General features: G+C 35.3%; 83 non-coding genes across 83 annotated transcripts; all 83 read right to left on the bottom strand.

Moving 5' to 3' along the window:
• Window positions 1–43346: 43346 nt before the first annotated feature.
• Trnaa-cgc (transfer RNA alanine (anticodon CGC)) lies at window positions 43347–43420 on the bottom strand. The gene has a single exon. It is a non-coding gene; the product is annotated as a tRNA-Ala (tRNA).
• Window positions 43421–43982: 562 nt separating this feature from the next.
• Trnaa-cgc (transfer RNA alanine (anticodon CGC)) lies at window positions 43983–44054 on the bottom strand. The gene has a single exon. It is a non-coding gene; the product is annotated as a tRNA-Ala (tRNA).
• A 246-nt stretch (window positions 44055–44300) lies between these two features.
• Window positions 44301–44372, bottom strand: Trnaa-cgc (transfer RNA alanine (anticodon CGC)). The gene has a single exon. It is a non-coding gene; the product is annotated as a tRNA-Ala (tRNA).
• A 239-nt stretch (window positions 44373–44611) lies between these two features.
• Window positions 44612–44683, bottom strand: Trnaa-cgc (transfer RNA alanine (anticodon CGC)). Its single transcript has one exon. It is a non-coding gene; the product is annotated as a tRNA-Ala (tRNA).
• Window positions 44684–44773: 90 nt separating this feature from the next.
• Trnaa-agc (transfer RNA alanine (anticodon AGC)) lies at window positions 44774–44845 on the bottom strand. The gene has a single exon. It is a non-coding gene; the product is annotated as a tRNA-Ala (tRNA).
• Window positions 44846–45081: 236 nt separating this feature from the next.
• Trnaa-cgc (transfer RNA alanine (anticodon CGC)) lies at window positions 45082–45153 on the bottom strand. Its single transcript has one exon. It is a non-coding gene; the product is annotated as a tRNA-Ala (tRNA).
• Window positions 45154–46016: 863 nt separating this feature from the next.
• On the bottom strand, window positions 46017–46088 carry Trnaa-cgc (transfer RNA alanine (anticodon CGC)). Its single transcript has one exon. It is a non-coding gene; the product is annotated as a tRNA-Ala (tRNA).
• Window positions 46089–46172: 84 nt separating this feature from the next.
• Trnaa-cgc (transfer RNA alanine (anticodon CGC)) lies at window positions 46173–46244 on the bottom strand. Its single transcript has one exon. It is a non-coding gene; the product is annotated as a tRNA-Ala (tRNA).
• A 396-nt stretch (window positions 46245–46640) lies between these two features.
• Window positions 46641–46712, bottom strand: Trnaa-cgc (transfer RNA alanine (anticodon CGC)). The gene has a single exon. It is a non-coding gene; the product is annotated as a tRNA-Ala (tRNA).
• Window positions 46713–46957: 245 nt separating this feature from the next.
• Trnaa-cgc (transfer RNA alanine (anticodon CGC)) lies at window positions 46958–47029 on the bottom strand. The gene has a single exon. It is a non-coding gene; the product is annotated as a tRNA-Ala (tRNA).
• Window positions 47030–47423: 394 nt separating this feature from the next.
• Window positions 47424–47495, bottom strand: Trnaa-agc (transfer RNA alanine (anticodon AGC)). The gene has a single exon. It is a non-coding gene; the product is annotated as a tRNA-Ala (tRNA).
• Window positions 47496–47734: 239 nt separating this feature from the next.
• Trnaa-cgc (transfer RNA alanine (anticodon CGC)) lies at window positions 47735–47806 on the bottom strand. Its single transcript has one exon. It is a non-coding gene; the product is annotated as a tRNA-Ala (tRNA).
• A 391-nt stretch (window positions 47807–48197) lies between these two features.
• Window positions 48198–48269, bottom strand: Trnaa-cgc (transfer RNA alanine (anticodon CGC)). The gene has a single exon. It is a non-coding gene; the product is annotated as a tRNA-Ala (tRNA).
• Window positions 48270–48669: 400 nt separating this feature from the next.
• Window positions 48670–48741, bottom strand: Trnaa-cgc (transfer RNA alanine (anticodon CGC)). The gene has a single exon. It is a non-coding gene; the product is annotated as a tRNA-Ala (tRNA).
• Window positions 48742–48825: 84 nt separating this feature from the next.
• Trnaa-cgc (transfer RNA alanine (anticodon CGC)) lies at window positions 48826–48897 on the bottom strand. The gene has a single exon. It is a non-coding gene; the product is annotated as a tRNA-Ala (tRNA).
• A 396-nt stretch (window positions 48898–49293) lies between these two features.
• On the bottom strand, window positions 49294–49365 carry Trnaa-cgc (transfer RNA alanine (anticodon CGC)). The gene has a single exon. It is a non-coding gene; the product is annotated as a tRNA-Ala (tRNA).
• Window positions 49366–49610: 245 nt separating this feature from the next.
• On the bottom strand, window positions 49611–49682 carry Trnaa-cgc (transfer RNA alanine (anticodon CGC)). Its single transcript has one exon. It is a non-coding gene; the product is annotated as a tRNA-Ala (tRNA).
• Window positions 49683–50076: 394 nt separating this feature from the next.
• Trnaa-agc (transfer RNA alanine (anticodon AGC)) lies at window positions 50077–50148 on the bottom strand. The gene has a single exon. It is a non-coding gene; the product is annotated as a tRNA-Ala (tRNA).
• A 239-nt stretch (window positions 50149–50387) lies between these two features.
• Trnaa-cgc (transfer RNA alanine (anticodon CGC)) lies at window positions 50388–50459 on the bottom strand. The gene has a single exon. It is a non-coding gene; the product is annotated as a tRNA-Ala (tRNA).
• A 391-nt stretch (window positions 50460–50850) lies between these two features.
• Trnaa-cgc (transfer RNA alanine (anticodon CGC)) lies at window positions 50851–50922 on the bottom strand. Its single transcript has one exon. It is a non-coding gene; the product is annotated as a tRNA-Ala (tRNA).
• Window positions 50923–51324: 402 nt separating this feature from the next.
• On the bottom strand, window positions 51325–51396 carry Trnaa-cgc (transfer RNA alanine (anticodon CGC)). The gene has a single exon. It is a non-coding gene; the product is annotated as a tRNA-Ala (tRNA).
• A 551-nt stretch (window positions 51397–51947) lies between these two features.
• Window positions 51948–52019, bottom strand: Trnaa-cgc (transfer RNA alanine (anticodon CGC)). Its single transcript has one exon. It is a non-coding gene; the product is annotated as a tRNA-Ala (tRNA).
• Window positions 52020–52106: 87 nt separating this feature from the next.
• Trnaa-cgc (transfer RNA alanine (anticodon CGC)) lies at window positions 52107–52178 on the bottom strand. The gene has a single exon. It is a non-coding gene; the product is annotated as a tRNA-Ala (tRNA).
• Window positions 52179–52572: 394 nt separating this feature from the next.
• Trnaa-agc (transfer RNA alanine (anticodon AGC)) lies at window positions 52573–52644 on the bottom strand. The gene has a single exon. It is a non-coding gene; the product is annotated as a tRNA-Ala (tRNA).
• Window positions 52645–52882: 238 nt separating this feature from the next.
• On the bottom strand, window positions 52883–52954 carry Trnaa-cgc (transfer RNA alanine (anticodon CGC)). The gene has a single exon. It is a non-coding gene; the product is annotated as a tRNA-Ala (tRNA).
• A 244-nt stretch (window positions 52955–53198) lies between these two features.
• Trnaa-ugc (transfer RNA alanine (anticodon UGC)) lies at window positions 53199–53270 on the bottom strand. The gene has a single exon. It is a non-coding gene; the product is annotated as a tRNA-Ala (tRNA).
• Window positions 53271–53973: 703 nt separating this feature from the next.
• Window positions 53974–54045, bottom strand: Trnaa-cgc (transfer RNA alanine (anticodon CGC)). Its single transcript has one exon. It is a non-coding gene; the product is annotated as a tRNA-Ala (tRNA).
• Window positions 54046–54128: 83 nt separating this feature from the next.
• Window positions 54129–54200, bottom strand: Trnaa-cgc (transfer RNA alanine (anticodon CGC)). Its single transcript has one exon. It is a non-coding gene; the product is annotated as a tRNA-Ala (tRNA).
• An 84-nt stretch (window positions 54201–54284) lies between these two features.
• Window positions 54285–54356, bottom strand: Trnaa-cgc (transfer RNA alanine (anticodon CGC)). Its single transcript has one exon. It is a non-coding gene; the product is annotated as a tRNA-Ala (tRNA).
• Window positions 54357–54596: 240 nt separating this feature from the next.
• On the bottom strand, window positions 54597–54668 carry Trnaa-cgc (transfer RNA alanine (anticodon CGC)). The gene has a single exon. It is a non-coding gene; the product is annotated as a tRNA-Ala (tRNA).
• A 239-nt stretch (window positions 54669–54907) lies between these two features.
• On the bottom strand, window positions 54908–54979 carry Trnaa-cgc (transfer RNA alanine (anticodon CGC)). The gene has a single exon. It is a non-coding gene; the product is annotated as a tRNA-Ala (tRNA).
• An 84-nt stretch (window positions 54980–55063) lies between these two features.
• Trnaa-cgc (transfer RNA alanine (anticodon CGC)) lies at window positions 55064–55135 on the bottom strand. The gene has a single exon. It is a non-coding gene; the product is annotated as a tRNA-Ala (tRNA).
• Window positions 55136–55219: 84 nt separating this feature from the next.
• Trnaa-cgc (transfer RNA alanine (anticodon CGC)) lies at window positions 55220–55291 on the bottom strand. Its single transcript has one exon. It is a non-coding gene; the product is annotated as a tRNA-Ala (tRNA).
• An 84-nt stretch (window positions 55292–55375) lies between these two features.
• On the bottom strand, window positions 55376–55447 carry Trnaa-cgc (transfer RNA alanine (anticodon CGC)). Its single transcript has one exon. It is a non-coding gene; the product is annotated as a tRNA-Ala (tRNA).
• A 25515-nt stretch (window positions 55448–80962) lies between these two features.
• On the bottom strand, window positions 80963–81034 carry Trnaa-cgc (transfer RNA alanine (anticodon CGC)). The gene has a single exon. It is a non-coding gene; the product is annotated as a tRNA-Ala (tRNA).
• A 708-nt stretch (window positions 81035–81742) lies between these two features.
• Window positions 81743–81811, bottom strand: Trnaa-cgc (transfer RNA alanine (anticodon CGC)). Its single transcript has one exon. It is a non-coding gene; the product is annotated as a tRNA-Ala (tRNA).
• An 86-nt stretch (window positions 81812–81897) lies between these two features.
• On the bottom strand, window positions 81898–81969 carry Trnaa-cgc (transfer RNA alanine (anticodon CGC)). Its single transcript has one exon. It is a non-coding gene; the product is annotated as a tRNA-Ala (tRNA).
• Window positions 81970–82365: 396 nt separating this feature from the next.
• Trnaa-cgc (transfer RNA alanine (anticodon CGC)) lies at window positions 82366–82437 on the bottom strand. Its single transcript has one exon. It is a non-coding gene; the product is annotated as a tRNA-Ala (tRNA).
• Window positions 82438–83139: 702 nt separating this feature from the next.
• Window positions 83140–83211, bottom strand: Trnaa-cgc (transfer RNA alanine (anticodon CGC)). Its single transcript has one exon. It is a non-coding gene; the product is annotated as a tRNA-Ala (tRNA).
• An 84-nt stretch (window positions 83212–83295) lies between these two features.
• Window positions 83296–83367, bottom strand: Trnaa-cgc (transfer RNA alanine (anticodon CGC)). The gene has a single exon. It is a non-coding gene; the product is annotated as a tRNA-Ala (tRNA).
• Window positions 83368–83451: 84 nt separating this feature from the next.
• On the bottom strand, window positions 83452–83523 carry Trnaa-cgc (transfer RNA alanine (anticodon CGC)). The gene has a single exon. It is a non-coding gene; the product is annotated as a tRNA-Ala (tRNA).
• Window positions 83524–83607: 84 nt separating this feature from the next.
• Window positions 83608–83679, bottom strand: Trnaa-cgc (transfer RNA alanine (anticodon CGC)). The gene has a single exon. It is a non-coding gene; the product is annotated as a tRNA-Ala (tRNA).
• A 240-nt stretch (window positions 83680–83919) lies between these two features.
• Trnaa-cgc (transfer RNA alanine (anticodon CGC)) lies at window positions 83920–83991 on the bottom strand. The gene has a single exon. It is a non-coding gene; the product is annotated as a tRNA-Ala (tRNA).
• A 394-nt stretch (window positions 83992–84385) lies between these two features.
• Trnaa-cgc (transfer RNA alanine (anticodon CGC)) lies at window positions 84386–84457 on the bottom strand. Its single transcript has one exon. It is a non-coding gene; the product is annotated as a tRNA-Ala (tRNA).
• An 84-nt stretch (window positions 84458–84541) lies between these two features.
• On the bottom strand, window positions 84542–84613 carry Trnaa-cgc (transfer RNA alanine (anticodon CGC)). Its single transcript has one exon. It is a non-coding gene; the product is annotated as a tRNA-Ala (tRNA).
• An 84-nt stretch (window positions 84614–84697) lies between these two features.
• Trnaa-cgc (transfer RNA alanine (anticodon CGC)) lies at window positions 84698–84769 on the bottom strand. The gene has a single exon. It is a non-coding gene; the product is annotated as a tRNA-Ala (tRNA).
• An 84-nt stretch (window positions 84770–84853) lies between these two features.
• Trnaa-cgc (transfer RNA alanine (anticodon CGC)) lies at window positions 84854–84925 on the bottom strand. Its single transcript has one exon. It is a non-coding gene; the product is annotated as a tRNA-Ala (tRNA).
• Window positions 84926–85009: 84 nt separating this feature from the next.
• Window positions 85010–85081, bottom strand: Trnas-cga (transfer RNA serine (anticodon CGA)). The gene has a single exon. It is a non-coding gene; the product is annotated as a tRNA-Ser (tRNA).
• An 84-nt stretch (window positions 85082–85165) lies between these two features.
• On the bottom strand, window positions 85166–85237 carry Trnaa-cgc (transfer RNA alanine (anticodon CGC)). Its single transcript has one exon. It is a non-coding gene; the product is annotated as a tRNA-Ala (tRNA).
• Window positions 85238–85321: 84 nt separating this feature from the next.
• Window positions 85322–85394, bottom strand: Trnaa-cgc (transfer RNA alanine (anticodon CGC)). Its single transcript has one exon. It is a non-coding gene; the product is annotated as a tRNA-Ala (tRNA).
• Window positions 85395–85794: 400 nt separating this feature from the next.
• On the bottom strand, window positions 85795–85866 carry Trnaa-cgc (transfer RNA alanine (anticodon CGC)). Its single transcript has one exon. It is a non-coding gene; the product is annotated as a tRNA-Ala (tRNA).
• An 851-nt stretch (window positions 85867–86717) lies between these two features.
• Trnaa-cgc (transfer RNA alanine (anticodon CGC)) lies at window positions 86718–86789 on the bottom strand. The gene has a single exon. It is a non-coding gene; the product is annotated as a tRNA-Ala (tRNA).
• Window positions 86790–86873: 84 nt separating this feature from the next.
• On the bottom strand, window positions 86874–86945 carry Trnaa-cgc (transfer RNA alanine (anticodon CGC)). Its single transcript has one exon. It is a non-coding gene; the product is annotated as a tRNA-Ala (tRNA).
• Window positions 86946–87029: 84 nt separating this feature from the next.
• Window positions 87030–87101, bottom strand: Trnaa-cgc (transfer RNA alanine (anticodon CGC)). Its single transcript has one exon. It is a non-coding gene; the product is annotated as a tRNA-Ala (tRNA).
• Window positions 87102–87501: 400 nt separating this feature from the next.
• Window positions 87502–87573, bottom strand: Trnaa-cgc (transfer RNA alanine (anticodon CGC)). The gene has a single exon. It is a non-coding gene; the product is annotated as a tRNA-Ala (tRNA).
• Window positions 87574–88122: 549 nt separating this feature from the next.
• Window positions 88123–88194, bottom strand: Trnaa-cgc (transfer RNA alanine (anticodon CGC)). The gene has a single exon. It is a non-coding gene; the product is annotated as a tRNA-Ala (tRNA).
• Window positions 88195–88415: 221 nt separating this feature from the next.
• On the bottom strand, window positions 88416–88487 carry Trnaa-cgc (transfer RNA alanine (anticodon CGC)). Its single transcript has one exon. It is a non-coding gene; the product is annotated as a tRNA-Ala (tRNA).
• An 83-nt stretch (window positions 88488–88570) lies between these two features.
• On the bottom strand, window positions 88571–88642 carry Trnaa-cgc (transfer RNA alanine (anticodon CGC)). Its single transcript has one exon. It is a non-coding gene; the product is annotated as a tRNA-Ala (tRNA).
• Window positions 88643–88883: 241 nt separating this feature from the next.
• Trnaa-cgc (transfer RNA alanine (anticodon CGC)) lies at window positions 88884–88955 on the bottom strand. Its single transcript has one exon. It is a non-coding gene; the product is annotated as a tRNA-Ala (tRNA).
• A 231-nt stretch (window positions 88956–89186) lies between these two features.
• Window positions 89187–89255, bottom strand: Trnaa-cgc (transfer RNA alanine (anticodon CGC)). The gene has a single exon. It is a non-coding gene; the product is annotated as a tRNA-Ala (tRNA).
• An 86-nt stretch (window positions 89256–89341) lies between these two features.
• Trnaa-cgc (transfer RNA alanine (anticodon CGC)) lies at window positions 89342–89413 on the bottom strand. The gene has a single exon. It is a non-coding gene; the product is annotated as a tRNA-Ala (tRNA).
• Window positions 89414–89809: 396 nt separating this feature from the next.
• Trnaa-cgc (transfer RNA alanine (anticodon CGC)) lies at window positions 89810–89881 on the bottom strand. Its single transcript has one exon. It is a non-coding gene; the product is annotated as a tRNA-Ala (tRNA).
• Window positions 89882–90583: 702 nt separating this feature from the next.
• Window positions 90584–90655, bottom strand: Trnaa-cgc (transfer RNA alanine (anticodon CGC)). Its single transcript has one exon. It is a non-coding gene; the product is annotated as a tRNA-Ala (tRNA).
• Window positions 90656–90739: 84 nt separating this feature from the next.
• Window positions 90740–90811, bottom strand: Trnaa-cgc (transfer RNA alanine (anticodon CGC)). The gene has a single exon. It is a non-coding gene; the product is annotated as a tRNA-Ala (tRNA).
• Window positions 90812–90895: 84 nt separating this feature from the next.
• On the bottom strand, window positions 90896–90967 carry Trnaa-cgc (transfer RNA alanine (anticodon CGC)). Its single transcript has one exon. It is a non-coding gene; the product is annotated as a tRNA-Ala (tRNA).
• Window positions 90968–91051: 84 nt separating this feature from the next.
• Window positions 91052–91123, bottom strand: Trnaa-cgc (transfer RNA alanine (anticodon CGC)). Its single transcript has one exon. It is a non-coding gene; the product is annotated as a tRNA-Ala (tRNA).
• Window positions 91124–91297: 174 nt separating this feature from the next.
• On the bottom strand, window positions 91298–91369 carry Trnaa-cgc (transfer RNA alanine (anticodon CGC)). Its single transcript has one exon. It is a non-coding gene; the product is annotated as a tRNA-Ala (tRNA).
• A 400-nt stretch (window positions 91370–91769) lies between these two features.
• Trnaa-cgc (transfer RNA alanine (anticodon CGC)) lies at window positions 91770–91841 on the bottom strand. Its single transcript has one exon. It is a non-coding gene; the product is annotated as a tRNA-Ala (tRNA).
• Window positions 91842–92079: 238 nt separating this feature from the next.
• Trnaa-cgc (transfer RNA alanine (anticodon CGC)) lies at window positions 92080–92151 on the bottom strand. Its single transcript has one exon. It is a non-coding gene; the product is annotated as a tRNA-Ala (tRNA).
• An 84-nt stretch (window positions 92152–92235) lies between these two features.
• On the bottom strand, window positions 92236–92307 carry Trnaa-cgc (transfer RNA alanine (anticodon CGC)). The gene has a single exon. It is a non-coding gene; the product is annotated as a tRNA-Ala (tRNA).
• An 84-nt stretch (window positions 92308–92391) lies between these two features.
• On the bottom strand, window positions 92392–92463 carry Trnaa-cgc (transfer RNA alanine (anticodon CGC)). Its single transcript has one exon. It is a non-coding gene; the product is annotated as a tRNA-Ala (tRNA).
• A 400-nt stretch (window positions 92464–92863) lies between these two features.
• Window positions 92864–92935, bottom strand: Trnaa-cgc (transfer RNA alanine (anticodon CGC)). Its single transcript has one exon. It is a non-coding gene; the product is annotated as a tRNA-Ala (tRNA).
• Window positions 92936–93777: 842 nt separating this feature from the next.
• Window positions 93778–93849, bottom strand: Trnaa-cgc (transfer RNA alanine (anticodon CGC)). The gene has a single exon. It is a non-coding gene; the product is annotated as a tRNA-Ala (tRNA).
• An 83-nt stretch (window positions 93850–93932) lies between these two features.
• Window positions 93933–94004, bottom strand: Trnaa-cgc (transfer RNA alanine (anticodon CGC)). The gene has a single exon. It is a non-coding gene; the product is annotated as a tRNA-Ala (tRNA).
• A 241-nt stretch (window positions 94005–94245) lies between these two features.
• Window positions 94246–94317, bottom strand: Trnaa-cgc (transfer RNA alanine (anticodon CGC)). Its single transcript has one exon. It is a non-coding gene; the product is annotated as a tRNA-Ala (tRNA).
• A 534-nt stretch (window positions 94318–94851) lies between these two features.
• Trnaa-cgc (transfer RNA alanine (anticodon CGC)) lies at window positions 94852–94923 on the bottom strand. The gene has a single exon. It is a non-coding gene; the product is annotated as a tRNA-Ala (tRNA).
• Window positions 94924–95618: 695 nt separating this feature from the next.
• Trnaa-cgc (transfer RNA alanine (anticodon CGC)) lies at window positions 95619–95690 on the bottom strand. Its single transcript has one exon. It is a non-coding gene; the product is annotated as a tRNA-Ala (tRNA).
• A 534-nt stretch (window positions 95691–96224) lies between these two features.
• On the bottom strand, window positions 96225–96296 carry Trnaa-cgc (transfer RNA alanine (anticodon CGC)). Its single transcript has one exon. It is a non-coding gene; the product is annotated as a tRNA-Ala (tRNA).
• Window positions 96297–96830: 534 nt separating this feature from the next.
• On the bottom strand, window positions 96831–96902 carry Trnaa-cgc (transfer RNA alanine (anticodon CGC)). The gene has a single exon. It is a non-coding gene; the product is annotated as a tRNA-Ala (tRNA).
• Window positions 96903–97597: 695 nt separating this feature from the next.
• Window positions 97598–97669, bottom strand: Trnaa-cgc (transfer RNA alanine (anticodon CGC)). The gene has a single exon. It is a non-coding gene; the product is annotated as a tRNA-Ala (tRNA).
• A 534-nt stretch (window positions 97670–98203) lies between these two features.
• Trnaa-cgc (transfer RNA alanine (anticodon CGC)) lies at window positions 98204–98275 on the bottom strand. Its single transcript has one exon. It is a non-coding gene; the product is annotated as a tRNA-Ala (tRNA).
• Window positions 98276–98970: 695 nt separating this feature from the next.
• On the bottom strand, window positions 98971–99042 carry Trnaa-cgc (transfer RNA alanine (anticodon CGC)). The gene has a single exon. It is a non-coding gene; the product is annotated as a tRNA-Ala (tRNA).
• Window positions 99043–99732: 690 nt separating this feature from the next.
• Window positions 99733–99804, bottom strand: Trnaa-cgc (transfer RNA alanine (anticodon CGC)). Its single transcript has one exon. It is a non-coding gene; the product is annotated as a tRNA-Ala (tRNA).
• Between the last annotated feature and the right edge of the window lie 29445 nt (window positions 99805–129249).

Below are 129249 nucleotides of genomic sequence, written 5' to 3'. Positions count from 1 at the left end.
AAGAAGACAAGAAAATTTGCGATAAGTGTGGCCCATGTAAAAGAGACAGATGAGATGTTACTGAAAGAAATATCTCTAATATAACAAGTTAAATATGATATATCATCAAATGAAATGGTGTCTTCAAAAGTAATTACAGCTGTACCTTCATATTAAATCAATGGAACCGGTATCAAGACAATATACAGCAATTATGAGAAATTCAATATTTGATGCAAGAAAAACAATTGATGTTGCAGCTAAATAACCAGGAATTGAAAAAAGGTACTTGTTTACTTTTATGGCTCCAGCGATAAATCACCAAAAGAATATCAAATTGTCACCAACTTTAAGTATATTGGAACTTGGTGATCTTAGAATAACCTAAAATTTTCCACATAAACCTATAATTTTGGCATAATCTGAAATTCGCCAAGTAAAACCGGGAATGTGACTATTAAATATAAATAGAGCTTGACACATCAAGTAAATCCAGAGGTGCAAATAATAAATAAATAGGAAGACTGGCTAGAGAAGATATTTCTTATTAGAGAATTAGTGATCGATTTCAGATGTTATCTCTGGTTTCATAATAACTGATCCAGGCATTCTTCAAATTCTTCACCTCCTCCAGGATCTGAAAGAGATGGAGATTTTGTGTCATAGTGCAAATCATGGATACCTAAATAACAAATAGAAAGTAAGAGAAAAAAAGCAGACTCTAATGTACTACAGCGCATGTCTGTAGCACATTAGAGTTTTTATCAGTCAAAGGGCAGTATGATGATGCGAGAATTCTAGTATTGACGAAGAAAATTTTGATGAGGATAGTGGTAATCATTCACTAAAAAGACAAGTTTCTGAAAGATTTCTGAGCTAAACATAAAAGAACTACGGACATAAAGACATGTAGTGATCGTAGCGCCATCTTTCAGTCATGTCATTCTAAAGCGCTACATATCTACTTTCCCTAATACAATCTACGTTAATACTTCCCCCGGGGAATCCCCGTTCTATGTATACGTGCGCTAAGCAGTGATGTTCCGATAGTTGTTAGTGAAATAAAGAGTTTATTTTTCTAATAGCGATGAAGTGCTTTATACAACACTCTACACGAACATCACCACAATGGTGACCCGGACGTGATTAAATAATAAATACTGTGGTGAATTGCATATAATCCAGTTAACAACTACGCTACAGTAGCGTATGCTTTTGTATCATGGTTTAGTTACTGGACTGCTAACCCAAAGGTCCCAGGTTCTATCCTTCGCGCATCTCATATCATTAAATTGGTGACCTCGGACGATGAACCTTCAACCTTCGTACAGCTGTTGAGGCGCCATCAACCCGCAACCAAAGTCGTCAGACTCACTTGACGCAGCAACCACTCACACACTTACTACTCAACTGGGTACAGCCCATTAGACAACAGCTAATAACTAAACACATCACCACTCAACAGTCATATCGTTCGTCTCACCTCCGACTCACTGGAGGGAGAGTACTGTGGTGAATAGCATATAATCCAGTTAACAACTACGCTACAGTAGCGTATGCTTTTGTATCATGGTTTAGTTACTGGACTGCTAACCCAAAGGTTCGAGGTTCTATCCTTCACGCATCTCATATCCCTAAAGACATGATAGATTTCACTATTGAGAATGACAGGACATTAGGTTACGCTTAATGTTAACTCCAGCTGCTGTAGCAGGAGTTACAAGAGTTTAGTCAATGAGATAATATCTAAAAAGGGAAGATCTACGTATAATACATATAACGCTAAAGTAAGTGGCTATGAATTCGTGCTTATTATTTATCGTGGGACGGCAACAGGCCAAATGTAATCATGCAACGTTTATTAATCGCTTGTTTTTGCCAGTGTTAAAGTTAAGATTAAAGAAAATTGCCTTTTTTTGGACACTCATTCGGAAGTTGAATTTTCATTTACGCTTTTATTTCGTAACATGTATATTTTTTAATCCGCACCAACTGTAGATTGTAAAAATTTGATTCAATTATTATCATATTTTTCATTCTTATCAAATAACAAGATCAAAATTAAAACAAAAATGCATTTTATATTAATAATTTAACACTGATCAAATTCTGAGCCGAAGGTCAATATTCTGAGTTAACAAGCTGGTCACCATAGGCGGCTAGTATTATTAAGGAATCGAATTCTCTAAAAAGCAAAAGCAATTGCTTTTGCTTTTTAGAGAATTTTAGAAAGATAAATGTTTATGAACAAAATGATGCTGGTTTTATATAAAGATTTATTTTAGTTATATTAACGCCTCGTTTTAAAGCAACATTAGGGCTATTTTGGAATGCACCTCGTGATTCTGCACCGCGGTCAGATGACGAGGATGACACTTGAGTTGAAACCTCCTCTCCAAACTTCCACACCACATCACCAGAAGGACGTTTGGTCCCGACGGATTTAACGCCCACCAGGTTTTTCTCTAGAATCGGGTCTCGAGTCTGAAACCCTCTGGTTCGAAGCCGAGACCTTACCACCAGGTCACCGTGGCTCTATTTTATATAAAGAATATAAACATAATATAATTCTAAAGATATTGTAATAAGTGTATATATTACAATATTTTTACTGTATGATAATATATATTCTTATTGATACATCATATTACAATACATTATATTGCATTGTAATAATATATAATGTAATTCCTTAAAAATATTTAAATCTTATATTGAAATATAGTTTTCCTTCTTTTTTTTTATTATTAAGTGTGAGTGGCAGAGACCGGCTGTTTTAAAAAGCTTCAATGAAGACAGGCATAACCTTTTTTTATCGAGTCTCCACATAATATTTCAAACTAGATAAAGAAATGCTCTCAAAACTGTTGATGGATTTAGATATCACTTTCAAAATAAAATAGCTTAGTGATTATATTTGCATACACTAAAAAAGTGAAAAATTGGGGTGTTCCAATTCCGCAGTAATTGCTCCAATTATATGTAATCGGAGTATGTGTGTGGGAGTGGGTAATGTCGCTTTATATGCCATTTCCTCCAAAACTATGAATTTTTAGATAAATGCATTTTGGAGGTTGGAAATGAATATTTTAGAGGGATTAAAAAATGTTAGTTAATTAAAAATTATTTGAGTTATTATTGCCTCAGTAACTCATCAGGAAAGCCCATTTTAAAATTTAAAAAAAGTTGTTTTCTTTTTAGTTACCGTGTAATTTTCTCCTGAATTTCGATAATTTCTATGAATATTTTTTGAATACTTTTCAATAAAATATTTCATTGTTGCAATGAAAGTTAAATCGTTTCCCTACCTTCATTAAATATTTAATAGTGTCATTTTCTATCATTGTTGAAAGCTAAAAGAGAAGGATTCTGCTTATTGTCTAAGCCAGAGGTCCCCAAACTGTTTTTTTCTCTTGGACCACTTTCAAAGTTTTACTATTTTCGGTAGACCCCCTGTTGCTACATTTCGACTGTATTCCCAAAACTCCTAAAAAATATCACCCTAAATTGGGGGTGTTAAGAAGAAAAAAAAAGTAGCACATTTTCTTGTGTCCTATTTATTAAAATAATACTTGTGGTTATACAAAATTATAGACATTTATTATTACAAACAATCAGCAATTGACAAAAAATCAACAATGAACTGTGAAATGTAAATCAACAATAAAAAAATAGTCCTAATTTTAATGAGACGGATGTACTTGATGAATTGACAGCAAATTATCAATATTTGGCTTCAATTTTGTAAGAAGTAATCTCAAATCTCCCCGTTCTGTGATGTTCAATCTGCTCCTTTTTTTTTGTTAACAGGTTGGTAACGGCACTAAAACTTCTTTCGGCAATATATGACAAGGGAAACGCTATCAAAAATTTTCTCGCAATTTCCCACAGCTCAGGATATTTTTCGGGGATTTCTGCCTGCAGCCAAAATGTTTGATAGCCTTTTTTAAATTTCACCTTCAGTTCCTCGTTGGTGCTGAGCTCAAGTAGCTCCTCTTGTAATACCACATTCGCTTCTTCCGTTTCATCAAATGGGGTTATGATCCATGGTGGTATTTCCATCGTCAGAATATCTTCAAATCTATTTTTGAAGTCATCATGCCAGGGTATTTAAATGTTGAGCATATGTCTGAATATCCTCATCAAGACATTCTATCTGTGACAACTGGGAGAATTCGCGCCGACTATTATTTTGCTTCATTAATTTCAATTTACCAAGAAAAGCCTTTATTTACCAAGAAAAGCCTTTGTACACCCTTTGTTTTTATTAAATTAAGGCTGTCCCTTGTAACTGCAAGTTAACGTCATTGAATTTTATGAACAAATCTGTTAAGTGCGCAATGTCCGCTTTATATTTGATCAGATTTTCTTTTAAATCTACGTTGATAAGTAAATCCAAGCCAAAATTTTTGTTCTTTATTATGAAAACCAGAAAATTTTTCGTGGACCCCCACTTACAACTTGTGAACCCCTGTTTTCTTTTCACGTCTACGTGAACCCCCATGTGGTCTCCTATGGACCCCTGGGGGTCCATCTGGACCACTTTGGGAACCTATGGTCTAAGCAATTAACATGAGGAATTAAAAAGTGAAACTTCATTACTGCAAATGATAACGTGTAGGTAGAAGCAGATGTCACACAGTCGTTTAAGTATTTATGGCATGATAATGTTATGCGCCTCGACTCCATTAGGAATGTTCATGTATACAGTAAACAGAACAGGTGCAAGATTATTAAAATAAAACTACTTCATAGCCTGGTAAAATTTGATGCTTAAAAATGCCGGTGCTGTCCGGCGAGAGAGGAGGCCATGCTATTGGAAAATGGTGGCTGATAACTCGTGCTTCTGGGAAATGCTGTATTAACAATCGCTTTACACGACGATCAATGTGAGGTGGTGCACCATCCTGCATGAAAATGATGTCTTGAAGGCATCCAGGCTGCAGAAGAGTTGGGATTACAAAATCTCTCATCATATCATAGTACCGTTGCCATGTGACGGAACAGGCTTGGATTCCATTTAAAGTTATCTCTTCAAAGAAATACTGTCCAATGATAAGGTAGCTATAAAACCACACCATACTGTCACCTTTTCAGGATGAAAGGGTTGTTCCTGGATAACGTGAGGGTTTACCTCTGCCCAAATTCGTCAGTTGTGGGTGTTAATTTGCCCATTAAGGCAAAAATAGGCCTCATTATGTTCCATGGTCAAGTTGTGTCAACCACCATTCGAGCAAGGAACTGAAGTGCAAAAATTTTATGGACTTTTAAGTCCTCATCCTGCAACAGGTGCACAGGCTTGATTTTGTATGGATAAAAATGCAAAATCTGCCGTACGATTTTTCGTACAGTTGAATACGGCATATCCAGAACAGGAAAAACAACTGGTAAGCTCACACTATTATGCGGCTCCTGACTGCTGGCTTCAATGAGCGTGGGTACAACATTTATTTGGACGCTGGAAGACGGTTTCTTTTTTTCGTCCTCTATCTGAAAGAATGGCAAGTTGCTAAGTTTTTTGAAATTTCTGCATCATCTTGAGAAGGGCACCTGGAGATATTAGACCTCTTAGTATCTGCTCTGCTTCATACAACGAAATTCCATTAGAGCTGCAACGGAGTTTTGTTGGTTCTGGTAGAACAATTTCATAAATAGTGCTTTTGCTTGCAACGTAGGCATAACTAGAAGAAACTAATGTTCGTGCAGAATCCACCTTCTTTTTATATCAAGTAAAATGGTAATAGACATGCGCTGTTACGCAAATTATGTTTCACTTTTTCAGTATATGCAAATAAATGTCATTTGTGTTACAGCGCCATCTATTGGTGAATTTGTGTACTATTTTTTAAATTAATAAATGCAAAATGCATTATCTGAATAATCTTTAGTTCAAATTTTATCTTATTTGGACTAATAGAACGCATTTTAGAGCCCTCTGAAGTGGGTGACTTATTTCTTGCTAACCCTGTATATCATTATAACTCTGTGTCAGAGAACAAATTAAATTATCTTTAATAAATTCATGAATATATAATGCAAATATGTTAGCTGAAAAACAATTAATACGTATATATGTTGCGAAATAAAAAAAAATGGTATTTTGATTAAATTTAATAACAGTTTCAATTCATTGAGACGTGATTAAATTAAATAAGTAAAGATGGGTCCCAGTAGAGGATTTCTAACTAGCAAACTAGACAGCTGCCTGAAGACACTAGACTAGATGGGGGGATGCAGATTAGTTTGCATAAAAATTTTATTAAGACTGCCATCTATGTTTACTTTATATTATTAAAATCATTATAAAATTAATAAACGAATTATTAATTATTTATGCATAATATATAATGGATTATTACTTAATTCATTAATATTCATTAAAATGATTATACTATATTCCACTCGATACGCTCAGTGAAATAATAATTTTAATATTTTACTGATTTGAAGTTTATTACTTCTTTATAATACACCATAAAAGTTAAATGCTTAGATTTCCAAGAAAATAAAATTGCAATTAAAAATTATGATTAATTTTTGAAGAATTTATTATTATCATATGAGAACATGATGTTGTTTTGATTAGGGGGTTTTGAAGCTCGAAATCGCGTAGGCAATGAATAAAGCCTAAATGGCAATTTTCATCCCTATCTTTTAATCGCATATATTTTTTTACTTGCTTTTACCAGTATTGCATTATTATGTATGTTTTTTTTAAACAGGTGCATTTTTAAAAGGTTGACCGGCTTTTACCAGTATTGCTTTATTATTACGTATGCTTCTTTGACAACAGAGCGTTTTTAAAGATTGAATTAGAACTATGACATCATAGCTGTTATTTCATCTCGAAATCGGTCGAGCTCCAAAACTTTGTTTGCCATCTAGAAAAATTGAAAATGAAAGTTTAAAAATGTTAAAAGAGAGAGAGAGAGAGAGAGAGAGAGAGAGAAATCTCGTGATTGTTTCAAACCGGTTTAAATTGGTTAATGACTTAAATTAATTAAGACAAATAATGACTTAAAAAATAATAATGTTCTCACATGATAAACTTGAAATTTGAGATCGTAGATTTCATTATATTTTTTTAGTCATTTTTTTCATGCTATGTATATTAAAGCAATAAATAAAGAAAAGAGTATATATTTTCATATATTTACTAAAATAAAAAATAATTTCTCATCAGGTTGATTAAGGTAAAATTTAATTCCAAATCGACCAATTTATTAAAAGAGAGGTTCTCAAAAAATGATCTATCTGGAGCAGAAAAATTCCTAAATCCGACACTGCTGGGTCACATATACTCAGAACCTGTAGTTTACATAGCAAATTACTTTAAATACATACTAGTGAGTGCGGTCTCTCCAAAGCTTTCTCGCATACTCTCAAATAAAGGTGTTATCCCAGAAAACACTTTGCATGGCATTGGCGCATGATAGTTACGAAATCCATGTATTAACTTTTAACGTGAATATAACATTTTTCTGAATCTATCATGCCAATTTTGGCTATTCTTTTGCGATTAATCTCTGGCATGCTGTTAATAGCATTCGAAAATTGAATTTGTATTTTAGACTCATTTTTCTCAACCTATGAAAACAAAAATTTGACACAAAATTACATTTGTAGCCACAAAATCCCACGCCGAAGACAACGATACTGGGACAAATGCGTACGTACATTTGCGTACGGGTCAAATAAATCATGCATAGATCTTTGGAAAAACGGGAGTAGGGAGTGATTAGTCTAGGTTTGCTAAAACATATGTTATCTGTTGGCAAGAGTATTTGGCGAGAAAATATATTGGTATTTCAACTAAGAATTGCTTTTGCAATTTTTCCCTCCTTACAAATCATTCCAATACCACTAACCTTTATTTAATTGTATTTTAAATTTAAGAAACAACTTTTTTTTAAGTGCGTATATTTAAATAACATATATTTTAATGTCCGAAATTATTGAATTAAATAAACAAATCAAGAAGAAATAAAGCAAAAACTAATGAAACGCAAACTGTTCATTTAATGCAAAACGTTATATTTATGTAAAGTAATGCATTTATATCTAAAATCTAGAAGAAATGATTATTATTTCGAAGTGGATACACTATTTATATGAGAAGAAATATCATTCCTCAATGATTTTTATCACACATTTTTAAATAAATAAATTGAAAAGCAATCCATCTTTCATAAAAAGCAAAGTGGAAATTATTCATATAGTACTAAAACGCATGAAATTGAATTAATGAACGTATCGTTAAGTATTCAAATTGTATCAAACATCATGCTAATTCTTGCCAAATATGACACTTTTAGATAACGTTCAAAATGTTGTAACCTCTTCTAGAACTGAGCCTTATCAGTAACACAACTGCATTGTAAACGAGACTATTGAATGACAGTTTTATGACTGGTACGTATACAACTGGTCATACAACCGAAGACAACTAGCAATTAAATAATAAATGGCATTTTGATGCAATTGGATTCGGCACCTTTAGGAAGGTTCGTGCATGCAATAAGCAGAGCAGGTGCAAGGTAATTGAAATAACTCGGCTTTAATTTCTACTGCAGTTTGATACTTAAAAATACTATACAGAGAGAACTATGAAAACAATTTATACGTTAGAGATTTAATTAAAATTAGCCACAAGAAATATTTACTGTCGGAGAAATATTAAGCAAAAGCGCTTAGTTAAAAATAAAAAAGGTGTTTTTTCTAAGCTGAAAATATAAGATTCGCCAATTTTACAATACATAAAACTAATTCACAAAACAATATTGGAAAAAGTTAATTTTCTATAAGAATCCCACAATTAGCAAAAATGAAGAATACTAAACACTTGTTTATGAAGATAATTATTTAAAATCTGAATTATAAATCTGCATGTATCTCTCTAGAAAAAAAGAATATTTACTTACTTTTATTGATTTTTAGTTTGGTTTTAATCGATTTTTTAACAACCCTTGTCTTAATTTTTTTCTGTCATTAGAGAATATGCTGCAAAATTTGAATGTTTTTTTCTCTTATATATTTCATCATAGATTAGGGTTAAACGAAAAAGTAAGAATCACTCGCGAATTTAATAATTATTTTTTTCACATAAAAAGGTTTATCTTCAATGATAAACAGAAGCCCAGTTCAATATCATATAGCTTATATTTATGTGATCTTCAAGACACGATTCTCGTTTCTCAAAGGTTACGACTTTTGATATTTAAATTTCCAGTTTCAATGCTTTACAGTCATGGCAATCCTATATATATAAAAGTAAATATAATAGTCGCCGTTTGTCATGCAATATTTTCCTCCCAAGAAAGAATAATATTCATTTTGGCTTGCTGCCAAAAGAATAAAATACTAAATAATTTTTTTGAACTAAAACTTCTAATCCAAAGATATTTGTAAATAAATATTTTCTGTGATCCATATCGATTTGAAGATATATTTATTTTATATTAAGATATTTAAAATACTCTATGGTCATAAAAATATAATTTAACTAAAAAAATTAAATAAAATTGGATGGATGGATGGATGGATATTGGATATTTATGGCGCAAGAGCCAAAACTGGCTATGCTGCGCCAAAACAAGTGGTATGTGTATATTACCATATGATTGTTAAACGAAACATTTCCTCAAGGTTAAAATACAAACAACGTTTTACACTTATAAAAAGAAAGCACAATAAGTTTAAAAGACAAAGGTCTTAAAATTATGACTCCAATTATGGAAAAAATCCCAAGAAAATGTTTAAAATCCCAAAAGTTTTCATATAAAATGGAAAAAATTTATAGCTCTTAGAAATTCAAAGATACTTCTGTGAGGGTGTTCTTCCACCAATTCATGCATTTCCAATGTTAATGAATTAAAAAACCGCACACGATGAGAATTAAATTTGGACACTGAATTAAAATGTGTAAAACTCTAAGATTAACATTGCAGTCTGAGCACATCGGTGGACGCTGACCAAACAAAAGATGTTTGTGCGTAAGGCGGGTGTGACCAATGCGTAGTCTGGTTAATTTGACATCTGCCCCTCTAACCGAGACAGCTGGCCACAAGTTAATAGTCGGTTTAATAAAATGCAATTTATTATAAAATTGGAACAAAATCGTTAGGTAAGTGGAGATTCAAACTAAAGAGAGAGAAAAAAAAATGGCGATTTCGGAATCTCTCAAAATAGTTAAATGAAAAAAAAAAGAAAAAAAAACTCCCAGATTATATAAAAGTGCAAAATAAATTTATATTTTTAAAAAGAAATTTTATCTTTTTAGTCTGAAGTTCAGCATTATAGTAATCTGTATTCACTTTCTTCAACCGATACATCTAAGTTCTCAAATCAAGAGCCTTATTTAGTGAGTTCTTTTATTCTTATCAAAAAGACATTATACATTTGGATCTATTTGTAATTGCTTTCAATTTTAAAAATTGTAATAATGATTATAAATATTGTTATAATGGTGACATATATTTTTCAAGCTATTTATTTTTAACTCAATTTTTTATGAATTTCGGAGGGGCTGTGAGATAGAGTGGAATCCATAATTGAAGCAAAAGAACTCAATTTGAATCGATAAGGCAATCGATAAGGACTCTTTGGTATCTTCTTAGAGAGAGCCCGATGTCATGTACACAACTCAAAGACCCCTGTGCTTTCCCTGAATGGAGAGCCAGCCTCGTTTAGAACAGATATAAGGAATTACTCAATTACCCTGTGTCTGGTGATTGCATAGGAGCGATAGCGTGGCCTTCACAATCTCCCGATCTGTCTCTTGTCAAAGCTATTTGGCGAGCGTATCTTAATAACATCGTCTACTGGACTCCGCCAAAACCTCTCTAAAGATCTCCTTTATCGTTTCACTGAAGCTTCTGAGCTCGTATTATATATTTTTGTAACGATCCATTGATTTTCCCCTCTTCAGCACCAAAGCTATATTTATGTCTCGCCGTTTCTCGTTCAAACCCACGTTTCAAAAATCAAATTCTCTACTGGTTGGATGATGGTTGATTTGGGTAATTTTGTCACTAGCCATTATATGTTTCATCACTCTTTTCCATCATTTCTGAAAATTCAGAGAATAATCATTGCTGTTTAAAGTTCCGAGTTCAAGGTCAAAGGATATCGATTCAAAATTCGATTCAAATCCTTTGTGACCAGCGGCTTGATTCACGTTGAAACACATAAGTTTCTAACGATTTATTTGCATTGGTGGGGCATGGAAGTTTTAGAGTGAATACTGGCTCGGGGTCTCACTATCGTGATCGAACTTTTTCTGATCCTATTAATCTGATACGATAAAGTTACGAGTATAGCTCGTTATTGTTTTTTTTCAGGCCACGCAGTCCAATGACGAGATATACTTGCCATACGACTAAAGTTACTATTAAATATGATAATAAATTTGGTTTAAAATTTCTACTGTACTGAATGGCAGCACTTCTAATACTTATATTGATATCACAGATCACTTTTACATATTGTTTACCGTTAGAATTTCTTGCATAAGTTACGGCCAAATTGTTATTAGGCAGTGGAATTTTAGGTACGACCGGATTTTAACCCCCTGCTTTGCGCAATTTTTAAAAATCGCCAACAACGGCCTTGCGAAATGTTCAAAAGTAAGGGAGCAGATGTTCAATTATAATGCATAATAAAGATTGCCAGCTTTGGCGCGTTATCGCAACTTGGCAAAGAAGGGGATTAAACTCCGGTTCAACCGAATTTTATTCTTATAAACATTTAGTGAGAATATCGGTCAATTAAAATATATTTTTATTAAAGGAGAAACATGTTAAATAAATACTGTAATAGATAAGAGTTGTGCAGACTATGAAGATCAAGGTGTTTTTTTCTTGTGTACAATCGACCACCCCGCCACCACTGAACGAAGCAGTATCGAGAGGATTTGTTGTGGCCGACTGCTGTCTTTACCATAACCCGTCCATAACACGGCCGATTCACTCTTTGGCATCCTCTTTGAGGCGGTTGCCTCCGCCCAGATCAAGGGGATTGGGGGGATTCTGAAGAATCAGAAGAAACAAACATATATTTATATGATACTGATAATGAAACTACTGATAGTGAAATATTATCAAAAAGACGAAAACATGCTAGGCGACTAATAAGAATTCTAGTGAATGCTCTGGAGTCGTAGACACATCACCAGAAGAATGGAATTGGAAGGAAATAGATAATGCGTCTGAAATGAAGAAATTTAAAAGAGTGTCCGCGTAAACGCTTTGATTTTGCGAAAACTAGGTGAAATTCCAGAGTTATTAGAAATATTGAATATGAACTTGCGAATTATAACTTTGTTAATAATAAAATTTTAATTAACAATATGTAAGAATTATAAAATGAAACATTTTTTAAATATAAATTCAATGGCTATTTTCATGATTATTTTTTCATTATTAACTACTAGAAGGGGTTAATCTTCATCTTTCTTTAAATCGTGATGTCATGGTCACAGAGAGCTCAGCTAGGCCCCAGGATAAAGTACTTGCACGTGGGTCCCTCACGCATCCAATATTTCTCCAAAATTCTCTTCTCTTTCTCCTAAGCCCATTCTCGTAGGATTTTGCTTTCCACCCTCCTGATAGGCTCGTGTGTCGTTAATTTAACAAATCGAATAATGTTCTAATATTTTACAAACCTCTACAAAGAATTATTATTCGCAGTGAAACAAAGGAAAATTGAATGCAGTTTCAAAATTTTATTTCGCAACTTACTGATGAAAGGAGGAATGAAATAAATAATTCATAAAGAAAAGAATTCATCAGAAAGCAATTTATTTTTGAATGTACATTCAAATATATTCAGCGACTTGTAGCCCTGCAAATTCAATAATTTCAGTTTCCATTGTTCGATTTTAAGTTGTTTCTTATCATTTGTCTAATATATTTTTTAGTATTCTCAAAAATGCTTTTTCAAAAGTTATTTCTCATTTCTTCAATTACTGACTACAGCTGATTTTAAAATTTCATTTATGAAACAATTATGCAAAATAGTTTCCTATTTCACGAAACGATTGAGAAAGCAACATATAATCAATTTTAATTCATTATATGTTGATTGTATTTTTATTACCTTTTATTTGATACTTTTGGCTACATTAATACTCAATCATGAAATAAAATTGAAGTATTTACACGTATTTAAAACAAGTATAAATAATATTATTGAGTATTTCCATTTATTTTATTTTATTGTATTTCCACCGATATTCTTTATAAAACTATAAAGAATCTAGCTGTATATTTCCATTTATTGTAATTATTGTATTATATTATTGTTTTTTATTTCCAAAATATTCTTTATAAAACAAGTATAAAGAACATAGTTGCGCATTTTCATTTATTCTAATTATTGTATTGTATTATTGTTTATTATTTCCAAAATATTCTTTATAAAACAAGTATAAAGAACATAGTTGCGAATTTCCATTTATTGTAATTATTGTATTATATTATTGTTTTTATTTCCAAAATATTTTCTTTATAAAACAACTACAAAGAATATAGTTGTGTATTTCCATTTATTGTAATTATTGTATTGTATTATTGTTTTTTATTTCCAAAATATTCTTTATGAAACAAGTATAAAGAACATAGTTGCGCATTTCCATTTATTGTAATTATTGTATTATATTATATTATTGCTTTTTATTTCCAAAATATTCTTTATAAAACAACAATAAAGAATATAGTTGTGCATTTCCATTTATTGTAATTATTGTATTGTATTGTATTATATTATTGTTTTTCATTACCAAAATATTCTTTATAAAACAAGTATAAAGAATATAGTTGCGCATTTCCATTTATTGTAATTATTGTATTGTGTTGTACTTGCAATTGTGATCAATATTCTTATTGATCACAATTGGAAATATTATTGATCATAACACAAAGTAAAAATTATTCTTTGATATGATCAAATAATTAACAAAAATATAATTAAGTAAAATTGTGATATAATTAATTGTTAATCATCTTAATTTTCCAAGAAACTTTGCTTTCATCAGTTTTATGCTGTCTCTGGAAATCAACTTATTAGCCTATGATATTAGCTTTGATGTTTGTTAAACTGCCATGAAATTACTTAATGGAATGCATGTATTTAAAATTTCATGATTTAATAAAATTTCAAAATAAAAATTTAACTGAATTTATTTTGCTTACATTGTATTTGACTTATATTTTTTATCAACATTTGAATTTTAAAAAGTTGAAAATGATTTTCCTTATTCTAGAAGAGAAGGTTTGTCAATTTCAATCAAGGCTAGACAAAAATTGTAAATTTGTATAAAAGACATACAAACAACATCATTATATACATAGATATGTTTAATTTTGGATTTTACAATGGATTATTTTAAAGCATCTGGCTACATTAAAAATTAATTTTCGGCCAAAATTTGCAAGCAAAAATATATATATATTAATTGTTTTAAAGAGAAAGCTCATACTTTAAAGTTTCCAAGTTTTATTTTTTTCCTCCGATACGCAGAAAGGAAGCCAACCTCTTTTATATAAATATCAATATCAGAAAACGGAACCGGAAATTCCTTCAAATTAACCAGAAGCGGAACGATTGAAGAGGAATTTTCAACCGTATGAATGTCCGTTTTAATTTTTTGTTTATTGTAATTATTTATGTTTCCTCATTTTTAATGTTTACATATCTGGCGTTTTATGGTTAAACACAAAAGTCTGGGAAGGAAGGGGAAACTGATAGATAATTTTATTGATAAACTTCAAAACTATTGAAATAGTCAAAAGAAGCAACACAAATAACTTTGATTCAAAGAAAATTTATGTACTGGCAGCTTTTTTTTTAATACATTTGCTCTAATAAATCTCAACCATTGTTAATCTCAACCATGGACACTGACAGTTAGTGTAAATGTATACTTGTCAAATGGCACAAAATCCCAACGTAAATCTAAAAGATCGCCGAAGATCTTTACTTATAATAAAAAGGAATGTGCGTATGTGTGTTAGAGCTCTATAGCTCAGATGGTTTCACAAAAAATTACCAAACTTGGGACATTCATACTTTAGAAAGTGGAATGTACGCCACAGAGTGATTTTTTTTAAAAAAAATTTAATTAATTAAAAATTAAACGAAATTTTCGCTTTTTTTCTACATTTACTTCAGCAGATATTAAAGCATAAAAATGATTTTTATATCATTTTAAAGTTTTAAAAAATGTATCTTTTTAATAAGCGAAGGATACAAATTATTTTTTTATATTTTTAATATTTTTAGCATGTAAACTAATTTTCTATTTTTAATCATTTTTTTTAAAAAAATATTTTGAATATATTTTCCAACAATTTATTTCACACAAAATAAAAATAAAATTCAAACTGCGCGAACATGTTACTCTTACATGACATAAATTAGCTTTTATCAAAAAGTTGTCACATGTTGACAAAAGCTGAAATTAAAATATTAAATTAATTTTTACTGAAAGCTTAACCTAACCAGCGGTAGTGGCCTACCCAAAACTTCTTGTATACTCTCTAGTAAAGGTGTTACCTTAAAGAACACCTTACTTGCCATTGACGTACAATAGTTCGTAAATACGAATTTTTGGCGTAAATTTAGCATTTTTACTAAATCTATCATGTGATCATTGCCAAATAATTTTTTTTTTGCTATTAATGTCTTGCTTGCAATTAATAGTATCCGAAAATCGAATTTGAGTTTTAGATGTGATCTTTCTAAACGATCGAAACAAAAATTTGACACTTGTTGTCACAATATCACATACCAAATGTGATATATTTAAGTCATAGCTTTTTTGTTATTGCGAGTACATGTTTCGAAATGCACTAGACCGGTGCGCGGTGAAACCCTTGTTAAATTTGACACACAGTTTGACAGACGTCTACACTGTGCACCAAAAGCTGTGTACCAAATTTTATCCATCTAGCTCTCTTCGGTTTGTAATTATCGTGTTCACTTACACGCGAAGAGCTGGGCAGATAAATTTCCTCCGAATGAATTTTGCTCAAAATTTGATAGAAATTTGCCCATTTTGTGTGAAAACCATGAATCTAGCTTAAACCGTTTTGAAATCACCTTTGTCACAGACAGACGGACAGGCATAATACCAAAACATGCATTTTTCTATCTCTTGGAGGTCTAAAATTAGGAGGTTGCAAGAGTTCCTTATATTTCATATACGAGGAAGTAGGGATTGCAATACCGGACCAAAATTTCAATACCGGTATTCGGTATTTTTTAAATCTTAGTACCGGGATACCGGTTTTAATACCGGTATTAGAAATTTTGGAAAAAGAAAGAAAACACAGGTGTTTCTTATTTTTTATTTGCCAGTTTTGTTAGAGAGTGTAAATATCACAAAAAATAATTTGTAACATATAAATTATAACAGTATATAATCACAAAAAAGTAAAGAAACATCTTATTTATTTAAACCACAAAAAAAGTGTAAATATCACTATTCTGTATGTGGTACTATTACAAATTTTTCAAATGTGATCTATAAAAACGTAATGCATCCATTGTACTGTCATTAAGCCTGAAAAGTAATTTTGTGTAAAAATGACCAGCTGTCGAAAACGCTCTTTCGGCATCTACGCTAGTTGGTGGTATTGTTAGCAATGCGCGATATACTTTTTCCAAGTATTTACCTCAAAATCCCTCATCTTCAAATAAATCGATTTCTCGTCGGATGGTTTTGGATATAGCTGATTTCTGTATTGTATTTTGGTTCGTTGAAAATTTTTTATTTATTGCTAATTCTAATTTTTGCTCAAGAGACAATTCCTTTTCACTATCGACAGTAGTGACATCCTAATCTTCGATAATGGAACCGAATTCTGAAGGTGGATAGGTCTGTGGGAAAAAACTTTTTAGAAACTTTACTCTAACTTAATCAGATTTGAATTGGTTATATTTTTTTTCTTCTTTTCATTTTCATTTTTAAAATCATTAGAATTATGTAAATACCATAAGACATTTTCTATTTCGGTATGCCTTTCTTCTGTGGGATTTTTCAATGTAATATAGTTGGAATCCGAAGTCTCTATATCCACAGTATTTGGATTCTTCTGTTCTTTATATTTTTGGTATAATACATCTATTACTCCTAATTGAATTCCATGTGCATAGCACAACTGCTGATTTGCACCAATCTTTTTCACCAACTTTTTTCATAATTGTTGCTCCATCAGTCGTTATGGATACAATATTTTCTTTCAGGGATAATCCATGTTTCGCTCATTTAGATTTAAGAAATTAATTCAGCCATTCATTAGCTAATTAATTTCGCCCGTTAGGGAGACATAAAAACAAAAACGTATATTATTTTGCTATTTTGGCGATCCCTGAACATATAGTGGAGACCATTTTAAAAATTTCTAGTAAATACCGAAAAACCGGTATTTAAACTTGTGAATACCGGTATTACAAAATTGTACAAATGGTTCAAAATACTGGTATTCGGTATCCCGGTATACCGGTATTGCAATCCCTACGAGGAAGTAAAAACTGTTACTATAACGAATTTTAAAAATGCGTGAACAAATCGAAGCCTCCCTTCGTTACGTGTAATAGCAGTTGCTTGGGAAAAATAAACTTAAAATAGAAGAATATAAAATGAAAAAATAATGGATTTAAAAGAGTGAAATCGATGAACTAAAAATGTAGACTCACGCAAGAGAAGAAGAAAGAGAATGAAACGTATAAATGTGGAGATTTTTAAATAAAGTGTTGCATAATTTCATATTTAAAAATATGTTTTTTTCAATTTAAATGCCTTTTTCTCAAAATTGATAATTTCATAAAATTTCTATGCCCGTGACACAATTTTTCAAACTCTTTCAGTATTACAACTTTCAAATTAGGTATGAAGATTTTAATATTATTCTCTAGAAAATATACAATAATAATCTTAGTTGCCTCCAAATATTAAATTTTATAACCAGTTCTTGTGTAGACAGTTGTGTATTAGGAAAATTCTACAATATTCATTTCCAAAAATTTATTAAAAAATATTTTCGAAAATATTTATTAAATTCTTGTACACCCTCTGTATAAATATTTTTAAAGTATTTTAACATTCTCTCTTTGAAATTTTACCCCCCCCCCCTTTTTTTTTTACCTCATTACGAGTCCATCGTGAATTTTTGTAAATGCCTGCTATATTTTACTTAATTTAACTTTTAAAAAAGTCTCTGATAGTTAAAAACTTTTCCTGCTTAAACTGTAACTTTTATGCATTAATGATCATAAAATGTAATTATAATATTTATATCATGAATCTCAGTGCCTAAGGAATAAACAGTGCTAAGTGTATTCACTTTTATTTGTATATATCACATACTCTATCTGGTACATTTCTCACTTCTGTAAATATATCCTGCAATAAAAATGTGTATTTGAGAACTATGGAGTTTTCTCTTAACAAGGAGTTACATGATATGCAGGCCAGCTGCAGGGAGTGAGTCCTCTCTTACGATTTAGCCGCGGTGGCCTGGTTGTAAGGTCTCGACTCGTGAGCCGTAGGGTTTCAGGTTCGAGACCCAATTCCACCGAAGAACCGACGTGTAAAGGGGTCTGTCGCACATTAAATCCGTCAGGGCCAAACGTCCTCCCGCTGGTGCGGCGTGAAGAGGGGATGCCAGCTCAGGTGTTGTCCTCGTCATCTGACCGCGGTTCAAAATGACGAGGTCCGTCCCTAAATAGCCCTAGTGTTGCTTTACAACGGCACGTTAATATAACTAAACTAAACTACAATTTATTTTAATGATATTTCTCACAATTGTCTCCGAACGTATGCAAATTCCTTAAAAATGAAAAAAAAAATTATCACTCTTATTTTTTAATAGTGTTCCATATGGGGTGCTAATTTGCTCTAAGGTTCCTCTTAGACAGGATCTTCTAAGATTTTTCTTAATTCTCTTCCGTATTAAAGCGGCGCTGCCATTTCTAAGGATTGTTTCTTGATTTTCTCAGACAGTTCGTGCTTTCTATTCTAGAGTTTTTTCTAGAGAAGAAGAAGTTCTAAAGTTCTAGAGAAAGGTTTTTGTCTGTCTTGAATTTGAATATCACGCCCCAACTTTTTCTGTACTTTATTTGTTTAAAAAGCTCCTATATAGATAGGTATCCAAGAGGATTTTATTTGTAATAAGCTGCTCTATTCTCCTTTCGACTGTCTCGTGTATTTGCATTCAGCATGGCCTTTTAAGCTGAACTCTATCTCTCTTTGTTAAGTCAATAATATTTGCTTTCTGTAATGCTGCTTAGGTTGTAATCAAGTATGCCTCTAAAATAATATATCAATTAGGATTAAAATTTTATTTAGAAACTTAATTTTGATGTCAAGGCCATATAATAATACATCAAGATAAATACCTCAAGCGAACTTTCATACACAGCTTGAGAAGACGAGGTATGGCCTCGGTTTCGGGGTGGAATGTCCCAAGTTCGAAACCCGATTCCATTAAGGACTCGTTGTATATACGGGACATTGCACATTACAACTGACGTCGGGAATCAATGTCCTCCCGTTAGTGTGGTGAGGAAACTTGCAGGAGGGGTGCCAGTTCAGGTATCGTCCCCATCATCTGATCACGATTCAAAATTATGACATTCATTTCAAAATAGCCCTGATGTTGCTTCTAAATGTGAATATAACTAAACAAAACTTGATATACATCTACAGATATAGTGTTAAAATTAGGCCCCATTTATCCAATTCGATTCGTGTTTGAATAAAAGTGTTCAAATGCTTGCAAAGACAGACTCTCCATTAATAGATTTTGATGTAAAAACCCCACACCAAATTTCAATCCTCATTCAATTGTTATCACCCATATTTAACTATTGAGATGAAAGACAAACAGCTATATATCTCCTCTATTTCAAATAAATCTCCTCGAAGTTTTCTCACACACTTCTTAAAAAATAATATCTCTCTCATTCAATATAAAAATTGTGGACCTTAAATAATCCATGAGCCCCAACGAAGCTCAGATTTTTATTTTCAGGGTCCCGCAGGTAAGCGTTTTATGCCTCATAATGTAGTGAATAAAAGATACTTTAGATGCTAAGTCTGTGAATCTAATTTTATGTATTTTGTTCTTTAAGTTTTATAGATATCGTCTTCACTTGTATTTGGATAGCTGGCAGATAGACAAACTTCTTGTGAATGAATATCGTTCAAAATCTGATAGAAATCTACGTATTTGGAATCGAGATTATATACTAAATTTCACTCGCCTAGTTCAAAGCGTTTTCCGATCATCGTGTTCACAGAAGATGCAATCCCAAACATCTGTTTTCTAGTCAGAGAGAAACATGGAAAAACTACATTTTCTTTTTTTTTTTAAAAAAAAATTGAGTAGATTTAAAACGTGATGATTCACCAAAATCTCAAAATCGATTTTTCTGTCGATTTCTATATTTTTATTTCTGAATAAGGAGTTAGTTTCTAAAGAATTCACAATTCCAATATTCCCTGTGTTCCTGCTATAGAATCGAATCATCCTGTATGGCCTAAGTGGCTGAGTTAGAATGAAAGAAAAGTGTTAAATATTTTCTCTTTGTATACTTCATATACGAGAAAGTAATAGTATAATCGATTATTTAGTATGAAATTCAAAATCCATTTAATATGAAAGTTCCAGTTACATTTACGGTAGAGGATGAATATTGTTACAAACCTGTAATGCTGCTTCCCAGCACGGTTAATTCTATCGCCGGAAAGAGCAATTTACATTCATCTGTATTGGATGCTACTTGGGTGCCGAGCCGGTAATCCCAGGGCTTGGCGACAAAATAAATAATGCTGGAAACTTCGAGAATTTTAACGATCCCTCCAATAGGAACTGAGATGCGCCTGATTGGCCCAGAAGGTTCTCAGCCCGCCTCCCGGGAACTATAAAAGGCCGACAGTCTCAAACTGAAGGCAGTGTTTTGAGATTTATTGTTTGTTTGTTATTTGGCAGAAGCCAGCTATCATATTTGGCGGTAGATGTCGTAAAGAGGAGTTGAATCATGTAGTCCAATCGAGTTATCAAGAACAATATTAAAACATAAAAAATTAAATAACAGCCATTTTTATTGATTTAAATTGTTAAGTTGGCAATTTATAGCAAGCTTGTAAATTTTCATCCGAATATGTAACCGGATAAAGGGTGAGTGGAAGTTGAAATATCGATTTTATCGCATTTAAATAAAAAGCTATTGATCTGAAAAGAAGCATTTAAATTCAAAATTTTAAGTATAAAGAAACCTATGAAATGAATTCTCGAATGTTAAGGTACCTTTAATATTAGGATAGAAGAAATGAAAAACTGTAAATTTAGGATAATATACATGTATGTGAGTAGTGATATTTTTAAAATCTAATTTAAAACTTAATTAATTTCCTAATTTTTATCTTAAATCAGCCCATATAGATTTATTCCAAAATGTTCTCTTATTTCCTGATCCGAATTCAACATTTTTATTTAATTATTTCGAATAGGGACAGTAAAAAACTGATGACTATTCCATTTGCTTACGTTCCGGGAGAAGAGATAAAAATCCTTAACATTCACACATACTTTTCAAAGATACCTAAGATTCCCTTATCTAAGTCAAAGATTATCGTGTCCAAGAAATCCTTTTCAGATTATTTTAGTAAATTTTCTGGCGCTTTGCTCTTACACCGCGATGTGTGTGTGTGTGTACATGTGTGTGTATAATGACATTTTAAAATCTAATTTAAACTTAATTAATTTCCTGATTTTTAGCTTAATTTAACCCATATTAACTTCATTCTAAAATGTTCTCTTATTTCCTGATCCAATTCATCTTTTTTATTTAATTAATTCGACACTAGTTCTAAAATTGCTGAAGTCGCCAAGTTCCCACACTCCGAGTGAAGGGATAAAAAATTGTCAACCTAAGCGAATTCTTTTTTTAAAAGTCCCTATAATTCCCTTACCTAAATCGACACGTGTAAAGAAATCCCTATCAAAATCTTACAGTATATAATCACAGGGATAAATATTTTATTATCTTTTCCCCTTTTCGCCCTTGTAGCGTTCTGTGTTGATGTGCCTCGTCGCTGCTGCTTGCATAAAATTATGCCTCCCGGGATGGAATAAAAGCGAAGTTAAATATTCCCAGCATAGTTGGTTCTATCATCAGAAAGACCGTTTTACAGTCATCTGTATTGGACGGAGTCCGGGTGTCGCGTCGGAGGTCCCGGAGCTTGGCGACAAACTTGGCGACTTTGGCGCCAAAATAGATTATACCCAAAACATCGAGAATTTTCCCGATCCGTCCATTAGGAACCGAGATACGCCTCGAACGTTCCTGATGGGTTGAGAGGCTTCTAGCCCTGCCTCCTGAGAACTATAAAAGGAGGCGGTCTGCAGCCACCAGAGTAGTCGTAGTCGGAATCGACAGTGGAGAACTGGTCTTCCAGGGATTAGCAGAGCAGCGACGGAGTCAAGCTAGTGCTGAACTAAGCTGTGCGCTACTGTCGGCAGTAGAGTCTTGTTGTGTGCTGCTGTGTGCACGTCTCGCGGCTGAAGATAATTGTCTTCTCTGTGCTGTATATAGTTGTCGTCTTTGTGCTGTCCTGTGTGTCTTCGTGTAAATAAACGTCGTTGTTTCTTTTTCTACTGCCGCCTGCTGATTCAGCGTTCCCCACACCATATAACTCCCACTATCCAAACGAAGCCCGGAAATTTCGTAACAATATTATATATGCAGTTGAAAGTATTGAATCATTCATAAGATGATTCAATCGGAATAAAAGGAACAGAGATGTAAAATATTTCCGAACTGTGAGAGTAACGCCTAATAAATTTTGTCACTTTGAAGTACAGTGAATGAGCAGAATGCTCTATCATTGTTGCCCAAGTACAACTTAAAATAATATGATAAAAATAATCCAGCATCTTTTTTATGATGAGATATAATTCATTAACATTGATTGGCATGACTAAATTAATCCTATTAATACGCGCCGTCATCCACAATCATTTCCATGTCATTAACATTATGTCGGCCAATTTTTATGACATAAATTTTATTAAAACAGGGAAGAGAAGAAAATTTAATTTTGATTTTTAAACATCTAAGAATTATATATTTTTGCTTTCTAGCGTTTACGTATGTATCTCTCTGCTATCAGAAAATTTTAATTTTTGAAATTCATGATTTAATTTTTATAACTGGTCAAAAATAATTGTTTGTAGTTCATGCAATTTAAATAATTTAACTTTACTTTTAGTAATGGACGTTTTTATAATTTCTTATTATTAGCAGACTATGCGTAACTACATAATGAGGGAGCGAAGAGAGAAAATTACTTTGTGATCCGAAAAGAATAACAATGTGATTCTTGAGAGGGAGGGGAGGAGCGAGCTGGAGATGTAAGCCCCTAACTTATAATATTATTATCCTTTTAATTTGGATGGAATTTTTGAAATTCTGTTTAAAACTATTTTAAGAAAGGAATAACTGGTAAACATTTTCTACGTTATCCTTTGAAAAATTTGACTCTATTAAGTACTCTATGTAAGTACTTTCTATTAATGAGAAATCGGGGACTGAAAAAGAATCCCATGCTAAAACTCTTACTTTACAATCTTAAATGGTGTCAAACTGGCCGATTTCCAAAAATAAAAAAAGAAGAAAATTAAATTTAAAATTTAAAAATGGAAATAATATTTTATTTTAATTTTTAAATCTGAATTCATTTTCCCAATAGCCGTTACACTTGAAAATACTATTATTTAATGTTTTTCGAGAATCATTCGCCGTGATCAGTCGCCAAAATTTTTTTTCATTATTTTCATATTTAATTTTGTTTTTTATTCATTTATTTATTTTGCAAATAGACGATTGAGATACCACTTAAAATAGTAGAGTGACACTTTTAGAATATAATTTTTTTTTCTATCCGCGAATATATACTTATATAAACTTATAGGCATTTTTCGAAGGCCACACTTTTTTTTAATAAAATCAAATGTTTCAAAAAGATACAGATCTAAAGTTTTTGCCAGTTATTTCTTTCTGTGTAACAAATGGTCAAGCAGAATACTAAAAATTACGTCGAATTGAAAAAAAGAAAAAGAAAATATTTTTTTCCAAATTTGCACTTTATTTTAAACACCCATTCCGACCTAAATAAGCTATTCTAACGTTCAACCGTCACTTTTATAAATATTTTTTATACCAAAACCTTTCCATTATTCAAATTTTTTTTCTTCTGTTAAAAAGTTTTTTTTAAATTTGGATACGTAAAACCTTTGCTACAATTTCCTACATTTTTATTTCTTCCCTTATCTGGCAACATATCCGATTACAAATTTCAGATGGCGCATTCAGCAACTTAAACCAATAAAATTGCTGTTATGTATTTTTTGCCTTGTTAAAGTACAATTCGATTGAATTAATGCTTAACTCTCAGGTTTGAGAAAAATTATTGTTTTCAACGATTTCATCCATTCCACGGATTATTATATTTCCTAAAATTAATGTTTCTTAAAATTTAATTAAATTGTGAAAGAAATATGGATTATTTTGATAAATGTACTTCTTTGAGTATTACATAATGCACCTTCTGGAGAAAAAAGAAATCTCGATGCCCAAAAAGCGTCTAGAATCAAAAAAGTTTGAAGACCACATTGACCAAATTATCTGTTTGCATTAAAAATTTCAGAGAGCCCATTTTGGACAATTTCTGAGTAGCCTTTTAGTCGTGTTTGCCCACACTGTTTCAGATACTTGTTTCACATCTCATTGCAGCTGCATGGAAAACCAGATAGCAGCGCTGCGATCGGCAGAAGGCGCCATTCTGCGTATCGACCGACTGCGGGAGTTGCCATGGCAACCCCTGCGATGCTGGAGAGAGTAGAAGAGGAGGAAGAGCTGCGGAATTTCTCCGATGAAAAACTTAGAATTTTTTCTTTTCTTTTCTTTCTTTCACGTTTCTTAACACCTGGCCAGTCGGGACGCTCTCTGGGCGAAGTGGGACGCACTTAACTACCAGTTTCGTTCTGTTTTATATAAACAGTCACATTCTTGGAAAAGTCCATCAACAGCAATTACTGTTTTCAGAATTTGACTATATATATTTTCATCAAGAAAAATCAAGAAGTAAATATATATGCTGGCTTTTAAATGTAATACAAAGTTTCTTTTTGTTCCAACATATTACAAATTCAAATGGCTGACTATATACGATGTTCCGTTAGATTAATAAATTCTATAATAATTTAATAATTGAAAATATATGGGAACTATTTACATGGATAGACACCGTGGTTCTAAAAGTTTTGCTTCCTCGCATGTCAAAAATTTCTATATTGTCGAAACAATTAATGATGTTCTTCGGAAAATGTTCCGAGCTTTCTTAAATTAATAAATCATTTCATAAAAAAAGCAATTTAATAAAATCCAGTAAGAATTTTTCTATTATTTTTTTTCAAAAAGAATTTGAAGATTTTTTTTGCAAACGAATTATTTGCCAACGTACTGAAATACATTAACCCTTTCTAGGGCCGTGAGAAATATGCTTCCCACCAAATTTCTCAATCTTCGTATGAATTTATGTAGGTAGGCATAAGTTGTGACAAATCTTTTTGGAAAGACAGAAACTTAGATACTTTAGTTCTTTATTTTACACAAAATGATGTGTCTTGATTTGATACTTAATTATTAATTAATTAATGAATTAATCAAATTAAATTTATCTAATAAGCTAAATGAACCCCTTTTCTTATTCTAATTTCAAGCCTAAAAATGTTTTAACATAATATGACTAGAAAAAAATGGCCCTTTAAAGGTTAATTATAAACATTAATAAAACATTATTCCAAAAGGAGGATGGATGATAACAACAACAACAACAAAAATGGAATAATTTCCTTTCGAATACAGCTACAAAATAAATTTATAAAAAAAATCATTTCTTACATTAAAATCAACTTTGGAGATTTTTAATATATAAAACGTTTCATAAATAAACAAATGAAGAAAAAAATAATTCGCTATTTAACATAGTTTTATTTTCAATAACAATTAAAACTTAAAATAAAAAAGAAGACTACAAGAAAAAAACTGATTGATGTTGGATGACGAAATATGTATTTCCACTTAAGTTTGTAAACAAATTTTTGGCATAAAAAAAAAAAACAACCGATTATTGAGGTTTAAAAATTTTTTTCCTAAATCAGTAATTTTTTCAAATATAATGAACAATGATTTGCTGACATTTTTACTTGTTCGATACTTAGTATAGAGAAAGTATTGTGATCGTTAAAAATTCGAACTCCAGATTTTGACGAATCTCCGCGTCTCATAACTTTCTGAGTTCAAAAAATAATTTTTTGGAAATTGTCCGCCCGTCTGTCCATCTGTGCCAAAGATAACTCAAAAACCCTTTGAGCTAGACAGATGAAATTTTTAGAGGTATATTGGCGGCCTTTATACCCCATTTAAAGACTTCTATCACATTTTGAGTACAACCTGTTTAGAAGAAATCCGTCTGTTCACCTGTTCGAAGTTATTACAAGGTAATGCAAAACAAAAAGAGCTAAGAGTATAAAATTCTGAACACAGATTTAACACTTATAGTCTAGACACCTAACACATTTCGAGCCAAATACAACTACAGATTGACTGTCTATCGATCTGTACTTTTATAAACATGTAAACGCGATAATTCATAGTCGCAATGAATTAATTATATCAAATTTGGTATTTGATTTTGTGATTTTAAGTGTAGTTTTGTCCCAAATTTTGATTTGAATCGGTTTGGGAAAAATGCCTCTGAAACATTAATTCTATTTTCAGATACTATTAACAGCATGCCAGGGATATAATCGCCAAATATCTCGCCAACGGTGACACGATGGACTCAGCAAAAATGCTAACTTCACATCAAAGATTGTGATTTCTTAAATAATGTACGCCAGTGTCATGCTAGACGTTCTCTGGCATCACAAGTTTATCAGAGATACAAAGTCTTGGGGAAGCAATTTCCGCTGATTACTTTCTGATATGCTTAGTATACGAAGAAAAATTAATATATTCATCATAAGAGTGGATCTCTAGATTTTAATGCATCTTCAAATTTTAGACTACCTTTGGTTCAAAAAACATATTTTGGTATTATATGTGCATGATTTTCAATGTATACAATAATTCAAAAAACGTATTGAGCTAGATAGATAATATTTGGTATATACTTGTATCACAAAAATTGTATATTTCTACCAACTTTTATGCGAAATCCTCTGAAATGAAATCTTTTACGAAGAGAACCTAAAAGGGGGTACTGTATTGCCTAAGTATACGAGTAAGTCGAAATGAGAAAACGCTCGCCAATTCACTTCCGTAGCCCCTGGTAAGCCTTTCTACTTTCCGGTATACGAAGTATATTGTGGCGAATTTGTATGAACAAGGATAGAACCTGGGACCTTGTGGTTCGCAGTCCAGTAACATGACCACGATACAAAAGCAATTGCTCGGGTAGCGTAGCTGTTAGCTGGCTTATAAGCTTTCACCACAGACTCTCCCTCCAGTGAGTCGGAGGTGAGACGAACGATATGGCTGTTGAGTGGTGATGTATTAGCTGTTCATTCTAATACGCCTGTACCCATTTGAGTAGCGCCTAGCGTTATGACGAGCATGTGTGGTTGCTGATGCGAGTCAATTGAGTGTGGCGATTTTGGTTTGCTGCGTCAAGTGAATCTTACGACTTTGGTTTGCTATGGATAGATGGCGCCACAACAGCTGTACGAAGGTTGAAAGTTCATTGTCCGAGGTCACCAATGTGGTGAGTTGGATTGGAATGAGCGAGGATAGAACCTGGGACCTTGTGGTTCGCAGCCCAGTAACATGACCACGATACAAAAGCAATTGCTCGGATTGCGTATCTGTTAGCTGGCTTATAAGCTTTCACCACAATATTAAAAAAAAGTACTGAAATCGTCAAAAAAATCAAATTTGAGATTTTGACAAACTTTCCCGTTTTCAAACCTATCCAAGTTCGAAAAACAAAATTTGTCTCTATTTCTTTCAGTCTATCTTTGAAAACGATAGTTAAAAAGCATGTTGAACTATAAAGATGAAACTTCGCATGTGGTTTTTGCATCAAATTTGAAAGCAATCCATTCAGAGAAAACCAGTTTATCTGGCTGCCCGAGTACAATTGAGGCTGATAGCTGCAATACGTAAAGAATGTAATGATGAAATGTGATACACAGGTTTAGCATCTGAATTGCAGATTCTTATGTGTCAATTTTGATCCAAATGTGTCAAAGGATTGACCATCTGTTAACCATCAGTCAAAACATTAACCAAAGGATCGTCTGTATTTTCTCATGTATGTAAACAAAATAACTCAAAAATGCAGTGTTTTAATTATATGAAATATGGTATATAATTTTCTATTTACAACTGTAAATTTGCGTCAAATTTATTGTCAATCGGTTGGGAAAAAGGTGTACAAAATGCATATTCGATTTCCGTGTACTTCTGCATTAATTGGGGATTAATCACTAATAATCGCATGACAAATTAAGTAAGAATGCTGAATTTGAGCCAAATATATATATTCCGTAAATATTGTTCGCCAGTACCATGCACGGTATTTTCATTATTTTATGCCAAGGAAGGAGGATAACACCTTTATTAAAGTGTATACGATAAAGTTTTTGGTAGACCACTCCCGCTGATTATTTTTAAGAACGTTTGAGTATTAAATCTTCCCCCTCTACACACACAACCATCCCTCCAATCAAAAAAGTTTCTTGTAATAATGTTAAAGGCTTTAGTTAACTTAAAAGTCGAACGATTCAGACTATCTTGGCGGTATTTGCGGGGATTTTTTTTTTACCTTTTATCCTATTTTTATAATGGTGCTTGCGACTAAAAGTTGGTAATTACTCATCCCGAAATTCAATTATTCATCCCAACTTTTATCGGCTTTTTAAATAAGAACGCCCGAACAAGAACCTGTGAAAGAATTCGATATTTTTTCTAGATAACCCTGAACGAAAAGAACAAAATGAAAATGGGAAAAAATAACAATGGAACTTGATAAAGATATTGTTTTTTCTGACACTCGGATAACAAATGCATATTCGTGCAAAATGATTGATGATAGGTGGAGCTGGTGATAACCAATTACAAGGTCTAAATCAATTCTTTCATTTTCTTGAAACCAATTACTAGGCCTATTCTTTCAGATAACGCAGTTTTCACATGAAATTAGAAAAATAAAGTTATAGATTTAAAAAAAATCTTAATCCCTTATGATTTGTATTTTATACCATTATTAACGGTACTTTTGCTTACCTGTAACCGCTTCACCGCATATCCGGCCGGGGAGGGGACGTGTCACTTTTTGGGATCTGATATAGGATTATAGCCCATGATATAGTTTCTGCTATGTCAATTTACATTGTTTTTAACTGTAAACAAAAAGCAACGAGAAAATAAGACCTCAACTTTTTCATATTTTCCAAATGTTTGAAGTTCTTAGTTGAGTTTTATAGTTAAGTAAAGAAACTCGAATATGTATTTTGGATTTATTGTCTTTCATAAATTAGATCCAAAAATGTAATAGAGATACTTAAATATGGTATCAAGACCATGAACAAAATTTTATTTACATAGCTGTAGTGCTACCGAATTATCATGTTGCGAATAGGCAGTTTGCTTTGAATGAATTTAGTAGAAAATCTGCTAGGAATATATAAAATTGTCACGTAGAACTATAGTATAGAACTCAATGACACACACAAGAGGTAGAGCTAACCAATTTATTAACTGAACTCTGAACACAGTAACTGACGAATCTTCTGCTTTTATACTTGCAGAGAAAGTTCCAGAATACTCTTCTGGAGACAGTAAGAAAAGTCCAGAACAGTAATGTCTGGTAAACTAAAGAAATGTCCAGTATCTTCTGGAACATGAAATAAAGGAAAACATAAAATCGAAGAATTAAGTACTTACATATACAATTAATTGCATTGTCTCTTGCGGGAATCGAACCCAGATCTCTCGATCATGAGACTAGTGCTATGACCATTCGGCCATGGAGATTCAACTGTCTTTCTTCAATGCGGCAATATTAGTGAAAAGATCACACAGAAAAATTAATACATTCAAATTGCTGCTTTGCTTAATTATCGTCTTCATGTATAGACTAATTGGCGAACCATTAATTTAGTGGTAGATATAGACCAAAATTAGATATAAATCTTCAATTATAGCTATAAAATTGTATACCATCAACTTAACTTACTCCAATTCTGAGAAATTACGCTCACAGCAATAATTCCAATAAACAAAATGCCAGAGTGAGTTCTCTCCCGAAAACTTTCTCCCATATACTTTAATAAATGTGTTGTTCTGCTCCTGCTTATCCCCCTTGGATTGAACACCAATTCAAACCAAGTCCAAGAGATCGGGGAAAGAGGGGTGCAGTAGCTTCTGAGAGTAAAGACCTCAGAACACCAGAGAGAAGAAGTCTGACTTTAGCTTATATGAAGACACTCACACACTCGCTTGCACAACCCCTTTTTACAGGGGGACTCTTTCACACATCCAACAGATCGAACACAGGGTAAAGAACATTCATGCCCGAATGAGGACACGTCCATAAATGCGTCATCCCAGAGAACACCTTGCATAGAATTGGCAAACAATAGTTACGAAATTAATCTTTGGCATGAATTTAGCATTTTTATTGAATCTATTGTATCATTGGCGAGTTTTTTAAACCCTAACTAACGGTTAATAGTACAGAAAATCGTATTTGCGTTTTAAACATGTAGGTCGGCTTTCTCCAATCGATTGAAGGAAAACCTTAATAAAAAAAATTACACTTGTAATCAAAAAATCTCATACCAAATCTGGTATATATAAGACTTTACGATTTTGAGCTATCGTATTTAAATGTTTCTGAAAATACAAACAGGTCAACCCCTTGTTAGATTTGGTTCTACGTTTGAAACGGGTAGATACATTATAGACGTCAAATTTGTGTACCAAATTTTATCTATCCAGCTCTCTTCGTTTTGTAGTTTCATGTTAACTGATATTCGAATAACAGGGCAGAGAGACTTCCTCAGAATAGATTTTGTTCAAAATTGTTAGAAATCTATTAATTTAGCGTAAAGTCATTATACCAAATTTCATCCATGTAGCTCAAAGCTTTTTTTAAGTTATCTTTGTTATAGACAGATAAATGGACAGCAGGGGGATATTTTCCAAAAAATCTGTCATCAAAATCTCGAGTTCGAATTTTTTGACGATTACTACACTTTCTCTATATTACGTAACGAGAAAAGACAAGATTGTTCTAAAATGTGAAGAATAATCAACATATCATTGACGAATATTTTGAAGGTCACAATACTTTTCTCTTCACAGACTCAATGTGCGCAACCACGACAATTCAGACATGTAATCCCTTTCTCATTATTTCTTTGACAATACATTGGAAAAGCCAAATTCAGTCGTAGTTCTGAAATGTGCAAATGACGCAGAAATATCAAAATGGAAAAGGTCTTTAATTAAATCGCGTGACTTCTGTCTGAGCAGTATCGATTGTCTGTCAAAAGCAAATGGATTCATTAAAAATACTTTAAAAGACTTAACAGCCAAAACTCATAGGAACTCGACTGTCAGTCATTGAGAAATGAAATAAAATATTAATAAGCTTAGTTTATTTTCTCTTGATTATCGTTTGGCGATTCGTGTTGAAAATGCGTCATTGTATATCATGCAGCAGCTGCTCTTAACATTAAGAACAACACTTATCTGGTTTGAAACAATTTTGTCATGTATCATAAATTATTTTTGCTTTCCATTTTCTTTAATACTAATATTCTGATTCTTGTACTACATCTTTGATTCGTTATACGTTGCTTCTTACTGATTTTAATTTATATAATTTATTTAATGTATTTTGCTACTTACATTTGAATGATACGTGTCCATTGGATTGGAATTATTAGAGTACTGTTTGTTTTAGTACCCCAGACTACCAATTTCTGATGATACTAATTCACTACGGGGTGAGTTGCTGAAGAATGAGACCATTTCCAGAATTTTTTATTCTTTGATCTTGATTTTCGCTTCATTAGATACTTTTCATTCTCTTCTTTTTACCACGCGTATGCAAGTGTCGTGTCGTTTCTCATCGTACTATTTTAGTGTAACTCAAAATAGCGTATTGATTGCTTATATGGCAAGATCAAGTAGCAAAAATACTGTTAGACTGGCACGAAAAATATTTTATATACTATTGTTACGAAATTTCCGGGGGTTCGTTTGGATAGTGCGAGTTATATGGTGTGGGGAACACTCAATCAGCAGGCGGCAGTAGAAAATGAAACAACGACGTTTATTTACGCTAAGACACACAGGACAGCACAAAGACGACAACTATATACAGCACAGAAGACGATTATCTTCAGCCGAGAAGTGCAGCATACAACAAGACTCTACTGCAGACAGTAGCGCACAGCTTAGTTCAGCACTAGCTTGACTTCGTCGCTGCTCCGCTTATCCCTGGAAGACCAGTTCTTCTCTGTCGTTTTCGACCACCACTACTCTGCCAGCTGCGGCCACCTCCTTTTATAGGTATCAGGAGGCGGGGCTAGAAGCCTCTCAACCAATCAGGAACGTTGGAGGCGTATCTCGGTTCCTACTGGACGGATCGGGAAAATTCTCGATGTTTCGGGTATAATCTATTTTGGCGTCAAAGTCGCCAAATTCGTCGCCAAGGCGCCAAATGGTCGCCAAGCTCTGGGACCTCCTATGGAACCAACTATGCTGGGAAGTAGCATCACAGATTCGTAACATTATCATTAAATGTGACTGAGATTATCTACCTTTATTAATCTCAAAATTTACTTAAAAATTCAATAACAAATAATAAAATTGTTTTAACTTTTAAAAAAATATATTATTTTGTAAAAAATTGAATTACGAAATTTTAAGAACAGAAATTTTCTATTTGTTCGCCATAATTTAAAGAATATACTCCTTGCAATAAATAAAAATTGCTGTGATATATTTTATTGGGAATTAGTCTCTTTTCCTGACAATATTACGAGTTAACAGTACTTTTTAAGCCTCTTATGTCAGCGTATTATCCGAGTTCCCCTTATTGCTAAATATAAACCTCCTCCTTTCTTCCCCTCTATTTTGACTGAATAAAAACTTCTAATACTTGCACAAAAATGAGGAGGTTTCTAGAATCCGAGAGCGAACAGTAAGGCTATCTAAACTGTGTTTTCTTTTTCGCTTTTATATTGCGTTTAATTATTTATTAATTGCACACTATTTTTTGTAAGCTATTAATAAATATTATCACCACTGCATTAAAAAATCCTTATACCAAGAAGAAAGACGTAGTATAACGTAATCATAAAAACTTCTCCCCTTTCGTCCATCGTTCTTTGAATATTCTTTGTTCATTGCTTTTGATAATCAATATTTTAATAATATTATTTTAGTCGCATCAGCAAATTTCGATGAATTACATCTTATAACAACAGAAAGAGGTTTTATTTTAAAATATACTTACAAAATGAACTGAGACCATTCTGGTTGATTAGCTATATGCCTAAATTGGCGAAATTAATCGGTCAAATCGTTCTAGTTTTGACGTTGAACGATCTAACAAATTATTTTGAGATATGTCTCGAAAATGGAGGAGGATGAGAGACATGCGACAGTGATGATTGATATTGGGATCATGAACTTTCATTTGTAGTAAAAATCTACGAAATCAGTATGGTGATTGGGCCTGGGGAGTATGTCGAGTTCTGCTGATTATGCTTCCTTTCTACCTGTTGATTATGCTTTCTTATGCTAGAATGATAATACAACTTTAAAAAAAAATTTCTAAGAAAAGGCGGATTGGTAGGGAATCGGCTACCCTTGAAAACATACCTAGATATTATAAACTTTCATGTAAAATAAAAATTGGCGTAATCGAATCAGCCATTGAAACTGAGATACTGATTCTCCTAATTATTTTAGATATACAGATTAGATATTTTTCTACTTTTTTGAATATATGTTTGTCAATAAATATGAACATCAATATGCTGAAAAATCTTTTAACCCTCAAAGAACGCAGTACATAGTATAATGTTAAGTTAATACCTCCTCTTTGAATTTCCATTGCCCATGTTCTTAATAATACAAGATTGTTTTATAGGAACTTGCGGTTACGGGTTTTAGATCAGGCAGTAGCTTAAGAGAGTTAAATTGAGAGGGGGGGGATATCTGAAAGCAGATCGATTAAAAAATCTATTTTCTTTTTCAAATAAATAAATTGCCGGCGTCCTGGTTCGGGCATACCGGTTCGGGCATGGTTTTTCTTCATCTGTGTTCTACCTGTGAGGTGTATGAATGTGCCCCCCCCCCTGTAAAAAGGGGTCGTGCAAGCGAATGTCTGAGTTTCATTTTCATATGAGCCAGAAGTCAGACTTCTACCCTCGGGTGCTCAGGGATCTTTATCTTCAGAAGCTACTGCACCCCCTTTCCGTGGTAACGCGGACACGACATCATCATCATCATAAATAAATTTATAAGCACCAATTCTTTGAATTTTTAAGTATTGGGGTAATATTTCACATTCTAAAGTATAATTGGCTTTCCTAAGTGTTTCATTGCGTTTATTTTGTTATTAAAATGCTTATAAACAACAAAAGTCTACTTCAATAGTATTATGCACAAATGTGAATGTCAAGAAATTCTGGAGTTATAACAAATAAACTAATACAATCGTATTTCCACAAAGTTACTGACAGAAAAAGATCAACCTAAAATATATCACTAACTTTATCAACGCGAGTGGCCAACCCGAAATTTTCTCTCTAATTATTGTACTTGTGTACAATTAACCGCATGGCATTGGTGAACAATAGCTAGGAAAGAGCCTACTAGTGAGCGATCGTCGGCGATTAATCGATCGGATGCGGTTAATACACAAGCACCAGAATACCGAATGTGTGTTTTGGTCGCCTTTTATCTGACCGATTTAAACCAAAATTTGAAACAGTACTACAAATGAAGTCATAAGATCATTTGCCAAATTTCATTAATTTAAGTCATTGCGTTTTGAACTACCGTGTTTACATGATTGTGAAAGTACAGACCAACAGATGAATAATCCCTTCATGAATTAGGTTCCAGATTCCATAAGAATCTACACTCTAGATGTTACATTGATGTTACCAAAGATTCTAGACGTTATCAAATTTTGAAACAGGACTACAATTGAAGTCATAAGATCATTTGCCAAATTTCATTTATTTAAGTCATTGCGGTTTTGAACTACCGTGTTTACATGATTGTGAAAGTACAGACCAACTGATAAACAATCCCTTCATGAATAAGGTTCCAGATTCCATAACTTTTTTCATTCTAGATGTTAAAATGATGTTACCATAGATTCTACATATTATCAAAGTTTGAAACAGTATTGCAATCGAAGTCATAAGATCATTTGCCAAATTTCCTTTATTTAAGTCATTGCGTTTTGAACTACGAAGGTTTACATGATTGTGAAAGAACAGACCAACAGATGAACAATCCCTTCATGAATAAGGTTCCAGATTCCATAACTTTTTTCATTCTAGATGTTAAATTGATGTTACCATAGATTCTACATATTATCAAAGTTTGAAACAGTATTGCAATTGAAGTCATAAGATCATTTGCCAAATTTCCTTTATTTAAGTCATTGCGTTTTGAACTACGAAGGTTTACATGATTGTGAAAGTACAGACCAACAGATGAACAATTCCTTCATGAATTGGGTTCCAGATTTCATAACTTTTTTCATTCTAGATGTTAAATTGATGTTACCATAGATTCTACATATTATCAAAGTTTGAAACAGTATTGCAATTGAAGTCATAAGATCATTTGCCAAATTTCCTTTATTTAAGTCATTGCGTTTTGAACTACGAAGGTTTACATGATTGTGAAAGTACAGACCAACAGATGAACAATTCCTTCATGAATTGGGTTCCAGATTTCATAACTGTTTTCATTCTAGATGTTAAATTGATGTTACCATAGATTCTACATATTATCAAAGTTTGAAACAGTATTGCAATTGAAGTCATAAGATCATTTGCCAAATTTCCTTTATTTAAGTCATTGCGTTTTGAACTACGAAGGTTTACATGATTGTGAAAGTACAGACCAACAGATGAACAATCCCTTCATGAATAAGGTTCCAGATTCCATAACTTTTTTCATTCTAGATGTTAAATTGATGTTACCATAGATTCTACATATTATCAAAGTTTGAAACAGTATTGCAATTGAAGTCATAAGATCATTTGCCAAATTTCCTTTATTTAAGTCATTGCGTTTTGAACTACGAAGGTTTACATGATTGTGAAAGTACAGACCAACAGATGAACAATCCCTTCATGAATAAGGTTCCAGATTCCATAATTTTTTTCATTCTAGATGTTAAATTGATGTTACCATAGATTCTACATATTATCAAAGTTTGAAACAGTATTGCAATTGAAGTCATAAGATCATTTGCCAAATTTCCTTTATTTAAGTCATTGCGTTTTGAACTACGAAGGTTTACATGATTGTGAAAGTACAGACCAACAGATGAACAATCCCTTCATGAATTAGGTTCCAGATTCCATAAGTATCTACACTCTAGATGTTAAATTGATGTTACCAAAGATTCTAGACGTTATCAAAGTTTGAAAGAGTACTACAATTGAAGTCATAAGATCATTTGCCAAAATTTCATTTACTTAATTCATTACGCTTTTGAACTGCCGTGTTTACATGATTGTGAAAGTACAGATAGACAGGCAATCGACCCTTTGATAAATTTGGTTTCAAATTCCATAACTATACTCTAGATGTTAAATCTATGAACCAAATATCATTCATCTAGCTTTCTTCGCTCTGTAGATACCATGTTAATGCATGTTTGAACAACCAAACTGATACATTTCCTCAGAAACTATTTGGTATAAAATCTGATAAAATTCTACACATTTTGTGTAAAGTCCGTATATCTAATTTCATCCACCTAGCTCAAAGCGTTTTCGAATTATCGAAATTCAAAGACATTAAATAAATTCAACATAATATAATATAACATTCGAAGACATAAAATCGAATAATTCGAAGACAAAGAGACATAATTCCAATTAATGTTCGTTTCGGATTCTGGGAGCTCTGTAACGTGGAGATTTGTCAAAATTTAGAATTTGAATTTTTTTGACCGTTACGATAATTTGTTGTATATGCTTCGTACATAAGTAAGAAAAAATGCATTGTAACGCGAAACTAAATGGATCAATTAATTAAAAATAGATATCATCATGCGCTTTGAACCATAAATCATTTAAACCCGTCACTGAAAATATGGAAAAGTCTTTGGTATATTAACGGCTTTTACCTTCATCCACCAAAGCTGAAAGATAGCACAACTTTCTACTGAAAGCAATTGATCAAAATGTTTTACAATGTAAATGCATCATGGTATAGTTCAAAATTGTAACAAATTGTTAGAATTTTCTATAAAATGGAATATTTAATTAAAAGTTTGGAGAGCGTACCATTTACATTTGCCTTGTAACTTCAGCAAAGTATGAATGAACTGCATTAGAATGAAGACATTAGATAGAAGTAATCGAAGAGCACATTAACAGCTTTTATCAACTAGTCTTTAAACGCATAATCATTCAATTCGATTGTTGCAAAAGTAATTCAATGACGTTGTTAATCTCATTACCAGATGCATGTACCGTTCTTTTCTCTTTTATTTCATTTTTTATTATTTCCTCCCTCTTTCTGTGCTCTTTCAATTGGGCTCCTGAAATTTTGCTTGCTCTTACTTTCGCATAATACAGTAGAAACCAAATAAAAGTCACCGCTCTGGAAGGCAGTTTAATAATCGCATCAACCCACGTCGGAATTCTTTTTTTTATTATTATTATTTGGAACATGGTCGAAAAACTGAGTGCTCTTCTACGTTTTATATGTTTGAAACAGACCATTTTTCTCCGAAACGAGCCTTTAATCTTGTTATTGTGGATGAGGAAATGGAGGATTTCGATGCCGAGAGCTTTATATTCTGAATTCCTCAGAAAGGAATGAATGAATGAAATATCCTGTAGATATAATAATCTAAAAATGATGTTCTTTTTTCTAGAGATAACAATGCTACTACGTTCCAAAACTTCCGGGACTTATTTTATTGCGGAAGAGCGAATTGATACAGAATTTGTTTATTTGGCTTTTCTTCCGAAGTAACTATTCTATGGAAATATGCATTTTTGCCATCGTTAATATAATGATCCAAATACGGATGGCAAACCTTTTTTTCCCTCATTTTTTTTACTGCCTTCGCTGCTACATTTTTTTCAAAATTTAAATACCTTAATCCTTTTTAGCAAATTCTTTTTCCGAAAAAGAAATCGTAAGGAACGAGATCAGGAGAATAAATTGGTTATAGAAGAATTGTCAAAAAGTATGTTTCATTCATTTGTTGCGTTCTGCTGTTGTAGTAAGCAATTTGCTTAGGTTTAGTTTAGTTTAGTTACATTAACGTCCCGTTTGAAGCAACACTAGGGCTATTTTGTCAATTTGACAAAATCTGTGATCTATCTATCTAGTGATCTGTGAACTATCGTGAAGGAGAGCCGATGATTGACCTTTCACGCAATGGGAAGTTTTGAATGTCGGTAATTAGGAGCTACGCGCATGCACTGCCCATATTTGAGCTGAGTAAATCCTGTTATGACTATTTGGTCACATGATACCCTTCGCATGATTTGCACAATCCATTTGAGTTTGAAATATAATTTAAAAGTACTCAAACTTTTTGAACATAGTAGTATAATCAAATAATTCAGTCTTAATTTTCAAGGTCAGATAGAATATAATAGTTATATGGAGAGAAGAGTATAATAGTTATATGGAGAGAAGAGTCATCCTATTATTTCCTCGTACTTATCAAAAAGTATGTTTCATTCATTTGTTGCGTTCTGGTGTTGTTTTAGGCAATTTGTCTAGGAAAAGGATCCGTGAACTATCGTTAAGGAGAGCCGATGACTTGACCTTTCACGCAATGGGGAGTTTTGAATGTCGGTAATTGGGAGCTATGCGCATGCACTGCGCATATTTGAGCTGAGTAAATCCTGTTATGACTATTCGGTCACATGATACCCTTCGCATGATTTGCACAATCCATTTGCGTTTGAAATATAATTTAAAAGTACTCAAACTTTTTGAACATAGTAGTATAATCAAATAATTCAGTCTTAATTTTCAAGTTCAGATAGGTTATAATAGTTATATGGAGAGAAAATTCATTCTATGATTTCCTCGTACTTATCAAAAAGTATGTTTCATTCATTTGTTGCGCTCTGTACTTGCATAGACGCATCAGTCGATAATAAAAGCATAAAAAGATTTTGTAATATTTGAAGAATATCAATGTTTTTGGTGATAATGAAACATGCCGAACTTCATCCATCTAGATTATTTCGTTTTTAGTTATCGAGCTGATTAGCATTCCGATGGACAGACAGACTTCCTTTCTATTGATTACATCTAAAATTTGATATAAATCTACAAATTTTATTTAAATGCAGCATGTTAAATATTCCCTCCTTCTATTTTGTGGTATTTTTGAGTTATGATACTCACAGGCAGACATGATTATAAAAAAGAGTTTCTATAAGAGAGGGAGACCTAAAAAACATAGACTGAAGTTATTGAAAAAAAAATTCACGATTATAATATTATCTCTTTTATACTTTGTGTACAAGAAAGGAAAAAGCGAAATGTAACATAAAAGTTCGGTTATATAATCTGTGTAGTTTTGATTTCTTGTAAAGCGAATGTTTCAAAGTGAATTGTCAGCAAAAATGTGAATTAGAACTAATTAAAATTATATCAATCTTAATTATAATTTCTAAAGACAATTACAAACACTATCCTAAAAAACTTTTCTAAATTAATGATATTATTCCAATGCTTAAGAGCTTAAAGCCAGATTAGAAAAACTTCTCCTAATTTCAAAGAGTAATTTTTCCGAGTGCATACTTAGATTTGTAGTTCTCGTTTATTTAACTGCCATATTGATTTAATTTATTTCTTAAAAATTATATTGAATATGGTTCAAATAACTTCTGATTTTTCAATAGCTTTTTGTTAAATAAAGAGAGAAGAGAAACAACTTTTGTCGTTAAAAATATTCTATTTTATCTTTTGCAATTATTTTGACGTGCACAAGTAAAAAAACTAATTTCACATGCTATTTATTAAAATATTTTGCTTGATCATTTTTTCTGTTATAGTTGGAAGTGATATTATTTTTATAGTTTTTAAAAATTGCAATGCCTAATTTTTTTCTGATATAATTATAATAATTTAACTATGTACTTTCTCATAGAATGCCAATTTTACTCATTTTACTTTTTTTAAGAAAAATTAATTTTGTACATTTTTTTTTCTTTCTGATTTTTTATGTTACCTTGCATCGTAAATTCAACATTTTAGAATAACACATACAGTCAGAATATTTATATATTTATACAGTTAATTAAAATTTTCATATGTTATTGATATTAATAATATGAATTTTGATTTCAATAATATGAATTCAGTTTTGATATTTTGTATGTTGACCACAGTAATAGTGCATCTATATTCTTCAGCAAAATATATTAAATAATATTTCAGTGTAAAGAAATAGGTTGGAGTTCTCAAACTTTTACTCTAAATAAAAACCTAGAACGGATATCAAAAATGAATATTTTATGAATATGATTAATATAAAAAAGATATGCTTCTTGTATATAAATCGCATTTTTCATACTTTCTTGCAACTATTATTTATTATGTATGCAATAAAGCAAGTATTCTTTTCGGAATGCAATGTTTTACTCCGAAAAGAAAAACAAAATTCTTTTGTTTTCAAATACTTTTGGATTCGGAGCGAAACTTTTTCAAAAACAACATTCAGACATGCACAAAATTTGTATTATTCTGATTTGACACATCTTATTTGCATGCTTTGCAAGCTGCAGAAATCCGGCGATTTTTAATTCTAAATCCGGGTATTTTTATTCAAATGACTTCTTGGGAATCATCTGTACACAATTCACGCAGTCAGAATTGAAATATAAAAATGGATTTAACTACCGAAATGCCTACGTTTCGAGTGCGAAATTCAATAAAACATTCCTATTTTGGAATCATAAAAGCAGGCGTATGCCCTTTCTCATAAAAGTGTAAACAATTGAATTGAAGAAGAAGGGAAATAATATATTTCTGGGAGTTATTTCTGGCACTGTTTCACTGGCAAATCTGATTCAAAAAGAATGGGACGATTTTTTATGGTATATTATTTTAATTCATTTATTCTGAAAGAGTATATTTTTGTGTGTCTTTTTGATTGCGTCTATGTCGATTTTTTTTTTCAAGTACCTTTTTTTTTTTTTTCTGAACTTCTAACATATTCGTAATAAATAACCTTAAGCTCTATATTTTTGTTAATTTATTACTATTTGATCTTTTACTACAAAATAAATACAGAATAAAAATTTTAAAAAAGTAATTAGTTTTAATATTTTTTTAATTTAGAGATCTTAATTTGCTGTTAAAATTAAACAATTATAAAACAATTATTAAAATCCCAATGGTTTAATTTTTTTTAAATATGATGTTATTTCTGGCAAAAAAAATGTAAGGTCATTTTATAAATAAATCGTTAGTCAATCCAAATTAATATAAAATATTAAAAATATAAATAATATAATAAGATTGTTCAATAATAATTCAATAATAATAATTATAATTAATAAAAATTCAAAAATCTTAATTTCATATTAAAATTAAACTTATTAAAATTCCAATTATTTTAATTTTTTATAAATACGATGATATTCCTGGCAAAACAAATGTAAAATCATAAAACCAGTCAAAATTAATGAAAAATGTTAAAATATAAACGATGCAATAATGCTGCTAAATATATATTATGAAATATAAAATCAAATCACAGTTCCGATTATTTTTTTGAACATTTCCTGTTTGTGAATACGAGAATTGACTAAAAAGACAAATTGAAAATCAAAAACCTTCTGAGTAATACAAATTCAGATGAATCAATTCCTCTTCCCCCCCCCCCCCGAAAAAAATAAAGTTTTGGTTCACATTGTTATTAATTATAATATGTTAACCCGCCATGATAGTTTTATGGTAAGAAAGAGAACTTTATAGAGATAATACATCTTAAATACATTTCTTCGACCTTGGCGACTATTAGGCGAAATTTATAGCACCCTAACATGCTAACAAATTAAGATGCAATTGAAATTTGCCAATTCGACAAACATAGACAACACATCCGCATGTTTTTTTTTTTTTTATAGAATAAAATATAAAATCGATCAAAGCAAAAAATATTTCCTATTTTACTAATACCCAAAGAAACTAAACGCGAATGTTATAGTATGCAATAACACGAGATATGAGAGAGCAAAATATTACTTCCAATTTTCATAAATTTCTACTTCAAATTCTGGGTATCACATCCGGATCAAATATGGCTTCAGGCCCGACTAGAAAGCTACACTCCTGAGGATAAAATCCGTCAAGGCTAAATGTTTTCCAATTGGTGTGAGACGGAAACTTAGAAAGAGAAAAATCCATTGAGTTTTCGTCCTGGACATCTAACAACGGTTCAAAGTTATAAGGTCATTCCCGAACCACATGTAAAATAAAAAAGATGGAAAGATAATTCGGAGAAATGGGAAAACAGGAAACTATAATGCATTACTTACTATAGCAAAAAGTAAATAAGATGAACTAAATCAATAAATGACAAGGGACTGGACCCCGGAAGTTTCACACATGAATGAATGTCTTACCACTAAGCTACACCCCAGCAGCGTAACAATCCTTTTTAGTTAAAAAAAAAAGAAGAAGAAGAAAACAGCAATTCATAAGGCAAACCTAAATTCCCTAACAGGAGATAAATCGATGGAATAGAGGGTATTTGAACCTCGAACCTCTCATATGCGATGCGAACGCACTACCACACAGCTAAATCCCTGTTATGCCTATAACTTAAATAGGAAAAACACGAGGAAATAAAAATCATAATGCAAAGCTAAAATTCAGTAACGCGAATAAAATAAATTGAGGAGCGGTTATTTGAACCCCGGACTTTGCACATACGAAGCGAAGGCTCCACCACTAAGCTCCATCCCTGTCAGGTTGACAACTTAAACAGGAAAAACAGAGGAATAACAAATCATAAGACGAAACGAAAATTCTGTAAATTCCCGGGGATTTGAACCCCGGGCCTTTCACATGCGAAGCGAACGCTCTACCACTGAGCTACACCCCCGGCAACGTGGCACGATAAACAGGAAAAACCGGAATAAACAACAAATCATAATAAGTTATAACTCAGTAACATGAATAAAATAAACGGAGGAGCGGGGATTTAAACCCCGGGCCTTTCACATGCGAAGCGAAACCCTCTGCCACTGGGCTACACCCCCGTCCTTTCGGTAGTATAAACAGGAAAGCATGAGGAAACACTCAAGTCATAATGCAAAGCTAAAATTCAGTAACAGAAAAAAAAAACCAATGAAGGAGCGGGGATTTGAACCCCTCGCCTTTCACATGCAAAGCGAATTCTCTACCACTGAGCTACACCCCTGTCCTTTTGGTAGTATAAACAGGAAAGCATGAGGAAACACTCAAGTCATAATGCAAAGCTAAAATTCAGTAACAGAAAAAAAAACCAATGAAGGAGCGGGGATTCGAACTCCGGGCCTTTCACATGCGAAGCGAACGCTCTATCACTGACCTACACCCCCGTCAACGTGGCACGATAAACAGGAAAAACAGGAATAAACAACAAATCATAATAAATTAAAACTCAGCAACATGAATAAAATCAATGGAGGAGCGGGGATTTGAACCCCGAGCCTTTCCCATGCGAAGCGAACGCTCTGCCACTGAGCTACACCCCCGTCCTTTTGGTAGTATAAACAGGAAAAACATGAGGAAACACTCAAGTCATAATGCAAAGCTAAAATTCAGTAACAGAAAAAAAAAACCAATGAAGGAGCGAGGATTTGAACCCCGGGCCTTTCACATGCGAAGCGAACGCTCTATCACTGACCTACACAACCGTAAACGTGGCACGATAAACAGGAAAAACAGGAATAAACAACAAATCATAATAAGTTAAAATTCAGTAACATGAATAAAATCAATGGAGGAGCGGAGATTTGAACCCCGGGCCTTTCACATGCGAAGCGAACGCTCTACCACTGAGCTACACCCACAGCAACGTGGTACGATAAACCGGAAAAACCGGAATAAACAACAAATCATAATAAGTTAAGTTCAGTAACATGAATAAAATCAATGCAGGATCGGGGTATTTTACCCCGGGCCTTTCACATGCGGAGAGAACGCTCTACCACTGAGCTACACCCACAGCAACGTGGTACGATAAGCCGGAAAAACAGGAATAAACAACAAATCATAACAAGTTAAAACTCAGTAACATGAATAAAATCAATGGAGGAGCGGGGATTTGAACCCCGGGCCTTTCACATGCGAAGCGAACGCTCTGCCACTGAGCTACACCCTCGTCCTTTTGGTAGTATAAACAGGAAAAACATGAGGAAACACACAAGTCATAATGCAAAGCTAAAATTCAGTAATAGAAAAAAAAAACCAATGAAGGAGCGGGGATTTGAACCCCGGGCCATTCACATGCTAATCGAACGCTCTAACACTGAGCTACACCCCCGTCGACGCACAGAGATAAACAGGAAAAACAGGAATAAACAACAAATCATAATTTAAATTCAGTAACATGAATAAAATCAATGCAGGATCGGGGAATTTTACGCCGTTCCTTTCACATGCGGAGCGAACGCTCTACCACTGAGCTACACGCCCGGCAACGTGGTATGATAAACAGGAAAAACAGGAATAAACATGAAATAATAATAAGTTAAAATTCAGTAACATGAATAAAATAAATGGAGGAGCGGGGATTTGAACCCCGGGCCTTTCACATGCGAAGCGAACGCTCTACCACTGAGCTAAACCCCCGTCAACGTACTACGATAAACAGAAAAAACAGGAATAAACAACAAATCATAAGTTAAATTCAGTAACATGAATAAAATCAATGCAGGATCGGGGAATTTTACCCCGGGCCTTTCACATGCGGAGAGAACGCTCTACCACTGAGCTACACCCCCGGCAACGTGGTACGATAAACAGGAAAAACAGTAATAAACAATAAATCATAATAAGTTAAATTTAGTAACATGAATAAAATCAATGCAGGATCGGGGATTTGTACCCCTGTCCTTTCACATGCGAAGTGAACGCTCTACCACAGTGCTACACCCCCCTCAAGGTGGTGCGACAAACAGGAAAAACAGGAATAAACAACAAATCATAATAACTTAAAGTTCAGTAACATAAATAAAATCAATGGAGGAGCGGACATTTGAACCCCGGGCCTTTCACATGCGAAGCGAACGCTCTGCCACTGAGCTACACCCCTGTCCGTTTGGTAGTATAAACAGGAAAAACATGAGGAAACACTCAAGTCATAATGCAAAGCTAAAATTCAGTAACAGAAAAAAAAACCAATGAAGGAGCGGGGATTTGAACCCCGCCCTTTCACATGCAAACCTAACGCTCTACCACTGAGCTACAAGCCCGGCACCATGGCACGATAAACAGGAAAAATAGGAATAAACATGAAATCAAAATAAGTTAAAATTCAGTAACATGAATAATATAAATGGAGGAGCGGAGATTTGAACACCGTGCCTTTCACATGCGAAGCGAACGCTCTAAAACTGAGCTACACACCCAGCAACGTGGTACGATAAACCGGAAAAACAGGAATAAACAACAAATCATAATAAATTATAACTCAGTAACATGAATAAAATCAATGGAGGAGCGGGGATTTGAACCCCGGGCCTTTCACATGCGAAACGAACGCTCTACCACTGAGCTACACCCCCGGCAGCGTGGTACGATAAACAGGAAAAACAGAAATAAACAACAAATCATAATAAGTTAAAATTCAGTAACATGAATAAAATAAATGGAGGAGCGGAGATTTGAACACCGGGCCTTTCACATGCGAAGCGAACGCTCTACCACTGAGCTACACCCCCATCAACGTGGTATGATAAACCGGAAAAACAGGAATAAACAACAAATCATAATAAGTTAAAATTCAGTAACATGAATAAAATCAATGGAGGAGCGGGGATTTGAACACGAGGCGTTTCACATGCGAAGCGAACGCTCTACCACTGAGCTACACCCCCCTCAACGTGGTGCGATAAAAAAGAAAAACAGGAATAAACAACAAATCATAGAAAGTTAAAATTCAGTAACATGAATAAAATCTGTGCATAATCTGGGATTTGTACCCCTGTCCTTTCACATGCGAAGCAAACGCTCTACGACAGAGCTAAACCCCCCTTAAGGTGGTGCGATAAACAGGAAAAACAAGAATAAACAACAAACCATAATAAGTTAAAATTCAGTAACATGAATAAAATCAATGGAGGAGCGGGGATTTGAATACCGGGCCTTTCACATGCGAAGCGAACGCTCTACCACTGAGCTACACCCCCGTCAACGTGGTCCGATAAACATGAAAAAAAGGAATAAACAACAAATCATAATAAAATAAAATTATGTAACATAAATATATTTAATGGAGGAGCGTGGATTTGAGCCCCTGGCCTTTCACATGCGAAGCGAACTCTCTACCACTGAGCTACACCCCCGTCCTTTTGGTAGTATAAACAGGAAAGCATGAGGAAACACTCAAGTCATAATGCAAAGCTAAAATTCAGTAACAAAAAAAAAAAACCAATGAAGGAGCGGGGACTTGAACCCCGGGCCTTTCACATGCGAAGCAAACGCTCTACCACTCAGCTACACCCCCGTCAACGTAGTACGATAAACAGGAAAAACTGGAATAAACAACAAATCATAATAAATTAAAATTCACTATCATGAATAAAATCAATGGAGGAGCGAGGATTTGAAATCCGGGCCTTTCACGTGCAAAGCGAACGCTCTACCACAGAGCTGCACCCTGTCAACGTGATACAATAAACAGGAAAAACAGTAATAAACAATAAATAATAATAAGTTAAATTCAGTAACATGAATAAAATCAATGCAGGATCGGGGAATTTTACCCCGGGCCTTTCACATGCGGAGCGAACGCTCTACCACTGAGCTACACCCCCGGCAACGTGGTACGATAAACAGAAAAAACAGGAATAAACAACAAGTCATAATAAGTTAAAACTTAGTAACATGAATAAAATTAATGGAGGAGCGGGGATTTGAACCCCGGTCCTTTCACATGCTTAGCGAACGCTCTAACACTGAGCTACACCCCCTTCAACGTACTACGATAAACAGGAAAAACTGGAATAAACAACAAATCATAATAAGTAAAATTCAGTAACATGAATAAAATCAATGCAGGATCGGGGATTTGTTCCCCGGGCCATTCACATGCGGAGCGAACGCTCTACCACGGAGCTACACGCCCGGCACCGTGGTACGATAAACAGGAAAAACAGGAATAAACATGAAATAATAATAAGTTAAAATTCAGTAACATGAATAAAATAAATGGAGGAGCGGGGATTTGAACCCCGGGCCTTTCACATGCGAAGCGAACGCTCTACCACTGAGCTAAACCCCCGTCAACGTACTACGTTAAACAGAAAAAACAGGAATAAACAACAAATCATAAGTTAAATTCAGTAACATGAATAAAATCAATGCAGGATCGGGGAATTTTACCCCGGGCCTTTCACATGCGGAGAGAACGCTCTACCACTGAGCTACACCCCCGGCAACGTGGTACGATAAACAGGAAAAACAGTAATAAACAATAAATCATAATAAGTTAAATTTAGTAACATGAATAAAATCAATGCAGGATCGGGGATTTGTACCCCTGTCCTTTCACATGCGAAGTGAACGCTCTACCACAGTGCTACACCCCCCTCAAGGTGGTGCGACAAACAGGAAAAACAGGAATAAACAACAAATCATAATAACTTAAAGTTCAGTAACATGAATAAAATCAATGGAGGAGCGGGCATTTGAACCCCGGGCCTTTCACATGCGAAGCGAACGCTCTGCCACTGAGCTACACCCCTGTCCGTTTGGTAGTATAAACAGGAAAAACATGAGGAAACACTCAAGTCATAATGCAAAGCTAAAATTCAGTAACAGAAAAAAAAACCAATGAAGGAGCGGGGATTTGAACCCCGCCCTTTCACATGCAAACCTAACGCTCTACCACTGAGCTACAAGCCCGGCACCATGGCACGATAAACAGGAAAAATAGGAATAAACATGAAATCAAAATAAGTTAAAATTCAGTAACATGAATAATATAAATGGAGGAGCGGAGATTTGAACACCGTGCCTTTCACATGCGAAGCGAACGCTCTAAAACTGAGCTACACACCCAGCAACGTGGTACGATAAACCGGAAAAACAGGATTAAACAACAAATCATAATAAATTATAACTCAGTAACATGAATAAAATCAATGGAGGAGCGGGGATTTGAACCCCGGGCCTTTCACATGCGAAACGAACGCTCTACCACTGAGCTACACCCCCGGCAGCGTGGTACGATAAACAGGAAAAACAGAAATAAACAACAAATCATAATAAGTTAAAATTCAGTAACATGAATAAAATAAATGGAGGAGCGGAGATTTAAACACCGGGCCTTTCACATGCGAAGCGAACGCTCTACCACTGAGCTACACCCCCATCAACGTGGTATGATAAACCGGAAAAACAGGAATAAACAACAAATCATAATAAGTTAAAATTCAGTAACATGAATAAAATCAATGGAGGAGCGGGAATTTGAACACGAGGCGTTTCACATGCGAAGCGAACGCTCTACCACTGAGCTACACCCCCCTCAACGTGGTGCGATAAAAAAGAAAAACAGGAATAAACAACAAATCATAGAAAGTTAAAATTCAGTAACATGAATAAAATCTGTGCATAATTTGGGATTTGTACCCCTGTCCTTTCACATGCGAAGCAAACGCTCTACGACAGAGCTAAACCCCCCTTAAGGTGGTGCGATAAACAGGAAAAACAGGAATAAACAACAAACCATAATAAGTTAAAATTCAGTAACATGAATAAAATCAATGGAGGAGCGGGGATTTGAATACCGGGCCTTTCACATGCGAAGCGAACGCTCTACCACTGAGCTACACCCCCGTCAACGTGGTCCGATAAACATGAAAAAAAGGAATAAACAACAAATCATAATAAAATAAAATTATGTAACATAAATATATTTAATGGAGGAGCGTGGATTTGAGCCCCGGGCCTTTCACATGCGAAGCGAACTCTCTACCACTGAGCTACACCCCCGTCCTTTTGGTAGTATAAATAGGAAAGCATGAGGAAACACTCAAGTCATAATGCAAAGCTAAAATTCAGTAACAAAAAAAAAAAACCAATGAAGGAGCGGGGACTTGAACCCCGGGCCTTTCACATGCGAAGCAAACGCTCTACCACTCAGCTACACCCCCGTCAACGTAGTACGATAAACAGGAAAAACTGGAATAAACAACAAATCATAATAAATTAAAATTCACTATCATGAATAAAATCAATGGAGGAGCGAGGATTTGAAATCCGGGCCTTTCACGTGCAAAGCGAACGCTCTACCACAGAGCTGCACCCTGTCAACGTGATACAATAAACAGGAAAAACAGTAATAAACAATAAATAATAATAAGTTAAATTCAGTAACATGAATAAAATCAATGCAGGATCGGGGAATTTTACCCCGGGCCTTTCACATGCGGAGCGAACGCTCTACCACTGAGCTACACCCCCGGCAACGTGGTACGATAAACAGAAAAAACAGGAATAAACAACAAGTCATAATAAGTTAAAACTTAGTAACATGAATAAAATCAATGGAGGAGCGGGGATTTGAACCCCGGTCCTTTCACATGCTTAGCGAACGCTCTAACACTGAGCTACACCCCCTTCAACGTACTACGATAAACAGGAAAAACTGGAATAAACAACAAATCATAATAAGTAAAATTCAGTAACATGAATAAAATCAATGCAGGATCGGGGATTTGTTCCCCGGGCCATTCACATGCGGAGCGAACGCTCTACCACTGAGCTACACGCCCGGCAACGTGGTACGATAAACAGGAAAAACAGGAATAAACATGAAATAATAATAAGTTAAAATTCAGTAACATGAATAAAATAAATGGAGGAGCGGGGATTTGAACCCCGGGCCTTTCACATGCGAAGCGAACGCTCTACCACTGAGCTAAACCCCCGTCAACGTACTACGATAAACAGAAAAAACAGGAATAAACAACAAATCATAAGTTAAATTCAGTAACATGAATAAAATCAATGCAGGATCGGGGAATTTTACCCCGGGCCTTTCACATGCGGAGAGAACGCTCTACCACTGAGCTACACCCCCGGCAACGTGGTACGATAAACAGGAAAAACAGTAATAAACAATAAATCATAATAAGTTAAATTTAGTAACATGAATAAAATCAATGCAGGATCGGGGATTTGTACCCCTGTCCTTTCACATGCGAAGTGAACGCTCTACCACAGTGCTACACCCCCCTCAAGGTGGTGCGACAAACAGGAAAAACAGGAATAAACAACAAATCATAATAACTTAAAGTTCAGTAACATGAATAAAATCAATGGAGGAGCGGGCATTTGAACCCCGGGCCTTTCACATGCGAAGCGAACGCTCTGCCACTGAGCTACACCCCTGTCCGTTTGGTAGTATAAACAGGAAAAACATGAGGAAACACTCAAGTCATAATGCAAAGCTAAAATTCAGTAACAGAAAAAAAAAAACCAATGAAGGAGCGGGGATTTGAACCCCGCCCTTTCACATGCAAACCTAACGCTCTACCACTGAGCTACACGCCCGGCACCGTGGCACGATAAACAGGAAAAATAGGAATAAACATGAAATCAAAATAAGTTAAAATTCAGTAACATGAATAATATAAATGGAGGAGCGGAGATTTGAACACCGTGCCTTTCACATGCGAAGCGAACGCTCTAAAACTGAGCTACACACCCAGCAACGTGGTACGATAAACCGGAAAAACAGGAATAAACAACAAATCATAATAAATTATAACTCAGTAACATGAATAAAATCAATGGAGGAGCGGGGATTTGAACCCCGGGCCTTTCACGTGCGAAACGAACGCTCTACCACTGAGCTACACCCCCAGCAGCGTGGTACGATAAACAGGAAAAACAGAAATAAACAACAAATCATAATAAGTTAAAATTCAGTAACATGAATAAAATAAATGGAGGAGCGAGATTTGAACACCGGGCCTTTCACATGCGAAGCGAACGCTCTACCACTGAGCTACACCCCCATCAACGTGGTATGATAAACCGGAAAAACAGGAATAAACAACAAATCATAATAAGTTAAAATTCAGTAACATGAATAAAATCAATGGAGGAGCGGGGATTTGAACAGGAGGCGTTTCACATGCGAAGCGAACGCTCTACCACTGAGCTACACCCCCCTCAACGTGGTGCGATAAAAAAGAAAAACAGGAATAAACAACAAATCATAGAAAGTTAAAATTCAGTAACATGAATAAAATCTGTGCATAATCTGGGATTTGTACCCCTGTCCTTTCACATGCGAAGCAAACGCTCTACGACAGAGCTAAACCCCCCTTAAGGTGGTGCGATAAACAGGAAAAACAGGAATAAACAACAAACCATAATAAGTTAAAATTCAGTAACATGAATAAAATCAATGGAGGAGCGGGGATTTGAATACCGGGCCTTTCACATGCGAAGCGAACGCTCTACCACTGAGCTACACCCCCGTCCTTTTGGTAGTATAAACAGGAAAGCATTAGGAAACACTCAAGTCATAATGCAAAGCTAAAATTCAGTAACAAAAAAAAAACCAATGAAGGAGCGGGGACTTGAACCCCGGGCCTTTCACATGCGAAGCAAACGCTCTACCACTCAGCTACACCCCCGTCAACGTAGTACGATAAACAGGAAAAACTGGAATAAACAACAAATCATAATAAATTAAAATTCACTATCATGAATAAAATCAATGGAGGAGCGAGGATTTGAAATCCGGGCCTTTCACGTGCAAAGCGAACGCTCTACCACAGAGCTGCACCCTGTCAACGTGATACAATAAACAGGAAAAACAGTAATAAACAATAAATAATAATAAGTTAAATTCAGTAACATGAATAAAATCAATGCAGGATCGGGGAATTTTACCCCGGGCCTTTCACATGCGGAGCGAACGCTCTACCACTGAGCTACACCCCCGGCAACGTGGTACGATAAACAGAAAAAACAGGAATAAACAACAAGTCATAATAAGTTAAAACTTAGTAACATGAATAAAATTAATGGAGGAGCGGGGATTTGAACCCCGGTCCTTTCACATGCTTAGCGAACGCTCTAACACTGAGCTACACCCCCTTCAACGTACTACGATAAACAGGAAAAACTGGAATAAACAACAAATCATAATAAGTTAAATTCAGTAATATGAATAAAATCAATGAAGATCGCGGAATTTTACCCCGGGCCTTTCACATGCGGAGAGAACGCTCTACCACTGAGCTGCACCCCCGGAAACGTGGTACGATAAACAGGAAAAACAGGAATAAACAACAAATCATAATAAGTTAAAATTCAGTAACATGAATAAAATAAATGGAGGAGCGGGGATTTGAACCCCGGGCCTTTCACATGCGAAGCAAACGCTCTACTACTGAACTACACCCCCGTCAACGTAGTACGATAAACAGGAAAAAAAGGAATAAACAACAAATCATAATAAGTAAAATTCAGTAACATGAATAAAATCAATGCAGGATCGGGGATTTGTTCCCCGGGCCATTCACACGCGAAGCGAAAGCTCTACCACTGAGCTACACCCCTGTCCTTTTGGTAGTATAAACAGGAAAGCATGAGGAAACACTCAAGTCATAATGCAAAGCTAAAATTCAGTAACAGAAAAAAAAAACCAATGAAGGAGCAGGGATTCGAACTCCGGGCCTTTCACTTGCAAAGCGAATTCTCTACCACTGAGCTACACCCCCCTCAACGTGGTGCGATAAAAAAGAAAAACAGGAATAAACAACAAATCACAATAAGTTAAAATTCAGTAACATGTATAAAATCAATGCATAATCTGGGATATGTACCCCTGTCCTTTGACATGCGAAGCGAACGCTCTACCACTGACCTACACCCCCGTCAACGTGGTACGATAAACATGAAAAACAGGAATAAACAAATCATAATAAATTAAAATTCACTAACATGAATAAAATCAATGGAGGAGGGAGGATTTGAAATCCGGGCCTTTCACGTGCAAAGCGAACGCTCTACCACTGAGCTACACCCTGTCAACGTGATCCAATAAACAGGAAAAACAGTAATAAGCAATAAATCATAATAAGTTAAATTCAGTAACATGAATAAAATCAATGCACGATCGGGGAATTTTACCCCGGGCCTTTCACATGCGAAGCGAACGCTCTACCACTGAGCTACACCCCCGGCAACGTGGTACGATAAACAGGAAAAACAGGAATAAACAACAAATCATAATAAGTTATAACTCAGTAACATGAATAAAATCAATGGAGGAGCGAAGATTTGAACCCCGGGATTTTCACATGCGAAGCGAACGCTCTGCCACTGAGCTACACCCCCGGCAACGGGGTACGATAAACAGGAAAAACAGGAATAAACAACAAATCATAATAAGTTATAACTCAGTAACATGAATAAAATCAAAGGAGGAGCGGGAATTTGAACCCCGGGCCTTTCACATGCGAAGCGAACGCTCTACCACTGAGCTACACCCCCGTCAACGTAGTACGATAAACAGGAAAAAAGGAATAAACAACAAATCATAATAAGTTATAACTCAGTAACATGAATAAAATCAATGGAGGAGCGGGGATTTGAATCCCGGGCCTTTCAGATGCGAAGCGAACGCTCTACCACTGAGCTACACCCCCGGCAACATGGTACGATAAACAGGAAAAACAGGAATAAACAACAAATCATAATAAGTTATAACTCAGTAACATGAATAAAATCAATGGAGGAGCGGGGATTTGAACCCCGGGCCTTTCACATGCGAAGCGAACGCTCTACCACTGAGCTACACCCTCGGCAACGAGGTACGATAAACAGGAAAAACAGGAATAAACAACAAATCATAATAAGTTATAACTCAGTAACATGAATAAAATCAATGGAGGAGCGAAGATTTGAACCCCGGGATTTTCACATGCGAAGCGAACGCTCTGCCACTGAGCTACACCCCCTTCAACGGGGTACGATAAACAGGAAAAACAGGAATAAACAACAAATCAAAATAAGTTATAACTCAGTAACATGAATAAAATCAAAGGAGGAGCGGGAATTTGAACCCCGGGCCTTTCACATGCGAAGCGAACGCTCTACCACTGAGCTACACCCCCGTCAACGTAGTACGATAAACAGGAAAAAAGGAATAAACAACAAATCATAATAAGTTATAACTCAGTAACATGAATAAAATCAATGGAGGAGCGGGGATTTGAATCCTGGGCCTTTCAGATGCGAAGCGAACACTCTACCACTGAGCTACACCCCCGGCAACGTGGTACGATAAACATTAAAAACAGGAATAAACAACAAATCATAATAAGTTAAAATTCAGTAACATGAATAAAATAAATGGAGGAGCGGGGATTTGAACCCCGTGCCTTTCACATGCGAAGCGAACGCTCTACCACTGAGCTACTCCCCCGGCAACGTAGTACGATAAACAGGAAAAACAGGAATAAACAACAAATCATAATAAGTTAAAATTCAGTAACATGAATAAAATCAATGCAGGAGCGGGGATTTGAACCCCGGGCCTTTCACATGCGAAGCGAACGCTCTACCACTGAGCTACACCCCCGGCAACGTGGTACGATAAACAGGAAAAACAGGAATAAACAACAAATCATAATAAGTTTTTACTCATTAACATGAATAAAATCAATGGAGGAGCGGGGATTTGAACCCCGTGCCTTTCACATGCGAAGCGAACGCTCTACCACTGAGCTACACCCCCGGCAACGTGGTACGATAAACAGGAAAAACAGGAATAAACAACAAATCATAATAAGTTAAAATTCAGGAACATGAATAAAATCAATGGAGGAGCGGGGATTTGAGCCCCGGGTCTTTCACATGCGAAGCGAACTCTCTACCACTGAGCTACACCCCCGTCATTTTGGTAGTATAAACAGGAAAAACAGGAGGAAACACACAAGTCATAATGCAAAAGTAAAATTCCTTAACAGAAAAAAAACCAATGAATGAGCGGGGATTTGAACACCTCGCCTTTCACATGCAAAGCGAACTCTCTACCACTAAGCTACACCACGACCCCCGTTAGACAAGGCCGGAAAACTTACGTCACAGAAAGTAATGACGTCGCTCCGAGAGGTTATACGAGTGGGTGCGAATTGGGGGACCGAGGGAGGAATTTCACCCTCTTCAAGTTTACTGATTAGAAACGAACTCATTTCCTCCCACGCCATGTTTTAGCCAGTGGCCCTCCTGTGTTTGAGTAGACAGGAAACGTTATTTCTTATTTGCAAGAAAAATCATTTGGATTACTAAAAATAAGGAATAGAAATGCCTTTGATCTGTTGTGTTCCAAACTGTAATGGAAATTACAGGAATGGCCCAAGAGTAAGTGTTTTTGCCTTTCCTAAAAATGAAGAGCTTAAAAAGAAATGGTTAAGTGCCATACATCGTGAAGGATTTTATCCGACGCAGAATAGTAGGGTAAGCTTATTTAATTATTTCAAACCAATGCTTAATGTTTCTAAATGAAAAATCATTTATTCTCACATTAGAAATTTGACAGCTCAGTAATATCCATTATTCGTGATTTTAATCAAGTGCATTATGAAAAGAATTATTTTATAAAATGCTGTAATACAGGTAATAATGTCTGTAATTATTGTCAATAATAATTATAATATTTGCCGTAATTATGTTTACATCTTTATTTACTATTATATCTATAATAACGTTTATATAGTTTAATTTTATTATATAACATAACGATAAAAGCATGAGAGTAAACAATAATAATTATATATTGTTTTATGTTGTATATTTGTTACTGTATTTAAATTAAACATTAAAGGAAGTCAATATTTACGAATAATTTCTTTTACTGTAGGTCTGTGAATTACATTTAAAAAAAATGATATTGAAAGAGAAACTAGTCTATTTGATTCGAAGTCAGGAAAATTATTAAGTGCCCCTCTTAAATATCCGAGACTAGTGATTGGAGCAATTCCATATATTTATCATGTAATAACCATTCATTTCGTGGAAACCATGAAAATAATAGAAACTCCTAATAATGGAAATTTTTGTATGTTTAATCGAATAATTCAGTAAATACAAACTGTGCTAATAAATCATATAAACAGAATTAAAAATTCGAAAATTAGAATTAGGCATAATTTAGCACTGCGATCAAATGAACAAAATATTCCTGCATTATGAAATGAAATCCTTAGCAAAATTAAAGTCTATTCAAAATCATCCAAGTACAGCAGTAACCAAATGGAATATAATCTTGCTTTTCCCCATTAAGAACAAACGCACTTCAGTCATTATTAGGTATGAAAATATTGAAGAGAAAAGATTAAATATAAATGCGTCGTTTATAGGGGTTATTAAAGTAATCATTGTGACTGGAGAAGGACTAGCAAAACCTCTGTTGAAAAGATTAAGTGAGCTGGATTTAAATATTATGAATTGTAGAGGATAGGCGTAAAGCAAAGATCTCAACACGAAACGGAAGTACAAAGTTTTGCAATTTAGAATAGTTGCTCTAAATCCACATGCAATTTATATGTCTTGCACATCATACTTTTTAAATTTATTAATTTGTGATACCATTTCCAGCAGTATATATTGTAATTTTTTTTTTTTTTGGATATTACAACTTCTATATGCTTTTTTATACCCTTTGGGAAGCCAGAATGGATTCAGTTAAAGCAATGTATACACAGTTTGAAAAAATTTGTAATGTCCTAGAAGAATTTATTGAGGTAAATAGAGATAGTACAGTGGTATGCGAAGTAAAAATATTGGAATCAATAAAAGAAATGCCATTTATTTTATACTTAATAGTATAATTTTCAATATTGCCCAAAATTAACACTACCAATGAACTATTTCAACTAAAAACAGTTGTTTTTTATTTGGCTTTTAAATTGATCAGTAAAATTAAAACTGAAGTTCAAAATTTAAGTACAAAATTCAACACATTTTTAGACGAATCAAAAGTGGTAGAAGGCAATTTGAATAATTCAGAAAATTTTCTTAAAACACGAATTTGAAAAAGAAAAAGATCATATTCCGAAATAAAAGAAGATGAAGTTAAAGAATTTGGGTATTAAAAATATCACAGCAATTGATACTGTTATTGTACAGAGAGAAGGTAGATTTAAAAATGTGTCAATTTAATCACTAATATAAAAAATTTCAAATTAAATTCAGCAAATTAAAAGTAAGGAAGAAGTGTAGTTGGTCAAGGCGTGAAGAAGCTTACAAGCATTTGCTATTCAAATCATCGAAAAAAAAATGGTGATTTTTCTGAAGTAATTAAAAGCAAAAACAAATTCATTTAACAAATATACACGCAATAGCATTATATATAATGTTTGTATTTTTTTTTTTTTTACTTTAAAAAAATGCGGCTCCAAATGGTTTCTTGCACCCAGTCTCTTTTATATTTAAGGCCGGCTCTGATTATAATTCAGAACTTCTGTACCTTATGTGAATAAGAAATTTTGAAATTTTCTAATCAAAAATATTTCGCAACAGATATAATTTTTAATGATGTAGTGAATGAAGAAGTACATGATTATGGCAAAGGCATTTCAGGACATAAACCGGAAAATGTTTATAGATTGGCAATCTGGTCTGCAGTCAATGCATTATTGAATAATTACATGATAGTTTGAAAAGCTCTTCTAAAACCGGAAAGGAAAGAAAATTTGATAAATTTAGTAAAGATATTTCTAACAAAGCAATGATAAAATATATAGTTAAATAAGAAAGCTCTTCTAATGTTTCAAAGATTTATTGAATATTTTTTTAAATAGAATACTGTTTCGTGAAATATTGTTTTTATTGCTTTCTTGGAGTTGCCGCCACGGCAAATATTCATAAAACCATTATTGTATGGAATTGTTTTGAAATTAATCAACAAAAGCATTGCAAATGTATTTTTTATATTATAATTTAAAAATTTATGTACCATATATGAAGAAGAAATTTTGAAATTTTCTAATCAAAAATATTTTGCAACAGATATAATTTTTAATGATGTAGTGAATGAAGATAATAGTTTTAAATCTAAGGGAGATACACCTACTGGGAAACCTGCCCTGCACTTAATGCAAAAAAGGTAATGCATACCAAGCACCGTACCTCCAGGGTGATGTGGAAAGCGGCTGCATTTTAATTATTAATGAATTCTACAATATATGTGTGTTTAATTGCATGATATGGAAGTATATGAAATGATATTAACAAGTGAAAAGTAATTTCTCTTCACTCTCTAGCGCGCAGAGACTTGACGTTAAGGGAATGGAGTGTGCCGTCTCGTTGTGACGTCACGGAAACCCGCAGAGGCCTTGTCTATCGGGGGTTGTGGCTACACCCCCGTCATTTTGGTAGTATAAACAGGAAAGCATGAGGAAACACTCAAGTCATAATGCAAAGCTAAAATTCAGTAACAGAAAAAAAAAAAAAAACAATGAAGGAGCGGGGACTTGAACCCAGGCCTTTCACAAGCGAAGCAAACGCTCTACCACTCAGCTACACCCCCGTCAACGTAGTACGATAAACAGGAAAAACTGGAATAAACAACAAATCATAATAAGTTAAAATTCAGTAACATGAATAAAATCAATGCATAATCTGGGATTTGTACCCCTGTCCTTTGACATGCGAAGCGAACGCTCTGCCACAGAGCTACAACCCCCTCAAGGTGGTGCGATAAACATGAAAAACCGGAATAAACAACAAATCATAATAAATTAAAATTCACTATCATGAATAAAATCAATGGAGGAGCGAAGATTTGAAATCCGGGCCTTTCAAGTGCAAAGCGAACGCTCTACCACAGAGCTGCACCCTGTCAACGTGATACAATAAACAGGAAAACAGTAATAAACAATAAATAATAATAAGTTAAATTCAGTAATATGAATAAAATCAATGCAGGATCGGGGAATTTTACCCCGGGCCTATCACATGCGGAGAGAACGCTCTACCACTGAGCTACACCCCCGCCAACGTGGTACGATAAACAGGAAAAACCGGAATAAACAACAAATCATAATAAGTTAAAATTCAGTAACATGAATAAAATCAATGGAGGAGCGAGGATTTGAAATCCGGGCCTTTCAAGTGCAAAGCGAACGCTCTACCACAGAGCTGCACCCTGTCAACGTGATACAATAAACAGGAAAACAGTAATAAACAATAAATAATAATAAGTTAAATTCAGCAACATGAATAAAATCAATGCAGGATCGGGGAATTTTACCCCGGGCCTTTCACATGCGGAGAGAACGCTCTACCACTGAGCTACACCCCCCTCAAGGTGGTGCGATAAACATGAAAAACCGGAATAAACAACAAATCATAATAAATTAAAATTCACTATCATGAATAAAATCAATGGAGGAGCGAGGATTTGAAATCCGGGCCTTTCAAGTGCAAAGCGAACGCTCTACCACAGAGCTGCACCCTGTCAACGTGATACAATAAACAGGAAAACAGTAATAAACAATAAATAATAATAAGTTAAATTCAGCAACATGAATAAAATCAATGCAGGATCGGGGAATTTTACCCCGGGCCTTTCACATGCGGAGAGAACGCTCTACCACTGAGCTACACCCCCCTCAAGGTGGTGCGATAAACATGAAAAACCGGAATAAACAACAAATCATAATAAATTAAAATTCACTATCATGAATAAAATCAATGGAGGAGCGAGGATTTGAAATCCGGGCCTTTCAAGTGCAAAGCGAACGCTCTACCACAGAGCTGCACCCTGTCAACGTGATACAATAAACAGGAAAACAGTAATAAACAATAAATAATAATAAGTTAAATTCAGTAATATGAATAAAATCAATGCAGGATCGGGGAAATTTACCCCGGGCCTATCACATGCGGAGAGAACGCTCTACCACTGAGCTACACCCCCGCCAACGTGGTACGATAAACAGGAAAAACCGGAATAAACAACAAATCATAATAAGTTAAAATTCAGTAACATGAATAAAATCAATGGAGGAGCGAGGATTTGAAATCCGGGCCTTTCAAGTGCAAAGCGAACGCTCTACCACAGAGCTGCACCCTGTCAACGTGATACAATAAACAGGAAAACAGTAATAAACAATAAATAATAATAAGTTAAATTCAGCAACATGAATAAAATCAATGCAGGATCGGGGAATTTTACCCCGGGCCTTTCACATGCGGAGAGAACGCTCTACCACTGAGCTACACCCCCCTCAAGGTGGTGCGATAAACATGAAAAACCGGAATAAACAACAAATCATAATAAATTAAAATTCACTATCATGAATAAAATCAATGGAGGAGCGAGGATTTGAAATCCGGGCCTTTCAAGTGCAAAGCGAACGCTCTACCACAGAGCTGCACCCTGTCAACGTGATACAATAAACAGGAAAACAGTAATAAACAATAAATAATAATAAGTTAAATTCAGTAATATGAATAAAATCAATGCAGGATCGGGGAATTTTACCCCGGGCCTATCACATGCGGAGAGAACGCTCTACCACTGAGCTACACCCCCGCCAACGTGGTACGATAAACAGGAAAAACCGGAATAAACAACAAATCATAATAAGTTAAAATTCAGTAACATGAATAAAATCAATGGAGGAGCGAGGATTTGAAATCCGGGCCTTTCAAGTGCAAAGCGAACGCTCTACCACAGAGCTGCACCCTGTCAACGTGATTCAATAAACAGGAAAACAGTAATAAACAATAAATAATAATAAGTTAAATTCAGCAACATGAATAAAATCAATGCAGGATCGGGGAATTTTACCCCGGGCCTTTCACATGCGGAGAGAACGCTCTACCACTGAGCTACACCCCCCTCAAGGTGGTGCGATAAACATGAAAAACCGGAATAAACAACAAATCATAATAAATTAAAATTCACTATCATGAATAAAATCAATGGAGGAGCGAGGATTTGAAATCCGGGCCTTTCAAGTGCAAAGCGAACGCTCTACCACAGAGCTGCACCCTGTCAACGTGATACAATAAACAGGAAAACAGTAATAAACAATAAATAATAATAAGTTAAATTCAGCAACATGAATAAAACCAATGCCGGATCGGGGAATTTTACCCCGGGCCTTTCACATGCGGAGAGAACGCTCTACCACTGAGCTACACCCCCCTCAAGGTGGTGCGATAAACATGAAAAACCGGAATAAACAACAAATCATAATAAATTAAAATTCACTATCATGAATAAAATCAATGGAGGAGCGAGGATTTGAAATCCGGGCCTTTCAAGTGCAAAGCGAACGCTCTACCACAGAGCTGCACCCTGTCAACGTGATACAATAAACAGGAAAACAGTAATAAACAATAAATAATAATAAGTTAAATTCAGCAACATGAATAAAATCAATGCAGGATCGGGGAATTTTACCCCGGGCGTTTCACATGCGGAGAGAACGCTCTACCACTGAGCTACACCCCCCTCAAGGTGGTGCGATAAACATGAAAAACCGGAATAAACAACAAATCATAATAAATTAAAATTCACTATCATGAATAAAATCAATGGAGGAGCGAGGATTTGAAATCCGGGCCTTTCAAGTGCAAAGCGAACGCTCTACCACAGAGCTGCACCCTGTCAACGTGATACAATAAACAGGAAAACAGTAATAAACAATAAATAATAATAAGTTAAATTCAGCAACATGAATAAAATCAATGCAGGATCGGGGAATTTTACCCCGGGCCTTTCACATGCGGAGAGAACGCTCTACCACTGAGCTACACCCCCCTCAAGGTGGTGCGATAAACATGAAAAACCGGAATAAACAACAAATCATAATAAATTAAAATTCACTATCATGAATAAAATCAATGGAGGAGCGAGGATTTGAAATCCGGGCCTTTCAAGTGCAAAGCGAACGCTCTACCACAGAGCTGCACCCTGTCAACGTGATACAATAAACAGGAAAACAGTAATAAACAATAAATAATAATAAGTTAAATTCAGTAATATGAATAAAATCAATGCAGGATCGGGGAATTTTACCCCGGGCCTATCACATGCGGAGAGAACGCTCTACCACTGAGCTACACCCCCGCCAACGTGGTACGATAAACAGGAAAAACCGGAATAAACAACAAATCATAATAAGTTAAAATTCAGTAACATGAATAAAATCAATGGAGGAGCGAGGATTTGAAATCCGGGCCTTTCAAGTGCAAAGCGAACGCTCTACCACAGAGCTGCACCCTGTCAACGTGATACAATAAACAGGAAAACAGTAATAAACAATAAATAATAATAAGTTAAATTCAGCAACATGAATAAAATCAATGCAGGATCGGGGAATTTTACCCCGGGCCTTTCACATGCGGAGAGAACGCTCTACCACTGAGCTACACCCCCCTCAAGGTGGTGCGATAAACATGAAAAACCGGAATAAACAACAAATCATAATAAATTAAAATTCACTATCATGAATAAAATCAATGGAGGAGCGAGGATTTGAAATCCGGGCCTTTCAAGTGCAAAGCGAACGCTCTACCACAGAGCTGCACCCTGTCAACGTGATACAATAAACAGGAAAACAGTAATAAACAATAAATAATAATAAGTTAAATTCAGTAATATGAATAAAATCAATGCAGGATCGGGGAATTTTACCCCGGGCCTATCACATGCGGAGAGAACGCTCTACCACTGAGCTACACCCCCCTCAAGGTGGTGCGATAAACATGAAAAACCGGAATAAACAACAAATCATAATAAATTAAAATTCACTATCATGAATAAAATCAATGGAGGAGCGAGGATTTGAAATCCGGGCCTTTCAAGTGCAAAGCGAACGCTCTACCACAGAGCTGCACCCTGTCAACGTGATACAATAAACAGGAAAACAGTAATAAACAATAAATAATAATAAGTTAAATTCAGTAATATGAATAAAATCAATGCAGGATCGGGGAATTTTACCCCGGGCCTATCACATGCGGAGAGAACGCTCTACCACTGAGCTACACCCCCGCCAACGTGGTACGATAAACAGGAAAAACCGGAATAAACAACAAATCATAATAAGTTAAAATTCAGTAACATGAATAAAATCAATGGAGGAGCGAGGATTTGAAATCCGGGCCTTTCAAGTGCAAAGCGAACGCTCTACCACAGAGCTGCACCCTGTCAACGTGATACAATAAACAGGAAAACAGTAATAAACAATAAATAATAATAAGTTAAATTCAGCAACATGAATAAAATCAATGCAGGATCGGGGAATTTTACCCCGGGCCTTTCACATGCGGAGAGAACGCTCTACCACTGAGCTACACCCCCCTCAAGGTGGTGCGATAAACATGAAAAACCGGAATAAACAACAAATCATAATAAATTAAAATTCACTATCATGAATAAAATCAATGGAGGAGCGAGGATTTGAAATCCGGGCCTTTCAAGTGCAAAGCGAACGCTCTACCACAAAGCTGCACCCTGTCAACGTGATACAATAAACAGGAAAACAGTAATAAACAATAAATAATAATAAGTTAAATTCAGCAACATGAATAAAACCAATGCAGGATCGGGGAATTTTACCCCGGGCCTTTCACATGCGGAGAGAACGCTCTACCACTGAGCTACACCCCCCTCAAGGTGGTGCGATAAACATGAAAAACCGGAATAAACAACAAATCATAATAAATTAAAATTCACTATCATGAATAAAATCAATGGAGGAGCGAGGATTTGAAATCCGGGCCTTTCAAGTGCAAAGCGAACGCTCTACCACAGAGCTGCACCCTGTCAACGTGATACAATAAACAGGAAAACAGTAATAAACAATAGATAATAATAAGTTAAATTCAGCAACATGAATAAAATCAATGCAGGATCGGGGAATTTTACCCCGGGCGTTTCACATGCGGAGAGAACGCTCTACCACTGAGCTACACCCCCCTCAAGGTGGTGCGATAAACATGAAAAACCGGAATAAACAACAAATCATAATAAATTAAAATTCACTATCATGAATAAAATCAATGGAGGAGCGAGGATTTGAAATCCGGGCCTTTCAAGTGCAAAGCGAACGCTCTACCACAGAGCTGCACCCTGTCAACGTGATACAATAAACAGGAAAACAGTAATAAACAATAAATAATAATAAGTTAAATTCAGCAACATGAATAAAATCAATGCAGGATCGGGGAATTTTACCCCGGGCCTTTCACATGCGGAGAGAACGCTCTACCACTGAGCTACACCCCCCTCAAGGTGGTGCGATAAACATGAAAAACCGGAATAAACAACAAATCATAATAAATTAAAATTCACTATCATGAATAAAATCAATGGAGGAGCGAGGATTTGAAATCCGGGCCTTTCAAGTGCAAAGCGAACGCTCTACCACAGAGCTGCACCCTGTCAACGTGATACAATAAACAGGAAAACAGTAATAAACAATAAATAATAATAAGTTAAATTCAGCAACATGAATAAAATCAATGCAGGATCGGGGAATTTTACCCCGGGCCTTTCACATGCGGAGAGAACGCTCTACCACTGAGCTACACCCCCCTCAAGGTGGTGCGATAAACATGAAAAACCGGAATAAACAACAAATCATAATAAATTAAAATTCACTATCATGAATAAAATCAATGGAGGAGCGAGGATTTGAAATCCGGGCCTTTCAAGTGCAAAGCGAACGCTCTACCACAGAGCTGCACCCTGTCAACGTGATACAATAAACAGGAAAACAGTAATAAACAATAAATAATAATAAGTTAAATTCAGTAATATGAATAAAATCAATGCAGGATCGGGGAATTTTACCCCGGGCCTATCACATGCGGAGAGAACGCTCTACCACTGAGCTACACCCCCGCCAACGTGGTACGATAAACAGGAAAAACCGGAATAAACAACAAATCATAATAAGTTAAAATTCAGTAACATGAATAAAATCAATGGAGGAGCGAGGATTTGAAATCCGGGCCTTTCAAGTGCAAAGCGAACGCTCTACCACAGAGCTGCACCCTGTCAACGTGATACAATAAACAGGAAAACAGTAATAAACAATAAATAATAATAAGTTAAATTCAGCAACATGAATAAAATCAATGCAGGATCGGGGAATTTTACCCCGGGCCTTTCACATGCGGAGATAACGCTCTACCACTGAGCTACACCCCCCTCAAGGTGGTGCGATAAACATGAAAAACCGGAATAAACAACAAATCATAATAAATTAAAATTCACTATCATGAATAAAATCAATGGAGGAGCGAGGATTTGAAATCCGGGCCTTTCAAGTGCAAAGCGAACGCTCTACCACAGAGCTGCACCCTGTCAACGTGATACAATAAACAGGAAAACAGTAATAAACAATAAATAATAATAAGTTAAATTCAGCAACATGAATAAAATCAATGCAGGATCGGGGAATTTTACCCCGGGCCTTTCACATGCGGAGAGAACGCTCTACCACTGAGCTACACCCCCCTCAAGGTGGTGCGATAAACATGAAAAACCGGAATAAACAACAAATCATAATAAATTAAAATTCACTATCATGAATAAAATCAATGGAGGAGCGAGGATTTGAAATCCGGGCCTTTCAAGTGCAAAGCGAACGCTCTACCACAGAGCTGCACCCTGTCAACGTGATACAATAAACAGGAAAACAGTAATAAACAATAAATAATAATAAGTTAAATTCAGTAATATGAATAAAATCAATGCAGGATCGGGGAATTTTACCCCGGGCGTTTCACATGCGGAGAGAACGCTCTACCACTGAGCTACACCCCCGCCAACGTGGTACGATAAACAGGAAAAACCGGAATAAACAACAAATCATAATAAGTTAAAATTCAGTAACATGAATAAAATCAATGGAGGAGCGAGGATTTGAAATCCGGGCCTTTCAAGTGCAAAGCGAACGCTCTACCACAGAGCTGCACCCTGTCAACGTGATACAATAAACAGGAAAACAGTAATAAACAATAAATAATAATAAGTTAAATTCAGCAACATGAATAAAATCAATGCAGGATCGGGGAATTTTACCCCGGGCCTTTCACATGCGGAGAGAACGCTCTACCACTGAGCTACACCCCCCTCAAGGTGGTGCGATAAACATGAAAAACCGGAATAAACAACAAATCATAATAAATTAAAATTCACTATCATGAATAAAATCAATGGAGGAGCGAGGATTTGAAATCCGGGCCTTTCAAGTGCAAAGCGAACGCTCTACCACAGAGCTGCACCCTGTCAACGTGATACAATAAACAGGAAAACAGTAATAAACAATAAATAATAATAAGTTAAATTCAGTAATATGAATAAAATCAATGCAGGATCGGGGAATTTTACCCCGGGCCTATCACATGCGGAGAGAACGCTCTACCACTGAGCTACACCCCCGCCAACGTGGTACGATAAACAGGAAAAACCGGAATAAACAACAAATCATAATAAGTTAAAATTCAGTAACATGAATAAAATCAATGGAGGAGCGAGGATTTGAAATCCGGGCCTTTCAAGTGCAAAGCGAACGCTCTACCACAGAGCTGCACCCTGTCAACGTGATACAATAAACAGGAAAACAGTAATAAACAATAAATAATAATAAGTTAAATTCAGTAATATGAATAAAATCAATGCAGGATCGGGGAATTTTACCCCGGGCCTTTCACATGCGGAGAGAACGCTCTACCACTGAGCTACACCCCCCTCAAGGTGGTGCGATAAACATGAAAAACCGGAATAAACAACAAATCATAATAAGTTAAAATTCACTATCATGAATAAAATCAATGGAGGAGCGAGGATTTGAAATCCGGGCCTTTCAAGTGCAAAGCGAACGCTCTACCACAGAGCTGCACCCTGTCAACGTGATACAATAAACAGGAAAACAGTAATAAACAATAAATAATAATAAGTTAAATTCAGCAACATGAATAAAATCAATGCAGGATCGGGGAATTTTACCCCGGGCCTTTCACATGCGGAGAGAACGCTCTACCACTGAGCTACACCCCCCTCAAGGTGGTGCGATAAACATGAAAAACCGGAATAAACAACAAATCATAATAAATTAAAATTCACTATCATGAATAAAATCAATGGAGGAGCGAGGATTTGAAATCCGGGCCTTTCAAGTGCAAAGCGAACGCTCTACCACAGAGCTGCACCCTGTCAACGTGATACAATAAACAGGAAAACAGTAATAAACAATAAATAATAATAAGTTAAATTCAGTAATATGAATAAAATCAATGCAGGATCGGGGAATTTTACCCCGGGCCTATCACATGCGGAGAGAACGCTCTACCACTGAGCTACACCCAAGCCAACATGGTACGATAAACAGGAAAAACCGGAATAAACAACAAATCATAATAAGTTAAAATTCAGTAACATGAATAAAATCAATGGAGGAGCGAGGATTTGAAATCCGGGCCTTTCAAGTGCAAAGCGAACGCTCTACCACTGAGCTACACCCCCGTCAACATTGGACGATAAACAGGTAAAACAGGAATAAACAGCAAATCATAATAAGTTAAATTCAGTAATATGAATAAAATCAATGCAGGATCGGGGAATTTTACCCCGGGCCTATCACATGCGGAGAGAACGCTCTACCACTGAGCTACACCCCCGCCAACGTGGTACGATAAACAGGAAAAACCGGAATAAACAACAAATCATAATAAGTTAAAATTCAGTAACATGAATAAAATCAATGGAGGAGCGAGGATTTGAAATCCGGGCCTTTCAAGTGCAAAGCGAACGCTCTACCACAGAGCTGCACCCTGTCAACGTGATACAATAAACAGGAAAACAGTAATAAACAATAAATAATAATAAGTTAAATTCAGCAACATGAATAAAATCAATGCAGGATCGGGGAATTTTACCCCGGGCCTTTCACATGCGGAGATAACGCTCTACCACTGAGCTACACCCCCCTCAAGGTGGTGCGATAAACATGAAAAACCGGAATAAACAACAAATCATAATAAATTAAAATTCACTATCATGAATAAAATCAATGGAGGAGCGAGGATTTGAAATCCGGGCCTTTCAAGTGCAAAGCGAACGCTCTACCACAGAGCTGCACCCTGTCAACGTGATACAATAAACAGGAAAACAGTAATAAACAATAAATAATAATAAGTTAAATTCAGCAACATGAATAAAATCAATGCAGGATCGGGGAATTTTACCCCGGGCCTTTCACATGCGGAGAGAACGATCTACCACTGAGCTACACCCCCCTCAAGGTGGTGCGATAAACATGAAAAACCGGAATAAACAACAAATCATAATAAATTAAAATTCACTATCATGAATAAAATCAATGGAGGAGCGAGGATTTGAAATCCGGGCCTTTCAAGTGCAAAGCGAACGCTCTACCACAGAGCTGCACCCTGTCAACGTGATACAATAAACAGGAAAACAGTAATAAACAATAAATAATAATAAGTTAAATTCAGTAATATGAATAAAATCAATGCAGGATCGGGGAATTTTACCCCGGGCGTTTCACATGCGGAGAGAACGCTCTACCACTGAGCTACACCCCCGCCAACGTGGTACGATAAACAGGAAAAACCGGAATAAACAACAAATCATAATAAGTTAAAATTCAGTAACATGAATAAAATCAATGGAGGAGCGAGGATTTGAAATCCGGGCCTTTCAAGTGCAAAGCGAACGCTCTACCACAGAGCTGCACCCTGTCAACGTGATACAATAAACAGGAAAACAGTAATAAACAATAAATAATAATAAGTTAAATTCAGCAACATGAATAAAATCAATGCAGGATCGGGGAATTTTACCCCGGGCCTTTCACATGCGGAGAGAACGCTCTACCACTGAGCTACACCCCCCTCAAGGTGGTGCGATAAACATGAAAAAACGGAATAAACAACAAATCATAATAAATTAAAATTCACTATCATGAATAAAATCAATGGAGGAGCGAGGATTTGAAATCCGGGCCTTTCAAGTGCAAAGCGAACGCTCTACCACAGAGCTGCACCCTGTCAACGTGATACAATAAACAGGAAAACAGTAATAAACAATAAATAATAATAAGTTAAATTCAGTAATATGAATAAAATCAATGCAGGATCGGGGAATTTTACCCCGGGCCTATCACATGCGGAGAGAACGCTCTACCACTGAGCTACACCCAAGCCAACATGGTACGATAAACAGGAAAAACCGGAATAAACAACAAATCATAATAAGTTAAAATTCAGTAACATGAATAAAATCAATGGAGGAGCGAGGATTTGAAATCCGGGCCTTTCAAGTGCAAAGCGAACGCTCTACCACTGAGCTACACCCCCGTCAACATTGGACGATAAACAGGTAAAACAGGAATAAACAGCAAATCATAATAAGTTAAATTCAGTAATATGAATAAAATCAATGCAGGATCGGGGAATTTTACCCCGGGCCTATCACATGCGGAGAGAACGCTCTACCACTGAGCTACACCCCCGCCAACGTGGTACGATAAACAGGAAAAACCGGAATAAACAACAAATCATAATAAGTTAAAATTCAGTAACATGAATAAAATCAATGGAGGAGCGAGGATTTGAAATCCGGGCCTTTCAAGTGCAAAGCGAACGCTCTACCACAGAGCTGCACCCTGTCAACGTGATACAATAAACAGGAAAACAGTAATAAACAATAAATAATAATAAGTTAAATTCAGCAACATGAATAAAATCAATGCAGGATCGGGGAATTTTACCCCGGGCCTTTCACATGCGGAGATAACGCTCTACCACTGAGCTACACCCCCCTCAAGGTGGAGCGATAAACATGAAAAACCGGAATAAACAACAAATCATAATAAATTAAAATTCACTATCATGAATAAAATCAATGGAGGAGCGAGGATTTGAAATCCGGGCCTTTCAAGTGCAAAGCGAACGCTCTACCACAGAGCTGCACCCTGTCAACGTGATACAATAAACAGGAAAACAGTAATAAACAATAAATAATAATAAGTTAAATTCAGCAACATGAATAAAATCAATGCAGGATCGGGGAATTTTACCCCGGGCCTTTCACATGCGGAGAGAACGATCTACCACTGAGCTACACCCCCCTCAAGGTGGTGCGATAAACATGAAAAACCGGAATAAACAACAAATCATAATAAATTAAAATTCACTATCATGAATAAAATCAATGGAGGAGCGAGGATTTGAAATCCGGGCCTTTCAAGTGCAAAGCGAACGCTCTACCACAGAGCTGCACCCTGTCAACGTGATACAATAAACAGGAAAACAGTAATAAACAATAAATAATAATAAGTTAAATTCAGTAATATGAATAAAATCAATGCAGGATCGGGGAATTTTACCCCGGGCGTTTCACATGCGGAGAGAACGCTCTACCACTGAGCTACACCCCCGCCAACGTGGTACGATAAACAGGAAAAACCGGAATAAACAACAAATCATAATAAGTTAAAATTCAGTAACATGAATAAAATCAATGGAGGAGCGAGGATTTGAAATCCGGGCCTTTCAAGTGCAAAGCGAACGCTCTACCACAGAGCTGCACCCTGTCAACGTGATACAATAAACAGGAAAACAGTAATAAACAATAAATAATAATAAGTTAAATTCAGCAACATGAATAAAATCAATGCAGGATCGGGGAATTTTACCCCGGGCCTTTCACATGCGGAGATAACGCTCTACCACTGAGCTACACCCCCCTCAAGGTGGTGCGATAAACATGAAAAACCGGAATAAACAACAAATCATAATAAATTAAAATTCACTATCATGAATAAAATCAATGGAGGAGCGAGGATTTGAAATCCGGGCCTTTCAAGTGCAAAGCGAACGCTCTACCACAGAGCTGCACCCTGTCAACGTGATACAATAAACAGGAAAACAGTAATAAACAATAAATAATAATAAGTTAAATTCAGCAACATGAATAAAATCAATGCAGGATCGGGGAATTTTACCCCGGGCCTTTCACATGCGGAGAGAACGATCTACCACTGAGCTACACCCCCCTCAAGGTGGTGCGATAAACATGAAAAACCGGAATAAACAACAAATCATAATAAATTAAAATTCACTATCATGAATAAAATCAATGGAGGAGCGAGGATTTGAAATCCGGGCCTTTCAAGTGCAAAGCGAACGCTCTACCACAGAGCTGCACCCTGTCAACGTGATACAATAAACAGGAAAACAGTAATAAACAATAAATAATAATAAGTTAAATTCAGTAATATGAATAAAATCAATGCAGGATCGGGGAATTTTACCCCGGGCGTTTCACATGCGGAGAGAACGCTCTACCACTGAGCTACACCCCCGCCAACGTGGTACGATAAACAGGAAAAACCGGAATAAACAACAAATCATAATAAGTTAAAATTCAGTAACATGAATAAAATCAATGGAGGAGCGAGGATTTGAAATCCGGGCCTTTCAAGTGCAAAGCGAACGCTCTACCACAGAGCTGCACCCTGTCAACGTGATACAATAAACAGGAAAACAGTAATAAACAATAAATAATAATAAGTTAAATTCAGCAACATGAATAAAATCAATGCAGGATCGGGGAATTTTACCCCGGGCCTTTCACATGCGGAGAGAACGCTCTACCACTGAGCTACACCCCCCTCAAGGTGGTGCGATAAACATGAAAAAACGGAATAAACAACAAATCATAATAAATTAAAATTCACTATCATGAATAAAATCAATGGAGGAGCGAGGATTTGAAATCCGGGCCTTTCAAGTGCAAAGCGAACGCTCTACCACAGAGCTGCACCCTGTCAACGTGATACAATAAACAGGAAAACAGTAATAAACAATAAATAATAATAAGTTAAATTCAGTAATATGAATAAAATCAATGCAGGATCGGGGAATTTTACCCCGGGCCTATCACATGCGGAGAGAACGCTCTACCACTGAGCTACACCCCCGCCAACGTGGTACGATAAACAGGAAAAACCGGAATAAACAACAAATCATAATAAGTTAAAATTCAGTAACATGAATAAAATCAATGGAGGAGCGAGGATTTGAAATCCGGGCCTTTCAAGTGCAAAGCGAACGCTCTACCACAGAGCTGCACCCTGTCAACGTGATACAATAAACAGGAAAACAGTAATAAACAATAAATAATAATAAGTTAAATTCAGTAATATGAATAAAATCAATGCAGGATCGGGGAATTTTACCCCGGGCCTTTCACATGCGGAGAGAACGCTCTACCACTGAGCTACACCCCCCTCAAGGTGGTGCGATAAACATGAAAAACCGGAATAAACAACAAATCATAATAAGTTAAAATTCACTATCATGAATAAAATCAATGGAGGAGCGAGGATTTGAAATCCGGGCCTTTCAAGTGCAAAGCGAACGCTCTACCACAGAGCTGCACCCTGTCAACGTGATACAATAAACAGGAAAACAGTAATAAACAATAAATAATAATAAGTTAAATTCAGCAACATGAATAAAATCAATGCAGGATCGGGGAATTTTACCCCGGGCCTTTCACATGCGGAGAGAACGCTCTACCACTGAGCTACACCCCCCTCAAGGTGGTGCGATAAACATGAAAAACCGGAATAAACAACAAATCATAATAAATTAAAATTCACTATCATGAATAAAATCAATGGAGGAGCGAGGATTTGAAATCCGGGCCTTTCAAGTGCAAAGCGAACGCTCTACCACAGAGCTGCACCCTGTCAACGTGATACAATAAACAGGAAAACAGTAATAAACAATAAATAATAATAAGTTAAATTCAGTAATATGAATAAAATCAATGCAGGATCGGGGAATTTTACCCCGGGCCTATCACATGCGGAGAGAACGCTCTACCACTGAGCTACACCCAAGCCAACATGGTACGATAAACAGGAAAAACCGGAATAAACAACAAATCATAATAAGTTAAAATTCAGTAACATGAATAAAATCAATGGATGAGCGAGGATTTGAAATCCGGGCCTTTCAAGTGCAAAGCGAACGCTCTACCACTGAGCTACACCCCCGTCAACATTGGACGATAAACAGGTAAAACAGGAATAAACAGCAAATCATAATAAGTTAAATTCAGTAATATGAATAAAATCAATGCAGGATCGGGGAATTTTACCCCGGGCCTATCACATGCGGAGAGAACGCTCTACCACTGAGCTACACCCCCGCCAACGTGGTACGATAAACAGGAAAAACCGGAATAAACAACAAATCATAATAAGTTAAAATTCAGTAACATGAATAAAATCAATGGAGGAGCGAGGATTTGAAATCCGGGCCTTTCAAGTGCAAAGCGAACGCTCTACCACAGAGCTGCACCCTGTCAACGTGATACAATAAACAGGAAAACAGTAATAAACAATAAATAATAATAAGTTAAATTCAGTAATATGAATAAAATCAATGCAGGATCGGGGAATTTTACCCCGGGCCTTTCACATGCGGAGAGAACGCTTTACCACTGAGCTACACCCCCCTCAAGGTGGTGCGATAAACATGAAAAACCGGAATAAACAACAAATCATAATAAGTTAAAATTCACTATCATGAATAAAATCAATGGAGGAGCGAGGATTTGAAATCCGGGCCTTTCAAGTGCAAAGCGAACGCTCTACCACAGAGCTGCACCCTGTCAACGTGATACAATAAACAGGAAAACAGTAATAAACAATAAATAATAATAAGTTAAATTCAGTAATATGAATAAAATCAATGCAGGATCGGGGAATTTTACCCCGGGCCTATCACATGCGGAGAGAACGCTCTACCACTGAGCTACCCCCCCGCCAACATGGTACGATAAACAGGAAAAACCGGAATAAACAACAAATCATAATAAGTTAAAATTCAGTAACATGAATAAAATCAATGGAGGAGCGAGGATTTGAAATCCGGGCCTTTCAAGTGCAAAGCGAACGCTCTACCACAGAGCTGCACCCTGTCAACGTGATACAATAAACAGGAAAACAGTAATAGACAATAAATAATAATTAGTTAAATTCTGCAATATGAATAAAATCAATGCAGGATCGGGGAATTTTACCCCGGGCCTTTCACATGCGGAGAGAACGCTCTACCACTGAGCTACACCCCCCTCAAGGTGGTGCGATAAACATGAAAAACCGGAATAAACAACAAATCATAATGAATTAAAATTCACTATCATGAATAAAATCAATGGAGGAGCGAGGATTTGAAATCCGGGCCTTTCAAGTGCAAAGCGAACGCTCTACCACAGAGCTGCACCCTGTCAACGTGATACAATAAACAGGAAAACAGTAATAAACAATAAATAATAATAAGTTAAATTCAGTAATATGAATAAAATCAATGCAGGATCGGGGAATTTTACCCCGGGCCTATCACATGCGGAGAGAACGCTCTACCACTGAGCTACACCCCCCTCAAGGTGGTGCGATAAACATGAAAAACAGGAATAAACAACAAATCATAATAAGTTAAAATTCAGTAACATGAATAAAATCAATGGAGGAGCGGGGATTTGAAATCCGGGCCTTTCAAGTGCAAAGCGAACGCTCTACCACAGAGCTGCACCCTGTCAACGTGATACAATAAACAGGAAAACAGTAATAAACAATAAATAATAATAAGTTAAATTCAGTAATATGAATAAAATCAATGCAGGATCGGGGAATTTTACCCCGGGCCTTTCACATGCGGAGAGAACGCTCTACCACTGAGCTACACCCCCCTCAAGGTGGTGCGATAAACATGAAAAACAGTAATAAACAACAAATCATAATAAATTAAAATTCACTATCATGAATAAAATCAATGGAGGAGCGAGGATTTGAAATCCGGGCCTTTCAAGTGCAAAGCGAACGCTCTACCACAGAGCTGCACCCTGTCAACGTGATACAATAAACAGGAAAACAGTAATAAACAATAAATAATAATAAGTTAAATTCAGCAACATGAATAAAATCAATGCAGGATCGGGGAATTTTACCCCGGGCCTTTCACATGCGGAGAGAACGCTCTACCACTGAGCTACACCCCCCTCAAGGTGGTGCGATAAACATGAAAAACAGGAATAAACAACAAATCATAATAAATTAAAATTCACTATCATGAATAAAATCAATGGAGGAGCGAGGATTTGAAATCCGGGCCTTTCAAGTGCAAAGCGAACGCTCTACCACAGAGCTGCACCCTGTCAACGTGATACAATAAACAGGAAAACAGTAATAAACAATAAATAATAATAAGTTAAATTCAGTAATATGAATAAAATCAATGCAGGATCGGGGAATTTTACCCCGGGCCTATCACATGCGGAGAGAACGCTCTACCACTGAGCTACACCCCCGCCAACGTGGTACGATAAACAGGAAAAACCGGAATAAACAACAAATCATAATAAGTTAAAATTCAGTAACATGAATAAAATCAATGGAGGAGCGAGGATTTGAAATCCGGGCCTTTCAAGTGCAAAGCGAACGCTCTACCACAGAGCTGCACCCTGTCAACGTGATACAATAAACAGGAAAACAGTAATAAACAATAAATAATAATAAGTTAAATTCAGTAATATGAATAAAATCAATGCAGGATCGGGGAATTTTACCCCGGGCCTTTCACATGCGGAGAGAACGCTCTACCACTGAGCTACACCCCCCTCAAGGTGGTGCGATAAACATGAAAAACCGGAATAAACAACAAATCATAATAAATTAAAATTCACTATCATGAATAAAATCAATGGAGGAGCGAGGATTTGAAATCCGGGCCTTTCAAGTGCAAAGCGAACGCTCTACCACAGAGCTGCACCCTGTCAACGTGATACAATAAACAGGAAAACAGTAATAAACAATAAATAATAATAAGTTAAATTCAGTAATATGAATAAAATCAATGCAGGATCGGGGAATTTTACCCCGGGCCTATCACATGCGGAGAGAACGCTCTACCACTGAGCTACACCCCCCTCAAGGTGGTGCGATAAACATGAAAAACAGGAATAAACAACAAATCATAATAAATTAAAATTCACTATCATGAATAAAATCAATGGAGGAGCGAGGATTTGAAATCCGGGCCTTTCAAGTGCAAAGCGAACGCTCTACCACAGAGCTGCACCCTGTCAACGTGATACAATAAACAGGAAAACAGTAATAAACAATAAATAATAATAAGTTAAATTCAGTAATATGAATAAAATCAATGCAGGATCGGGGAATTTTACCCCGGGCCTATCACATGCGGAGAGAACGCTCTACCACTGAGCTACACCCCCGCCAACGTGGTACGATAAACAGGAAAAACCGGAATAAACAACAAATCATAATAAGTTAAAATTCAGTAACATGAATAAAATCAATGGAGGAGCGAGGATTTGAAATCCGGGCCTTTCAAGTGCAAAGCGAACGCTCTACCACAGAGCTGCACCCTGTCAACGTGATACAATAAACAGGAAGACAGTAATAAACAATAAATAATAATAAGTTAAATTCAGTAATATGAATAAAATCAATGCAGGATCGGGGAATTTTACCCCGGGCCTTTCACATGCGGAGAGAACGCTCTACCACTGAGCTACACCCCCCTCAAGGTGGTGCGATAAACATGAAAAACCGGAATAAACAACAAATCATAATAAATTAAAATTCACTATCATGAATAAAATCAATGGAGGAGCGAGGATTTGAAATCCGGGCCTTTCAAGTGCAAAGCGAACGCTCTACCACAGAGCTGCACCCTGTCAACGTGATACAATAAACAGGAAAACAGTAATAAACAATAAATAATAATAAGTTAAATTCAGTAATATGAATAAAATCAATGCAGGATCGGGGAATTTTACCCCGGGCCTATCACATGCGGAGAGAACGCTCTACCACTGAGCTACACCCCCCTCAAGGTGGTGCGATAAACATGAAAAACAGGAATAAACAACAAATCATAATAAATTAAAATTCACTATCATGAATAAAATCAATGGAGGAGCGAGGATTTGAAATCCGGGCCTTTCAAGTGCAAAGCGAACGCTCTACCACAGAGCTGCACCCTGTCAACGTGATACAATAAACAGGAAAACAGTAATAAACAATAAATAATAATAAGTTAAATTCAGTAATATGAATAAAATCAATGCAGGATCGGGGAATTTTACCCCGGGCCTATCACATGCGGAGAGAACGCTCTACCACTGAGCTACACCCCCGCCAACGTGGTACGATAAACAGGAAATCCGGAATAAACAACAAATCATAATAAGTTAAAATTCAGTAACATGAATAAAATTTAATGGAGGAGCGAGGATTTGAAATCCGGGCCTTTCAAGTGCAAAGCGAACGCTCTACCACAGAGCTGCACCCTGTCAACGTGATACAATAAACAGGAAAACAGTAATAAACAATAAATAATAATAAGTTAAATTCAGTAATATGAATAAAATCAATGCAGGATCGGGGAATTTTACCCCGGGCCTTTCACATGCGGAGAGAACGCTCTACCACTGAGCTACACCCCCCTCAAGGTGGTGCGATAAACATGAAAAACAGGAATAAACAACAAATCATAATAAATTAAAATTCACTATCATGAATAAAATCAATGGAGGAGCGAGGATTTGAAATCCGGGCCTTTCAAGTGCAAAGCGAACGCTCTACCACAGAGCTGCACCCTGTCAACGTGATACAATAAACAGGAAAACAGTAATAAACAATAAATAATAATAAGTTAAATTCAGTAATATGAATAAAATCAATGCAGGATCGGGGAATTTTACCCCGGGCCTATCACATGCGGAGAGAACGCTCTACCACTGAGCTACACCCCCGCCAACGTGGTACGATAAACAGGAAAAACCGGAATAAACAACAAATCATAATAAGTTAAAATTCAGTAACATGAATAAAATCAATGGAGGAGCGAGGATTTGAAATCCGGGCCTTTCAAGTGCAAAGCGAACGCTCTACCACAGAGCTGCACCCTGTCAACGTGATACAATAAACAGGAAAACAGTAATAAACAATAAATAATAATAAGTTAAATTCAGTAATATGAATAAAATCAATGCAGGATCGGGGAATTTTACCCCGGGCCTTTCACATGCGGAGAGAACGCTCTACCACTGAGCTACACCCCCCTCAAGGTGGTGCGATAAACATGAAAAACAGGAATAAACAACAAATCATAATAAATTAAAATTCACTATCATGAATAAAATCAATGGAGGAGCGAGGATTTGAAATCCGGGCCTTTCAAGTGCAAAGCGAACGCTCTACCACAGAGCTGCACCCTGTCAACGTGATACAATAAACAGGAAAACAGTAATAAACAATAAATAATAATAAGTTAAATTCAGCAACATGAATAAAATCAATGCAGGATCGGGGAATTTTACCCCGGGCCTTTCACATGCGGAGAGAACGCTCTACCACTGAGCTACACCCCCCTCAAGGTGGTGCGATAAACATGAAAAACAGGAATAAACAACAAATCATAATAAATTAAAATTCACTATCATGAATAAAATCAATGGAGGAGCGAGGATTTGAAATCCGGGCCTTTCAAGTGCAAAGCGAACGCTCTACCACAGAGCTGCACCCTGTCAACGTGATACAATAAACAGGAAAACAGTAATAAACAATAAATAATAATAAGTTAAATTCAGTAATATGAATAAAATCAATGCAGAATCGGGGAATTTTACCCCGGGCCTTTCACATGCGGAGAGAACGCTCTACCACTGAGCTACACCCCCCTCAAGGTGGTGCGATAAACATGAAAAACCGGAATAAACAACAAATCATAATAAGTTAAAATTCAGTAACATGAATAAAATCAATGGAGGAGCGAGGATTTGAAATCCGGGCCTTTCAAGTGCAAAGCGAACGCTCTACCACAGAGCTGCACCCTGTCAACGTGATACAATAAACAGGAAAACAGTAATAAACAATAAATAATAATAAGTTAAATTCAGTAATATGAATAAAATCAATGCAGGATCGGGGAATTTTACACCGGGCCTTTCACATGCGGAGAGAACGCTCTACCACAGAGCTACACCCCCCCCAAGGTGGTGCGATAAACATGAAAAACCGGAATAAACAACAAATCATAATAAGTTAAAATTCAGTAACATGAATAAAATCAATGGAGGAGCGAGGATTTGAAATCCGGGCCTTTCAAGTGCAAAACGAACGCTCTACCACAGAGCTGCACCCTGTCAACGTGATATAATAAACAGGAAAACAGTAATAAACAATAAATAATAATAAGTTAAATTCAGTAATATGAATAAAATCAATGCAGGATCGGGGAATTTTACCCCGGGCCTTTCACATGCGGAGAGAACGCTCTACCACTGAGCTACATCCCCCTCAAGGTGGTGCGATAAACATGAAAAACAGGAATAAACAACAAATCATAATAAATTAAAATTCACTATCATGAATAAAATCAATGGAGGAGCGAGGATTTGAAATCCGGGCCTTTCAAGTGCAAAGCGAACGCTCTACCACAGAGCTGCACCCTGTCAACGTGATACAATAAACAGGAAAACAGTAATAAACAATAAATAATAATAAGTTAAATTCAGCAACATGAATAAAATCAATGCAGGATCGGGGAATTTTACCCCGGGCCTATCACATGCGGAGAGAACGCTCTACCACAGAGCTCCACCCCCCTCAAGGTGGTGCGATAAACATGAAAAACAGGAATAAACAACAAATCATAATAAATTAAAATTCACTATCATGAATAAAATCAATGGAGGAGCGAGGATTTGAAATCCGGGCCTTTCAAGTGCAAAGCGAACGCTCTACCACAGAGCTGCACCCTGTCAACGTGATACAATAAACAGGAAAACAGTAATAAACAATAAATAATAATAAGTTAAATTCAGTAATATGAATAAAATCAATGCAGGATCGGGGAATTTTACCCCGGGCCTTTCACATGCGGAGAGAACGCTCTACCACAGAGCTACACCCCCGCCAACGTGGTACGATAAACAGGAAAAACCGGAATAAACAACAAATCATAATAAGTTAAAATTCACTATCATGAATAAAATCAATGGAGGAGCGAGGATTTGAAATCCGGGCCTTTCAAGTGCAAAGCGAACGCTCTACCACAGAGCTGCACCCTGTCAACGTGATACAATAAACAGGAAAACAGTAATAAACAATAAATAATAATAAGTTAAATTCAGTAATATGAATAAAATCAATGCAGGATCGGGGAATTTTACCCCGGGCCTTTCTAATGCGTAGAGAACGCTCTACCACTGAGCTACACCCCCGCCAACGTGGTACGATAAACAGGAAAAACAGGAATAAACAACAAATCATAATAAATTAAAATTCACTAACATGAATAAAATCAATGGAGGAGCGGGGATTTGAACCCCGGGCCTTTCACATGCGAAGCGAACGCTCTACCACTGAGCTACACCCCCGGCAACGTGGTACGATAAACAGGAAAATCAGGAATAAACAACAAATCATAATAAGTTAAAATTCAGTAACATGAATAAAATAAATGGAGGAGCGGGAATTTGAACCCCGGGCCTTTCACATGCGAAGCGAAAGCTCTACCACTGAGCTACACCCCAGGCAACGTGGTACGATAAACAGGAAAAACAGGAATAAACAACAAATCATAATGAGTTAAAATTCAGTAACATGAATAAAATAAATGGAGGAGCGGGGATTTGAACCCCGGGCCTTTCACATGCGAAGCGAACGCTCTACCACTGAGCTACACCCCAGGCAACGTGGTACGATAAACAGGAAAAACAGGAATAAACAACAAATCATAATAAGTTAAAATTCAGTAACATGAATAAAATCAATGGAGGAGCGGGAATTTGAACCCCGGGCCTTTCACATGCGAAGCGAAAGCTCTACCACTGAGCTACACCCCAAGCAACGTGGTACGATAAACAGGAAAAACAGGAATAAACAACAAATCATAATAAGTTAAAATTCAGTAACATGAATAAAATAAATGGAGGAGCGGGGATTTGAACCCCGGGCCTTTCACATGCGAAGCGAACGCTCAACCACTGAGCTAGACCCCAGGCATCGTGGTACGATAAACAGGAAAAACAGGAATAAACAACAAATCATAATAAGTTATAACTCAGTAACATGAATAAAATCAATGGATTAGCGGGGATTTGAACCCCGTGCCTTTCACATGCGAAGCGAACGCTCTACCACTGAGCTACACCCTGTCAACGTGATACAATAAACAGGAAAAACAGGAATAAACAACAAATCATAATAAGTTATAACTCAGTAACATGAATAAAATCAATGGAGGAGCGGGGATTTGAACCCCGGGCCTTTCACATGCGAAGCGAACGCTTTACCACTGAGCTACACCCCCGGCAACGTGGTACGATAAACAGGAAAAACAGGAATAAACAACAAATCATAATAAGTTATAACTCAGTAACATGAATAAAATCAATGGAGGAGCGGGGATTTGAACCCCGGGCCTTTCACATGCGGAGAGAACGCTCTACCACTGAGCTGCACACCCGGAAACGTGGTACGATAAACAGGAAAAACAGGAATAAACAACAAATCATAATAAGTTAAAATTCAGTAACATGAATAAAATAAATGGAGGAGCGGGGATTTGAACCCCAGGCCTTTCACACGCGAAGAGCACGCTCTACCACTGAGCTGCACCCCCGGAAACGTGGTACGATAAACAGGAAAAACAGGAATAAACAACAAATCATAATAAGTTAAAATTCAGTAACATGAATAAAATAAATGGAGGAGCGGGGATTTGAACCCCGGGCCTTTCACATGCGAAGCAAACGCTCTACCACTGAGCTACACCCCCGTCAACGTAGTACGATAAACAGGAAAAAAAGGAATAAACAACAAATCATAAGTAAAATTCAGTAACATGAATAAAATCAATGCAGGATCGGGGATTTGTTCAACGGGCCATTCACACGCGAGGCGAAAGCTCTACCACTGAGCTACACCCCCCTCAACGTGGTGCGATAAAAAAGAAAAACAGGAATAAACAACAAATCACAATAAGTTAAAATTCAGTAACATGTATAAAATCAATGCATAATCTGGGATTTGTACCCCTGTCCTTTGACATGCGAAGCGAACGCTCTACCACTGACCTACACCCCCGTCAACGTGGTACAATAAACATGAAAAAAAGGAATAAACAAAAAATCATAATCAATTAAAATTCACTAACATGAATAAAATCAATGGAGGAGGGAGGATTTGAAATCCGGACCTTTCACGTGCAAAGCGAACGCTCTACCACTGAGCTGCACCCTGTCAACGTGATACAATAAACAATAAAAACAGTAATAAACAATAAATAATAATAAGTTAAATTCAGTAACGTGAATAAAATCAATGCAGGATCGGGGAATTTTACCCCGGGCCTTTCACATGCGGAGCGAACGCTCTACCACTGAGCTACACCCCCGGCAACGTGGTACGATAAACAGAAAAAACAGGAATAAACAACAAATCATAGTAAGTTATAACTTAGTAACATGAATAAAATCAATGGAGGAGCGGGGATTTGAACCCCGGGCCTTTCACATGCGAAGCGAACGCTCTACCACTGAGCTACACCCCCGGCAACGTGGTACGATAAACAGGAAAAACAGGAATAAACAACAAATCATAATAAGTTAAAATTCAGTAACATGAATAAAATAAATGGAGGAGCGGGGATTTGAACACCGGGCCTTTTACATGCGAAGCGAACGCTCTACCACTGAGCTACACCCCCGGCAACGCAGTACGATAAAAAGGAAAAACAGGAATAAAAAACAAATCATAATAAGTTAAAATTCAGTAACATGAATAAAATCAATGGAGGAGCGGGGATTTGAACCCCGGGCCTTTCACATGCGAAGCGAACGCTCTACCACTGAGCTACACCCCCGGCAACGTGGTACGATAAACAGGAAAAACCGGAATAAACAACAAATCATAATAAGTTAAAATTCAGTAACATGAATAAAATCAATGGAGGAGCGGGGATTTGAACCCCGGGCCTTTCACATGCGAAGCGAACGCTCTACCACTGAGCTACACCCCTGGCAACGTGGTACGATAAACAGGAAAATCAGGAATAAACAACAAATCATAATAAGTTAAAATTCAGTAACATGAATAAAATAAATGGAGGAGCGGGAATTTGAACCCCGGGCCTTTCACATGCGAAGCGAAAGCTCTACCACTGAGCTACACCCCAGGCAACGTGGTACGATAAACAGGAAAAACAGGAATAAACAACAAATCATAATGAGTTAAAATTCAGTAACATGAATAAAATAAATGAGGGAGCGGGGATTTGAACCCCGGGCCTTTCACATGCGAAGCGAACGCTCTACCACTGAGCTACACCCCAGGCAACGTGGTACAATAAACATGAAAAAAAGGAATAAACAAAAAATCATAATAAATTAAAATTCACTAACATGAATAAAATCAATGGAGGAGGGAGGATTTGAAATCCGGACCTTTCACGTGCAAAGCGAACGCTCTACCACTGAGCTGCACCCTGTCGACGTGATACAATAAACAATAAAAACAGTAATAAACAATAAATAATAATAAGTTAAATTCAGTAACATGAATAAAATCAATGCAGGATCGGGGAATTTTACCCTGGGCCTTTCACATGCGGAGCGAACGCTCTACCACTGAGCTACACCCCCGGCAACGTGGTACGATAAACAGAAAAAACAGGAATAAACAACAAATCATAGTAAGTTATAACTTAGTAACATGAATAAAATCAATGGAGGAGCGGGGATTTGAACCCCGGGCCTTTCACATGCGAAGCGAACGCTCTACCACTGAGCTACACCCCCGGCAACGTGGTACGATAAACAGGAAAAACAGGAATAAACAACAAATCATAATAAGTTAAAATTCAGTAACATGAATAAAATAAATGGAGGAGCGGGGATTTGAACACCGGGCCTTTTACATGCGAAGCGAACGCTCTACCACTGAGCTACACCCCCGGCAACGCAGTACGATAAAAAGGAAAAACAGGAATAAACAACAAATCATAATAAGTTAAAATTCAGTAACATGAATAAAATCAATGGAGGAGCGGGGATTTGAACCCCGGGCCTTACACATGCGAAGCGAACGCTCTACCACTGATCTACACCCCCGGCAACGTGGTACGATAAACAGGAAAAACACGAATAAACAACAAATCATAATAAGTTAAAATTCAGTAACATGAATAAAATAAATGGAGGAGCGGGAATTTGAACCCCGGGCCTTTCACATGCGAAGCGAACGCTCTACCACTGAGCTACACCCCCGGTAACGTGGTACGAAAAAGAGGAAAAACAGGAATAAACAACAAATCATAATAAGTTAAAATTCAGTAACATAAATAAAATCAATGGAGGAGCGGGGATTTGAACCCCGGGAATTTCACATTCGAACCGAACGCTCTACCACTGAGCTACACCCCCGGCAACGTAGTACGATAAACAGGAAAAACAGGAATAAACAACAAATCATAATAAGTTATAACTCAGTAACATGAATAAAATCAATGGAGGAGCGGGGATTTGAACCCCGGGCCTTTCACATGCGAAGCGAACGCTCTACCACTGAGCTACACCCCCGGCAACGTGGTACGATAAACAGGAAAAACAGGAATAAACAACAAATCATAATAAGTTAAAATTCAGTAACATGAATAAAATCAATGGAGGAGCCTGGATTTTGAACCCCGGGCCTTTCACATGCGAAGCGAACGCTCTACCACTGAGCTACACCCCCGTCAACATTGGACGATAAACAGGAAAAACAGGAATAAACAACAAATCATAATAAGTTGAAATTCTGTAACATGAATAAAATAAATGGAGGAGCGGGGATTTGAACCCCGGGCCTTTCAAATGCGAAGCGAACGCTCTGCCACTGGGCTACACCGACGTCCTTTTGGTAGTAAAAACAGAAAAGCATGAGGAAACACTCAAGTCATAATGCAAAGCTAAAATTCAGTAACAGAAAAAAAAGCCAATGAAGGAGCGAGGATTTGAACCCCGGGCCTTTCACATGCGAAGCGAACGCTCTATCACTGACCTACACCCCCGTCAACGTGGCACGATAAACAGGAGAAACAGGAATAAACAACAAATCATAATAAGTTAAAACTCAGTAACATGAATAAAATCAATGGAGGAGCGGGGATTTGAACCCCGGGCCTTTCACATGCGGAGCGAACGCTCTACCACTGAGCTACACCCCCGTCAACGTACAGAGATAAACATGAAAAACAGAATAAACAACAAATCATAATAATTTAAATTCAGTAACATGAATAAAATCAATGCAGGAGCGCGGAATTTTACCACGGGCCTTTCACATGAGGAGCGAACGCTCTAGCACTGAGCTACACCCCCGTCAACGTAGTACGATAAACAGGAAAAAACAGGAATAAACTACAAATCATAATAAAATAAAATTATGTAACATAAATATAATTAATGGAGGAGCGGGTATTTGAGCCCCGGGCCTTTCACATGCTAAGCGAACGCACAACCACTGAGCTACACCCCCGTCAATACACTACGATAAACAGGAAAAACAGGAAGAAACAACAAATCATAATAAGTTAAATTCAGTAACATGAATAAAATCAATGCAGGATCGGGGAATTTTACCCCGAGCCTTTCACATGCGGAGCGAACACTCTACCACTGAGCTACACCCTGTCAACTTGGTACGATAAAAAGTAAAAGCAGGAATAAACAACAAATCATAATAAGTTGAAATTCAGTAACATGAATAAAATCAATGGAGGCGCGGGGGTTTGAACCCCGGGCCTTTCACATGCGCAGCGAACGCTCTACCACTGAGCCACACCCTGTCAACTTGGGAAGAAAAACAGGAATAAACAACAAATCATAATAAGTTAAAATTCAGTAACATGAATGAAATCAATGGAGGAGCGGTGATTTGAACCCCGGGCCTTTCAGATGCGAAGCGAACGCTCCACCACTGAGCTACACCCCCGTCAACGTATTACGATAAACAGGAAAAAAAGGAATAAACCACAAATCATAATAAGTTAAAATTCAGTAACATGAATAAAATCAATGGAGGAGCGGGGATTTGAAACCCGGGCCTTTCACATGCGAAGCGAACGCTCTACCACTGAGCTACACCCCCGTCAACGTATTACGATAAACAGGAAAAAAAGGAATAAACAACAAATCATAGTAAGTTATAACTCAGTAACATGAATAAAATAAATGGAGGAGCGGGGATTTGAAAACCGGGCCTTTCACATGCGAAGCGAACGCTCTACCACTGAGCTACACCCCCGGCAACGTGGTACGATAAAAAGGAAAAACAGGAATAAACAACAAATCATAATAAGTTAAAATTCAGTAACATGAATAAAATCAATGGAGGAGCGGGGATTTGAACCCCGGGCCTTACACATGCGAAGCGAACGCTCTACCACTGATCTACACCCCCGGCAACGTGGTACGATAAACAGGAAAAACACGAATAAACAACAAATCATAATAAGTTGAAATTCTGTAACATGAATAAAATAAATGGAGGAGCGGGGATTTGAACCCCGGGCCTTTCAAATGCGAAGCGAACGCTCTGCCACTGGGCTACACCGACGTCCTTTTGGTAGTATAAACAGAAAAGCATGAGGAAACACTCAAGTCATAATGCAAAGCTAAAATTCAGTAACAGAAAAAAAAGCCAATGAAGGAGCGAGGATTTGAACCCCGGGCCTTTCACATGCGAAGCGAACGCTCTATCACTGACCTACACCCCCGTCAACGTGGCACGATAAACAGGAGAAACAGGAATAAACAACAAATCATAATAAGTTAAAACTCAGTAACATGAATAAAATCAATAGAGGAGCGGGGATTTGAACCCCGGGCCTTTCACATGCGGAGCGAACGCTCTACCACTGAGCTACACCCCCGTCAACGTACAGAGATAAACATGAAAAACAGAATAAACAACAAATCATAATAATTTAAATTCAGTAACATGAATAAAATCAATGTAGGAGCGCGGAATTTTACCCCGGGCCTTTCACATGCGGAGCGAACGCTCTAGCACTGAGCTACACCCCCGTCAACGTAGTACGATAAACAAGAAAAAACAGGAATAAACTACAAATCATAATAAAATAAAATTATGTAACATAAATATAATTAATGGAGGAGCGGGTATTTGAGCCCCGGGCCTTTCACATGCTAAGGAAACGCACAACCACTGAGCTACACCCCCGTCAATATACTACGATAAACAGGAAAAACTGGAACAAACAACAAATCATAATAAGTTAAATTCAGTAACATGAATAAAATCAATGCAGAATCGGGGAATTTTACCCCGAGCCTTTCACATGCGGAGCGAACACTCTACCACTGAGCTACACCCTGTCAACTTGGTACGATAAAAAGTAAAAGCAGGAATAAACAACAAATCATAATAAGTTGACATTCAGTAACATGAATAAAATCAATGAAGGCGCGGGGGTTTGAACCCCGGGCCTTTCACATGCGCAGCGAACGCTCTACCACTGAGCCACACCCTGTCAACTTGGGAAGAAAAACAGGAATAAACAACAAATCATAATAAGTTAAAATTCAGTAACATGAATGAAATCAATGGAGGAGCGGTGATTTGAACCCCGGGCCTTTCAGATGCGAAGCGAACGCTCTTCCACTGAGCTACACCAACTGCGACACGGTACGATAAACAGGAATAAACAACAAATCATAATAGGTTAAAATTCAGTAACATGAATAAAATAAATGGAGGAGCGGGGATTTTAACCCCGGGCCTTTCACATGCGAAGCGAACGCTCTACCACTGAGCTACACCCCCGTCAACATTGGACGATAAACAGGTAAAACAGGAATAAACAGCAAATCATAATAAGTAAAATTCAGAAACATGAATAAAATACATGGAGGAGCGGGGATTTGAACCCCGAGCCTTTCACATGCGAAGCGAACGCTCTACCACTGAGCTACACCCCCGTCAACATGGAATGATAAACAGGAAAATCAGGAATAAACAACAAATCATAATAAGTTAAAATTCAGTAACATGAATAAAATCAATGCAGGAGCAGGGATTTGAACACCCGGGCCTTTCACATGCGAAGCGAACCCTCTACCACTGAGCTACACCCCCGTCAACATGGGCCGATAAACAGGAAAAACAGGAATAAACAACAAATCATAATAAGTTAAAATTCATTAACATGAATAAAATCGATAGAAATGCGGGGATTTGAACCCCGGGCCTTACACATGCGAAGCGAACGCTCCACCACTGAGCTACACCCCCGTCAACGTGGTACGATAAACAGGAATAAACAAGAAATCATAATAAGTTAAAATTCAGTAACATGAATAAAATCAATGCAGGAGCAGCGATTTGAACCCCGGGCCTTTCACATGCGAAGCGAACCCTCTACCACTGAGCTACACCCCCGTCAACATGGGCCGATAAACAGGAAAAACAGGAATAAACAACAAATCATAATAAGTTATAACTCAGTAACATGAATAAAATCAATGGATTAGCGGGGATTTGAACCCCGTGCCTTTCACATGCGAAGCGAACGCTCTACCACTGAGCTACACCCTGTCAACGTGATACAATAAACAGGAAAAACAGGAATAAACAACAAATCATAATAAGTTATAATTCAGTAACATGAATAAAATCAATGGAGGAGCGGGGATTTGAACCCCGGGCCTTTCACATGCGAAGCGAACGCTTTACCACTGAGCTACACCCCCGGCAACGTGGTACGATAAACAGGAAAAACAGGAATAAACAACAAATCATAATAAGTTATAACTCAGTAACATGAATAAAATCAATGGAGGAGCGGGGATTTGAACCCCGGGCCTTTCACATGCGGAGAGAACGCTCTACCACTGAGCTGCACACCCGGAAACGTGGTACGATAAACAGGAAATACAGGAATAAACAACAAATCATAATAAGTTAAAATTCAGTAACATGAATAAAATAAATGGAGGAGCGGGGATTTGAACCCCAGGCCTTTCACACGCGAAGAGCACGCTCTACCACTGAGCTGCACCCCCGGAAACGTGGTACGATAAACAGGAAAAACAGGAATAAACAACAAATCATAATAAGTTAAAATTCAGTAACATGAATAAAATAAATGGAGGAGCGGGGATTTGAACCCCGGGCCTTTCACATGCGAAGCAAACGCTCTACCACTGAGCTACACCCCCGTCAACGTAGTACGATAAACAGGAAAAAAAGGAATAAACAACAAATCATAAGTAAAATTCAGTAACATGAATAAAATCAATGCAGGATCGGGGATTTGTTCAACGGGCCATTCACACGCGAGGCGAAAGCTCTACCACTGAGCTACACCCCCCTCAACGTGGTGCGATAAAAAAGAAAAACAGGAATAAACAACAAATCACAATAAGTTAAAATTCAGTAACATGTATAAAATCAATGCATAATCTGGGATTTGTACCCCTGTCCTTTGACATGCGAAGCGAACGCTCTACCACTGACCTACACCCCCGTCAACGTGGTACAATAAACATGAAAAAAAGGAATTAACAAAAAATCATAATAAATTAAAATTCACTAACATGAATAAAATCAAAGGAGGAGGGAGGATTTGAAATCCGGACCTTTCACGTGCAAAGCGAACGCTCTACCACTGAGCTGCACCCTGTCGACGTGATACAATAAACAATAAAAACAGTAATAAACAATAAATAATAATAAGTTAAATTCAGTAACATGAATAAAATCAATGCAGGATCGGGGAATTTTACCCCGGGCCTTTCACATGCGGAGCGAACGCTCTACCACTGAGCTACACCCCCGGCAACGTGGTACGATAAACAGAAAAAACAGGAATAAACAACAAATCATAGTAAGTTATAACTTAGTAACATGAATAAAATCAATGGAGGAGCGGGGATTTGAACCCCGGGCCTTTCACATGCGAAGCGAACGCTCTACCACTGAGCTACACCCCCGGCAACGTGGTACGATAAACAGGAAAAACAGGAATAAACAACAAATCATAATAAGTTAAAATTCAGTAACATGAATAAAATAAATGGAGAAGCGGGGATTTGAACACCGGGCCTTTTACATGCGAAGCGAACGCTCTACCACTGAGCTACACCCCCGGCAACGCAGTACGATAAAAAGGAAAAACAGGAATAAACAACAAATCATAATAAGTTAAAATTCAGTAACATGAATAAAATCAATGGAGGAGCGGGGATTTGAACCCCGGGCCTTACACATGCGAAGCGAACGCTCTACCACTGATCTACACCCCCGGCAACGTGGTACGATAAACAGGAAAAACACGAATAAACAACAAATCATAATAAGTTAAAATTCAGTAACATGAATAAAATAAATGGAGGAGCGGGAATTTGAACCCCGGGCCTTTCACATGCGAAGCGAACGCTCTACCACTGAGCTACACCCCCGGTAACGTGGTACGAAAAAGAGGAAAAACAGGAATAAACAACAAATCATAATAAGTTAAAATTCAGTAACATAAATAAAATCAATGGAGGAGCGGGGATTGGACGATAAACAGGTAAAACAGGAATAAACAGCAAATCATAATAAGTAAAATTCAGAAACACGAATAAAATACATGGAGAAGCGGGGATTTGAACCCCGAGCCTTTCACATGCGAAGCGAACGCTCTACCACTGAGCTACACCCCCGTCAACATGGAATGATAAACAGGAAAATCAGGAATAAACAACAAATCATAATAAGTTGAAATTCTGTAACATGAATAAAATAAATGGAGGAGCGGGGATTTGAACCCCGGGCCTTTCAAATGCGAAGCGAACGCTCTGCCACTGGGCTACACCGACGTCCTTTTGGTAGTAAAAACAGAAAAGCATGAGGAAACACTCAAGTCATAATGCAAAGCTAAAATTCAGTAACAGAAAAAAAAGCCAATGAAGGAGCGAGGATTTGAACCCCGGGCCTTTCACATGCGAAGCGAACGCTCTATCACTGACCTACACCCCCGTCAACGTGGCACGATAAACAGGAGAAACAGGAATAAACAACAAATCATAATAAGTTAAAACTCAGTAACATGAATAAAATCAATGGAGGAGCGGGGATTTGAACCCCGGGCCTTTCACATGCGGAGCGAACGCTCTACCACTGAGCTACACCCCCGTCAACGTACAGCGATAAACATGAAAAACAGAATAAACAACAAATCATAATAATTTAAATTCAGTAACATGAATAAAATCAATGCAGGAGCGCGGAATTTTACCCCGGGCCTTTCACATGCGGAGCGAACGCTCTAGCACTGAGCTACACCCCCGTCAACGTATTACGATAAACAGGAAAAAAAGGAATAAACCACAAATCATAATAAGTTAAAATTCAGTAACATGAATAAAATCAATGGAGGAGCGGGGATTTGAAACCCGGGCCTTTCACATGCGAAGCGAACGCTCTACCACTGAGCTACACCCCCGTCAACGTATTACGATAAACAGGAAAAAAAGGAATAAACAACAAATCATAGTAAGTTATAACTCAGTAACATGAATAAAATAAATGGAGGAGCGGGGATTTGAAAACCGGGCCTTTCACATGCGAAGCGAACGCTCTACCACTGAGCTACACCCCCGTCAACATTGGACGATAAACAGGAAAAACAGGAATAAACAACAAATCATAATAAGTTGAAATTCAGTAACATGAATAAAATCAATGGAGGAGCCTGGATTTGAACCCCAGGCCTTTCACATGCGAAGCGAACGCTCTACCACTGAGCTACACCCCCGTCAACATTGGACGATAAACAGGAAAAACAGGAATAAACAACAAATCATAATAAGTTGAAATTCTGTAACATGAATAAAATAAATGGAGGAGCGGGGATTTGAACCCCGGGCCTTTCAAATGCGAAGCGAACGCTCTGCCACTGGGCTACACCGACGTCCTTTTGGTAGTATAAACAGAAAAGCATGAGGAAACACTCAAGTCATAATGCAAAGCTAAAATTCAGTAACAGAAAAAAAAGCCAATGAAGGAGCGAGGATTTGAACCCCGGGCCTTTCACATGCGAAGCGAACGCTCTATCACTGACCTACACCCCCGTCAACGTGGCACGATAAACAGGAGAAACAGGAATAAACAACAAATCATAATAAGTTAAAACTCAGTAACATGAATAAAATCAATAGAGGAGCGGGGATTTGAACCCCGGGCCTTTCACATGCGGAGCGAACGCTCTACCACTGAGCTACACCCCCGTCAACGTACAGAGATAAACATGAAAAACAGAATAAACAACAAATCATAATAATTTAAATTCAGTAACATGAATAAAATCAATGTAGGAGCGCGGAATTTTACCCCGGGCCTTTCACATGCGGAGCGAACGCTCTAGCACTGAGCTACACCCCCGTCAACGTAGTACGATAAACAAGAAAAAACAGGAATAAACTACAAATCATAATAAAATAAAATTATGTAACATAAATATAATTAATGGAGGAGCGGGTATTTGAGCCCCGGGCCTTTCACATGCTAAGGAAACGCACAACCACTGAGCTACACCCCCGTCAATATACTACGATAAACAGGAAAAACTGGAACAAACAACAAATCATAATAAGTTAAATTCAGTAACATGAATAAAATCAATGCAGAATCGGGGAATTTTACCCCGAGCCTTTCACATGCGGAGCGAACACTCTACCACTGAGCTACACCCTGTCAACTTGGTACGATAAAAAGTAAAAGCAGGAATAAACAACAAATCATAATAAGTTGACATTCAGTAACATGAATAAAATCAATGGAGGCGCGGGGGTTTGAACCCCGGGCCTTTCACATGCGCAGCGAACGCTCTACCACTGAGCCACACCCTGTCAACTTGGGAAGAAAAACAGGAATAAACAACAAATCATAATAAGTTAAAATTCAGTAACATGAATGAAATCAATGGAGGAGCGGTGATTTGAACCCCGGGCCTTTCAGATGCGAAGCGAACGCTCTTCCACTGAGCTACACCAACTGCGACACGGTACGATAAACAGGAATAAACAACAAATCATAATAGGTTAAAATTCAGTAACATGAATAAAATAAATGGAGGAGCGGGGATTTTAACCCCGGGCCTTTCACATGCGAAGCGAACGCTCTACCACTGAGCTACACCCCCGTCAACATTGGACGATAAACAGGTAAAACAGGAATAAACAGCAAATCATAATAAGTAAAATTCAGAAACATGAATAAAATACATGGAGGAGCGGGGATTTGAACCCCGAGCCTTTCACATGCGAAGCGAACGCTCTACCACTGAGCTACACCCCCGTCAACATGGAATGATAAACAGGAAAATCAGGAATAAACAACAAATCATAATAAGTTAAAATTCAGTAACATGAATAAAATCAATGCAGGAGCAGGGATTTGAACACCCGGGCCTTTCACATGCGAAGCGAACCCTCTACCACTGAGCTACACCCCCGTCAACATGGGCCGATAAACAGGAAAAACAGGAATAAACAACAAATCATAATAAGTTAAAATTCATTAACATGAATAAAATCGATAGAGATGCGGGGATTTGAACCCCGGGCCTTACACATGCGAAGCGAACGCTCCACCACTGAGCTACACCCCCGTCAACGTGGTACGATAAACAGGAATAAACAAGAAATCATAATAAGTTAAAATTCAGTAACATGAATAAAATCAATGCAGGAGGAGCGATTTGAACCCCGGGCCTTTCACATGCGAAGCGAACCCTCTACCACTGAGCTACACCCCCGTCAACATGGGCCGATAAACAGGAAAAACAGGAATAAACAACAAATCATAATAAGTTAAAATTCATTAACATGAATAAAATCGATGGAGATGCGGGGATTTGAACCACGGGCCTTACACATGCGAAGCGAACGCTCCACCACTGAGCTACACCCCCGTCAACGTGGTACGATAAACAGGAATAAACAAGAAATCATAATAAGTTAAAATTCAGTAACATGAATTAAATCAATGCAGGAGCAGCGATTTGAACCCCGGGCCTTTCACGTGCGAAGCGAACCCTCTACCACTGAGCTACACCCCTGTCAACATGGGCCGATAAACAGGAAAAACAGGAATAAACAACAAATCATAATAAGTTAAAATTCATTAACATGAATAAAATCGATGAAGATGCGGGGATTTGAACCCCGGGCCTTACACATGCGAAGCGAACGCTCCACCACTGAGCTACACCCTCGTCAACGTGGTACGATAAACAGGAAAAACAGGAATAAACAACAAATCATAATAAGTCAAAATTCAGTATCATGAATAAAATCAAAGGAGGTGCGGGGATGAGAACCTCGGGCCTTTCACACGCGGAGCGAACGCTCTACCACTGAGCTACACCTTGTCAACATGGGACAATAAACAGGAAAAAAAGGAATAAACAATAAATCATAAGTTAAAATTCAGAAACATGAATAAAATCAATGGAGGAGAAGGAATTTGAACCCCGTGCCCTTCACATGCGAAGCGAACGCTCTACCACTGAGCTACACCCTCGTCAATGTGGTATGATAAACAGGAAAAATAGGAATAAACAACAAATCATAATAAGTTAAAATTCAGTAACATGAATAAAATCAATGGAGGAGCAGGGATTTGAACCCCGTGCAATTGACATGCGAAGCGAACGCTCTACCACTGAGCTACACCCTGTCAACGTGGTACGATAAACAGGAAAAACAGGAATAAACAACAAATCATAATAAGTTAAAATTTTAATTACAATAATTTTCATAATAGAGATTTGAACCCCGCTCTTTTCACACGCGAAGCCAACGCTCTACCACTGACCTACACCCCCGTCAACATTGGACGATAAACAGGTAAAACAGGAATAAACAGCAAATCATAATAAGTAAAATTCAGAAACATGAATAAAATACATGGAGGAGCGGGGATTTGAACCCCGGGCCTTTCGCATGCGAAGCGAACGCTCTACCACTGAGCTACACCCCCGTCAACATGGCACGATAAATAGGAAAATCAGGAATAAACAATAAATCATAATAAGTTAAAATTCAGTAACATGAATAAAGTCAATGGATGAGCGGGGATTTGAACCCCGGGCTTTTCACATGCGCAGCGAACGCTCTACCACTGAGCTACACCCCCGTCAACGTTGTACGATAAACAGGAATAAACAACAAATCATAATAAGTTAAAATTCAGTAACATGAATAAAATCAATGGAGGAGCGGGGATTTGAATACCGGGCCTTTCACATGCGAAGCGTACCCTCTACCACTGAGCTACACCCCCGTCAACGTGGTACGATAAACAGGAATAAACAAGAAATCATAATAAGTTAAAATTCAGTAACATGAATAAAATCAATGCAGGAGCAGCGATTTGAACCCCGGGCCTTTCACGTGCGAAGCGAACCCTCTACCACTGAGCTACACCCCTGTCAACATGGGCCGATAAACAGGAAAAACAGGAATAAACAACAAATCATAATAAGTTAAAATTCATTAACATGAATAAAATCGATAGAGATGCGGGGATTTGAACCCCGGGCCTTACACATGCGAAGCGAACGCTCCACCACTGAGCTACACCCCCGTCAACGTGGTACGATAAACAGGAATAAACAAGAAATCATAATAAGTTAAAATTCAGTAACATGAATAAAATCAATGCAGGAGGAGCGATTTGAACCCCGGGCCTTTCACATGCGAAGCGAACCCTCTACCACTGAGCTACACCCCCGTCAACATGGGCCGATAAACAGGAAAAACAGGAATAAACAACAAATCATAATAAGTTAAAATTCATTAACATGAATAAAATCGATGGAGATGCGGGGATTTGAACCACGGGCCTTACACATGCGAAGCGAACGCTCCACCACTGAGCTACACCCCCGTCAACGTGGTACGATAAACAGGAATAAACAAGAAATCATAATAAGTTAAAATTCAGTAACATGAATTAAATCAATGCAGGAGCAGCGATTTGAACCCCGGGCCTTTCACGTGCGAAGCGAACCCTCTACCACTGAGCTACACCCCTGTCAACATGGGCCGATAAACAGGAAAAACAGGAATAAACAACAAATCATAATAAGTTAAAATTCATTAACATGAATAAAATCGATGAAGATGCGGGGATTTGAACCCCGGGCCTTACACATGCGAAGCGAACGCTCCACCACTGAGCTACACCCTCGTCAACGTGGTACGATAAACAGGAAAAACAGGAATAAACAACAAATCATAATAAGTCAAAATTCAGTATCATGAATAAAATCAAAGGAGGTGCGGGGATGAGAACCTCGGGCCTTTCACACGCGGAGCGAACGCTCTACCACTGAGCTACACCTTGTCAACATGGGACAATAAACAGGAAAAAAAGGAATAAACAATAAATCATAAGTTAAAATTCAGAAACATGAATAAAATCAATGGAGGAGAAGGAATTTGAACCCCGTGCCCTTCACATGCGAAGCGAACGCTCTACCACTGAGCTACACCCTCGTCAATGTGGTATGATAAACAGGAAAAATAGGAATAAACAACAAATCATAATAAGTTAAAATTCAGTAACATGAATAAAATCAATGGAGGAGCAGGGATTTGAACCCCGTGCAATTCACATGCGAAGCGAACGCTCTACCACTGAGCTACACCCTGTCAACGTGGTACGATAAACAGGAAAAACAGGAATAAACAACAAATCATAATAAGTTAAAATTTTAATTACAATAATTTTCATAATAGAGATTTGAACCCCGCTCTTTTCACACGCGAAGCCAACGCTCTACCACTGACCTACACCCCCGTCAACATTGGACGATAAACAGGTAAAACAGGAATAAACAGCAAATCATAATAAGTAAAATTCAGAAACATGAATAAAATACATGGAGGAGCGGGGATTTGAACCCCGGGCCTTTCGCATGCGAAGCGAACGCTCTACCACTGAGCTACACCCCCGTCAACATGGCACGATAAACAGGAAAATCAGGAATAAACAATAAATCATAATAAGTTAAAATTCAGTAACATGAATAAAGTCAATGGATGAGCGGGGATTTAAACCCCGGGCTTTTCACATGCGCAGCGAACGCTCTACCACTGAGCTACACCCCCGTCAACGTTGTACGATAAACAGGAATAAACAACAAATCATAATAAGTTAAAATTCAGTAACATGAATAAAATCAATGGAGGAGCGGGGATTTGAATACCGGGCCTTTCACATGCGAAGCGAACCCTCTACCACTGAGCTACACCCCCGTCAACGTGGTACGATAAACAGGAATAAACAAGAAATCATAATAAGTTAAAATTCAGTAACATGAATAAAATCAATGCAGGAGCAGCGATTTGAACCCCGGGCCTTTCACGTGCGAAGCGAACCCTCTACCACTGAGCTACACCCCTGTCAACATGGGCCGATAAACAGGAAAAACAGGAATAAACAACAAATCATAATAAGTTAAAATTCATTAACATGAATAAAATCGATGAAGATGCGGGGATTTGAACCCCGGGCCTTACACATGCGAAGCGAACGCTCCACCACTGAGCTACACCCTCGTCAACGTGGTACGATAAACAGGAAAAACAGGAATAAACAACAAATCATAATAAGTCAAAATTCAGTATCATGAATAAAATCAAAGGAGGTGCGGGGATGAGAACCTCGGGCCTTTCACACGCGGAGCGAACGCTCTACCACTGAGCTACACCTTGTCAACATGGGACAATAAACAGGAAAAAAAGGAATAAACAATAAATCATAAGTTAAAATTCAGAAACATGAATAAAATCAATGGAGGAGAAGGAATTTGAACCCCGTGCCCTTCATATGCGAAGCGAACGCTCTACCACTGAGCTACACCCTCGTCAATGTGGTATGATAAACAGGAAAAATAGGAATAAACAACAAATCATAATAAGTTAAAATTCAGTAACATGAATAAAATCAATGGAGGAGCAGGGATTTGAACCCCGTGCAATTCACATGCGAAGCGAACGCTCTACCACTGAGCTACACCCTGTCAACGTGGTACGATAAACAGGAAAAACAGGAATAAACAACAAATCATAATAAGTTAAAATTTTAATTACAATAATTTTCATAATAGAGATTTGAACCCCGCTCTTTTCACACGCGAAGCCAACGCTCTACCACTGACCTACACCCCCGTCAACATTGGACGATAAACAGGTAAAACAGGAATAAACAGCAAATCATAATAAGTAAAATTCAGAAACATGAATAAAATACATGGAGGAGCGGGGATTTGAACCCCGGGCCTTTCGCATGCGAAGCGAACGCTCTACCACTGAGCTACACCCCCGTCAACATGGCAAGATAAACAGGAAAATCAGGAATAAACAATAAATCATAATAAGTTAAAATTCAGTAACATGAATAAAGTCAATGGATGAGCGGGGATTTGAACCCCGGGCTTTCCACATGCGCAGCGAACGCTCTACCACTGAGCTACACCCCCGTCAACGTTGTACGATAAACAGGAATAAACAACAAATCATAATAAGTTAAAATTCAGTAACATGAATAAAATCAATGGAGGAGCGGGGATTTGAATACCGGGCCTTTCACATGCGAAGCGAACCCTCTACCACTGAGCTACACCCCCGTCAACATGGGCCGATAAACAGGAAAAACAGTAATAAACAACAAATCTTAATAATTTAAAATTCAGTAATATGAATAAAATCAATGCAGGATCGGGGATTTGTACCCCGGGTCTTTCACACGCGAAGCGAACGCTCTACCACTGAGCTATACCCTGTCAACGTGGTACGATAAACAGGAAAAACAGGAATAAACAACAAATCATAATAAGTTAAAATTCAATTACATGAATTTTCATAACAGGGATTTGACCCCCGGGCCATTCACATGCGAAGCGAACGCTGTACCACTGAGCTACACCCCCGTCAACGTGGTACGATAAACAAGAAAAACAGGAATAAACAACAAATCATTATAAGTTAAAATTCAGTAACATGAATAAAATCAATGGAGGAGCGGGGATTTGAACCCCGTGCCTTTCACATGCGAAGCGAATGCTCTACCACTGAGCTACACCCCCGTCAAGTTGGTACTTTAAGCAGGAAAAACAGGAGGAAACAAACAAAACATAATGCAAAGCTAAAATTCAATAGACCTTTAATTAATAAAAAAAGCATAGCACTTGAATTCTGTACTAATTGGAAAATTTCCAGACAGGTAAATACATGAATAAGTAAGACATTATTGAATAAAATACAAAAGCAAGTCCTCGCCTATAAATAATGCATTATCCCGAGATTTCTATAAAATACACTTTTTAAAAGAAATGAGCTAAAAGCTTTAAAATATCTTCTTAAATTATTTGCTTTTTAATACTCTTTCTGGCAATAAGAATTTGAATACAAAAAAAAAATGAATCTTAAAAGTCATTATCGTTTGGTGGAACCTGAATATGCATTATGCTATATTTTCTTGAATTATAAATTATGTTGATAGTTATTTGTATTATTTCCGTTTCAATTCAGAATTTTTGGTTATATTAAAATATATGCTTCGAGAATACCATTTATTTGTAATTAAATATGCAAATTAAGTACATGCATTTCGAATTGTTATTTAGTTATATTTCATAGCTCCTAGAAATAAAAATTAAAAAATATATATTAAAATTTCTTCAAATAAAGCTATTGTATTCAAGACAGAAATGAATGAAGGGAAGTATTAATAAAATGACCTATTTGCTACTTTGCGCATATTGAAATAATCCCAAAATCTTTTTTCTCATATTCTCCAGTTATCTTGAACCTATATGCCTTAAATTTTGTTTATCAGGGTTTCTCAGTATTTAAAATGATTTAAAGAGCAAAAAAGTTTGGGATAGCAATTGAGAAATTTGAAGGTTATGCCAATAAATATATGCAGATGTCCCCTTTTGGGAATACAACTTGCGTGTAATACAATTTGCGTATATCCAAAAAACATTTTTTTGAAAAAAATATTTTTAAATTGATTGACATATTTCCCTTGAATGTAGCTTTTATAGATTACGAATAATATGAAATTACAATACGATTACGATTAGTTACGATACTTTTTAAATCGACTGTGTAAAGTCTATTTCTGTACTATCACAATATTAAAAAAATTATCTTTTTAATGATATCAATTTAGTTCTACGAATTTTTCCTACATTTCGATAATTTTTTAAATATTTTTTTTACATAATTTCTAATGCTGAGATTACGTATAATATGAAATTACATTACGATTAAGATTAGTTACGATACTTTTTAAATCGACTATGTAAATTCTATTTCTGTACTATCACAATATAAAAAAAATAACTTTTGAATGATAGCAATTTAGTTCTACGAATTTTTCCTACATATCGATAATTTTTTAAATATTTTTTACATAATTTCTAACAATAATTTTCATTGTTTGCCTCAGATATTTAATCACGTGATTCTCTCCTATTGTTAAAAGCTAAAGAAGAGAGATTCTTATATGATAATATTTCACCAATTTGAAAAGGAATCAGAAAATGATATTGCAGTTTGATGCTTAAAAGTACTTTTTTGAAAGGAACAGGAACATTAAGATATGCATAACAGATATAATCTATACTTATAATAAAGCTCAATGTGTGTGTGTGTGTTGGCGCTCTACAGGCCAGACCATTCAACCTACAGCTACCAAATTTGGCCCGTGTATACCTTGGAAGCCGGGAATGTGCACCTTGGGGTTATTTTTTGATAAATTTTTAATTAAAATTTTATTTATTTAAAAAATAAGCGAAATTTTAGCGTGTTTCTGCTATAACTTCCGAAAATATTACCGCACAAAAAAGATTTTTACATCAAGTTAAAGATAAAAAATTTATCTTTTAAATGATACCAATGTTTTAACCTTAAAATTAAGTTTCTATTAATTTTTAAATAAATATTTTAACTATATTTTTCAACAATTTTTTTTTCGTACAAAATAAAAATAAAATTTAAGCTGCACGAGCACGTTTCGCATTCATGGGGAAAAATTAGCTTTTAACAAAGTGTTGCCATCACATTGATTAAAGCTCAAATTAAAAATTAATTAAATCTTTTTGGAAATCAAATCTGCAAAAATATAATTTTAAGCACGTGTCTGTAAGAAATGAAACAAATATGAAACATTATTTTTTTCTAAAAAATAAATTCAAGGAAAATTATTTTATGATCTTTTACACTATCTATATTATTAATCCAATAAATCAGTTTTATTTTAAGGCAAGTATTGTTTAAAATGAACAGGATATCCATTCAAATCAGGGCCTCACAGCTAATTTTTAAACCTTTAGTAATACACACACATCTGCTAAAATGGTCTAAATGGTAAATAATTATACTTTATGTAACTTGATTCAATAAATGCTCTAATAAATAACGAATTTTCGATTTTACATAAAGCCTCTGCTGTGGAAATCGCGTTTAACAAAACAACAACTAATATTTTAAATAAAAATAGCTAATTTCCAATCAACTAAATCAATCACTTAAACTGACTGATTTATGAAAATTTGAATATCACTATTCAATAAAAAAAGGATAATTTTAGATTTTCCATCGATCGTTTCAAAGAAAATACGCCAATCAGCGCGCAGGCTTCTGAAGATTGATTGGCACAAGATTATGAAAATGTTGAGTTTTTCTAAATTTTTAACATTCAAAACTTCATAAATCAGTCTTAGTTGATCGCGGAAAATAGAAACATTCATTCATTTATTTAAAATTTGGTGTGTCCAGAATATTTCTCAGAATATGATTCCTTACTGTATTAAATTTAGACTTCATAATTTTTGAAATATATTTATAGGCCGGAACAAAATATTATTATTGATTTCATTTCAATCCTTTTGAAAGCAAAACTAAAAACTGAATTTTATTCTGAATCTGAGAAATTTTTGTTGAATTATTGTTTGAGATATTACATAAACTATGAAAAATATATTGTATTTCACATAAGACTTAAATACCGAGCCATACTGTTTGCAGTACTCATATTCAATAATAATAATAATAAATAACAATAAAAATGTAAAAAAATTAAAACACTTGGTTTCATTAAAAAATATCTTTATATTAATTGCAATTTCAGTATTTCCACTTTAAATTAAAGTTGAAGTTTTACCGGAATTGACAACAAATTAGGAAAAATATATATAGTAAATTGAACGTAACGATCTAAACAACAGTATAAGTTTGGTATGACTATCAAAATTTGAAGATTAAAAATGTTTTGTTTGAGAAGCTATTAAGAGACAAGTTACTTAAAATATCTAATTGAAAATTGTAGCGAGCTGTAATACTGGCGAACCGGCTGGTCGCCAAAGGCGGCTAGTTGAAAATAAACACAATTAATATTTCTTATTAACAGTTGATCGTTGAAAGCATCTAATATACAAAAAAGTTAAATTTTCGAAATAAATTAAATAGTAAATACATTCTCACCGAAACCGACATTAAGAAAATAAACTTTACAAAAAGTATTCTTTCTGAATGTTTATTTAATGGAGTTTTTGAAATGAATTTGATAGAAGAATGGTAAACTAAATGGAATCTTACTCCTCTTGTACTTTTTTTTCTATGATTCGTCTGAAATGTCGAAAGAAAAAAACCCCATTAAATTGTTAAAGGACTTAGAAATTATATACAAAACAAAATAAATAAAAGATTAAATCGACACACTGAAAAAAAATTGAAGGCGTTGCTATTCAGCAATTCCTGTACACTATCTGTCCCTGTTTACAATCATCTTCAACTTATCCATTTCATTTAATCACGCTCTGGAATTCACTTTTTTTTGTATCAAGCAACTAAAGACGACGAAGAAATAAAAAGAAATTTGTCGATATCTTAGTCTGAAACTTTTCTCCAACTTTTTGCAATTCCTAGACGATGTAACTGGAAGATTGCCAGCTCCATAATTTATGTCATTTCACCATTCAAGACAGACATTAATATTTGATGTTACTTTGTATTCTTAATCTTTTCTGTCGCCTCTTTTCATTTTTTTTTTAAATTTTAAGGTATTTATTACTTTATGTAACACAAAGTTCGAGATTTTGATTTATTTTCACATTTCAGACCTCCCTTGGTTGGTTCGAAAAATGCAATTTTGGGATTACGTCTGCCTGTCTGCGAATGTGATTACATAAAAATGCTTTGAACTAGGTTATTGAAATTTGGCATATATTTTTTAACAAAATTTGTATACAATTCCGCATGTTTTGTAAAATTCAATAAAAATGCAACAATCTAAATAAATGAAAATTATTATATGATATTATAAAAATTGTAGTTCTATGCCGAATTTTGGTTTCAATTGGGTTGGAAGTGTCTAAAATATATATTTGTAGCAGTTGCATTATTCTAATCTTCTCTTTTGGATACTAGATGGCTATGCCTGAGTAGGCCATCCCATATGTCATTCCATAGTGCATTACGATTGTAATTAGAATGAGATGTGACGCTGAACTGTGAAGCTGCGCGCGTGAATGTCTTGTGTTGTCTTTGAGTTTGTGTTTGTTTAGTGTGTGAATGTGATTATTAAAAGAAATGTTCCTAAAAACATTCGTCCTGTTGCTTCCTGCACGGATCATAATAATCTACATACCACCACATTGGCGCCCAACGTAAAAAAATTTCTGATGAAATGAAAATGAAGTCGTCCCGACGATGAACTTTTGATACGGTGAAATGTGTCGTCCTGACACAGAATAATTTTTTCCATCCCGGGAATGGTTCATCATTGTGTTCCAGTGAAATGATGAAACGAAAAATGAAGTCGTCCCGACGATCACAAGAAAACTTTCCCGCCACCACATATTCAATTTTCTATACGATGAAGCGCAAAACTCTTATATGTGGGACTCTGAAAATAAAAATATTAGTACTTTTCAGATTCACGGTCATACTCAAGGTCCTTCCATGGAGAGAGGGGGATGGTAAAATCTTTATTAGAGAGTACACGAGAAAGTTTTAAGGACAGTACCACCAGTGGTTGTTTAATATTTTTAGGTACATTAAAGATGTTCTTATAATGCGAAGGCATTATTTTTTGCAAATGATAATGATACTCAATGATGGAAAGGACGCATTGAGGTGGATTCTGAGCATGTGTTTTGTCAGGAAATTCAGTCTCATATTATTTTGTTCAGGGAAACGATACTAGCTGATTTGATTGCCAGTTCTAATGTCTTGTTGTTTGTTGTTTCTTATGGCATTTGCCTTATTTTGGACAAGCCTGCTGTTACGAAGATAGCGATTTTAAGCCGGTGGGGGCGTGTTTTTTGTTTTTATAGTAGCGCCATCTAGGGCCAAGAGAACGACTTAGCTACACACACGTCACAACTCTTTTTACGGGGCGGACTTCATTCACATATCCACAGATCTTAATTTAGAACTGAATCAGAGAACGATCACCCCTGATCCAGTACCCCCAGTGGTATTACTCTCGACATGGAGGACTTTGTGACCACGACAGATTTAACGCGCGTCAGCCACCAAACACGCGGGGAATCTTCGGCCAGTGGGATTCGAACTCGCAACTGAAGGGACGCGAATCCAACGCCCTACCAACCAGGGGGCTATCGTGGCCCTTCTAATGTCTTGCATAAACGAATTTATTCTTGTCAAAATTTCCAGGAAATGAGTTTTCTGAATTTAGACTTCTAATTGAGTGCTATTACTAAATGTATCTCTTTTCGACTTCAATGACGGTCCTTGCTAAATTTCGACAATTTAGCTAAAGACAGTTTTAAAATATATATTAGTCTCCATCGAGCTGTCCGCTGTTCTCCCAGCATATTAATAGTACTAATGATAACCAACTTTAATGAACTGCTACTTATTACACGATTATTTAAATTTTACATGTACAATAATTATATATATATATATATATATATATATATATATATATATATATATATATATATATATATATATATATATATATATATATATATATATATATATATATATATATATATATATATATATATATATATATATATATATATATATATATATGAGAGTCAAATTATGCATACAAATTAACGAAATTAGTTGACGAATTGCAGTTGTTAAAGTTAAGGACTTCAACAACTCCCATTCGCCAATTAATTACAACCATCACTGATGAACTTCAACTTATCATACTGTTATTTAAAATTATACTTGCACAATAAATAAGTATATTGTTACGAATCTGTGATGCGACTTTCCAGCATAGTTGGTTCCATAGGAGGTCCCAGAGCTTGGCGACAAACTTGGCGACGCATTTGGCGACTTTGGAGCCAAAATAGATTATACCCGAAGCATCGAGAATTTTCCCGATGCGTCCAGTAGGAACCGAGATACGCCTCGAACGTCCCTGATTGGTTGAGAGGCTTCTAGACCCGCTTCCTGAGACCTATAAAAGGAGGTGGCCGCAGCTGGCAGAGTAGTGGTGGTCGAAAGCGACAGAGAAGAGTAGTCGGAAGCGACGGTGAAGAACTGATCTTCCAGGGATAAGCGGAGCAGCGACGGAGTCAAGCTAGTGCTGAACTAAGCTGGGGGCTACTGTTTGCAGTAGAGAGTCTTGTATGCTGCACGTCTCGGCTGAAGATAATCGTCTTCTGTGCTGTATATAGTTGTCGTCCTTGTGCTGTCCTGTGTGTCTTCGTGTAAATAAACGTTGTTGTTTTATTTTCTACTGCCGCCTGCTGATTGAGCGTTTTTCACACCATATAACTCCCACTATCCAAACGAACCCCGGAAATTTCGTAACAATATATATATATATATATATATATATATATATATATATATATATATATATATATATATATATATATATTGAATTATGATTGGCAAATTATGCACACAAAACAGCGAGATTATTTAGCAAATTTGAGTTGTTTATGCTAAGGATTGTGACAAGATTTCATTATATGATATTTCTCATAAACAGACAGCAGATAGCGACATGCAATCATTAATGATGTATTTTACATCATAAATTTTCAGGTAAAATAAAAATTATCAAAGTCGGTGCATTGATTGCAACTGGGGCACTTTGGAGAGGCTTTCGAGAATGTGGTTTTAAATTTTTTCTCAAAAAGGGACATCATGAGGATATGAAATCATTGATGACATATCTAGGGGTTATGAGATTCCATATGAATTAAAAATTGGTTGGGGATGGGGGACTCTGTTATGGTTTTTCCCCTTAGGGAATATATAGTAATGTATTGTTTTTGAGTTTATTTTCAAAAATGGAAATATTTAGAAGACCAACAATGATGTTTCAAAAAGATACAAATTTTCATATAAAATGAAAACTGACGAAATTGGAGCATTGTCTAGGACAGGGGAACTGGTTCTTTCGTTTTCCTGATCATTTTAAATATATAGATAGAGGTGTCCTAAAAAGAATGTGGAATTTGATTTTATACTTCCATTACAAAGTTTTCTTAAGTAAGAAAAGCAATTGCGTGAAATTACTTCTGTAGAAAGGAATAATAAAAAATTACAGAAATTACATTCTTATCCCACCCCCCATAACGATAATTATCTCTATTCACACTAAATAAATTTCACGTTTTGTTAGTTTAAAGCGGTAAGTTAATTTTCAAAATTTTGAGGGACTAATCACAAATTTAGATAGAAGCATTTATTTCAGAAATGTAAATTTATTCATTGCAAAAAGTAAATATTTGTCAACTAGTACATAATCTAATCATCATGACTTGATAGAAATTTGCTAATCATGCATAGTGCTGTCTATTTTTATTGGTCGACAGTTGCAACTTCGACTTGGTAAAAAAAGAAAGAGGAACTTGAGAAATTGAATAGTCACCTTTGAGAAATATTGGAATGTCGAAAGAGGAAATAAAATACTTTGCTCGCACCTGCATACTCACTGATAATCTTCAGAAATAAAAAGTTTCTAATATACTGAAGACTTATGCTGTATGTAAGGGTAATGTTGGCCTAGTTGAAGAAGAATATAAAGATTGTTTCCCGAATTGCTGTCAATGTTCTAGGAAGTATTTTTACTGAACAGCTATGCAGTTACAAACTACAATATCCTTATTTTCCAAGTAATATGTAGGAGTAGAAACTGACATTTTGACTTATTTTTCAAGTTACCCTCATGCAAGTGCACGAACAGTCAGTCCAAAGCTCGACATTCCAAAGCGATAGTGTAGAAATTATGTCAAAGCAATAACTATTATTTATATAGAATTCATGGAGTCCATAAACTGTTTTAATACTTACATGAGCAACTACATGATTGACTTGTATAATTTTACAAATGAGCCCTACCTTTGATAAAATCAGATCCTTCTTTTCTTAAAAATGCAATGTGGATAGATGAGTGTAGTTTTAATCAAGATAGAAATGGTTAATCTACGAAATCGTCACTTTTAGAATATTAAAAATTCGTTCTTTCTGTAAGTGGTTCATCATCAGTGGCAATTTTCTATAATTGACTGTGTGATATGGCATTTTCAAAAATTTAGTTGATTTCATTTGTACAACTGGTGATTCATCTGAACGCCAACAGATGGAGCAATGAAAATCCAGAGCTTTGAACTCTTGTTTATGTTCAGGGATTAGGCATTCTTAGGGGATGCTTGGAGGAAACGGATGCCAAGTAAACGCGCTCGAAAATGTGTAGTTTGAATAGTTTGAATCTGTATACAAAAAATATATTGGCTGTAATAAATATCGAGACGTGGATGAGGTGAGTCATTCCTTTATTTATTACCATAATCCTTAATTAAATCAACAACAACAATATGGTGAATCTTGATTGATGTATTTAATTAGTTTTGACTGGCATTATGTCTGAAATATGAGGTGAATTTACCTTGGGAAATACATGCTATCGATCTTTTCCGATGAATTTTAAAAAAATCTATATTGTTAAAAGAATGTAACTTTGTATAGTTTTCGAAGATGACCATTTTAGTATCGGCTCTTCAACTGATGTATAAGTTGACTACTTTTTTTTAAAATTTAATAAATGCTTTATTATTTCTTGATCTTGCCCTTTTAATAATCTTTCATAATACGAGTACTATCCTTGAAAACTGCAACAGAAGTATCGCTAAAACATCTATTTTGGGCATGGAAAAATTATCTAAGTAAATATCTAATCTAAGTAAAATCTCTACGAGTAAATAATCTCTAAGTAAAATCTAAAACGCTTTCAATATATCGGCGAGTTTTACGGAAAGGAGCATGAAACTTTGTATCCTTATAGATGAGTGTAAAAAAAATATTTAATTAATGATACTTTGTCGCTATGAGCCGAGTAAAAATTAATTTTTTGGAACTTTTTTACTATAGCCATCTACAGAAGACAAAGTATATTCTTTTATTTCAGTACCTTATTTGATGAAACTTTGGGATTGGAAATATATGTCTAATTGCAAATAGTTAAAGAAATAAATGCTTATTCCACTTTTTTTGGAACACCTTATATATTTACATATTATTTAAATCTGGCTATAGAAGGCACTTAAAACAAGACTTAGAAGTCGTTTGAAAAAAATTGGCTAATTTTAAATTTACAGTGAAGACTACAAACGAAACATGTCAACTCAGATGGGCTCAAATTAGCGTGGTTTAGCTAAGAGTGCCCGTTTAATAGACTCATACAGGTATAGTATATCTTTTCTTTCATTCGAGTGCAATCTGCTTGGAATCTGATAATTAGGTTGAGAGGATTTTGGTTTGGTTGAAAACATTTTCGGGCAGCTTCTTTATATTATTTTCAGGTTGGTAACTTTTTCAGATCGTTTTGAATGACATTATTTCTCTTGCATCATGCCATATTCATCATGACTAGGAACATTTTATTCTTTAAAATTACATCTGGTCACCAAAAAAATATATGCACAGCATTTCTTCTATGCGTTTTTGTTGCAACCCCTCCCCCATCAGATTTGTGTCGTGTATCTCAATACAGGACGAAATGCTTCCTTTTGTAGCAAGACTTCGTTTTTTAATGAGAGAAGAGAGCGTCTGTCAATGAAGAGAATTATAACAGTTTTGGCAGCTATATCAAGAAGAGACGTCACTATTGTATGGAAACAGTTCAATCTCTTGCGGTGGAAAGACGTGTCATACATGTCGAGTTGCTTTTGCCACAGAATAGCCAACGACGTGCTATACACGTCAGCAAGCAATTGTCACAAAAGTTAAAATAATGCTCACGATTAAGATTGTTTGTTGAAACACAGCTTATAGGAGCTCAATCTTAGGTCGAAAATTAATTCATATAGATTATATAAATCTTTTTTCGATTTCTATAAAGTATCGGATACTTTGTGTGGTCTCGCTGCGAATTACAGTGGAGTGTTTTGGCAGACATGTCTCTGAATTTCTTGCCTTGTAAGTGGTTAAACAAGCTGGTACGCTAAACTATTGCATAAAATTACTTAACGTCTATGGTCCATTTAATGTCTTGGCTTATAGCGTTAATAAAATTCGAACTTAGCTCTAATGTATGGAATATTTTAGCGTACCAACTTGTATAAACTATTTCCATATTACAGTAGTGCATTTACTACTACATACTATCATTTTTTATGTATTGCATCATTGTCATGCGATTCCCAGTAGTTTCTCAATGACTGAAAATTCGGTCCTGATTTTGTATCACCTATTAGGGCATATAATGCGAAAACAAAGAAATGAATGAAAAAGAATTTACTGTATGACGTAGAAACATCACTGTTGTATATAAACAATTCAAACAAGTTGTTACATTAAAGTACTGCATAAATTTGCTTAATGTCCGTTATCCATATTTAATGCCTTTTTTTATAAAGTTGATACATTTTGGATTTAGTTCCAAGTTGTGGAATTGTATGTGGAAGAACAAGCTTCGCTAGGCAGCTTTTTTTTCTTTTGTAAAACCCTTTTCAATGGTTCATATAAAGTTATAAGCGAAATGTAACTGAAATGTAAGCGTGGGACCGAACACGAGATAGATGCATGGGATTTCGAATCTTTAACCTCTACTCCATCTCGATATGCTTAAGCGGCTCTTGTATAGCCACATGTTAATATTTAGTTATAAAAAAAATGTGTGTCTGTTTTGTGTAAAATCGTGTTTTTTTGTTTTTGTTTTTTTTTATCAGGCAAGACATTTATATAGATAAACTTAAAAAGAAAAACATTATCTAAACATAAAATTTGATCCAAGTCGTTAGAGTCGTTTCCTAGATACACGAAATAAATTTATATACATATATAAGAATTGCTCGTTTAAACACGAAATAAATTTATATACATATATAAGAATTGCTGGTTTAAACACGAAATAAATTTATATACATATATAAGAATTGCTCGTTTAAACACGAAATAAATTTATATACATATATAAGAATTGCTCGTTTAAACACGAAATAAATTTATATACATATATAAGAATTGCTCGTTTAAACACGAAATAAATTTATATACATATATAAGAATTGCTCGTTTAAACACGAAATAAATTTATATACATATATAAGAATTGCTCGTTTAAAGTTATAAGATTTTATCATACTAATTTGTATAAATGGTTTCCAAGCAACAACGGTGCATCTGCTTGATACTGCAGCTAATACTGTAATTTTTTGTGTCATTGTTGTGTCATCTCCATGCGATTTCCAATATTTTCGCAATGGTTGAAAGTTCGGTCTTAACTTTGCCCCACTTGCTAATAACGTATGATGCAAAAATAAAGAACAGAATAAACAAAAAATTCTTATCTCAACCATTATCTCCGGGGATAATAGTTTTAATATTTTTCATCGTTTGTTAACTATTCTTTTTTTAAACTATCAATCCAATTCAGTTTGCTCGGCACTTTTGACAACCATCTGTATCGTTATTGGGAATATACAATTTTAGCTCTTTGAGCCATCTGTAAAAATCTTTTTTTTTTAACATTTAAAAGAAAAATAATAATAAAAGAATTATAAAATTAATAAGAATGGGAATCCTTAAAATGATTTTATAATCTGTCACATTTTAGCCGCTATTTTAATCTCGACCTGGATAGTAATATAAATAAGCAACCTGGCGGGTTTAATAGATTTTTTCCCTGAAAAGAATATAGTTCTGCGAAACAAGGGTGTGGAAGAAGAAGATCATTTGCGCTAAGTGGTTTCCGAGTGACGTCAACGAAATCTGACTCAGCTTTTCTTCGATAACTCTCCTAATAGGCGTGGCGGACCGTTGTCTAGTTTTTGAGATGCATTGTTGTTAGGAGACCTGATATTTTATTAGACGATAAGAGAGATCTTTGAATAAAGTTTGTAAAAAGTAAACATTATTTTTTTTTTCCTTTTGAAAATTATTTTCTACCACTAATAAAAACGTGCTTTTAAAATTTATTTATTTATTTTATTATTCGTTATTATCATTGGTTTATGAAGGATTTAATGCAATATTCTCTTCGTCACTTTAAAAAAATATAAATAAAAAACTTTAAAAACATGTTTTATTAGATTACTAAAAAGTAGAAATGGCTTTTTTACTAAATTTATGGAGGTCAAAATAAATTTATTAAAGTGTGAGGCTCTGATAGAAGTAATTCAAGATAAATGATATATATAATCCATTTTATAGTCGATTTTGAATGTTTAATGAAAATTTCGGAATTTTCTTCCTTGTGATATTAATTGCTATTTAATGTCTTTTTCATATTGCTTATAGAATAGAACTTTTCATTTTCTATATTTTTTTACTGTCTTTGATGGCCAATTAGTTCGATTCCGTAAATTTTTCAATTAAATACTTTATGTAACCTTGTCTTTTAATAACTCCTTTATCAAAATACTTTTAAGCTGCAAATTTCGACTGTCATATAATTCATAATATTATAGAAGTCTCATGGCGTTCTGTTTATGGTACTAGGTATCTTTCTAATTTTCTATTAATCAAAAAATTTAAATTTCAAATTAAGGAGGAAATGATTAAACTGCAGTTATTATTTGCTGAATTTTTTGCTGAAATGAAACATATTTTTAAAACTATGAGAATAGAAGACAGAATCGTTCAACATTGAAGTCTTATTCTCAATACAATGTATTTTTAATAATTCGCGCAATATCTCAAAGAATTGATGAATAAAAACTTTTATGATTCGTCATAAATTTAAATTTTTTTTTTTTGTTTTGCTTTTAAAATTATTTAAAGGGCACAAATAATATTATTATAATATTTGCTGCAGTCAGTATATGTATTCCTGAAAAAATTATGAAATCTAAATTTTATACTGTCTTTTGATCCTAAGAAATCATATTCAGTGAAATATTTCTGTCACTTCAACATTTCAATTTAAAAAAATGTTTCTTTTTTCTGCGACTAAATCTGTCCGTTATCTTATTCAATTTTTGAATATCACTACTTTAAGACAATCAACGATACCATTCTATAATGTATGTATTCTGGTCTGTATCTTATGTATAAGGAATCTTGACGTGAAAGTCTTTAAGTAAACACATCATTTAATTGTTTTTGGCGAAATCTAAAGATTGCCAAATAAACCCTTGGACCATACTAAACAAACAAATAAAACCTTGGACAAACTAAACAAATACCCAGAGATGTAATAACTTAAATAAATTAAATATAGTGGCCTTGTTACTAAAGCAGATCTGTATTTTGGTTTCAGTTGATCAAAAATAAGGCGCCCAAAACACTTATTCAGTTTTCTTCAATACAAATAATTCAGTACAATAATTCAATACCAATAATCCAGTTCCAATGAATTCAATACAATAATTCAGTGTCACTTTTTGTATTGGGCCAAGATCGCCAAATTCCCTTATATATAAAATGCCATGATTGCGTCAAGAATGTTGTATTTCCAGATTTTCTTTGCGATTTCAGATTATACTTAGAACGCTAAAAAAAAATGGGTTTACTTGGCGATTTTCAGATTGCGCCAGGAGGGTCTAGCTCCATTATATTTAAGATGCCGTGATTGCGCCAAGAATGTTGCAGTTCCAGACTTTCTTCGCAATTTTCAAATTATATTTAGAACGCCAAAAGAATTGATTTGATTAGCGATTTCCAGATTGCGCCAAGATCGCCATCCATTATACATAAAAGGCAACAAATGCGCCAAAAAGATTGTATTTGCATTTTTTTTTTTTTTTTTTGCTATTTTTAGATAATAAAACTAAAAAAAAAAAAGTTTACTTGGCGATTTTTTTCAGTTTGTGCCAAGATCGCCAAGCTTCACTATACATAAGATGTCAAAATTCCACCAAGAAAATTAGCAACCATTTGCACTTTTTTGAGATGATTTATCACTGGGCCACTGCCAGGAACACCTCAGAAACGAGGATGGAAAGTTTCCCATGTGGTGATTGGTTCTCGCCGTCCTGGTGGGTACAGAAATGGTGGAGATCGTCTACCTCATATCGATGATGGAACATGCTCACCATAGGAAGTGTTATACCATGGCCGATCATGGCCCTTAGAACTTAACCATAGTTTCCGCCAGAACTGCTATCGCGGTGGTTCGGTTAATCAGATTAATCCGAATGTCTTTATTAGGATGGGCGGATTAGCCAGTGTGGTTATCGCAGGGCAATAAGCAAGTACATTTTCCTGATATGTATATAAAGAGAACAGAGAAACAGATATATAAAGAGAGCTGAAAAGCATCGTAATGTTGTACTGCTTTAGTATTTAGCAAAGTCGAGGGGAGAATATTCCAGCCGGTAAACAAAAACATTCTTTAATTTTTTAATTTTTTTTTTTTTTTTCATTATCGAAAGTTTTTACTCACCGCTTCCAGAAAGGATTTGTTGAACATATGTTAGGTGACTGAAACAAGGTCAATAGCATTGGTTTTCAGTGACATTTCCTTCACAAATCAGTTTTTTTTTCCCCAGCGTTCAGACAATCGTTTCTTTTCGTCTTACAGAATTTGACATTTTTATTGGAATCCAAAAAAATAAAGAAAAGATGAAAAATCATCTTTGAGGTCAGTCATGCGATTTGCAGGAATTTGTTGTACTACATTTTATTTACAGTTAGGATCATAGATGGATACCTTTTATTTATTTATTTACTTTCTCGTATAGGAATGATATAAAGAGAAAAGTATCATAATCGCCCAAAATTCGACCTCGAGACTTTCACGCATTGTTTCCAGACTTCAGATCTCTCGGATTTAAAAAAAATAAATTTTTGGTATTATATCAGTCTGTTTGTGAACAAGATAACTCAAAACCGCTTTGAGCTAGGTGGATGAAATTTAGTATATGGATTTTAATCCAAATTGGCAGATTTCTAAGTAACTTTGAATGAAATCCAAATCACAGGAATATTTTCCATTCAAAGGAACAAATACAAAGGAACATGACAACTATAAAACAAAAAGAGCTGGGTAAATAAGATTTAATACACGAATTAAGTATCTAAAATGTAAAAATGTATCAAATTCAGAATCAAATAGGATAAAAGTTGATCGTTTCTCGTTCTTTACATTTATCTGAACTTAAATGTAATTATTCAAAAACGTAACTACTTCGATAAATGAAATTTAGTTCACAGATTTATCATCTAAAGTGTAAATATTTACCAAAATTTGTATCAAATCTGTCAAAGGGTTAACTTTCTATCTGTCTGTACTTTTATGTGCATGTAAAGCAATAACTCAGAAAAGCGAAAAGTAAATAAAATTTGGAATGTGATGTCTTAACTATAATTATAATTTTATGTCAAATTTGAGTTTCAATATCGGTTGTAAAAAAAGCATCCGAAATACAATACATATTCAATTCTTCCAGTTCTTATGATTTTACTATTTAACAGTGATTAATCAGAAAAAAATGAACGCTAAAAGATTAATATTTTGTAACCACTGTGGTCCTGCCACTTAATTACTACACAAGTATCAATATTATTTATTATACTTTCATATAGTACATAACTATACTTACTATACATTATTATACTTACTATATAGCATGTATGGGGCTATGAAGAAAACAAATCCGAGCATTCATGCACTTAACCAAAATTCTTCAATCTTATGCGAAGGGAATGGAAATAGAGAGGGTGCGTGAAAGTGTAGGGAAACCACTTCCGATGATTTCGTCAAAGTAGAATCAAGTCCAGCAATGATTAAGAGAAAACCGATCTAGTATGAAAAATATCATATTCATAACCAACGGAAATAATCACCTTGAAATTTTGCCACGTAATTTTACTTTCTGGTATTCGTAGTACAGAGAAAGTATAGCAATCGTCAAAAAATTCCAACTCGAAATTTTGACGAATCTCGACATTTCAGATCTCCTTTAATTCGATAAACACATTTTTGGAAAATGTCCGTCTGTCTGTGACAAAGATAACTCAAACTCTCTTTGAGCTAGATGGTTGAAATTTGGTATGCGGTTTTTACACCAAATTTGCAGATTTCTATTACATCTGTTGAGAGAAAGTCTGTCTGCTCGGCTGTTCGATTATAAATTAACACGATAACTATAATACGAAGAAAGCTAGATAGATAAAATTTGGTGCCCAGATTTAACATCTATAATATAGGCACTTGTTAAATGTTGAGCCAAATCCAACTATGGATTGACTGCCTATGGGCTACAAGTTCAAAAATAAATAAACGTGATAGTTCAAAAACGCAGTGATTTAAATATACCAAATTTGGTATGGGAATTTGTGAGTACAAGTGCCATTTTATGTCAAATTTTTATTTCGATCGGCCGAAAAAAATGTGTCTAAAACCCAAATTCGATTTTGGGATACTATCAACATCATGCCAGAGATTAATGCGCCAAATAACTCGCCGAGGATGTCATGATAGATTCAGTAAAAGCGCTAAATTCTCGCCAACGGCTATTTCGTAGCTATTGTATGCCAGTGCTATGCAGGCAGGGGCATACGGGGCAGTTGCCCCAGGCCCCCGCATTAGAGGGGCCCCCAAATCGAATAGAAAGTTTATTTTACGTTTCCTTCTTTAATGAAAGTTCTTCATTACTGAAGTAGTAAAGCAGAGGGGGTCCCCAAATAAGTTTTTGCCTCCGGCCCCAATTAGGCTAAGTCGGGCCCTATATGCAAGTTGTTCGCTGGAATGACAACTTTATTAGTGAGTATTCGGGAAAGGTTTGGGGAGAAAACTCCCGCTGGTGTTATATCTCCTCTCCTCATAAAATATTGGATTTTGGTCTTAGCCGTGAACACCAAGTACTCAGACTTTTATTTTTAGAATCCCGCATACTTGTGTTTCGTAGCTTCGAAGGAAACCAAATACACATTTAAAACACTTTTTTGGGTACTTTTCCGTTAGCAGGGCGCAAATGTCGCCAATTGTGAACCAAACGAGAATATGGAGTAAGAAATTTGGCGGAATTCTACATTATTTGGCGATTTTTCGCTTGCGCCCGGTTAACGGGAAAGTACCCTTTTTTTTAATCGATTGAAACTAAAATTTAATATACAACTATAACGTCAGTAGAAAGATTACACATCTAATTCCATTTGCTTGCGCCGTTGAGATTTTGAGTTATCCTTTTTTATATGCATTTAGAAGAATATCCAACAGAAGATCAATTCCTTAATGGAATCGGATTCAAAATCCGATATAGTCTCTATTTTGGATTCAAACACTTGTCCACCAAATTTTATTTATCTCTCGCGTTATATTTTGTAGTCATTTTATTCCCACCCAGACAAATAATACTATACAATAGTACTATAAAATAGTACTATAATACTATACAATAGTACTACAAATAGTACTATAAAATCGATGCAAAGATCGCATACATCCACTTTTTTATTTCGTAATATGTACATTTTTTTAGTTTGTTAACCCTTTATTTACTGACGGTACTTAAAAGTACCATTTAAATCCGGCTTATATATTCGTAATATGACAATTTTTGCTGATGGTATTTATTCTAAAGAAAACGGAGAATGTAACCCAAATAGCAAGAAGTTAATATAAGCTAAAAGTAGGAATTAAAAATATTTAATTAATAATTAAATTAATTAAGATATTTCTATTAATTAAAATATTTTTCTTGGGTTCCCTGGGATTATTCTCCAAGAAAACTTAACTACTAGTGCAAAAATGAAGTTGAAAAATTGATGGCAACATAATTCGGTAAATAAAGGGTCAGTGTTAAACTCAGTTAATTAAAAGGAAATTTATGTACAATAAACTCGAAACATGTTTAAAAATTTATTGCAATTAGATAAAATAAATAATGGAAATAAAATTGTTAACCATTGAAGTTTGTAAAACTGTTTTAGTTTTTAAAAAAAATACGAAAGAAAACTGTTTATTATTTTAAGATTCCGAAGAGAAACTGTTTATCCATGTATCTGTTTTCATTTTGTAACTATCGCGTTCACTTATGTTCATACAGTCGGATAGACATATTTTCCATTAAAAGTTGACAGAAATTCACGAATTTAGTGTAGAAGTCAAATACCAAATTTCATCCGTCTAGCTCAAAGAGTTTTTGAGTTATCCTGTTCGCAGACAGACAGCATAAAACAAACATGTACTTCGAATTGAGAAAGATACAAAACGCAAAGATTCTTCAAAACCTTGAGTTCGAATTTTTCAATCAATCTTTCAGTACTTCCACTTTGCACACCAAAAAGTACAAAGAAAAGCGTAGTTTTCATTTAATACATATTAGTGTCTTATATGTCAGTAAAGTTGTCAAAACGCACTTACATCAAATATAGACTGTAATTATAGACTTTTAATTTATCCGGCTATGTTTTGAAAGCAAGTCTGCAGCACATAAACGAGAAATCAAATGATTAAAATATGGGGATTATTTCGACGATGATTTCATAAGTCAGCCAGTTACGGGCATTTTATTTATATGTTTATAGCGATTCTGGCATTAATTTTAATGAGTTGACTCATTTACAAAATACCATACTTTAATCACCAGACATTTCATTAATATTTAATCAAGAACATCAAGCACATTAGCGAGTCTGGAATATCAAATAGGCAAAGTGGGTGTCTGTCTGGGGCCCCCAGTGCGTTGAGTTTATTTTCCGCTATTTGAAGGGTTATCTAATTTGGCGCTTTCGTTTAATTCACAACGTCCACGCACCCGAAGATGGTCCGAATAAAATCTCATGATTAATTCGACCATTATTCAATTTTAGATTATCTAAACATAGTATAAAATGAAGTCTCCTGAAAACGTCTGTATGTTTGAAACAGAAAAACTCGAAAAATACTTAACTGATATTGGAGATATTTATACCATTTTTAGGGCATTTATTGGGAAAGATTTTAGTATATTGAAGTCATATCAAAATAAAAAAGGAGTTTCATAATTGCAATTTTAATTATTTTTCCTACTACAATTCGCGCATGCGCAAAACAGCAATTTTTGTAATTTGCATTTATCCGTGCATGTGCAAAACCCTCAAACTGCGCATGCGCAAATAGCAAGAGTTGCTTCATGTATATGCGATACAATTCTTTGTTTCCGTCTGATTTTAAACAGAGATTCAAAACTCATTATGCAAAAAAAAAAAAAAAAAAAAATCCAACTGGAATTGACCTAAGCGAAGAATGTTTTCCTCATGGGCAACTTTATGTGGCACTTTCTAGAGTTTCATCCAAACAAAATCTTTTTGTCTTGGCACCAGGAGGAAAACAGCCAATAAAGTTCATAATGAAATATGATGAAGTAGGCTGAAATTTTTTTCATACCAGATTTTACAGAGTTGATAAACAAGTGTGGAGCAGTGGGTACAAGGACTTATTCGTATATTTTTAAATTTTAAAATAGCTTTTCTATTGTATATTTTTAGTGAATTGTTTTGTCTATGAACATATCACATTTTCACATTTTTAACAGTCAAAATATTTCTGAATGTGTGCTATAAAAATTGTTTTGTAATTATTTTTAATGATTTCTAAATATATTTTTATGTTTGTTTGATGTTGCGTGACATACCTATGTCATATCAGGTGAGGAGTAGACTTTAGGTATCCGAACACGTTGAAAAGGTCGATTTTAGCTAAAAATGGCATTAAAAAAACTCTTTTATTGGATATACCAGTCTTTGAGTTATCTAAAACAGGTTAACTTTTGTCTCTGTGTCCATTAAAGGGCGAGATATTAATATTTTCGTAATAATCGGTAAACTGGAAGTGGACATTCAAATAACCGGAAGTACCGATTTAAAGGGCCAAAAACATGTTAAAAGTTTGAATAAATACAAATTTAGTTTTAAATACGGAATATTTTTGCACGGAAAAACGTAAAATACCAATGAGAGATTTAACGGTGTTTTGTGGAAATTTGTACCTAAACATATCTTTGTTGAGCTCCGAACACTCAGATTAGGGGAATTTATGTCTGTAATACATTTTAATCCTTAAGGTATCATAGGTGTAATCATCCTTAAGGTATCATCATCCTTAAAGTGTATTATAGTGCAAATGCAGTTAGAGCATTTGCTGAGCTCGACAAAGACAGAATAAATGAATCTAAGCGGCATTCACTGCGAAATGCAAAAATTGCCAGAAAAAGAATAAAATGATTAAAAAAGGAAAATTATTAAAAAATGTGAAGGAAGAAGGTATAACCTATAAATGTGGTGAATTTTAAGTATGTACACACTTATTTATTATTAAAATATATTACTATATTTTAATAATAAATTATAAACGCATTTTTCTCAAAACTGATTTTTACTCATTTGTTGCTCACTTCAAATCAAATAACAGCAAAATATAATTATCATATTACCATGAAATTTGGTGGACTTTGTCTTTATTCTATTTTCTAGGGAATGAACTAAAATAATTTAGATAGAGTGAATATTTTTTTAATTAAAACCTATTGTTTGAATAATAACGTTATAAAGAGTTTACAAAAAATTTCATGATAAATCTTCGACTGGTTCTAAAATTTTTATTTATTATTATAACCATAGGCTTGTAGTTCCTTCTCTAGAGAAAACTATGTAGTTTATTTTGGTATAATTTTTTGTTAGTATGGGAGCAATAATTTTTGATGTAGCCAATTTGAAGATTTTTAATCAATTTGCTTAAATTTATTCTATTAAATACCAATTTTCAAAAATTATTAATGTTTATTTCAAATACTGACATTCTATTGCTACTCTTTAATAGCCTTAAACCCAGAAATATGGTTAAAGTATGTATGCATCGTGTTTTTTCAAAAAAAAAAAAGTGCTCCGAATGCGCTCGGATACCTTAGGTTTAAAGCTAATTTTTCCTTTTGGATGTTATACTGCGGGTAACCATGTGCGAATACTGCTAGTTACCTATAAATCTTTTTTATATTCTAAAATTCATATACAGATCATTGAAATCCATGCTCTCCCAAAGGTCTATATCTCACTTAAAAGCCCACAGGTCTGATAAATTTCATATTAAAGTATTTAGATACTAAATTTCATTCGTATTTCTTATAGCTTTTTTTGTGTTATCTCGTACATAGACAGACATAATTCCAAAGATATGCTTTTCAGACACAATGGGGTCTGGAGAGATTCGTAAAAATTCGGATTTGACATGAATCTGCATTTTGGGCACTAAACCTGTTTATCGCATTTTATCTACCAAGCTATAAACCAAACCAAACCAAGCTCTTAACTTTTTGTAATTATCTTGTTCACTTATATTCAGACAGCTAGATCGGCAGACTTCCTCTGAATGGATTTCGTTCAAAATTTAATAGAAATCTACATATACGGTGTAAAATCTATAAACCAAATTTCATTCATTTAGCTTAAAGCATTTTGAGTTATCGTGTTCCCAGACAGACAAACGTAATACCTAAAATGCGCGTTTCTGACTGAGAAAGATTTGCCAAAATTTCTAGAGTTCGAATTTTTTTTTTAACCTTTATAATTCTTTTTCTATCAAAATAGAATGCAAGAAAATAAAAAGGTCGCTATTAGGAGAGTCTTTGATACTATCGGAGTAGATAATGAATCAGTTATTACAATGAACTACTGAAAATGGATTACGTAAAATTTCACTAATTATTTAATGATAAAGTAAATGCAGAGATAACTGACATTTCGATTACACACTTCTGAAAAATAATATTTGATTAATTTACATTAAGATCCTCTTGCCAAGGAGCAATATTTCCAATGTACTGACCTTCTACGTATATAAGATATTGATTGCGTCGGCGATTTTTAGTGCTATTATTATTAATATTTTCTTTTTTCCAGAATTCATCTTCCCATGATCTCCGCAACCTATATATGAAATTAGATTTCGTCCCTTTGATTATAGTCTGCGTATTTTCTGTAGGCGGTTCAAGGTCACATTTTCTACCTCGTTATTGGTTGTCTGGTACCAGTAACGCGGTAGAAAATGTGACCTTGAGCCGCCTACAGAAAATACACAGACTATAATTATATCTTCAGAATAACTAAAACAAGGAAACTTATAAGTATACCCTTATTTTTTTTTCTCTCTACTTATCGCCCCTGACGATAAATCTAATCAGTTGATTTGCCGGGAATATAGGTTAAATTTCAGTTAAATCGCTTAGATATAACTTCATGTCCAAGATTCTGCCAAATTGTCAGGGATTAAAGCCGTGTTATTTTAATTCTTTTACATATGTTCTGCATTCGTTCTCTGATTCAGGTCTAAATTACGATCTGTGGATGAATGAATGAAATGCATGAATAAAGTCCACCCCGTAAAAAGGGTTGTGACGCATGAATAGCTAAGACGTACTCTTGGCCCTAGTTGGCGCTACTGTAAAAACAAAGAGACGCTCACTCGGCTTAAATCGCTGACAGATAACTGTCAGTGGGCTTGCATAGGGCCATAAGTCATAACTAGGGATTGCAATACCGGAACAAAATTTCAATATCGGTATTCGGTATTTTTTAAATCTTAATACCGGGATACCGGTTTTAATACCGGTATTAGAAATTTTAGAAAAAGAAAGAAAACACAGGTGTTTCTTTGTTTTATTTGACAGTTTTGTTAGAGAGTGTAAATATCACAAAAAATAATTTGTAACTTATAAATTATAACAGTATATAACCACAAAAAAGTAAAGAAACATCTTATTTATTTAAATCAAAAAAAAAAAAAAGGTAAATATCACATTTAGTCTGTGGTACTATTACAAATTTTTGAAATGTGATCTTAAAAAACATAATTCTTCAATTATACTGCCATTAAGCCTGAAAAGTAATTTTAAGTAAAAATTACCAGCTGTCGAAAACGCTCTTTCGGCATCTACGCAACTTGGTGGTACTGTTTGCAATGCGCGATATACTTTTTCCAAGTATTTACCTCTAAATCCCTCATCTTCAAATAAATCGATTTCTCGTCGGATGGTTTTGGATATAGCTGATTTCTGTATTGTATTTTGGTTTGTTGATATTTTTTATTTATCGCTAATTCTAATTTTTGTTCAAGAGACAATCCCTTTTCACTATCGACAGTAGTGACATCATAATCTTCGATAATTGAACCGAATTCTTCTAAATGTGGATAGGTTTGTGGGTAAAAAATGTTAATTTAGAAATTTACTCTAAAATTTTCTCTAAACTCAAATTAGAAAACTTACTCTAAACTTAATCAGATTTGAATTGGTTATTTTCTTTTCTTCTTTTTCATTTTCATTTTTAAAATCATTATAATTATGTAAATACCGTAAGACATTTTCTATTTCGGTATGCCTTTCTTCTGTGCGATTTTTCAATGTAATATATAATTCTTCAGATAGTGATGTGTGCTGTTCTTTCAGTGACTGCAACATGAAATTTAGTGTTGCATTAGCTGTTAATAAATTAGAATCTCTCCGACATAATGCCTCAATAGTCAGTTTTATTGGAAGTAGAGCTGATATAGTTCTGGATGTTAAGTCGAATTCACTACCTGAAAAATTAAATTTCAGGTTTAAATCGATTTTGAAACCTGCTAATCGAGGCTAGTCCCATGACATCACAGTTCATCTATCTTCTATATATATTAAGATGTTCGATTCCTCTGTCTTCTAAATTTCGCAGTATTTAACTTATACTTACTTGGATACTTACACGAATATTAAACAAAATCATTCCTTAATTTTCGGTTATAGAAAAATAAATCACACGATTAAATATTTGATGGAACATTGAAAACGGTTTGGATTTCGGGTCAACAATGCAATATACTGTTGAAAATTAAGCGAAGAAATGTTTTTAAAAAAACTGTGAAAATTAAGAAAAAAAGAGCACAATTATTAAAATGGAATCATCAAAAAGAAAAATGTTTTCATTTGGAACGTAAAATTTTCTTTTGTGTAATAATATTTTTGAAAGTTATCGCAAAAAAAAAAAAAAAAAAAAAAAAAAATGCTAAAATTTAACTTAATTTTTAATAAACTGAAATTCTAATTAAGATTTCAAAAAAAAATCGCTCTGAGGTGCAAATTTACATTTTACCAGGTATATATATGCTAAATTTGGTTGTTGTAGGTCCTAGGTCCAAGAGTCTGACTTGTAGAATGCTAACACACACACACACACACACACACGCAATCTTTATTATTAGTAGCGACAGAAATTCGGAAGGGAAATATTGAGTACGTGTGCATTGAGCGGGAAAGTCATATGTTAGTGCTATGGCCCGTGCTGACTTGGCTGTCGCCAATCTTAATAAAGATTGCGAAAATTTAGGTTCAAGCGGATTGCAAAGTAGGAATTTCAGAATGGAATGCTTAAAATATGTAAAATAAATTAAAATATGCATTATTGTAGTAAATGAATTTCAGTATAATTTTTTTTGATAATTCATTAAGTTTTTAATTCATTAATTAGTTTTTTTAGCTTTCTTACTTTCTCGTAAACGAAGTTATACAAAATCTTGCAGATTCACTTTGCGTTAATAGAAAGTGTTTGTAGTATTCCATAGTTTAGTTTTTAAACATTCAAGAAAATACTCAAAATATTTAAGTAGAAAAATGCATTTGTTCGTTAATGATATCATTTTGTTAGTAATTTTAAATAATTGTAATAATGAAAAAACGCTGCGTTTCCAATATATCAGAGTGTTCACAGAACGCTATCTCTGAATAGAAAACTTGTAATATTCATGTTTTTAAATTTGTAAAATTAATTTTTAGTCAATTTTAATACCTTATTTCATTTACCATATTCTTAACAAATTGGAATTCTTATAAAAATTGGAAGGAAATTGCTTATTAATACAAAGAATTGCAATTGCCAAAAAATTTGATATTTTGACAAATATTCACATCTCAGTCCTTTCCAAAAAACACATTTTTTGAATTATGTCTGTATATTTATCTGTGAACACGAACCCCGGGAGGGGGCGCCTCGAAAAGAGGATGACATGCCTCTGGTATGTGTACCCTGGATGGTACACAAAAAGATGGGGGAATCTGGCTCCTCCCATCGATGACGGGACGTACTTCCTTCGGGAAGTGTTGTACCGTGGCTGGTGATGCCCTCAGGACTCAACCACAGTTCCCGTCAGTGTTGATGTTGCGGCGGTCCGGTCATTCAGTATTTAGCAGTATGAGAAGCGATAGGATAGAACCTGAGACCTTTGGGTTAGCAGTCCAGTAACGATACGATTTTGCCAAAACAGCTGTTCGGGCAGAAGCGCTGTTACTGGCTTATATGCAATTCACCACAGTACTCTCCCTCCAGTGAGGCGAAGGGGAGAAGAACTATATGGCGTTGAGTGGTGATGTATTGAGTAGTAGCTGTTGTCTTAATGGGCCGTACCCTTATTTGAGTAGCGCCAGGCGTTATGGCAAGAGTTTGTGGGTGCCGATGCGCCAAGTGAGTCTGGCGACTTTAGTTGCGGGTAGATGGCGCCACAACAGCTGTACGAAGGTTGAAGGTTCAGCGTCCGAGGTCAGCAATGAAGCGGTATGGGACGCGCTAGGATAGAACCTGGGACCTTTGGGTTAGCAGTCCAGTAACAATACGATTTTGCCAAAACAGCTGTTCGGACAGAAGCGCTATTACTGGCTTATATGCAATTCACCACAAGTATTATTTATCCGTGTACCTTCGGGCAGGTTGGAGAGTCAGTGATATGACTTATCAGCGAACACGATCTTTCAAAAACGCTTTGATATAAAAGGATAAAATTTGGCATGTGATCTTTATACCAAATTCGTAAACTTCTATCGATTTTGTACAAATTCTGTAAGAAAAAGTCTGCCTATCCGAATATAAGTTAACACAATAACTACAAAATGAAGAGAGATAAAATTCGATGGATAAAATTTTAAATACAGATTTAAAATTTAAAGGATAGACATATGTCAAATCAGCCTTGAGATTGACCGTCTATCGGTCTTCACTTCCATATACAAGTAAATACAATAATTCCAAAATGCAGTGATTTAAATATATGACATTTGGTATATAATTTTGTGGCTATAATTGTAGGCCTGGGTCAAATTTTTATTTTAATCGGTCGGAAAAAAAAAGGTGTCTAAAACACTCATTCGATTTTCTGGTACTTGAATGTTAACCGAATTCCTGTGATTAATCGTCAAAGATAGGCCCTTTAGTAATGATGTATTATTAACTGTATGCCCAATTGGCATACAGTTAATAATACATTATTACTAAGAGAAAGAAGTGCATGCAAGAAAGTTTCATGGAGACCATCTCTTTGGCTATTTAAATATCACAAGAATTTCCTTCTTCTTGACAGTTTATGTCATTTTTATAGGGTTCAAGTGTTGAAGCTGTTTCAGAATGAAATTTTACTTCAAGTCGAACACGATTTCCACACAGTAAACAAAAGAAAGTGGAAAGCTTTGATGACTTGTAATAAGGCAGCTATAAATTTCGGTGACACAATTCCAAAACTGTCATCTACAAAAGTCTAGGATGATTGGAAGCCTCCACTGCATTGTTTTGTTGACTACTGCGCATATTGTTAGAATTTCGCACAATAACGACATCATGGGTTTGCTTGATTGGGCAATTATTTTTCCCAGCTAGATTCTAATTTAAAAAGTCAGTTCGTCATTGACCTAAAAAGAACGACAAACAATTGAATAGCTCATCCATAAAAGTTCAGAATTGCTTTTCTTGTAGTCTTTTCCTTAGAAAGTCTAAAAACTGAAATATCCTTATTTTTAATGCATGGTGAAGTCTAACTCTTTCTGTTTTTACAAAAATTTACTATGCAGAAAGCTGTTACATTTAGAAATTCTAGGACTATAAATTAATTTTAAGGATTTTTTTTTTTTTTTTTTTTTTTTTTTTTTGTAAATTATATATTTCATTATGAAAAAATATTTTATATTATTGTTCTATCCATTGTTGGCCATTACTTTTTTCTCATTTTTGTGACATTTTGTATGGATTCCTCGTCGAAAGTACAACTTATGTTATCCACTAATCGATTCAATTTTTTGAATCTGCTTAAGATTAAAAGCGTTATTTAGCTAGGCCATATTCCATGGATCGTTAGAAGTAATCTGACGGAGCAATATCTGGTGAATATGGCGGATGGTATAAAATATCCCATTTCAACAATTTTAAGTATTTTTTTACCTACACGAGCAGGATATAGACACGTCTTATCATGTTTAAAAATTACTTTATCTTGCCTTTTCCCGAATAGCCACAGTTATCCTTGCAATGGACGACTCAACACGTTAGTCGTGTTTGATAGCATTCATCAATGTTTTATTATTATTATTATTATTATTGAAACAGCTCGTAGAACACAATACTCTGGTCTCATCAAATATAGAGTATAAGCTTCAACTCTATTAGCATAAAATGCCCAACATTATTGTTGCGATAACTTCACGATATTGACCAGCTTTCCGAATATCGTACAATATCATGAAAATGTCGAAGAATATCTTGTTTTTAATAGGAAATATTCGGCGCTGTCGTCGGTTTTGATGACCAGAAAAACCTCACAATTTCCTGTGCTTACGGTTATCGTAATCTATTCGTTTTTCACCTTCAGTAACGATATGATGCAGAAAAAAAAAGTACACTTTCTTTTTTTTTTAACTGTATTCGAAATGTCCTCTTCTTAAACTTGATGGATAATGAAAAAATCCAATAACACTCGATGACTTTCATCAACACTTTAAATAGTAAAACATTTCACAAATGGTGTTTTGCTTACTCGTGATTCGATATCTTCGGAGCTGAGAAAAAAAAAATACCTTATTTACACTTCAGCGAAATGACACATAATAAATTGTAATGACCTATCCCAAAATTTTGATATGAATATAGTTACAGAGTATCCGATGCGATATAGCAGAAGTTACGCCATCTATTGTGAATCACTCAAAATTAAATCAGTTCTAGTATATTTATTTATTCATGCTGGGATATTGCGATGAAATCTGCAAATAAGACCAATAAGCTTAATAAATTCCCTAATTAAAAATGAACTAATGAAGTGGTTTCCCCTAAACTTTCTCTCATCTCCTAATAAAGGGATTATCTCAGAAAACACTTTACATGGAATTGATGTATAATATTAGTTTTTGACATGAATTTAGTAATTTTACTGAATCTACTATACGATCTTTGACACTCTTATTGGCGATAAATCCTTGGCACACTGTTAGTAGTATCCTAAAATCGAATGTTAGTTTAAACTCGTTTTTCCCAACAGATTGAAATCAAAATTTGACGCAAAACTACAGTCATAGTAACAGAATTCCATTCTAAATTTAATATATTTAAGGCACTGCGTTTTTGAGTTCTTTCGTTTTCATGTTTCTGAAAGTACAGATCAAAAGATTATGAAATTCTTATTAGATTTGGCTCAAAATTTGGTGGTTATCTACATAATAGATGTTAAATATGTGTTCAAAATTTTATCTATCTAGCTCTCTTCGTTTTGTAATTATCATGTTAATTAACTTACATTCAAACATCCGAACAGACAGACTTCCTCGGAACGGATTTTACTCAAAATTCGATAAAAGAATACAAATTTGATGTATATAAAATTTTATCCAACTCAAACTTTTTTTAATTATTTTTGTCACAGACAGCCGGATATTTTCCAAAAATGCAGTTTTCGAACTAATGAAGATTTAAAACATGGAGTTTTGTCAAAATCTCGAGTTCGAATTTATTGACGATTACAATGCCTTCGCTAAATTTAGCTATACGGGGGGGGGGGGGGATCCTCATATCGTGAATGATAATAAAAAAAAATAATAAATTCCAACTAAATATAACATTACAAATTATTTTACTAGATCTGCCAGGTGGAATAAAACATAACTATTTAAAGATTAATAACTTTTCTAATATATTATAAAAAATGTGATTAATTAAATTAATAATTTTAATAAATCACAATGAAGACACACTGTAGTCATAATATTTTATACTTCAAAATATTTTCATTTTTTACAAATTTATTTATTTGATAACTAGATTAATACCTGCCTGCTGATCTTATACCTGATACTATATCACCAGCCTGAGACTGCTGA

This window comes from Argiope bruennichi, chromosome 7 (genome assembly GCF_947563725.1).
Source record: "Argiope bruennichi chromosome 7, qqArgBrue1.1, whole genome shotgun sequence".
NCBI classification, from domain to species: Eukaryota; Metazoa; Arthropoda; class Arachnida; order Araneae; family Araneidae; genus Argiope; species Argiope bruennichi.
This window is presented reverse-complemented; position numbering and strand designations above follow the sequence as displayed.